Below are 121,896 nucleotides of genomic sequence, written 5' to 3'. Positions count from 1 at the left end.
CCACTCTATTATTACATTGTTGTGGAATGTTACAGTACACCAGCACCTTCACTTTAGTTAAAGGTAAAACTTTCTGTCCAAAGTATCCTTACATTAAAACCTTAATTTATATCCTACCATAAAGTTGAGTAATAATGCTCAAAATCTGAATCTGAATCAGCTTTTTGGGCCAAATGTGTGTTGACACATACTAGAAAGTCATTTGGTTCTGGTTCTCAACACCTCTCAATATACATGCATACACATATTATATAGTGAGAAGATCTTACACCTATATAGCCATATTTAGTCAATGATGCAGCACAGGACAGTAAACAAGCAGTTTTACTTCTACTTATGTAATAAATAAGTAAATAAGATACAACACACACAGATAACACAGCACTGCATGCGTTTGTAAACTTGTTAAAATGTCAGATGACTCTAGTGGAGTAAGAAGTGCAATAATTTATTGTGAAATGTACAGTAGACAGTGCAGTAAACTATGAAGTAGCATTAAAATAGAAGTGAGTTATCTCAAATGTGTACTTAAGTACAGTACTTGAGTAAATGTACTTAGTAACTTCCCATCACTGAACTCTGTAACATAAAGAACTTTCAGATTAAAGCACAGCAGCACTGACTACAATGTGAGTTTGACCGAGCAGCCAGTGGGTGTCAGTGTTTGTCTGCTGTTGTTGATGGATGGTTACCAGTTTGGAGATTATGTAGGTGGAACTGAATCCAGATTGAATAATAATAATAATAATAATAATAATAATACATTAGAATATGGATACAGAGTACAAAACTATAACATACAGTACAATACAATACATTCAAAACATTTTCTTTTCCTTCAGTGACTGTGAAAATTGTGCGAACAGATAAAGCATGAAATACAAAGTACAATATAAAGTAGACCATTTAACGACAATAAGAATGGTTAATTGAGGAGGCATACATTAACTATACAAAAATGAGGTGAAATGATAAAGCACAAAGAATGAGCACCTTGTAGAAATCATTTTTCAATTAAAGTAGGTGTTCCTGACTGCAAACATCCAGAAAAGGTGCTATTAAAAACTTGAGGTTACAAACAAGAACATATTGGATCAAGAGGTCACTGATGAAAGACAGAGTAAGACTATGAATGGATGAGACTTGTTGGAATGGATTTATAAGTTAACAATAACATTTGAAATCAGTTCTATGAGTAAGTGAGGGGCCAATAATATGGAGCTAAAATAGAAGTAATGTATACAACGGAAACGCTTTTGCAGTCTCGTGATTCTTGCAATTTTTGGGTTGTAAATCCACATGATTGAATGCACGTAGAAGTGTCAGCTAAATAAATGTACTGTAATGTAAAAAATTAAATAAAAGAGACCCTGAATGTCTTAGGGGGGCCAGAGCTCAATAGATAACCTATTTATTATGTGAAAGCTGTTATCCCTGTGCCCCTGGTTGTGTGCTAATCAGTGAAATCAACTTCTGTAGTGTTTAGATAGAAGGAAAAACATATTACATATTCCAGCAGGGATGTGATTTGGACAATTCTTGGTCAGAAACAAACAACAAAGTGTCACTGTCCCATCAAATATCTGGATAATAAAAGGATCAGAAGGAAGGTACTGAGTTGACAGTTAACTTTTTACATGTGTTTTATTAAAATGTATATATTTAGCACTGATGAAGCATTTTGTTAGAGTGAGTTGTGAATGTGTTTAAGAAGAAGGTTGATTACGTCAGAAGGAATGGGTCTGCTGTTGTTCTCTGTTGAGTGTAGAAAGTGCCAGAAGTTACGCTGAGGCATCTGGCCAAAGGTCCGATCATTTGAAATCAGTCCCTGATAACACAGCAAACATTTACATTATGTAAACTGGGTATCTAAATAGCAAATGATAAGTGTTGTGTTGAAAGAAAGGGGTGTGTGTGTGTGTGTGTGTGTGTGTGTGTGTGTGTGTGTGTGTGTGACCTACTAATCTTTGTTGTTTTCTCTGTGAATGTATAATTTAAGAGAAAACAGCAATATGGCCTGATGACTCCACCTCAGTCAAATCAGTCTAATCAGTCTAATGAGCTGAAAACAATCTGAGACCACACATGAACAGCAGAGAGACAAAGCCCCGCTCTGACTTCCTCTGTTCCATGCATTTACCATGTTTGTTTTTCCAACAACTTTTCAGAATCTCTGATGCATCTCAAAGGTCCTTTAAATCAAATTGTCTGTGGAGATGTACCCTTGATTGGATGTCTGGTGTTATTTTCCTAATGTTTTGTGTTACAACATTCCCACAACATGTTGGCTTTGGGTGTGTTTGTGTGTGCAGGAGATGCCACCAGCATTGTCTGTAATGAACCTTCCACTGGTGAATTAAGTGCTGTTATCACTGATCCTCGGTTTTTCATGTCCTGACTAAAACGATTAAACTGGGTGAGAGGTGAACAATAGGCCTTTAGGCTTGTCACATTAGGAAAAGGACAGGTGTAAGTTGATTGATGGCTGAATTCCGTTTTGCTGCTTTGCTTTCAGGGTCCTGGTATTGTGCATGCTGGCTCACTGTCACACTTTCATGACTTACTGGAATATTTGAACCCAACAAAGCCATCGTTATTGTTATTAGTGACATATCTGCTTTCCCTTAATTGCCTTCTATGACAAGTTCAAATGTTCACTGTGAAAAAGGCTTATGCAGCGGAGATGTCATGTCTTCAGTTAGGATCACTTCGTGATGCAATTTGATTTGCTGTCAGTGTGCCAGGCAGAAAAACTAAAGAGGAATTAATTTGAAAAAATGATCCTTTGCAGAAATCCTTAGTAAATGTAAGTCAAATGTCAAACACACAACATGACAAAAGTGAATTGCTCTCATGTTGAATTATCTTGTTGCCAGCGATGGGGCAATGGATTTTATTTTTTGCTTTGACTGGTCATATTCATTTCAAACACTAGATGGTGGTATGGAGTTTTCTTTTGACCAATAACTGACATTTTCTTGTAAATAAGGTAGTCCAATAATATCCTGTAATAATCACTTACTCTGAGAGCAAGCTGTATTTTTGAAAGTTTATAAAGATCTATTAAGAACTGTGGCCAAGCTCAATCAACAATCTATACTATACAGTATGTATACGCAGACAAAAGTTTACAAAGGCCCACATTTATTCAGATATATATTTACAACTTGTCACGATCCAGTTATTTACAAGAATAAGGAGTACACAGGAAACAAAAGTTATAATCAGGAGTATATATAATTCACAAATATGGCACTGAGTGGTAAGAAAAAGTGTGATCAGTCAACAACAATCATATGAAGCTTTTAGTGGAAAAAGGGATATGACCCCATTACTGTATTACTATAAGATATATTTATATATAGTACAGGCCAAAAGTTTGGACACACCTTCTCATTCAATGTGTTTCTTTATTTTCATGACTATTTACATTGTAGATTCTCACTGAAGGCATCAAAACTATGAATGAACACATATGGAATTGTGTACTTAACAAAAAAGTGTGAAATAACTGAAAAAATGTCTTATATTTTAGATTCTTCAAAAGTAGCCACCCTTTGCTTTTTTTGATCACTCTGCAAACCCTTGGTGTTCTCTCAATGAGCTTCATGAAGTAGTCACCTGAAATGGTTTTCACTTCACAGGTGTGCTTTGTCAGGGTTAATTAGTGGAATGTTTCCCCTTATTAATAAAAAAGCAAAGGGTGGCTACTTTGAAGAATCTAAAATATAAGACATGTTTTCAGTTATTTCACACTTTTTTGTTAAGTACATAATTCCATTTGTGTTCATTCATAGTGTTGATGCCTTCAGTGAGAATCTACTATGTAAATCAGAAAATAAAAAGGAAACGCATTGAATGAGAAGGTTTGTCCAAACTTTTGGCCTGTACTGTGTGTGTGTGTGTGTGTGTGTGTGTGTGTGTGTGTGTGTGTGTGTATATATATATATATATATATATATATATATATATATATATATATATATATATATATATATATATATATATATATATATATATATATATATATATATATATATATATATATATATATATATTTTCATTAACCAAGGCTGCAGAATATTTGACTGCAAAGGAAAAGCTGTGTAACATACTGCAGGTTCACACCGCCTTTACATAAATTGGCTCCTTTTACTTTCATGCTGTACAGTTCTATGGGTTGATACAAAATGATATGCTTTCAGATACTGTCTAGAAAGAAAAACATAACATAAGTTGTATCTCAGTTCCAAAGTTTGCATTTACAAGAATGCTGGTGAGAGAGCACGTGTGCTCTACTTTCAAGTAATGTATGTATGTAGGCTATAAATCATTTCTACGTTCAGTTGAGGTCAGTTCCACCAAGCAGCACCAGCATGGGTTCATGTTGTGCTTTGGAAATAGCTTGTATCCTAATTTTCCAGTGAAAACTTACAGATCAAAAATAGCTAACACAACAAACAAAAGGTCATTAATTAGGCAGCTTCCATTAATGAAACACATCAACAACAACTAAAAGATAGAGGAAAATCACTGAATGAACACAGAGTAAGGTAATGTGCAAGGAATGGCACAACACGCATAGTGTGCTAAAATAAACATTTTCTGTCAAACTGCTTTTGGAAAAAGGATCTGACATTATGGAGCCCCATAAAGTTACAGATGCACGCTTTTAAGTGCACCATCCAGTGGCTGCTGCTTGACTTAAATAATCCACCATGACACAAATCACTCATATATGAATAATAAAGTGCTTAAGGCTGAGTTTAGATTTGGATACCACATCTTCTGGTCTCTTTCAGTATATTTATACATTTTTGTTTAAATGTCACTGCCAAAACTTTTGGCAAACAAACTGCAACTTTGAAAAGCCTACAGCATCAATCATATCCCGTTGTGCTACTACATGTTACTATATACTCTATAGCCCCACAAAACTCTTGCTTACAAACTGTATGTACTTGTAGAATATGAGCATAATGTCACACATGGAAATTAATCTAAAGTAAAATTCTCCCATCGCTTTATGTAGATTCCATTAAACATTCAACAAAGTGCTAACCAGCCCATTCACGCTAAACTATAGTAAATATTTTACAAATACTTTTAAAATACTTAACATCGTTGAAATACATTTAGGGGAGCCAATGTCCTACCAGTAGACAATAGGCATGCAGTGCATTTCCAGAATCATTTTTATATCTTTGTACACAACCCTTACATGCAGTGTTAACTGCAGCTGTGAGATATATAAAACCAATTATTTTCTGAATGAAGCACTACCTCTGATAAAACATCCAATCTACCATCATTTGTCCTGTTAAAAAGTTATGACTCTATCCCCTCCTCATTTACAGCCTTACAAACTAAAGAAATCTGAACTGGGACTTTGAGCCACTTCACCATCATAGCTGCTTATACTGTGAAGCATTTACATTGCACTAGTTTATTTTGTACTGTATGAGAGCTACAATACATTTTAGAGGTTGTGCTTCATTCAGAAATTGGGCCACAAATAAGTCTAAAAATAACTCTACATTTGCTATTTACATGTGAAGGAGACTCTTTGTTCTGGATGCATTAGCTGATTAATTTATTTCCCTTTGTTGCTGGCGTCCAAACAGCAGAGTCCTGTAGAACAAAAAAAAAAAACATTTCAGTGTAAAGGCAATCTACGAGGAAAAAAAAAAAAAAAAAAAATCAATAGAATCAATCAATATAAATACAAATATTTACATGCCGCAACATTAATTATGAAATCCAGTAGTGCTTACCTGGTACATCCTTCTTGCCTTTGGAGATTCTGTGGAGGTCTTAGGTAAACAAACTGCACAAAACAAGAGGAAGATTTAGGAACAGATGCAATAAAATGAAGACATAAAACTAAAATTACATAACAAGGCAGTTCTGGGAGACGGTGCTTAGGTAGAAAACGTTATCTGGCACAACTTCACCTGCATGCAAGGTGCATGGACCCTGATGAAGGCCACAAGAAATGCATCTGTCTCACAATTAGGAGTTATGAATCCTACAAGTATCGCTGGAGTTTTGACCCTTAAGGCTGTACTTTGGGCTAAATGCTACTTGGGGCTAAATGCTATAGTCTGCATTCTGACATGCTCACATTTTCTTTTTTAATGTTAACTATGTTCAACCTTTTAGGTTTAGCATGTTAGCATGCTCACATTTGCATACTGCTAATTAGCAGTAAACACAAAGTGCAGCTGGGGATGGTGAGAATGTCATTAGATGGCAGGTATTTGGTGACGTATAGGACATTGCACTCAAAACCACAAATGCCGACCTCAATGTGGCGCTGTAAAAAAAAGTCAGTAGGGTTCATCCTCTAAGAACCATGAGTGTATGTAGCAAAGTGTTGTGCTAATCCATCCATTAGATGTTACGATATTTCACAAAATAAATGAAAACTTTGATATCTGTAGATGGACATAAAAAAGTTAGCAAAATTCAGAGGTGTCAAGTAATTAATGTTAAGTAAATACTTTGTTACTTAAGTAGAAATTTTGGGTATCTCTACTTTACTGGAGCAATTATTTTACAACAGACTTCTTACTTCTACTCTCCTTACATTTTCACACAATTATCTGTACTTTCTACTCCTTACATTTTAAAAATAGCCTCGTTACTCCTATTTCAGTTCGGTTTGTTTTCATTCTCGCTTGTCATTGGTAAAAAAAAAAAAAAAAAAAAAATGCACATACGCAATATTACGAATCCCACTATGGCCACGCCAAGATCCGCTCTTCAATAGCATTTATGTTATGTTATGTTATGGCCTTTAGAAAAATGTTTTTTGTGGAGATGGGGTAGTGTACTATTAGGCCCCTGTGGGGCGGGCTAAGCTTTTGTCCTTAATGGCATTTTTTCCCCTTACATTACTTTTACTTTCATACTTCAAATAGTTTTTAAACCAGTACTTTTACACTTTTACTTGAGTAAAAAGCTTGAGTTGGTACTTCAACTTCTACAGAAGTCTTTTTAAACCGTAGTATCTATACTTCTACCTGAGTAATGAATGTGAATACTTTTGACACCATCCTGAGGGGAATATTAATGTTGGTACCACATTAATGTACTATCCAATAGCTGTGGAGATATTTTAAGGCTCCTGCACTTCTGCAGCTAAAGTAAAAGTTATTTTATTTACCAATTTCACTCCATTAATTATTGTTACATCATTGGTCCCAGCCCGGGTGAAATTGTGCTTGAATGAACACAAAGGTGCCACCTACCAGCTCTCTCTCACGGCGTCAATGTCGCTCACAAGATTTTGTGCTAAACAGATGCCAAAAATCTAAAACAAAGAATAAATATTTCACATTAGGTATATTAAAAGTTAATAGAGATGAGATACCAAACCGTTCGCATTGCCCTTCACCTGTAGTAATGCAATCCCTATGAAGATGCCTGCCACCACTGTCAGGTTTTCTTGAAGCCACTTCTCAAACTGAGGAACACATCCTTTGATATAGATGAAGGTCCGCTGCTCAGAGTCCTGACAGAACATGTAAAAAACAGGTTTATAGCCTAACAATCAAGTGCAGATGAAATGTTTTGGCTTTTACTTTGTTTATCCTCTTAAAAGTTTTAAATCTTAGAGTTACTGTCGGCAATGATGTTGGGATTTGCTTTGCAGCACTTGACAACATCGTAAGTTTTAATGGAAGCGCATAGTTCTCCTTTTCAGTCTGTGGTCTCCTCAAAAGCCCTTCACAATAAAATCTCTCTGAACAAATTTTGCCTACACACACACACACACACACACACACACACACACACACACACACACACACACACACACACACACACACACACACACACACACACACACACACACACACACACACACACACACACACACACACACACACACACACACACACACACACACACACACACACACACACACACACACACACACACACACACACACACACACACACACACACACACACACACACACCTTGTTAAAAACAAAAAAACAATTAGCTCACTCTGGCTTTTTCCTCAAATTTAAAGTCAAGAAAACAAACTTTTCCTTACATTATGCTATTATGGAGTAAGGCCACAGCTAATGATGGAGGAGGGGGTTCAATTCCTAGTGCATTTCTGCAGCATGAGTAATACCACATGGTCCAAAGTGGTGATAGGGAGCCAACTGTTGTATTTGGAAGACTGGAGTTACATACTGAAAGAGGAATATTGTGTCCAGGGAGGAGTACCAGATGACCTCATGTAGCCAAATAAACTTGCCTGAGGCAAAATAAGCCAGAGCCATTTCTACTCTTCGTACCATTTTATAGCACTAGCTTACTTTTAGATCAGGGTCTCAAGCTCTGTTATAAATGCAAGTTTCTGTTAAGCCACTCACCGTTTTTGCTCGGATGTCGTAGCCACACTGAGTGTTGATGACATCCTCCTGGGAAGAGAAGATGGTTCATGATCATATATATTTTTTTAATAAAGGTAAAGTCAAGAAATTTAGATCATATACTGGCAAGATGTAAAAACGCCAACGCTGCTTGATTTCAACCACCTCATTTTTGTCACTGTCGAGGTTAACGTAGCGTACCATTTTATCCCAAGGAACACTGCTGTCCAGCGTAATACGGGAGTGTGTTAGGCAACTACATGTGTATTGGACAGCAGGGCTCCCACTGAACTAAACCTGCAAACATCTGCACAGATCAGAGCTATAGACTTGAGACTCAAGACTAAGATTTGAGTTGGATTTAGGTCACAGAATTTAGGAATTTGGACTTGAGTGCTGTGAGACAACACTAATGTTTTGAACCAGTAAAACAGGCAAGCAGAAACTTAACTTGCAGAATGGAAAATTGTGACTTGCCTCAAAGACCTAAAAAGACCTCCGCATAGAACTCCTGTTTTCATTTTGAAATGTGTTAAACTCCCATTTAACACGAGGCAACATTCATCTGTTTAATCTTTTCTGTCAGAAATAAAGCGCTGGATGTCCCAAAACCTTTTCAAGCTAAATAAAAACAAATCAGAAATAATTTTCTTCTGTCGAGCCCTAATTTACAAAAACATCTTGGCTCCCTGTGAACAAACGTTGAAACTAGAGAGAAACCTGGGTAATTCAATCATGTTTATTTCAGCTGAGAAGCATTCAAAAATCTTTGTCCACCTGATCTCGAGAAGGTCCCAAACGCTTTTATTTCATCTCTGTTAGATTATTGCAATGCACTGAATATTCGGAGTTAAGCCAAAAAAAACATATCACGCCTTCAGCTGGAACAAAACAGCTGCTCTGCATTTAACAAACACTGGAAGACAAGATCATATCAGATCATGAAAGAGTTCACTGATTACTTTTAAAGCTGGGTTCAGCTCCCAGTTACATTGCTGAACTGCTGCTCCCCTAGGAACCAGAGCGCAGCCTCAGATACTCAGGCAGGGCTCTGCTGCCTGTTCCTAAGTCCCGTTTAAAAAAACTAAAGGGGACCGGGCCTTTTCAGTCAGGGCCCCTAAGATCAGATGTGTAACTCCCTGCACTGAGGATCTGAGACTTCTTTTAAATAACTTTTTATTAAAAAGGCGAGACATCATTTTATTTCCAACATGTGCTAGTGCTTTCTATTGTTTATATTACCTTTTGGTATTTTATTTCCATTTGAAAGATTATTTGTTTGGGCATTTTAGGCCTTTATTTTTATAGGACAGCTTAGACATTTAAATTTGTAATGTTGCAATTGTCTGATTTCATGATTTTTGTTCCTGTTTTAACCACCTTTGTAATTTTGTTTTGAAAAGTGCTGTATTATTATCATCATCATCATCATCATCGTCATGAAGTGTTGCTCTTAAAGAGGATGACCTGGGTGGAACAGCATGTCCTTGGCTCAGCAAATAAAAGAGACTCTTGTGCAACTTTCATTACAGTGAAGCACGACCAGCAGTTTGAGCATTTTTCTGCCAATAAAAATAAAAAAAGGCCTTGGTCAAGATAACCCCTACCAGTCCTTTTCACTTTGCTGTGCTGGCAGAGTCTGACAGGACTAAACACTGAGGCCTCCAGTTCCTTCTGGAGACCAGCCATGATAGTTGACAGCGGCTGCCAGCCTTTTGGAGGATGCAGATAACATAGCAATGAGTCACAGGGCGGACCCTCACAAATTGCCCTCAAACTAAAAGGTTTTAACATGTTAGAAAGTGACCTACTGAATTTGCTCTCCAACTTCAAGACACAGAAACACCAAATTACACCTATAGGCTTGTTATGAAATGAATTGACTGTGGATTAGAAAGTGTTGAGTTTTTGTGGCAACATACCGCTGGATCTTTGGTGCAGCAGGAAAAGGGCACTCCACATTTCTCACGGCTTGGGTTGGAATCCGTACAGTTGAAGTAGATGTTCAAATTCCAGTCGTCAGCTCCAAACGCTCCACAACACTCCCACTACAAGGTTAAAAGAGACACAAAAGAACTCCCATATATGTCAACAATGTCCCACAGAAATGGTAAAAACAACACTGGAGTGAAATCAGTACTGTGGAGTGCTCACATATTCCTGGGTAAAGTCTATCAGGTTCTGCAGATCAATGTCGTCTCTGTAGGCCCGGATGTTGTTGTTAATGAAAAAATTGAGCTGGTCCTTGATCCAATCTTTGAAGACAAAGGCCAGGACTCCTGCAGTCAGCTCCAGGAAAAAGATGATACCCAGGAACACAGAGAACTGAAATACATTTAGCAAATCATATTATGGGACCAAGAAGAAGATAAAAAAATAAAAATAAACTTTGAAAAAAAGCCTCTCTTATTTCGTCACAATGCGTTTGATAAGGGAACGTACAAATTTGAGCAAGAAAGAGTTTTCTCGCAGCGCTCCGATGCAACCAGCGAATCCGAGGATGAACATCACACCACCAACCACCAAGAAGAGCCAGACTGGGTCAAAGCCCCCCAGGTCTGTGATGGACGAGATGTTGGAGAGAACACCCTGGAATAACATAGTGAAGGGTTAGAGGATTGAAGTCTTTACAAGTGAAATCATTTGAAATTTGTCACCATGAGCCTGTGGTGTAGTCCTACACCCTCCCAAAGTCCCGACTTCAATAATGTGATGAGCTGAAAACAGTTAGTCGATTGACAGAGATCTCATTGCCAACAAGTTTGATAATCACTTAAAGGAATAGTCTGACATTTTAGGAAATGTGCGTTGCAGAGAGTTCAGATGAGAAGATTGAAACCACTCTCACATTGGTACAGTAAATATGAAGCTGGAGCCAACAGACGGTTAGCTTAGCTTGAAGACTGAAATCAGGGGGAAAACAGCTAGCCAGACTCTATCCAAAAGTCACAAAATCCACCTAGCAGCACTTCTAACTCACTAATCAACATGCTATTGTATATTTGTTTGATTCGGACAAATAAAAGTGTCAAAACAACAAGTTGTGGGTTTTATGGGGGTTATGAGCTGGATTATTTCTTGGTGGGAGTAGTGACTTACTTACTTAGTTACCTATAAAACAGCAAATTTTTGTTTTTACACTTTAGTAACATAACGTGTCAATTAGGGAGCTCTATAGGTGCAGGTAGGTGGAATTTGGTACCTTTAGAGAGAGCCTAGTCACGCTTTGACAGACCCTCCTCCACATGCTGCAGAGCTGTGGAGGAGGGTCTGGCTAGTCCACACAGCATTCCGGAATGGGAGAAAAACATGCTCTGGTTTATTGGCATTTCTTTAAAACAATCACAATTAGAGATGCACCGATTACAACTTTCTAGGCCGATTCAGATTTCAGATTTTCTGTGAGTTAGGCCAGCCTATACCGATTTTAGCCAATTCCGATTTAATTTTTTCTAACCACTTTACAGCACAAACAAATATTTATTTTCTATCTTTTCTTTAATAGAAATTTTTTTTAACAGATAATGGATCACTATAAAATAGAACTATATAAATTACTCCTGGTGTAGGAAATTCACACACATCTAAAGTGCAATGTTATGGAAGAACCATTTCCTTCTTTTCACATCCAATATCCAACAAAAAAAAAAAAATGTGATTTTGGTTTTTGGTGTCATCCCTCCACGCCCTACTTTTTCCTTGCAGGTGTTGCATATTGCAAACTTGTTCTCTTCTGCTCACACGCTGAAGAATTTGTAAACAGCTGACATGTTGCAGGTTAATTCCTGAGGTTCCCTACATGTGCGAGAATAGCGCGGACACGCGCTTCACACCGCGAGCGGGTACACGGTCGCGGCGGAAAAGTTGAGCGAAAAAGACAGACTGTGCTGTGTGTGTGTGTGTGTGTGTGTGTGTGTGTGTGTGTGTGTGTGTGTGTGTGTGTGTGTGTGTGTGTGTGTGTGTGTGTGTGTGTGTGTGTGTGTGTGTCCTTGAGAACTGTAACTCTTATAACTTATGTTGTCAGTTAATTGTAGCATTGACCGGCATGAAATCGGCATATGTCAGACTGACCTGCCGGTCATCGGTCATGGCCGAGCACGTGAAAACCGACCAATTCCGGTCACCGCCAGTCTATTGGTGCATCTCTAATCACAATCGTCATAGGCGGCGCTAAGCTCCACCCGGAGCCGCTGCAAAATAGCCTTGGGAAGGAACTTGTTTTGGTGGAACGTGTGTACGTTCAAAAGTTGTTTCAGTCATGCAACAGAAAACTCAGATTGGACAGATTGTCTAGCTATCTGTCTGGATTTACTCTGCAGAGATCTGAGGAGCAGTTAACCATGGTCCTCATAAATCCACCAGAGTTTAAAATTCCAACACAGAGAAAGTGTAAGGAAACAGAAATCTGTGAAAAGACACACATCCGGTGGAATTTCCTGCGGCACCGGAGCAATCCCAGAAGTGGAATGTCGAGGATATGGACTAGACAGAGCCAGGCTATCCGTTTCCCCTTGGTTGCAGTGTTTGTGCTAAGCTAATCTAACCGACTGCTGGTTCCAGTTTTATATTTAACATACAGACATGAGATAGGCATCAATTTTCTCATCCAACTCTAAAACTGAATATATTATCCCATTTCCAAAAATGTTGAACTATTACACCAATTGTTCAAGCCAAATATCCTCCGATTCCAGTTTTGCACGTGGCAATTAGCACATTTCTCGGTTTTATATCACTGTAAATTGAATCCTTGACTAATTTGAAGACGTCACCTTGAGCTTTAGGAAATTGTGATGGACATTTGTAATCAAGACAATAATCCTCTGATTAATAAATACTGAAAACAATTGGTAGTTGTAACCATATGTGAAGAATGAAGCATTAATCTACGAAATTATCTTGATCTTTGATAAAAGTCCTTCAGTGAAAGTCAAGACACATGAACAATCACTAGACTGTCTGTCCCCTTTTACACCCCCAGTGCTGAGACTATACAATGAATGAATCTGTGAAATGCATCAGATCCCTTCTTCTGTCCATTGTTCAGAGGGGCGTCCCATCGGAAATCCTGACATTCCTTTCTGATTCAGTAAAGCCACTGATATTATTTATTGCAGTCAGATGGATGCAAACGACAGGAGACGAATGTAAATGATCAGCTTAGCTCATAGATTATATGCAGGTGTCCACAAGTGAAAAGATTTACACAATAAACTGATTCAGCTTATTGTTACACGGAGAGAAAGCAGTAAAATCACCTTTTCGCTCCATGCCCACAACCCAATGCCGAGGAACGCCACTCCAAGGAACTAACAGACAGAGAAAGAAGAAAGAGACAAGAGAGCATGATCATTCCTGCTGTGACTGCAACATGGAGTAATCACACAGAAGCACACAAGACAAACCACAGAGAGATTTTCCTGGCAGTGATCCATTAACTAAATATTTCTTGTGTTAGTCTGCAGTATCAGCAGGAGACTCCCACATTAGAAAGCATCTTCTATCAGCCTGAACGCATTATGACTACACTGGAAAACTTCAAAACCACATTTCAGGATTTTAAGAGTTAGGAATGAAGGCATCGATGGCATTAGAATTATAATAGCCATGAAATAATTATTTTAAAACACACTCTCCATTAATTATTCGTTTTATATTCTATTACAACGCTAATTTGATGGTTATATTTTCACAAGTGCAAAGACTTGCTTTTGTTTCATATCATTATATAAATATTTTCATCTTTCTGGATGCTGGTCAAACTGAGTCAGCAACTTCAAGACATCACCGTGTTGCTGTGGCAACTTGTAATTACATATTGTGAGACAATTCTGTCAACCGTCAAACATTTGTTTATATTGGGATGGTTCTCCTTTAAATGAGTCAGCAGACCTTTTTCCACCGGTTGGGGAGATATATATACAGTACAGGCCAAAAGGTTTGGACACACGTTCTCATTCAATGCGTTTCCTTTATTTTCATGACTATTTACATTGTAGATTCTCACTGAAAGCATCAAAACTATGAATGAATACATATGGAATTATGTACTTAACAAAAAAGTGTGAAATAACTGAAAACATGTCTTGTATTCTAGTTTCTTCAAAGAAGCCACCCTTTGCTCCAATTACTGCTTTGCACACTCTTGGCATTCTCTTGATGAGCTTCAAGAGGTAGTCACCTGAAATGGTTTTCCAACAGTCTTGAAGGAGTTCCCAGAGATGCTTAGCACTTGTTGGCCCTTTTGCCTTCACTCTGCGGTCCAGCTCACCCCAAACCATCTCGATTGAGTTCAGGTCCGGTGACTGTGGAGGCCAGGTCATCTGGCGCAGCACTCCATCACTCTCCTTCTTGGTCAAATAGCCCTTACACAGCCTGGAGGTGTGTTTGGGGTCATTGTCCTGTTGAAAAATAAATGATGGTCCAACTAAACGCAAACCGGATGGGATGGCATGTCGCTGCAGGATGCTGTGGTAGCCATGCTGGTTGCAGTATGCCTTCAATTTTGAATAAATCCCCAACAGTGTCTCAGCAAAGCACCCCCACACCATCACACCTCCTCCTCCATGCTTCACGGTGGGAACCAGGCATGTAGAATCCATCCGTTCACCTTTTCTGCGTCGCACAAAGACAGCGGTTGGAACCAAAGATCTCAAATTTGGACTCATCAGACCAAAGCACAGATTTCCACTGGTCTAATGTCCATTCTTTGTGTTTCTTGGCCCAAACAAATCTCTTCTGCTTGTTGCCTCTCCTTAGCAGTGGTTTCCTAGCAGCTACTTGACCATGAAGGCCTGATTCGTCTCCTCTTAACAGTTGTTCTAGAGATGTGTCTGCTGCTAGAACTCTGTGTGGCATTCATCTGGTCTCTAATCTGACCTGCTGTTAACTTGCGATTTCTGAGGCCGGTGACTCGGAAGAACTTATCATCAGCAGCAGAGGTGACTCCTGGTCTTCCTTTCCTGGTGCGGTCCTCGAGTGAGCCAGTTTCGTTGTAGCGCTTGATGGTTTTTGCGACTGCACTTGGGTACACATTCAAAGTTTTCGCAATTTTCCGGACTGACTGACCATCATTTGTTAAAGTAATGATGGCCACTCATTTCTCTTTACTTAGCTGATTGGTTCTTGCCATAATATGAATTCTAACAGTTGTCCAATAGGGCTGTCGGCTGTGTATCAACCTGACTTCTGCGCAACACAACTGATGGTCCCAACCCCATTAATTATAGAAAGAAAATCCACTAATTAACCCTGACAAGACAGACCTGTGAAGTAGGGGTGGGAATCACCAGAGGCCTCGCGATTTGATATCATCCCGATACTTATGTCACAATACGATATTATTGCAATTTTAAACATATTGCAATATTCTGTGATATATTGCAATGTATTACCTTTTTTCCAACTTCAGATTTTTCCCAATTTCAAATGATGTACCGAAAGGCCAATTTTGTCAACATCTGTTTTATCTAAAAAGATACATTTCTCGGTTTGTTCATCTCACTTCAATTTTATTGCTGCAAAATGTAATTGTCAAGCAGACAAACTGACCAACACATGTCATAAAAGATCGATACTTGGCGTCTGTGTATCGATACAGTATTAGTAGCCACGAAAAATATCGCGATACTATGCTGTATCGATTTTTTCCCCCACCCCTACTGTGAAGTGATAACCATTTCAGGTGACTGCCTCAAGAAGCTCATTGAGAGAACACCAATGGTTTGCAGCGCTATCAAAAAAGCAAAGGGTGGCTACTTTGAGGAATCTAAAATATGACATGTTTTCAGTTATTTCACACTTTTTTGTCAAGTACATAATTCCATTTGTGTTCATTCATAGTTTTGATGCCTTCAGTGAGAATCTACAATGTAAATAGTCATGAAAATAAAGTAAATGCATTGAATGACAAGGTGTGTCCAAACTTTTGGCCTGTACTGTTTATATAGTGTTGGGTATTTCATTTACTGGATTTGCCAAAAAACTGACAGTTCCATTTGGTTTTTTCATCCATTCACAATTTCAAATTTTTTTTATATCACAATACATATTGATATCATGATTAGAGCTGCAACAATTAGGCTAGCTGATTCAATTAATCAATCTCCACAAAATTAACTAGCAACAATTTCAATAATGTATTAATCATTGCAGTTAGTGAAGCAAAAATGCAAAACATTTTCTGGTTCCAGCTTTTCAGATGTGAGGATACACGGCTTTTCTTTTGTTTATATTGTAAATTGAACACCTTTGGGTTGTTGGTCAGACAAAACAATCAATTAGACGACGTCACCTTGGACTGCTTTCTAATTTATCGAGAACATTTTATTTTTAAATAATTAATCATGTTTTTGCATATCGACTAATTAGTTAACTCGCCTAATCATGTCAGCTCTAATCAATACCGCCCACCACTTCTTTCAGATGTTTCCATTTGTTATCCCCAATAACTCCTTTAAAAAGGCATTCCTTACCCTACTTCTCCACAGTAACAGTGTCAGAAAAAGCACCCAACCAACCAGGTTCTGTCTAAAATTGGTAACTGGCCCACAGTGGGACGTCCAGCAGTCCTTAATGGCGTTACTGTTGGGTTTCAAAGAACAAGAGGTGTTTGCCTGTGATTTCACTCAGTAGAATCTGGAATGAAGATACAGTTTGCTCTGCCCAAACATCACTGACACTACAATAAAATGTCCTCAGATGTGAATAACAGTCAGTCAGGAAAGCCCTTCTTCAGAGCTGCCTCACACTGATGCTGTCTACACAACAACAAAAGCCTAAAAGGTGACAGTGCGAGCAAGTGCACACGGAAGCAGTGAGCCTATCGCAGGGGATGAAATCATTGTCTCCTATTAAAACCAACGGGAAGAAAGAAAACGGCTTCCATGCTCACGAAACCAAAGCTGTATTTGATGGAGGAAAAAAAAAACATGTCATGTCAGTGGGTATTTACTTAGCTAGCTGATGTTACCAGGCCTGAAGTCCAAACACGGCAAACAGGGGACTTACCCAAAATATAATGTTGAATCCGAAGATGAAATACTTGATGCAGCAGCTCACTTCGTGAGCCTTGAAATGCTTTCCTGACATCATTTGGAGAGATTGTTGTCTTAAACGCCGCCCGCAGTGGGAAAAGAATCACATCTATGCTCCTCTCATCTAGTGTTTTGACAGCCTGGTTGGGGAAAAACGTTATTTTAGAAGGCTCGTCAAACGCGCCGTCAATTGTTTCAGCGTCTAATAACAAACATCGTCCTGTATTTCCGCAGACAAAAGGCGCAGGTGAAGCTGCAGAGGAGCGTTCAATCTGTCGGGATCAGTAAATGTATCAGTTTATTCCTGATATGGATCTCCGGAGGTATAACGGTGAAATAAATCCACTAAAATCAACGAGATTAAAACCGCTGATCCAAATAATCCAAATATGGCTGTTAGTTGATTGACATGTGTGGGAGCCAATGAGGGTCTTTAGTGGTCACAGGAGGCGGGACTTCCTCCAGAAGAGGGCGCCACTCTATGGCGCCACTGCTCTGTCCACTTAATACCATCCATGACTAATTGACAGTCTATGGTATGACCGTCAAATCCAGTATGCCATGATATAACATACGACTATACAATTAAACCTTATTAGAACTATAGGGCAATGGGGACCCAACGTGTTCAGTAATAAATACATCAGTAGACATTATGGAAATACAGATACAGACAACACATGAAACCAACAATAACAGCGTTTATTGTAGGTCATTTTATTTTGATTCCAGCTGTTTTTTATTTTTTATTTTATTTTACAAAGTCTGTTTTTATTTCACAGCGCTATTTCTTTTACCAATTTCATTTCATAGTGCCACTTTTCATTACAAAGTCTTCTTTGTGTGTCAATCAAGACTGAAAAAGGGACATTTTGAAATAAAAACGTCCGGAATTAAAAAAATAAATAAATAAAAAAAGATCTGCATTCAAGAATTGTGAAAATAAGCAGGATGAAATTACATGTCATAATATTGTCTGTATTCATTCATATCATTTCATAATGCTGTAGTTCTTTGTTTATTATTGAACCCTTTTGATCTCAATTGAAAAAAAAAGTGGTGCTCAGCAGTGACCTCATTACACTTTTGTTTTTACATTCTTACATGTTGTGTAACACACCGGAAGCTTTTTATTTTTAGGATTTAGATGATATATTTCACAACTACAGTTATGTCATGTTTAAGTTCATATTTATACAACTGCAAAGATCTAGTTTAGATCTAGCTTTATTAAAGGTGGTCTTTTAGTTATTTGGTCCTTATTTGTGGAACAAAGTGCCTGAAATGTATCACCTGTGTCCATGTTTAAAATAAATTTCAATATAATTACTAACAGTGTAGTTTGTATTGGTGGGGTGTACATTTCTTTTGGAGGGTATTTATTTTCTAGTAATTGTCTTTTTTTGTATTTTACTCTATTCATTAGTACATGTTTCTTTTTGCTATATGTATTTCACTATAAAGCACATTGAGTTTACCTGTACTTCGGTGTGCCACACAGTTATACATAAAATGCCTTTGTCCAGCCTTTATGGCGTATACAGGAATCAAGAAGTGTCTTCAAACGGGCATGTACATAGGCCCGCTGTGTATAGTCTAATTTGTCTACTGTATGCCCACAAATCTGCAGTGGTGGAATGTATCTGAACACATTTAGTCAGACTTATATCCCTCCATACTCAGACAGCTTAGTGAAATAAAATTAAGTAGATGTGGAAAAATGTTGCCCACTGCTGGAAAAAAAGTGTCTTTTGCTTCTTCACGAGTCTCAGTCCAAATACAGCTCAGTTAATGGTAAAAAAGAGAGTTCTCTGCGCTTCTGCAGACCACAACAATCCGGTGCAACCAAGGCAGGAGAAAACCGTGTAAAATAACAAAAAATTGCCGGTGCAACACAGATGTCTTCTTACATAATAGTTTTATTTCTTAAGGTGCATAACAGTGACTGACGTTTCGATGTAGGGTTACATCTTCATCAGAGTCCTTGTACATCGAAACGTTAGTCACTGTTGCACCTTAAGAAATAAAACTATTATGTAAGAAGACATCTGTGTTGCACCGGCAATTTTTTGTTATTTTACAGCTCAGTTAATGTAAGTGACCTAAAGCTACAAAATGTAGAATTAATCATGAACAATATTTTTGATGCATGAGTTATTCCAACATGATATTGTATGTGATCTGTTAAGTGAACACCAGCAAACATTTTGAGTATCGACTTGGTTTATTGCATAAAATAAAACACATTACTGTTTGTTTACAAAACAGGATAAATTATGAAAATAAATATTTCTGTGCAGTTTGTCTGTATTGTCAATGCAGGCAAAGAAGAACTGAGATTTATATACACATGCAAGTCCATAAAAAAGACTTAACTCATTGTTATGAGATCATATTGACACCACGTGCCATGACAAATATCACGATCCAGAGGGCAGCATTTAACAGGCTCCCCTGTTCAAACAAACTCCTTTTTCTGAGGGTGATTCATACAAACAATCCACCATTGTAGATCAGATGTGTAGTTCAATATCATTTTGCAGCACAATGAAAGTATTCGTGGGCACTACGACAGCTTTGTTCACATTCTCAATACTGTCTCAATAAAGTTTTTCCTAAAGATAAAATAAAAATAAAATAAAAAAAAACAAAAACAGTATGGTAATACAAAGGTAATCATGCAATATCAAAAATCATTCACCCTTCAATTTTGGCTGCACTGCACTTAGAAAAATATATATCGTTTTGGATTTAACAAAATACTTCAGAATCTCACAAAAATAGTTATTTTTTTCTTTCTACATCATGATCCTTCAAAGTTATTTTAGCAGTTTGAGTTCCCAGAAGCCTCTGCAGGAGGACGGGAGTGAAATAATATTAGTTAGCACAGTTTGAGGCAGTTTTCAAGAACAACATTTAAAACAATGGTTTGTGGTGAAAAAGCTTTGGCGATCCTTGTTTTTTTAGAGTTAGAGTGTTTAGCTTTGCAACACCCCAACATACTTCCCTTGTATATTCTACATACATACAACCTAAAGCTCATTTCCATTTGCTATTTAACACAATCATTACACTGCATTTCCCTTTTTAGAGCAAACAGATTGGCTACATCACACAAGGACACAATGTACCTTCATTTGCTTTTGTAGTCCATTTTCATGTTTGATTAAGGCTTTTTGCACACTTTTCATAGTTTCAATAATTAGCACAACGTTTAAAATACTGAGCATGGCATAAATAACCCTGAAGAGAAGAAGAGTTGAGACTTGTGGTTGAAAAAAGATCAGCTGTGAAAACTTGAGCATTAAAAGCTGTATATTGGCTAAGTTTGAAATACATAACTGTAATTATCACTGCAGTGTGTGCATTTAGCCAAAAGGCTTTGAGAACCATTCTTCATTTTGTGCAAAATACGTAATCATTTCCTTGATTAGTCAATTATATTTCAATACATTTTGATTTCACATTCAGTTTTTTTTTTTTTTTTTACTTTGGCCAATATCAAAGGGTATCTATTCATTCAGTAATATCTGAATGATATGATTTTCCTCGGAAAATAATTGCATATTACATTGTTAGTTTACAAAACATACAGGATAACTTGGAACACATTTCTCGTATACTATCAATCACAATGGCATGTTGGAAGGAAAACATAGTACACACATAATGGAAAAAAAGCCTATTGCGATTCTGGCGCTTTAAATAAAAATGTATGTTCACAAAGAGGGCAGATTTCTGAGCCTGAAACCATTATGTATTTAAAACACATAAGGCGTTGTGTGATGATACTTAAAACACTGCTGTAACAGCTTATGAATCAGCTTGTTGATTCATTGGGCATAGTAAGATTGGCCAAGCAATGAATGCATTATGCATTAATCACAGTTACTGAATCCAGTGATTTATTGTTTCTAAATGCTTTTATAATGGCCAGACTGCACCTATGAGATGCTATACTTGTGTTTATAAAGACAGTAAAATGCTTTATAATGAGGTTTTCTGAGTTAAAATGTACAAAATCTTCTTTTTAAAGAAGGCTGAAATGCATATTCCTAACTTACATGATCTTATATGTATAGCCTGAGAATATGTTTGGAACACTGTAAATGTTTCTTGGCTTTGATGCGGTGTCATTTAAAAAGTCACCCTTTCATTGCCATGTTAGACTAATTTGTGTCAGTTTTTGTTCTTTGACAGAGTTGCATAAACACTACTGTGTAATGAAGCCAGACTGGGATAAAAAAAGGAAAAGGTCAATCTTCACAGTTAGCCACAATGTGCATCACCTCCATCACCCGGTCACAAGAGCACAAGTGGCCACAAAGTTGCCATGTTGTGTGGATGCATCCTGGTGAGACGCATTAAAGCACGGCAGCAGGCTCGGGTCACCTTAAGTCACCTTGATAGCAGACTTCTTGTGGACCCAGAGGAAGGAAACGTAGGGCACGCCGATGAAGGCCCATTTCTCGCTGGGCCAGAACATGATGACAGGTCCTCGCTCCGGGGCCTCAGTCGCGACATCAAAGTAGGCGAAGCAAACGCAACCCAAGTAGGAAGCCAGACAAATGAGGATGTGCCTGTAAGAGCAAGAGGAGTTTGAATGAACCAAACTGCTAGAGAAATGGCTCTCTAAATATATCCAGGTGTTTAGAAGATCGCTTCTAGGAGGATAGAAGCCATGCAGTCACCAGCAGTGAAAAATTAACAATGTATACAGTAGAGCTGTTCCGACACCACTATCGAAAAAGCCTCTGATACGCCTAAAATGCTGGTTTCGGCAAGTACCCCGAGGAAAATCTACTTTAAAGTAGTTTATTTATGTTCTTTTTCCGTTATGACTGACTGTCAAACAGGATAATCAAAGAAAGTTCTATGGCATTCATTGTTTGGGTTTGTTCATGTTTCCCAAAAAAGTTTAACTTAAGCCAGGCCATACAACGAGAGTAATCATCCATACAGGAATAGTTGTACACAGCTGTTAAAACATAATAAAATATATGACACACTGGTATCGGATCGGTACTCGGTAACGGCCAATACGCAACTTTGGGTATCGGAATTGGTACGCAAGAAATTGGTATCAGACCATCTCTAATATACAGTCTGTAAACCCAGTAAAACAAAATCTACTTGTTTTCAATGCAATGTAAATGTTTGGTAGTTTGTAATTTTTATTTTTATTCATTCTAGAGCAGCACTCCCTTTTAAGATCCAACCCCTCATTTCTGGAAAATTCTTAAAATCCTCTTTTTCACTAGTTTTAGAAAGAAAGAAAAAAAGATTTTTAGGACATAATTAAAGACATAAAGGATGAGAAAAGAGTTTTTTTTTGCAGTGTAACAGTATAACCTTTACTAACAATAACTTCATTTTTTGTGTCACGAGAGTACATGACCGACTCTTCTGTGTCGTCTTTGAGCTTACCAAGCACAGTGTAAGTAGGGAAAGTTGACAGATGACCACATCTCACAGAATATCCTGTCACTGATCCAGCAAAGCAGAGCCAATGCCCACCAGATCCCTGAGACCAGACCCAACTTGAACACACGCGGGTTTTCACACCTGCAACGACCAAACAGAGCACTGAGAGATGTGTACAACTGTGTAAACACACAAACACATTCACACAAAACACAAAGTTTTGACAGCTCCTTTATAACCAAAAGCAGACTTACAGTACATATCTTGCCTATAATGTTGCTCATTCTTACACCATTATCATTATCCAAGAGCATAACAGTACATACAGTACACTGATTTTTAGGGCTGTCCTCGACTAAAGAAATTCTTAGTCGACTAACACTTATACGATTTTGTCGACTAATCGATTAGTTGATTTAATTGACAGAGCTGTGCGCTTTGACAGGTGGTTAAGACTAGAGAAGCACAATATAAATGTAGTTAATTAACCATCTGTAAAACTGAGTTTCTCCACAATTAATCCTGCAAAAGCACCACTTTAAATCTTGTGTTTACCATAAATGTGCTCAGAAGTTTCTTGGAAATGAGTAATTAAGCATGAATAAGCATAAAAAATGACTAATCGACTAAAGAAATCTTAGTCGACTGAGACCAAAACGACCGATTAGTCGACTAATCGACTAAGAGGTGGCAGCCCTACTGATTTTCCTATTTGATTTCATTCATATGCTGAAAAATTGCATTTAACGTGAAATGAAAAATACATCTAATTTATCTAATATGTATAAACACATTGCTATTTAAACCTGCTGCAACAGATTTGTTTTGGCCACTTTGATGTATTGATGCATTTGTTTTTTGGGCACTATTTGGCAATGGAATTGCACTGTAAACAACACTGACAATATTATCACCCTATAAAGCTGATATGGTGAACGTATTAGCAAACAGTTGCCTCTTTACAGATTCAGCAGACACTGAGCAACATAAGCCTCCACTTAGAGTCATGTTTGTCTGTACCTGATGGATGTAAATCCATTATTAACTCGGCTTTAACCTCAGTTTTTGGTCTCCAATGACTCCATTAACTAATATCTGCCTCTTTAGCTGCTAAATGCTCCATTATATTCAGCAGCTAGTTGCTAACTTTGTCTGCCATTTGGTGCTGGGCAGGTAGCGTACAGAACACTGAAAGACGGACAAACACTTTGTGAGCTGAGGGGAACTGCAAACATGCAGTGAGGAAAATAAGTATTTGAACACCCTGCTATTTTGCAATTTCTCCCACTTGGAAATCATGGAGGGGTCTGAAATTGTCATCGTAGGTGCATGTCCACTGTGAGTGACATAATCTAAAAAAAAAAAATCCAGAAATCACAATATATGATTTTTTAACTATTTATTTGTATGATACAGCTGCAAATAAGTATTTGAACACCTGTCTATCAGCTAGAATTCTGACCCTCAAAAACCTGTTAGTCTGCCTTTAAAATGTCCACCTCCACTCCATTTATTATCCTAAATTAGATGCACCTGTTTGAGGTCGTTAGCTGCATAAAGACACCTGTCCATCCCATACAATCAGTAAGAATCCAACTACTAACATGGCTAAGACCAAAGAGCTGTCCAAAGACACTAGAGACAAAATTGTACACCTCCACAAGGATGGAAAGGGCTACGGGGAAATTGCCAAGCAGCTTGGTGAAAAAAGGTCCACTGTTGGAGCAATCATTAGAAAATGGAAGAAGGTAAACATGACTGTCAATCTCCCTCGGACTGGGGCTCCATGCAAGATCTCACCTTGTGGGGTCTCAATAATACTAAGAAAGGTGAGAAATCAGCCCAGAACTACACGGGAGGAGCTGGTCAATGACCTGAAAAGAGCTGGGACCACCGTTTCCAAGGTTACTGTTGGTAATACACTAAGACGTCATGGTTTGAAATCATGCATGGCACGGAAGGTTCCCCTGCTTAAACCAGCACATGTCCAGGCCCGTCTTAAGTTTGCCAATGACCATTTGGATGATCCAGAGGAGTCATGGGAGAAAGTCATGTGGTCAGATGAGACCAAAATAGAACTTTTTGGTCATAATTCCACTAACCGTGTTTGGAGGAAGAAGAATGATGAGTACCATCCCAAGAACACCATCCCTACTGTGAAGCATGGGGGTGGTAGCATCATGCTTTGGGGGCGTTTTTCTGCACATGGGACAGGGCGACTGCACTGTATTAAGGAGAGGATGACCAGGGCCATGTATTGCGAGATTTTGGGGAACAACCTCCTTCCCTCAGTTAGAGCATTGAAGATGGGTCGAGGCTGGGTCTTCCAACATGACAATGAGCCGAAGCACACAGCCAGGATAACAAAGGAGTGGCTCTGTAAGAAGCATATCAAGGTTCTGGCGTGGCCTAGCCAGTCTCCAGACCTAAACCCAATAGAGAATCTTTGGAGGGAGCTCAAACTCCGTGTTTCTCAGCGACAGCCCAGAAACCTGACTGATCTAGAGAAGATCTGTGTGGAGGAGTGGGCCAAAATCCCTCCTGCAGTGTGTGCAAACTTGGTGAAAAACTACAGGAAACGTTTGACCTCTGTACTTGCAAACAAAGGTTACTGTACCAAATATTGATTTTCTCAGGTGTTCAAATACTTATTTGCAGCTGTATCATACAAATAAATAGTTATAAAATCATACATTGTGATTTCTGGATTTTTTTTTTAGATTATGTCTCTCACAGTGGACATGCACCTACGATGACAATTTTACACCCCCTTCCATGATTTCTAAGTGGGAGAACTTGGTTGTTCAAATACTTATTTTCCTCACTCTACATAAACATAAACCATGGAATATCCTCCACCAGTAGTGCCACCTTATACAAATGAAAATAAACTACAATTTCAGATTCAAACTTTTAGTTGGAGTGGGAATTAAATACTTTTTGAAAATATTCTTTCTAGCCTGAGGCATCTTAGGAACTGCAGGAATTCATATGTGGAGGGTCTCTTCCAGAGTACACTGGGCTTTGTGTTCAGTTCTGGTGGTGTACAGATTTGTAATCATTTTACTGGCTGTGTTAGTATGTCCAAACTGGGATGTTAAACTGTAGGTTGGCACATTTATCTTCAGATAAGGGGATTTTCTTCTCTTTTTTGGGAGCCGACAGAACAATGATCCAAGTACCAAGCATTAGGCTGTATTAGCCTGGTCTCTGCACAAATATCGCCTAGTGGATACACAATTGACCTACAGAGACGTGCTAATCCAGAAGGCCACTGACAAAACTATTCTTAGTCTTGTCCTCCTTAGACATACCAGTTACAGCCGTGCTGCTGCTGCTGGCTGAGGAAAACACTGCCAAAACAGAGACAGGGGCAAGGAAGCCTGACTAAACTGTGTTGATGATGCAACTGTTTAAACACTGTGACACAGTTTGTCACCTTCCCTTAAGACAGAGGATTTGATGACGTCATGCCATTTTACAAGCCTTAAATTTGAGTTACCATTGTTTCAAGGAGAAAGGAATGTCGAAATGACACAAACAATTTCCAGAAAGCACCAATAAGATTTAAATAAACAACAAGCATCACTCAGCTGCAGAGGCCATAGGAAAATTGTTTAAAGCAGAGATTTTCAACAGGTGGTCCGTGACCCCTAGGGGGTCCTTGGAGTTAGTGCAAGGAGAGGTGGGGGGGACATATTAATAGCAATGACAGACTGGCCTATTTGTGAAAACATTTAATTTAGACATTGAAGATAAGCTATACTATTACTACTAGAAGTAAGGTAGCCATACAGTTAAACTTAAGGAGTCACTGTATGGTTAACTTTAAAACATGATGTATAAATAATATATTAATATCTATTAATAGATATCCATCGACCCAGTTTAATATGCAACTCAAATTAATACAATACTATAATAATACTGCAGTGGGGGATCCCTACTCTGGTTCTCTTTAAGCTAAGGGGTCTTTGGCGTACACAACTTATTATATATATATATATATATATATATATATATATATATATATATATATATATATATATATATATATATATATATATATATATACACACATACATATACACACACACATATATATATAAATACACACACACTGACGATATAAATATAACTATAATATACTCTTTGACAGTATAATTTTAAATGTTAATATGCTATAACATTAGTTAAGCCAGATGGATGTAGCAAGTTGCATGATTGTCCATAGATGTTACAATTAACGTTACACTTTTGTACATTTGATTATCACAACTCTCACCAGGGGAAAATAAAATAAAAAAAATTATATATACATACATACATACATACATACATACATACATACATACATACATACATACATACATATATATATATATATATAAAGTTGTTATTGCGAATGTATTAGCAAAGAGTTGCTTAGCATTCATTTCTGGCCACCTGATGAATGAGTCCTACATTCACTCACCTTTAAGCTCTTTGGTTTTGGTCTCCACCAACCAAACTAACCACCAACCAACCACTACTATTGCTGTAGTGCAATAGTAGTACAAATAGAGAAGACGAGAAGTCAGTGAAGTGTCTCAGAAACACTAGCAACAGTTAGGAAGGTATTTTTGTGTAACTAACATTAACCACCATAACTAAGTTAGGCTGAAGCAGCAAAACCTTGCAGTATATTAAATTGAGGAAGGATGCATTTGAATGTTTATGGATTCAACTTCAAAGAGAAAGAGTGTGTTATTACACTACACTTTCTACTACATGGTCTTGCTTTAAGTCAATTAATGAACCAAACTGGAAACTGCATAATTTCACCAGAGAGAGAGAGAGAGAGAGAGAGAGAGAGAAAAAAAAAATGGTGTCACAAGTACTCATCGGCAACAGGAAGTACAAAAATAGAAGCCAATGAAACTTCCCATAGGGAAATAGGCCATTAAATTGTCATCAATATTCTATTATACTGTTAAGTGTTTCGATCGATGATATTCACATGGGAACAAATAAGCCAGCTATAGGCTCAGTAACTGCCTTTACATACACACAGTACAACTACCATAAGTAAGCAAACAGCCCTTCCTGCTAACAAACAGACAGAACCATCACGGCACAGCTGGATATCTTAAATACTGTGCCTATCAGCTTAAGCAGAAGCTGTGAGATAAGAAACATGACATGAAACCAGGACTTCTCCTTGGAGACGTGAGAGATAGTGTTGGAGGCAAAGATAAGTGAAGGAAAGGCCAGTCCGTCTAATGTATCTGGGGTGGAGCACTGCTGATGGGCTTCTCTCACTCAAGGGAAGGAAGAGGCTCTATAGGATCAGTGAAACAAAGCCTGATATTTCCCAAAGATGCTGGAGGTCTTTCATGCATTGGTTTTAATGATATAAAGGCATAGTTTGCATATTAGATGTCAATACTCCATTAAGCAATATCAAAGTGGATTAATTAATAACAACACATCGCATAGTATTGTTGAAGCATACATAAGTCTGACAAGACAGTAAACAAGCCATCAGACTGGTTGTGAATAAACTAGATTATCCAAACCACTTTATTCTGAGGTAAAACCGAAAGTGAGCAAGCCTGCGTTGTTGGTAATAATCCCTCACTGCACTGGAAACATGTATTTTTGCACATTTGTATGGTAGATGAAGCTGAACCAGGGAGGCTGTCTGTAAACTATGACAGATGTTTTCAACAGACAGTTTGGGTAATGATTATATTTCAATCAGACAGTTTGAATATTAATAATAAGTCATCTTTGTTTTCTTGTCAAGATTATTTTGCCAAGATTTATTTTGGCATTTTGTCTTGGATTGGATAGGTCACAGTAGAGATACAGACAGAGAATGGGGAAAAAGCAAGAGGGTTAGAGGGTAAGAGGGTAAGAGAGAGAGAGAGAGAGAGAGAGAGAGAGAGAGAGAGAGAGAGAGAGAGAGAGAGAGAGAGAGAGAGAGAGAGAGAGAGAGAGAGAGAGAGACAGAGATATGGGATAACATGCAACAAAGGTCCCTGGCCGCCGGTATCGAGCCAGGGACGTTGCAATCACAGTATATTTCTGTTTAGCCAACACTCCTATTTTCACTTTCCAAACAAGTCAAATTATGTTATCTTTACTAAATAAAATGTATATTTGCTGATGTGTACATATGACTATGTGTATAAATGTATATGTATGTATTTGTTTGTACACTGAGGCCATTTCTTTTTAAACCTTTGTTTTTTTAAGACAGCAGAGAGTTAAATAATGAGTGGGACATGAGTCAAGGTAGGACTATATCTCTTGTTTCAGTTGGATTTTTAAATAATAAATAGCTGGTATAGTACAGTTTATGAATGGTATACACCCATTATTTTTGCAATGTGAAAATTAACTTTGCTCTCATGTGCACACACTCACTTTTCAAACATAACGACTTTTGTTTGTTTTGTATCATACCATGTCCTCAATGAATAACTCAGCTATTATAGCACAACTATGACTTGTATTGTTGCTTCAACAGGAATCTAAGATTGTAATGGTTGTCCTATACACCGGACAAGTTGTTCTTGTCCAACAGGAAGTGACTTGAATAGGGGCCAACAGCCGTACTGTAAAGAAAAAAGAGCAAACAACAACAAAGTAGTCTGTCTTTTCTGAGGGCAAAAGTCCATCACCCAGGGCCACAGGAATTCTCTCCCATTTAGCAGAACAAAAACAAGAGGCCTCCATAGATGACTGGCACTTGCACTAATGTAAAAAATAACAGGTTGAACAATGAATGACTTAAGGTTAAAAGACTGACGGTGGTGAGTAAGGGATATGAGAAACGGAAACAACAGAGCAGCTCTACATTGCTGTGACGGAGGAAACATCACAATGTCCTATAGTTAACTTGGAACAGACAACATATCATTAGACAACGTAAGTACAAAAGGCCAAAGGCGACATATTAATGTACTGTAGTGTAGACTGCAAGAGCTACATCTTTACACCGATTCCATTTTGTCCAGTTAACTACTTAAAATTACAGCAGCTGATTTCACTGACTGGGCAACTTTGAACCACTGACATGGGCATGGATATCTGCTGCTGTATTACTAAGTTCAAAATTAGCATAGTATTTTTTTAAAGCAATTTTTTTGGGCTTTAATGCTTTTAATTGATGGGCCAGCTGTAGACAGGAAAGGGGGGACAGAAAGGGGGGACGACATGCAGCAAAGGGCCACGGTTTGGAATTTAACTTGGGCCACTGCGGTAAGGACTGAGTCATGGTACATGGGGCACACGCTCAACCAGGTGAGCCACCAGGGCGCCCCAAAAATGAGCCTAGTTAAAGCATAAGTGGAGATTTACGCACCTCCTAATTAAAATGGGTTGTATTCTTCTATTCACGTACATTTAGTTAAGAAATATTTACACCTACTAACTGTCAGGTGTAACTGCTGTGTAACTAACATTAGCTTGCTATGATAGGACCGGCTTAAAGTACAAGCGGTAATGGAATTAAGTTGACGCATCTGAACAGTGTAATAAGTGTAAATTAGGAAGCTTTGAACTCAATCAAATCAAACATCCCCTTTACCCGATCCAGGACTGTCATACTACAAATCACAGTAGATCAAAACATTAGGTGGGTACTAACATGATCACATGAAAACAAAAACACATAAAACATTAAAATGACTCACTAAGAATAGGCTTTTCATTCAAAGTCAATACAAACAATTCAAAACTAGTGGATTTGTTCAATGCTTTGTACTTTTTTTCCCTACGAACATTGCCTACCATCAGCTGAGTCCATATCTTCAACATTCTTCCCATAACAAATACTCTAGAGCTACTTATTATCTGAAATGCCCAGAGACATAGTATGATGGTCCTGGGTCAGGACTGCACGTTCACCTGCCCACACTCACCTCTGCCCTTTTAAAAAAATAAAAATAAAAAATAGTTCACCAACCTTTTAAGCTCAGTAATGAGCAGCGCGGTGCAGGGGATGCCCAGAGTCATAAGTGACAATGAGTTGACGACAGGTTTAACAAAGGCCAGCCCAGTGGTGATCCCGGATAAGATGCCGATGACCACTTTGAACCTTGACCTAAATCAAAAAGCAAAACAAGTCAGAGCAACAAAAATTGCAGCAATATTTCACTTATGAACACCATTGTGAAACTCAGAAAGACAGTTCTTTCCAGAAAGCACTATAACACACTAACATTCAGACAGTAAACAAGAATCACTCAGCTACAAGAGGGCCATTTCTAGGTGACCGCCTGAAGTGAAAGAGCAGCCAAGAAGGCTCTGTGACAACGGAAAGAGAAGTAAAGACATGTGATGCCGTTTTTACTGGTGTCAGCTACCTTGGATAGGCCTATTATTAAACAGGGAGTCATAGCAGCGGGGACACATCATATGACAAAAAGGCGGCCCACATTGAGCTCCACTAATACTGCAATGACCTGACATACGAGATAAAAGTGACATTTGCCTTGTTGTGAAATTGTTTTAATGTGAAAATGTGGACAACAAAATCAAAGCGTAAACAGCTGTTGTTTTGTTTGTAAAAAAAAAAAAAAAATATATATATATATATATATATATATATATATATATATATATATATATATATATATATATATATATATATATATATATAAAATATAGCTCATAATAGCACATGGTTGGACCAATGCATTTATACACCCCCACACCAGTTTTAGGCTCCTAAAGGTAGTTTATTCTGATGCAGTTGCCAACATACCGATCCCTCCTGAACATCCTGGGTAGGTATCTCTTGGGAAACCACATGGCAATGGCACACATAAGCACCCATAAGATGGCCAACTCGTCCAGCATCTGGCCGAGGAAGCTGAGGGTGGCGTGAAAATATGTCGAGCCAATACCTGAAAGAAAGAGACACGGAAACAGATAAATGTTTGTCAGAAGAGAGAAATCATCTGAAGGTGTTCAGTGTGTTAACGAGGCTGGATTAATGAGAGCTGTCTCCTAAAGATAGAGAGATATATCAGTTAAGACTCCAGAGTTGGTTTCAGGATCTAAAAAGTGTATATTGTATTGTCCACTGTACAGCTGACATGTTCCCATTTTCATTGATCAAATAAGAAAAGTAGCAAAAGTGATGAAAAACTAATAGAAAGTTGCAAATGGCACATCTAAATGAGACCACTTCAAACTGATTACATTTGTAAAAAATAAAACTCCTTAGTGACATTCAATGCTTAAGGCTGACTTCAGGGATGTCAGGGACAGAACTTAACACTAGAATAAACAAGTTAATTACAAATAGTTACTTGGGAACCAGTGTTATACTTCTGTGGAAGGATTGATCAGTCAGTGCCCCTTTGTTATCACGGTCCAACAGACCTTCTATTATCTTCTATTATTAGGGAGTACTACTCTCAGTCAGCGGTTCCTAATCATGACAACATGTCAGTGTACTCGTACATCACTGACAGTCAAAACATAACACAGAGACCGCCTTCCCTTTCTCGTGGAAATGGAGTTGATTAATCGATCGATAGAAAATTAATCACCAGCTATTTCAAGAATCATGGCATGGTTTAAGTAATTTCTTGTTCAAAAATGACAAACTTAATTGGTCTCAACGTTGTAAATATGTAAATATTAGCGGTCTTCTATGACGCTAAACTACCTTAAATATTTGGGGGTTTTGGACAGTAAATTGGAAAAATTGTGACCCGCATTTTTCACCTGACATTTTATAGACCAAATGATTAATCAAGAAAATAATCAGCAGATTAACCAATAATGAAAATAATCCAATACTGTATATGTATTATCCTAAACTATATGTATGACTCAGTCCAAACACAGCTGAGGCCAAAACCAAAGAAAGGCAGCTGAATTCTGTTTCAACTACAGAGACAGAGGTAGAGAGGTAAAACCACGTAACCTGCTTGTCAGCTGGGTACGTTTTAACAGCCTCCAGATTCAAAACAATGGATGCAGTCAGAGCTCCTCCTGGGCCACATATATACAGGAAGCATTTGTGGTACGGAACAAGAAATGTTTGAACGAAACAAGGAGGCTGCTTTTATTTTGACCACAGATTTGGAAGGCAGGTGTGGAACAGGGTTCGGTAGCAGACATTGGGACTGCTATGACATGAAAATAAAAGATTAACACCAAGTCCAAATGAGAATAAATGACTTAAGGGTCAAGTTCAGTTATGCAAATCCTTTTCAACAGCTACTCAGTTATCATCCAGTAAGGTCACTTCTCGGGAACATTGGGAGGTCTGTCAGGTTATCTTTGCTGACAGTGCAAACAGCGTGTTTCCATAACAGCTGTAAGGGAACAAGGCACTGTAATCTCTGTTCTGTTATTTACATACAGTACCACCATTTATGGCTGAAATACTGTGCCAAATCAAATCAAATCTAGGCAATAGGCGTATTCACCACACCAATGAATAAGCCTACAGTTGTTATAATAAAGTGCAAGTCTATGAGGGTAAAATGATTTAGGGGAGGAGGACAGTGACAGAGCCTACAGCTGAGGAAACCTACATCCTAACAGTGTTTAAAAAGAATGCACACTCATTCATATACTGTATGTTGTACAATGTATAACTCGTGTACTTAGTATATGTACTCACAATCAAGGGCGTAACTTTGGGTTCAACATTGGTAGGGGGGGGGGGAAGGGGTTTGAGATCTCCACTTTTGAGCGAAATTGTTGTCAAACTAACTGTCCAAATTTACTCCAGCCCAGTTTACAATCATAGAAGAGAGGGAACCCAGCAAATGTTCCCATTTGAGAATCTGTAACCAGTGACCTTTTGCGTTTAAAAAAAAATGACAAAGACTTGATTGCCAAAATTTTCTGTCTAACTGATTAATGGGCTAACTGTTTCAGCAGCAGTGTATTTTCTCTTATGCGATTATTACAGGCCACACTCGAATTATCTGTGTCCAATGATGCACTACATATGGTAGATCAAAGCATACTTTAGCTTTATACCACATGAACTGGCATATAAAGAACACATGAAGTTTTAGCCTGACACTTTGCAAAATGTATTGTAATGTAAAAAAGTATTAGTTGTGTTAGCTGAGGGAAGATGAAGTGAAGATGATGAAGATGTCCCACAGCGCTGAACAGAAACATGAAAGGTATAAAGGTCATCACACAGTTTAGACACCAATGTCAACCAGCCAACTTACCAACCACAACTAGCAGACTCCATATGAGGTAAATCCCACTGTTGAAATGTGTTGCATATTGGCGGAACAAGCACATTAATATGGGCGGCAGAACAAAAAACAAAATGTTGCTGATCTGAAATGATAAGGAAAGGAAAAGCTATGAGCAAAAATGCATCACAGTTGAACTGATCGTGTAGCTCAATGACAACATGCTTGTCAAAAGTTGATCAGTGCGCGAGCCTTGCTGGCCTAACAAGCTTGTCAGCCAGAGGAAATTATGAAGAAAAGGAACATTTGTACTCTGATGCTAACAGTACACATCATGATGCTGAAGCTGAAAGGCAGCCAAACTGTTGAAAGTCAGTACAACTTGCCGTTAGCTAGCTATAGCTAACTAATATTAAAAAAACTATAAGAAAACAATGCAATGGAAAACAAAGCCAGAAAAAGCTGTTGTCTATACACAAAACTGCGTTATGCAAAAAAATTAAAATAAAAAGCACACATTGTTAGCTAACATTCAAACCGACCGACCGTGTTGTAAAATTCAGCGATGCTGGGGTAAATTAGGTAATTGCCTTCACACCAATCCACATCGGAGCTGCCAGCCAGCAACTGGTCCCAAAAAATCAGATTAACGTTACTCATGTCTGGACTAGTTCTGTCGGATGGACAGGACACAGCAGACAACACTCCGCCGTCAGCTTTGGAGATAAATAAATAAAAGCACTCGAGGAAAGTCACTCTCTGTTGCTCATACGCTAGATGTGAACGTTTTGAGAGCTGACACGGCAATTATATAAACTATAGAAATCGTCGCTGAGCTGCATTTAAAAAGCCTCCGTCGTCCCACAAAGCCTCTTGCTTGTCGTAACGCTCAGCGTTGTGCATTGACAGCTGTTCCGTCTGTAGCCAAAGAGTGTTCAAGCGCTGCGAGAGAACTCCCTTCTGTCTGCTTCCTTCTTCGGTGAAATGTGACCACAGCAGCTCGATTGGTTGGGGGGTTAGGGGATTGGTCAGGAGATAGGACACGCCTGGCCAATAGTAGTGTGTGAATGCTATTGAAGGGCGGGTCTTGGCGTGGCCATAGTGGGGGAAAAAAAAGTATTGCTTCCCCCTATGGCAGGGGTGTCAAACTCAACTTCACTAAGGGCCACACTGGGAAATAAGAATCACACCAAGGGCCAGGCATGTTTAGTTTATTGATAGGCTTTTATTTAATTGAAAAAGTAAAATATATTTGACTGTATTATTGCATGTGTCATACAGTCTTCTCACTTACAGTTTGGTCAACATAAAGTCCTAAAGAAGTCAGGAAAAAGTCCCTCAGCCATCACAGAAAAGAAGTGCCCAAAAACATCAGAAAAAGTGACAAAAATGTTGGCAAAAGTGGCAAAAACGTCAGAAAAAAATTAAAGATTTCAGCAAAAGTGACAAAAACATCAGAAAAAGTGACAAAAATGTTGGCAAAAGTGGCAAAAAAGAAAAGAAAAAATTAAAGATTTCAGCAAAAGTGACAAAAACATCAGAAAAAGTGACAAAAATGTTGGCAAAAGTGGCAAAAACGTCAGAAAAAAACTAACAAGATTTCAGCAAAAGTGACAAAAACATCAGAAAAAGTGACAAAAATGTTGGCAAAAGTGGCAAAAACGTCAGAAAAAAATTAAAAAGATTTCAGCAAAAGTGACAAAAACATCAGAAAAAGTGACACTAACTAGGCGGGCCAAAATGTATTGTGAAACTAAATTGATATGCGGGCCGGATCATAATCTGAGAGGGGCCGGATTTGGCCTGCGGGCCTTGAGTTTGACACATATGCCCTATGGATTCGGGTTCCCCCATATAGGTCACTGGGTTCCACCCGTTAATTTTCTCATATCAACCGTTCTCTTAATACATCCATGATATCAACCCCTAGACAACCAGCTAAGAGAAGGTTTATCTGTGTTTTTTGCCCAGCTGCCTGGAAGGCACTGTTGGGTGGCACTGGTTCTGGTTCTGGTTCTGGTTCTGGTTCTGATTAGGGTTAAGGTTAAGGTTAAGGTTAAGGTTAAGGTTAGGGTTAGGGTTAGGTGCCTTGAAAGCAGCGGTCACAGCGCTGCCTGGAAGGAGCAGTTGGGGGCAAAAAACACCATCAAGCTAAGAGAAGGACGACGAACTTGAAACGACTATTAAAGAATAACGTTAAAAAAAAGACAATTTTACATCACGGATTAAACCATATTGCATTACAAATATTAGTGTAGGCCCACTTTTTTTTATCTCCACATGTTCAACCAACGGTTGCTTTTGTTTTCACTTCAGTAGTGCATTTCTCGTTGTGTGATTTGTTAGCAGTGGTATAAAATGCTCCATACAATACATCAATAATGATATCAGATAGGCTACTGTGATACATAGTCCTAATAATGTAGCACATGGGGCAATCTACATATTTTGTAAAGTACATTTCATTGATAATGCATCTGTACTTTTACTTACTTTACTAACTTACTTACTAGGAACAATGTTTTACAATGTGGTTATGGCCTACTTCTTTAAGTTGGAAGTACTTTTTCATGACTGTTTTTTCACACAGTTGTGTGAGTTATAATGTTGATAATATTCCTTTCACAGCAGACATTTAGACTTGTCATAGCAGGAAAAGCAGAGGTAATTTCTCCATTCTGTTCAAGTTGCTAAGTGACAGTGTGACAGAGAGCCAGCATGAACAATGCCAGGACCTGGAGAAGTTAAATAGAATTCAGGCATCATCATTTTATTATCTTCAGATGTGCTTTTCCTACTTTGACGTTGACATTTGACACATTCTTTGTCTGTTATTGTGTGCACTGGCATGACTTACTCGTGAAACAGAGCCATCATCATGTTTTTGAAGTGCAAAACAAGTTGTGTTGTTTAGTGCTGATAATCAAGGAAAGAAAAGGCTAGATTGCATTAGTTCTAAAGGACATTTGGGATATAAGAACTTCTAGACAGTGATTTAGGCTAAGTGGAACTGCTGCATTTTCTGTGAATAAAACATCAACAGAACAAATCACTTATTTTACAACTGTAATTATAGTAAAAACCTTTTGGGGTTATGTTCATTAGCTACCTGAATTTACAAGGGAAGAAGTCATTTTTGTACAGACAAAGGACATAATCCTCCATGATCCTCCATGATCCTGAAAACTGTTGCCATATTTGGTAAATTATATTTACATGTAAGATAAGATTATCAAAAACTAAACCACCTTTTCTCACCTTTATTTATACATCATCCAAAGTCTAGATAATCTGTATTTGTAAGCCATAGTGTTTACAACTATGTTCATTGGGTTATTAGTTGGTTTAGCTTAGTTTTGTATTTGGTGTATCATTTCAAATATGTATTTATCTATTATATGACAACTGTTGCTCTTACAAAGGAATTTTCTCTGAGCGGGATGGTAATTATCTTTGAATCACAGCTGTATACTCTCTGGCTGACGCATGCTCAGTGACTCAATAATGCCCTCATTATGTTGATGTTACTTAGCCAACATGGTCTTCATAACCAATTCATTATTTAAGTATTTGTTTATCTTGCTTTGAGTTTTAAATATGACCTTGTACACGCATTCAGCTTACCATCTATTGTGTGTGTGTGGGGGGGTACCTTCTTTTATGTAGTATTTAAAAAAACGAAAAAAAGACGACAAATACATAAATAAATAAATATTAATAATAAAGATAAATAAATCACCAAATAGGGACATTGTGTTGTATTAAGTTAATCAGTTTAATGCAGTTGGGTTAGTCAGCATCAGCTTTTTGGTGTGAAATTAGTTCACTTTCAGTTTGAGCCAAAACATTTCAGCGAGCCAGTTATCGCGAGAATATTTCAGGCCTATGTGAGACCACTAAGCGGATATCCTGTCTCTTTTCCGTGGCGGACCTTCTTTGGGTCGGTTTAGCAAAATGAAGGTACAATGTTTCTAAACTCTAAATCTGTGTGGAAAGCTATTTTCTTTGAAATACTCATATATGGTTGATGCCATGATTCTGAACTTTAAAGCGGACTAGTTAGACGGAGCAGTCGCGGCTTTGACACTTAGGATGAGTTTTGATCGTGATGAGAGCCAGCGTTGACGATTCTGTCGGCAAGTGAGCTGTCGAAACATGGCGGCACACTGAGCGTAATGTGCACTGAGTTCAAGTCTCCGCTGACTGCAATAAAGAGCTTTCAAACTCTTGTAGCTCACGTTTCTCGAACCTGTCGAGTTTTCTGCGTTGTCCGTTTACAATGTGAAGCCCTTGTACCGGTTACTAGCAGTGTCCAGAAAGCTAATGTTGGCTAGCTAACCTTAGCCGTCAGAGCAGCTAACAGGCCTTCGAGCCATTGATTACTGTAGCTCAGATACTTTGACGACAATTGTTAGTTATTATGAGGGTATTTTTAAAGTTATGTCCCCACCAGTAACCCCAGTTTTGTTAACATTTCATCTTTCCAAGCTTCACATTCATACACCGCTAACTGTACCTGCTACACCTAACGTAACCTAATGAGGACTTTGGTTACCTTCCATGTGTAACCAATGTACATGTACTCACGATTACATTGCAACTCCTTTTCAGCTGAACATCTCATTCCCCGCTACTGGCTGCCAGAAGTTGATTGAAGTCGATGATGAGCGTAAGCTGAGGACTTTCTATGAGAAGCGTATGGCCACTGAGGTGCCTGCTGACCCTCTGGGAGATGAGTGGAAGGTAAACTACAGTTGTGAAATCTGATCCCTTTGGAACTGATACTTGCTTTGTCAGTACATCGTATTGCAGAGTTCATGTTCCAGTTTGACTTGGTGAAATTGTGTTGTATAGTTATCATACATAATGTGGCACACCAGTAGACCCTTTCTGACTCATCTATAGTCATTAAGGGGGGACAGTGTGTTGCCAGAGTAACTGTGGAGCTGCTTACCAGATGCGACCAGGTCCAGGATCAGTGGATGGTTGAACTGAATTGCTCTCTCATTGTGGTCTTGAGTACAGTAGTAATGGATTGACACTTAAGCTGCTGCTCTTTTTATAACCGTGGCTGATTTTAAATGGCATAATTCTCTCAATACCCTTGTATCATCAAATACATTACTAGCCTTAATGCAGGCAAGAAAGTAATGTAAGATTTTAAGTCAAAAGGCCACATTTGGAATGATAAATGGTGCAATTATAGTCCTACAAGGTGCTGGCCATTGGATCACCTGAGATTCAGTCTTGCTCAAGGACGCTTTAATATGTGGACAGGAAGCGTTTGAAATTAAACAACCCAAGTTTGCAATAAATGGACAGCATGTTCTACGTCTAAGCCTCAGCTGCCCAGACATTGCTTATTTTGGACACTAAAGGGGCAGTCGACCATCAAAATACTTACTTCTTGAAAGCTCAGAAACTTTGCAGCCCGACCTGTGGTCAAAAGTTAGGCAGAATTACAAATGTAAGTGGACAAGTCTCATCTGACGGTATTCTGCGAGCAATCTTTATTCTTTGAGACATTGTGTACCAGTTGCCATAAATTGAAAAGTAACAACTTGTTTTCTCTACTTCTGCAGGGTTATGTGGTGCGCATCAGCGGAGGCAACGACAAACAGGGCTTCCCCATGAAGCAGGGGGTGCTAACCCACGGCCGTGTGCGCCTGCTGCTCAGCAAGGGCCACTCCTGCTACCGTCCCCGCAGGACTGGTGAGCGCAAACGCAAGTCTGTCCGTGGTTGCATCGTTGACGCCAATCTCAGCGTGCTCAACTTGGTCATCATCAAGAAAGGTAATGTGTTCTTTCTGGCTCGTCAACCATTATCTGGTAACAGAAACTTGGATACGGAGGCATACTATTAAGCACTAAACCAACAGATCATTCTCAGGGGCTACACAGCACAGGCTTATTTATAAATGTCTCTTAATATCCCCTGTAAATTATGTTTATGGCACACCAGTAGACCCTTTCTGACTGATCTATAGTCATTAAGGGGGGACAGTGTGTTGCCAGAGTAACTGTGGAGCTGCTTACCAGATGCGACCAGGTCCAGGATCAGTGGATGGTTGAACTGCATTGCTCTCTCATTGGGTCTTCTGTACACTAGTATCAGAATAACTCTTTTTATAATTTGACTTAATGCAGCAGTATTTTTATTTCTTTTCCTCTAGATGGGACAGTGAGCATGACACTCATGAGAATGTGATTTCCACTAGAGCTGTCAGTCTTCCTCTATACCATTCGAGTTTCATTTATATTTTGTTAAGTATTTGAATATTTAGGCTCAAATGCAGCCTGTTATAAATATGTAATGCACTACTCAGGCTTATGCATTGTCAGTGCCACTATAAGCATGTGGTTGTTACACGTTCTGTCCACTAGAGGGACTACCAACATCAGTCTGGCCTTGAAGGGGATCTAGGTCATGGTGCATTGCATTTCTGGCACGCCACTCTGTTTACATTGTTTTCCACCATGCACACAGCGACAAACAAATCAACAGACAACTCTAATGAAACATTATCTAAGAAGTGTGTTGAAGTGGCTCTGTTATAAAGGCTAACTGTGCTCGGTAAGCACAATGACATCATGTTAGAAAGCACAGCTGAAACGATTAGATGAACTAAGTAACAATAGTGTTAGCCACGATGCTAACGGCATTGATAACTAAGCCAAACGGTGCTGCCACTATTTCAGTGATTTTTTTTTTTTTTTTTTAAAGCAACCTGTTTCTTGCAGATTGTCACGTTACTGAGAATACAGCTATTAGAAGTTAATGTATGAAGTTGAAGCTAACTCTGACAGCTGTAGGGCAGATACCATTGATATTAACTGTCTCCATGAAGCTCCCAGCTAAGCGCCGATAACTCGCAACACAGTTAGGAAACCAGAATGAGCTAACTATTGTTAACCTAGGCGTTTTGGCTCGGTGGATGTCGATTTCAAACTCATGTTAAAACTATTTCCCATCCTTCTTCCGATTTCCAGCCGCAGCCTCACTCCCCCTGTACTAACGTTACTCATGATGCCTTGTGTTTCTCACTCCCGTAACTTATTGTTCATCAGACGTGAGACCTGGGAGATGAGCTTAACGTTAGCCAACCTATTTAAAAAAATAAATAAATCACATTCTAATAGTAATTTCAGCATTCGAATAGTATTGATTTTTTTTTTTTTTTTTTTTTTTTTTTTTTTATACTATTCAAATTATTTTGTTTTTCAGAATTCTTTCCAACAGCCCTAATTTCCACAAAGTGTCGATAGTCGCCCTGCTTATTTAGCTGCTTTGGGCTGCAAGCAGCTGGCTCTTCACTGGGAAACTAAGTGCAATGTACTTTTTTGTTTTTAAGTGTTTTTTTTTGGGGGGGGGTTCTTCAAATCATGAAAGTACTTCAGCTATAGTAAGTGCAATTAGTTTTTAATGATGAACGCTTGGCTCATCTCCACATGATCTGGTTTTTCTCAGGTGAGAAGGATATTCCCGGGCTGACCGACAGCACCGTCCCTCGCCGTCTTGGTCCCAAGAGGGCCAGCAAGATCCGCAAGCTCTTCAACCTGGCTAAGGAGGATGACGTGAGACAGTATGTTGTGAGGAGACCCCTGACTAAAGAAGGTAAGACTAGAGGTGTATTCTGTTAGATTTACTTAAGCCTGCAAATGTAAAGATCACTGACTAAAGGTTTTTACTGGGTATGGATGTGTGCCGTACATTGGAGGCTGAGATCGTACGCCACATGATGTCGGAGTTACTTAAAAATGAGATAAAATAGAGCTTGATATATGGTTGTTGCTACTATTTGCAACAATTAAAGCACTGTGGAAATGGTAAACACAACAAATGTGTGTGTGTGTGTGTGTATATGTATGTGTGTGTGTATATGTATGTATGTGTGTATATATATGTATATGTGTGTGTGCGCGTATGTGTGTGTGTGTGTATATATACACATACATATATATGAGAGAGAGAGAGAGACCGTTTTTATTTTTTCTTTTAATCTTTAACATGCCTTATCTCTCAATTATCCACAATGTAGGATACAGTATTTAAAAAATAGTTATATCATGTAATCATGCACAAACTGAATTTGACTTGACATTAAGCACATTATTGGGAACATCTCTGAGGAAAGCTAGGTGAGATTTTGATACAGCAAGAGGGAAGACATTGATGATTTCAACAACTTTTAATTTATTTGGCAAAAAAAGGAGACTGTGTATTGCCATCTACAGGAACTTAATGTGCCTTTTTAGCACATGAAGATTCAAATATTACAGAATATCAATTTGAAATAACTTACATTTATCAAACTGCCAACTTCAGTGTAACTCTTACAAAAATTGTATCCTTTTAAAAGAGAGAGGAACTCTTAAAGCTCAGTCTTTTGAATAAGTCAGAATACGTTAAGCGCACACGCTCCTAACCGAGACAAGCAGACCGAACGGTTCGGATGTTTTTTTTACGAACCGTGCCATCCCTAATATGAAGCCTGAAGTGTTTTGAATTTATTGTAAAACTCAAAATGCTGCAATATTGAGGACCACTGTGGCAATTTTCAGCTTTATTCTTTTTACAGTGTAATATTTATACTCTTCATTATTACACTTCCACTACTCTGTATTCTCTTATCTTGTAATCATCCATGTGGCTGAGGAGCAGCAAGAAAACATTTTCTAGTCCTATGATTTAAGTTTCTTTGCTAGATAAAACTTCATCCAGTTCATTAATCTTTATTGCTGCTCTCTGCCTGTAAGTGTCTTGGTGGGATTACTTATACAAAATTGCATTCTGCTATGGGACAAAAAAAACGTGTATTGTAGATAGGCTGATGCCATGTTTGTTGGCCAGTTTACATCATCAAAGTAAGAGCCTTTTCATATTAGGGCTGGGCAATAAATCTATCATGATGAGGCTAGCTATGGTCTTAGATTATGGATATCTTAATCTGGCATAAGTCTTTCTGGTTTTACGAGCTGCATTATTGAATGGTGTTGAGTCAAAGCCTGACAACAGCTATTCTAGACAGTTGGTACTTCGCATTGGCACCGTCTTTACCACACCTGTCAATTATTTGCCATGTCAATATTAACTGCATCCCCTCTCTTTGGTAGGCAAGAAGCCCAGAACTAAGGCTCCCAGGATCCAGAGACTGGTGACGCCTCGTGTGCTGCAGCACAAGCGCCGCCGCATCTCCCTCAAGAGACAGCGCACCCTGAAGAACAAGGAGGAGGCCTCCGAGTATGCCAAGCTGCTGGCCAAGAGGATGAAGGTAAGGTTTTTTTTTTGTTGTTCCTTATTACAGTCCTTAGGCACTGAAGGAGCTAGTTATTTTCTCTTCAAACAATATTCAACTGAGCTGACCACGAAACATTACTAAATGGTTTCAGATTAATTAATAAATGGCTCAAATGTAAAAGAAAATTTGATCATTTTGAAATTCTCTGTGGTGTATTTTCCCTAATAGGTCTAACGAGCAATTTTGTGGCTCTTTATATCAGTTGACATAACTAAGTCTGTAAATCTTAATTGTGGGGATCTGTTGTACTGAAGGTTAGATATTACTGTACAGGAGTGCTGCCGAACAGTGGTTGTCGTATTCTTGTTTGTGTGCTGTCTTGTCTTAAAATTGTTTGTCTTACTAATATGGTGGGATCATATTCTTCAGATCACCTGCAATTTGGACATTTGTTGCAATGATTAATTTTTTTTAGTATAGGGACATGTTTTTCATTAAAAGTTATGTCATGAAATTATTGAACAATTACCCTTGGCAGTTAACATTTGCTGGCATCAGATTAAGAATAAAACAGAATGGGACGTAATTATGGAATTGTGAAACATGCAATTTTAAGGAATCCTGTGTGGTATGGGGGTACTAACTTGTATGAAAATGTATGCTTTTTGGATGTGTTAACACTACTGACACGCATTTGTTTTCTGCCAACAGGAGGCCAAAGAGAAGCGCCAGGAACAGATTGCTAAGAGGCGCCGTCTTTCTTCTCTGAGAGCATCCACATCCAAGTCAGAGTCCAGCCAAAAGTGAAATCACAAAGTCGAATAAAGTCATGTTTTGCTGAAAAAATAGCGGGTGCACTTTTTTCAGTACTTTGAGACCATAGACTGAATATTTGGGAAATGTGTAATTGCTGGACGAATGGTTAGCTAATGATTGGTCACTGGTAAACAGAATGTAGCTACTGTTAAATGAATGACAAATACACGATTGACTGATTAAAGCACGGATTAGTTATTGGTAATTGGTAACTAATAATTAGCTAACATTTGTTACTCATTCAATTAGCAGTAGCTACTGTTTACCAGTAACTAATTAGTGCTGGAATTAGTCAATCAGTAACTAACCATTTGTTACTCATTCATTACTCAGTAACTACCTACATTTGTGTACTTTATTATAAAGTGTTACCCACCAAATTAATAAAATAGAACTCTATTTTTGCTAGTTGAGCAAAATAAGTGAGTGTTTTGGCTCACAGATAACAGACCAAGTGGCCATATCTAGGGTTTATGCTGTTCAAGCTACTCTAAACTGGTAATATGGCACCGGTGCCTCAATGACAATTATCTACCGGACATAATAGCAAAGTGGATTTCAGTGCCTTATTTAGGTGCCACTTAAATGCCTGTGCTTCTCTCGGATGCTCTGAAAACATTTCTCAGAAATGTCAACTTTCAGTCCTGAGTTTGCAGGTATGAATATTAAGCAAGAACACAGTAACCAGCTGCCATTGCCAACCGGCTGCAGTTTAACTCAATGGGGCAATTGTGCACGTTTGATTTGTCAATGCTTTTTGTTGGCAGTGACAGGCTCAGATTGTTCTAAGTGTCTCAAAACACTGATTTCACAAGGTGACTTCTGGTCTGAAACAGCAGTGTGGAACGTGAGTCAGCTGAAAGGCGTTCCTGAAGTTGTTGAGAAACAAATTATACGTTTTTCATATCTAAAAGATTTTCAGTGCCATGGCTTACATGATTAACTGCCAGTGCTAGAAGTTCTGCATTTCTCCAGTTTTGACTTTGTGATCTTATATAGGTATTACATGGTGCTTTTGTCTGCCTGAACAGCAATGAGGACAAGAGGAAAAAAATTCATCAATGCTCAACTTATTTTAATCAGTGGAAGCTCTCTGGGAGTTGTGGACAAATTCAGCACACAAACGCATCAACATAATTACAGGAGTATAAATCAACGAACACATTTTAACATTACACCCAGTGTCATAGTCAGGCGTCTTGATTGGCCACCTTGTTCTGCGAGTAGGTTTAGCCTGTGGGTGAACCTGGACCGCGCCGTTGTGAGCTGAAGAGGTCTCAGCATCACTGAGCCTTCTATCCTGATAAGACTGGTGGGGTTGGGCTGGTGGGCAGCTTAAGTCATACATCTGGGAGATAAAGAAGAACATGGACACAAGCTGATGCTGCAAGTACTGAGGCAGCACCTGGATGTGATGCGGCAGCCCCTGGAGGCTCCAGGACAAGGTTAACCAGCTGGTCTGAAGCTCTTGAACCAGACTTGTAGACCTGGACAAACTCTCCATGATCTGTTGAGAAGGACAAAAGTTGATTTATAGATCTCTCGAGCTAAAATGACTGGAGAGGGCTGCGATAGGCCTTTTCACACATTATGACACGTCGCGGTAAGAAAAGGACAGTATAAATAATGAAATTCATGAGGACTAGCTTACTGATACGGATTACTAAACACCTGTGCTTCTGCTCTGACATGACAAAATGTCTGCTGTGAAAAAAGCCTGTTATGTTGCCAGCCAATTACAGTTATGTGACTTGAAACAAAAGCTGCCAAACTGATTTTGAAAAAAAAGTCAGGACAATTCTAATACTTACATTTTCTTTGCCCGAGTTACATGATTCATTTACATTAAACTTGTGTAAAAGTTGAATTGCCTTAAGACAAAACATGACATAGCTTATGTCATCTAAATACTTGAGAAACTGTCAAAGCTTCATAAGAACTGCAGTATAAAAACACACTGACTGCTAAGGAAGCATGTTTAGTCAGGCTATCACCTGACCAAGCTCAGTCTTAAGACTGAACATTAGTCTGGGGAGTCTGCTCTGTATTTTCTACTGCACAAAGAGGCGTGATCAACGGCCATAGTTCAAATGACTCTGTACGCAATTGGATAGTCCTTCAACCAATCAGACCAAAGATCCGGGTGACGTAGCAGCGACAGTGGCATCAACGGGTTGCTGCGCTTCGGTGGCCGCTATGTCTAATGTAAACAAGAAGCTGCTTGGTTGCTTCTCGATCGTCATCGTGTTAAACCCCCCCATAGCACGCCAGGTGGATAAGCCAGTTTGTGATTGGTCCCTGAAAAAAAATTGTAACGAAAGCGGGATAGATAAACGTACAGGTTTCCAGCCTGAGCTGCAGGGCGAACTCCGATGGCCGGCAGATCGGGCTGGGTTTACACAGTCTGAAGCGTGCTAATAATTGTGCCAAACGTGGTAAATACTTTATTCTTGTGCGAGTTCCATCTTGCAGTAGTAACAAGCATGCTATTTCCTAGATACAACTCCATTACAATGTCAGTATCATTTGGAATAATTTGATGTTCTGCTTGCTGTAACCACACATGCTCATGTACTACCACCCTTCCACCCCTTGTTAAAAGGAAGACATTGACATTTTGGAAACTATGCTTTCTTGCCGAGTTAGATGAGAAGATTGATACCACTGGAGGCAACCATTGGAAACTCCAGGCAGGGGAAGAAGGAAAACAATAAATCACATTACAAAGCTTGACTTCCTATAAACTCACTCAAATTGGAATTGGAAATTGATTTATTTGAAACAGGGACAATGCACAAATAAACATTAAACTTGTTAAACAAGAGAATATGTCTTGGGCCAGGTTATAGCAACAATTGCTAATTTCCACCTGTAGTCCCTGGGCAAAAGTCTAAGTATTTACTGCACATAACTCCTCGTAAAACCACAACTTGTTTTTACACTTTTGTTTGTATGGATGAAACAAATGAAGTATAACAAGATAATTTGTGAGCTTTGTTAGTTAATATATAATGGACCGGCAAAGCCTCTCATCTAACTCTTGGCCAGACAGTGAGCATTTCCAAAATGTCAAACAATTCCTTTTAAACTGTACTCACAGCACACCTGAACAGATTGCATCTTGGACCCAAACATGTTGTAGGTCCTCCTACACAGCTTGGTAGCCAGTAAAACCAGTCGCACAGGGTATCTTCTGCCGAGAGTGGCCGCCTCAAAACCCTCCACCAAGTGAGCTTCTTCCTCTACAAAGTCAGCAAGAAGATCAAGTCAAGTTAAGTTCTGAATGGGACTTCTAGCAGTTTCACATGAGTTGTCTTGCTTTTGCCAGACCCTCCTCCACAGCGCCGCGGAGGAGGGTCTGGCTAGTCCACACAGCATTCCGGGATGGGGAATCAAAGCATGGGAAAAACATGCTGTGGTTTATTGGCATATCTTTAAATCAATCACAATCGTCATGGGCGGCGCTAAGCACTACACGGAGCCGCTGCAAAATAGCCTCGGGAAGGAACTTGTTTTGGTGGAACGTGTACGTTCAAAAGATGTTTTAGTCGTGCGACAGAAAACTCAGATTGTACAGATAGTCTAGCTAGCTGTCTGGATTTACCCTGCAGAGGTCTGAGGAGCAGTTAACCATAGTCCTCAAAATTCCAACACAAAAAGAAAGCGGAAGGTAACGGACATCCGGCGGAAAAGAGCGAAATCCGGTGGAATTCCTGGCGGCGATGGAGCAATCCCGGAACTGGAACGTTGTGGATATAGACTACACATGAGTAACTCTACATGTACCTTCATCTTCTTCAGTGGAAGGAAGCACTTGGTCCACCAGAGCCTCCGACGTGATCAGAGCAGAGTCCAGACCCACACTGGCAACACCGATGGCTCTCACCATAAGTGACTGGTCAGCAGGGTGGTCAACCTGCTGCATCCCGCCCATCAGCCATGCGACTGTGAGCGCCACACAGTCCACAGTTCCATTAGCCGCGATGCTCACCACGTCCTGGATCTCCTGCATCTTGTTCTTGGCAGTAGCAACGATCTGGGTGAAAAACAAAACCAGGAGAGAACGTTACGCGTCATACTGTGAGCTGAAAAAAAAATCGATGGAAAGATCTGTGCCGTAATGTAATTTCTTTTTGTTAAAATTCCTTTTATATTATTGGTATCAAAATAAGCATCGTTCAGGAACCGGTATCAAAGTCGCGGTATTGGAACCGAAAATATAAACGATACCCAGCCCTACGTTTGTTTTTAAAAATATAGTCATATTTGCTGAAATTGTCACTATATACACACACACACAGTAGCACATTAGACATATGTAAAAAAGAAAAAAAAAAAAAAAGATCCTCTGCCTTCCCTAGTGCTCCTAATGACAACCAATCAGAGTTGAGGAGTCTCTAACGCAGTGTCAATGACTGCTCGTGAACTGCGCAAACCATAAAACTGGGCAGCACTGACCAAATATAAATGTTTTCAGAAACATTTTGGTGTACTGTTTAGCTCTTACATTCTCATTTCACTGCCAACAGTACACTAAAAATTATGTTTCGGAAAACATTTGAGGTGAGAAATAGGCAATGCGGTAACAGAATTTTGATTCATATTTGATCAGCGCTGCCTAGTTTGACAGTGTTCACGAGCAGTGATTGACACTGTGTTAGAGACTCCTCGGCTCTGATTGGTGGTTTTCCTTATGCCATTCGGAGCACCAGTAGGATGCATAGGAATTTGATTTTTTCATAGATCTAATTCATGTGATACTGTACTACTATAGTGACAGTTTGAGCAAATATGACAAAAAGTTTTTAATTAAAGTTACCTAAGGAGAATTGGTGGTGGTCATCAGACTGCAGGCCAAACTGGCCCAAATCTAGCCCAGATCTGATTTTTTCAGATCAGATTCAGGCCACTTCCACATGTGGTCCTGAATCCGACCCAGATCTGATTTTTTTCAATGCGACCGCAGTGTGAACAGCCAAGGCGGATTTGATGTAACTTTTACCTCAAAAACCCTCGCTGCGCCCACTCTCCCCGCGGGGAGGGGCGGGGCCCCCTGCTTCCAGTGCGGATGTTAACCGGGGCGGACTGTCCTCAGTGTTACCCAACCGCGCGTCGCATCGCCAGGGCGGGGATCGGCTCACGTAAAAAGGTGATGTCGGCGGTAAACACGGACCAAGGAGTTTAACGCGCTCGCAGGTCGGGGTCGCCCCGTGGTGCAATGAAAGTGAACGCCGGCGTGCGCCGGCTGAGGTGGGATCCCGGTCCCTCGGGGTCGGGCGCACCACCGGCCCGAGTCGCCGCACCGCCGGGGAGGTGGAGCGTGTGCGAGGGCGAAGCCAGAGTGGTGGAGGCCCGTAGCGGTTCTGACGTGCAAATTGGCCGTCCGGTCACACAGACCTCTTTAGTGAATTTGCAGCCATAACCCCGCAAATTTGTCTCTCTTTCTCTTCAGTCTTCTCCTCCTCAGCACCTGCGCATTGATGTTATGGCTGCCATTACACAAACATTTTAATAAAAGCGAAAATGTTGACTTCCCCCATAACCTCCCTAACTTCAGTGCAACAGCGTGCTGCGTCTGATGTCATCGTTATTGTTCTTTTGCGCATGCAGGTCATTTCAAAACCGCAAACATTTCACACTGGAATCTTATATAGGCCACATTTTAAAAAGGTAATGTGAACAGCCAATAAGATTTGGAAGAGAAAAAAAACAATACCTGCTCTGTGGGTGTGTGAAGCACAGGGAAGGCAGTCTCCAGCCAGTCAAGACTTCTACAGGCAACATCATTTGCAACAGAAACTGGAAATATTCCAGACAGTAAAGTCATTACTGAAAACTTTTGTCATTCCCACAATAAAACCTGCAGCGCGCTTCATTCAGAGGAGATGTTAACCCTATAACTCAAATATGGTCCGCATCATCTGTCTGTCCAAACAGCAACCTATAGAGGCATTAGCATACCTCTTAACACCTGGTTTTAAGTAACCATAAATTATTCTATTGGGTAATGCTGTTAATAAATGAAACGTATGTAGCTGTGTGGCTTCCAGTCAATACGTTATTTATCATTTATAATTATAAAACATTTCTTCAGTATTGTCTTAAGTTATTCTGCTATGGCAGCTCACACATTTTGGAAAGCTTGCCCTGCCATAGAGCCTCAATGAACATTAGAACTAAAACAGTAAATCAATTAACTGACTATAGTCTATTGTCAACCGACAAAAAGAATCTCAATTTAACAATTTTGACGAGTTTACGGCCAAATATTTGCAGGTTCAAACATCTCGAATATGATCATTTGCTACCGTTTTCTCTTTTATAATGCTTGTAAATTAAATCTCTTTGGATTTGGGTGGACAAAACAAGAACTTTAATGACATCACCTTAGTCTCTCTCTGGCAAATAACTTGTGTTCTTTTAGGCTACTAGTTTCTGACATTGTAGGTTTATTTTAATAAAAAAAGAAAAAGAAAATCGTCAGTTACAACCCAATATAAAATCACTGGCAGTTTCAGTTCTCATAGTACTCACTATGGGGCTCCATTCGAACAAGGACAGGTGAAACTACAGCGGTCATGCTGCTCTCCAGCACCTCACACACAGACCTCAGGTTGGGGTGGCTGCATTTGGTGTCAATGTACAACACTGACAGCTTGGAACAAGCTAAGTGAACCACGGGCAGCTTGGAAAGTCTGGCAGTTGCACTTTGCATCTTCTGCAAGAAAACAGGACAGAGACATTTTGGGTATTTTCTAATCTTCCCATGTTTCCGAATCAAATCATCAAAATGGAAACCCTCAGTCCCGATTAGATGAGGCTACCGTATTTAGGGGTCTTGTAAATGATGCCATTGTAAACCTATTATTTAACAATTTACCACAGAAGACACTTTAGGAACTCACTGGGTACAAAAATGAGAAAGACTGCATTTATGTAGCCTATCCGGTGATGCCGTGTAAGTAGGCAGGTAAGGGGTAAATCTACCGCGATTGTCCTCACCTGCTGGTTGTTGTTCGTCGGCATGTTTCGTCCACTTTGATAGAGAGGTAAAAAGAGGTGAGTTAATGTTGCAATTTTTTAAACTTCTTTGTAGATTTTATCGGTTGAAGAAAATGCAAAGCTCACCCTGCTGAGTGAAGCGCTACTCCGTAGGAGAAAACTGTCGCTGACATCGCGTGGTCGCGTCGTCAATTAGCGCTCACCTGTGCTGAGCTCGCTGGCTGTTCTCGCGATATGTCCACGGAGCTGTGACGAGATTATAAACCGAAACATTCCAGTTCAGTGTGCTTATTTTATTAAAACGAGTACAGTGCCCGTTCAAAATGGGCCTGTTTGTATCTTCTGCAAGGCTTGCTGTAAATAGCTGGAGCTGTTCCCTAATGTTCTTGGGCGCAACATCGCAACACACCTCCTGTCCAGTGCGAAATGGGTTGTGAGAACAGCTGGGAATTTGTAACGGTGGGAGGGATCGAGCTGTTTTAAAATGTCAATGCTCCAAGGGCAGACGGGAATCATGCATTTGCTGCACCTTGGATAGTCTCCACCCACCAAGTAATATTTCGAATCAATGTCAATTACCTCCCTGGCTTTAGTGTAAATGCCAGAATGGTGCAATCCTCCTATTGCACTGGGTGCATTTCAGAGGGATGCCCCACATCCGCATTGGAGCCCACAGGAACATCCGCTGGCGGAAATAATGATGTGGATCAGGAGGTGAGATGGATTTGGTGGGACTGGGGGGATGAAACCAGTTCTGAGACAGGTTTTGTTTCAGCTGTCCAATACTGTCATATAAAATGTGGGCGATCCACTCCTGGTCAGCTGGCTGGATGACTCTGGTGAACTGCTTGGGTAGAAAATTCGCCCAGTTTACCTTAGGAGGCTGCAGGAACAGGGGCAGGAACATCGGGTGGGTCACTGGGTTGCTGTGTTGTCTCTTGGGCTACGGGAGTGGTAGGAGCAGCAACATCTGGGAGGTCTGTTGGACAGGTCAAAAGGTGACATTCCTCTGTGCTGAAACAATCCAAAAGCCCCCCAGGCCTTTGCACCACACTGCTCACACTGCTCCTGGGTGTGGTAGTCTGACAGGTGCTGCGTGTAGTCCTCGCACATCATCTCCTGACTACACAGCGAGCATGTGAGAGACTTCCCCTCGCTCATCCTTCACAGAGCTGGAGTTTTCTGAGCTACACCTGTCTGTGGTCCTGGAACTGTAACAGCTTCCCCAGCTGCTGCACTGGCCTGAGAACCTGTAGCTGTTGCACCTGCACTGGCCTGTAAACTCTCAGCTGAATTGAGACACAGCTGACCTGCACTGAATGCTGCTTTCCCTGCTGACTGAGACAGTAGGTTTTTGCTAGCTCCTTTAGATTAACGTGGGAAACGATGTTGAAAGGGTAACGTAACGACTGAGGTAACGTTAACGTTGGCCCCATACGTTAAAATGACCCGCCGGTGTGAACTTTTCTAAATAAACTGCGATTGGGGCCTACATTTACATTTAGTCTCTTTCTTTATGTTACATTTACACATTCGGATTGTACTAGGCCTACGACATTTATTGTGTAAGGTTAATTAGACTAGATGTAAACCTTGTTTAGGTAGGGTAACGTAAGCTAGCCGTTTGTTTGTTTGTTTGTCTGTTTGGTCAGTTAATGTCGTCGTCGCTTAAGAGATTTTTCTGGTGCTCATCTTAAACTATGTTTTGTGTCATTGACCTGCCTGATGTGAAAACCGTTAGCCTGAGGTGTTTTTGTGTGCTTTTTTAATAATCTAGTGACGTCAGCACGATGACCCTATAGTTGAAGAGTAGACCTATGGATTAACTTTCTGAGTAAAATAAATTGTGAAATGAATTACTGTTACCAATCAACACATTTGTCATATGATAGGGTAGGCTATACTGTTCATTTGATAGACATATATTGCTGAAATATTGAGAAATAAAGCCTTGCTTGTGGTGATCAGTAGTTGAGTAGTATTTCCATCTGTTACGGTTAATTGTTGTTGTTTTCCATATCTTGTCCCTAATATCTGCAGAAATGACAAAGACTGGGCAACCAGATGCCTACTGGGCAGGTGTGATGTCCCTGTATGCCCAGGGAAAGTACACATTTACAACTGGCAAGAGGCCGGGGTCCATGGGAGATAGAGGGCGGTAATGCTGCGGATTGCTGATTGTCTTCTGACCCCCCTCAAAGGTCAAACTACTGTCCGCAAACTAGACATGTTTGGGAAAACGATCCCCTGCAAGTGTGGATACCACCAGGTAAACGATGCCATTGAATCATTAAACCTGTGATGTGGTGGAAATATACTGGAAAATGGAATGGAAAATGGTTTCTCCTCAGTTCTACTGTTTGTTTCCAGTGTTAAACAGTGTGAGTATGTAATTATTAGTGGAAATGTAGGCTACTTTAAATGTAAACCCACTTTTATTTTTCCCAGTCAGCAGAGAAGGCAGGGACAGCAGCATCCAGTCAAGGTCAGCTGAGGGCTCCACAGGCCAGTGCTGCAACCCCGTTTGCTTTTAAACATTCACCCTAAAGTCTATTATTATCATAACATACCTGAGCGTCGAGATAGTTTGTAATCTGTCACTAAACGGTGGCCATCCAATCAGCGAAGAGATTTGCATGACAACCTTACGCTGTATGATGCTAAGGCCTATATTAATCTATTTTTATAGGTGTGATTTGGCATCCACGCTGGTTTGACAAGGCCTGCGCAAGATTGTAGCCTATAGGTTTTGTTCTGATGCATGCTGTGCACGATCATCGCCACAGAAGAGCGATGAAGCCTCTGTCATGAATTAACGAGGTTTACCAACAGGTTTATTTCCATGGTGTGGGCCTGTAAGAAGAGGCACGCAGATTAAATAACCACTCATCACTGAAGAGGCAAACATTGTAGCTGATTAACAACTCACAACCCGCCACACCCGCAATGTGTGATTACAGGAAGACGTTGTCACAGTGCATGGCTGGTAATGTATGCAGTGTTTGAGTCAAGGTTGGCACAGACGCACCAAGCTCAGTATTTGCATATTGATGAGCACTGAGGTGATTTTCCCTTAGAGGACGTAGGGAGAATTTGCTTTTGGCTCCTGTACAATTGTTCCTGAAGGCGAGCCCGCTGTGGAGCTACGAGGTTCTGTCCGTGGTGCTGATCTGCTGCTGACTGCCGCCGCCGCAGCATCTCGAAGCGCAGCCGCGTCTCCTGCACACTACGTGCCCCCCAAAAAATGTTTCTTCTGTAGGCTACATCGGCATGCGTCAGGGAGGGTGGGTGTAGCTCCACGACTTTGTGTGGCAGCGGCAGTCTCAAGGTTTCGGGACAAAAAAAATGCGAGACACAGAAGCACGTGTAGTGGGTGGTCCTCAGCACACTGCTTTCACGTGGCTCTAGCGAGCTCCGAGCCCGGCCGTCAGTCCAGCGGCAACAGCAGGAGACAACATCAGCATGGCTGTGGAGATGGAGCCTGCCGAGTAAGTGCGCTTTCCTTTTGGGGGTTTTGGTAAATAACGAGTTTTTTTTAGTGATAGTTTGGTGCTGACAATAGAAAAGTAATAACGATAAGACCACCTGTGTGACTGTACAACAAGAACACATCAGTGTTTCTTAATGTGCGTGGCTCTGTTATGGATACATATAACATAGCATCACTGATATTCATTTGGGGAATTATAATTTTGCTGCGATGTTTACGTCTTTCTAAAAGTTCAATCTTACAATAAAATGTGACATCATATAAGGATGTGAAACGTGGGCCTACATGTTTAATTTAAAGAAATCAACAACATGAAATCATTTAAATGTGGCCTTTATATCTGTCTTTTGTTGTGACGCTGATGTTATTGATTATCTGCGTACGGTTTGTGCACAAGGATTTTTTCAGTCGGTTGTGGAACCTCTCATACAATCATTTCTACTGTACTTGGTCTTCATTAATACTGTTTATTGTGTGGTCACTATGCTGCACATATGTCGCCTGTGAGGCTGCTCATATGGTCGCTTTAAGCCATTTAATCTGATGATCTGATGTTCTTGCTGATTATGGTCAGACAGAGGCGGGTCCGGTCTGTTTTCCAGTCACTATAAAGGCGGCCGTTACATCAACATGTGCCTGTTGATCTAATAAGCTCTCCACCCCTGGCAGGGATGTGGATGCTTTTTTGTTGGCTAGATATTTAGTCTTTCTGTGGGAAAACGTGGGGGAGTACACTGTTAAGTGAAACTCTTGTGGGGAGATGTTAATTGGAAGTCCGTTTTGCATAAAAACTGGCATAGCTATATGATGTGAAAACAGTCACCTACCACTAATCCATGTCTCTGTGGACTATCAAAGTTAAAGTCCTGCAGCTGGTGCTAATGGAGTGACAACAGAGGGGACATGGGATGCAACAGAGTTGTGAAAATGCTTAGCAGGTTGCTCTGATGTGGGAAAAAAGTCCACAAGCAGCAGGATCCCTGTCTTGTTTTGCCTGGAATGGCTCCCTCATGATCATTTCTTTTGACAGTTGTGCCAGACAATCTATGGCCACACGTGTGACAGCATCTGAGAATAAAACAGGGTTTCAGTGTCCAGTTGATCACTCAGGATCATTGGAATGTGACATAAGTGATAAACATTGAGATCCAGACATGGCAACAACAAAAAAAACATTGCATACACAGAATTTCTTTCACAGAATTTTTTTTTTATTGGTGTTCATGGGCGTAGCACAAATCCTGGACCCTGTACATAGGCATTCTCCATGGGCCCCTCCCCGCATCCACGGCTATTCATTCTAGTATCTTTGTGGGCCCTCCTCACGTTATGGCTCTAAATACTCAGTCCCCTTTCCCCCCCACAGTCCAACGCCCCTGTTGGTGTTGCTTGTACACAAACTGCTCTCATAGAAACAATTCCAATCTTTGTATGATGACTTCAGCAACACTTAAAAGTGTACTCTATAGGCCTACATGCTTTGTAGGTATAGGGTCAGCATGCGGTTGTAACATAAACCCTTCTTGTCTAGTGTGATCCTCCTGATAATGCAGTACCTCAAGGAGAACAACCTCTACAGAACACTGACCACCTTACAGGAGGAAACCACCGTCTCGCTCAACACGGTGGAAAGCATCGACAGCTTCATCGCAGATATAAAGAGCGGCCACTGGGACTCCGTCCTACTGGCCATCAAGTCCCTCAAGTTGCCCGACAACACACTCATTGACCTTTACGAGCAGGTGAGCTTTTGCATCGATCAGCTAATACCTTTCTTGACTTGACTTGTTAATCAGCAGCATCTGATGAACACCGATCTCCTAACCAGGTTGTAATGGAGCTCATTGAAATGAGGGAGGTGGGAGCAGCACGCTCACTCCTCAGACAAACTGACCCGATGATCATGTTGAAGCAGACGCAGCCAGAGAGGTACATCCATTTGGAGAACCTGCTAACATGCTCCTACTTTGACCCTCGTGAGGTAAGGATCAATAGAGTTTTCATTTTTCATTTTAAACAACTGCATCACTAAATGCTTTATAAAGTAACGTCCTCTCCGTCTCACCACAGGCGTACCTGAAAGGCAGCAGCAAGGAGAAGCGGCGCAGGGCCATAGCCGAGGCGCTGGTGAGGGAGGTCAGCGTGGTGCCCCCTTCTCGCCTCATGGGGCTCCTGGGACAAGTTGGCGTGAGTATACTGTATCACTCTCAATTCCCACTCTAATAACATATCAAGGGGAGCCACTTTATCAATATCCATAGCACTCATTGATTTGTGTATCAAAGATCCAACTATCTCCCTTATTTCTCCTCTTGTTCACTTCTTTCTTCTAACTTCTTACAATCAGTGATGGTGTCCTACATGAACACACATTGTCCTGCCACAGTTAGAACAACAGTTTGAAGTGAGCAAGGCTCGGTTAGGAAAAAAGTGATGTCACTTACTTCTGGCATGGAAAATGCGTGTCCATGTGTGGAAATGCCAGCAATTTGAAATAAAGTCAAGTTTTTGTGCTCGGCTGAGATGGAAAAATTGGTTTATCAATAAAAGCAAAATGCGAAAAAGTGCAATTGAAACAGATTAGTGCATATTTGAATAATGGCCGTTGATGATCCCGCACTTTCTATTTTCTATTGGGGATTTTCTAGAAATTTAGGTTAAATTTGCACAGAAACCCGACTAACATCAATCAAATCTGATCAAACCACACCTACACAGTCCTGATGAAGCAGATTAAGGAGTGCTGGAGTGTTAAACTTTTTATAAATAATAACTAAGGGTAACTTTGAACTTTGAATTTCAGTCATGAATATTTAATTTTACAGAGAAATACTTTAGAGTTATAGTGACTGTAGCTTCATTGGAAGAAGCAGCACATTTGAAAAAAATGCAATAATAAAACGATTCTCAAACCATCAATTTATCTGTTTTTAATATGCAATTCATTGTTATATAGGTCCTTTGGGTATGAAAATGTTTCTTGTGTAGCAGATGGCCCACCATGCATTTTATTTCCTGAGTATTACAGTAACCTGCACTGAAACAGCTTTAACATAAGCTTGTGACTTGTGAATTCTTGCAGCGATTCCAAGAACGTCTTAAAAAAATACATCCCACTGATTCTTTGCTATTTTTAGTATTTAAACAGAGACAGTGGTAACTTTTTTCCAGTGAAAGGTTCGAACGTTCATTATTCTTCTGGTGCAGACAGGATTGGCCTGTTTGTCAGAACCTATAATGCAGTATATGTATACTAAAAAGCGTAAATTATCTACTATGGTTGATATTGTTTTGGCTGTAGTATACAATACATCATTGTAATAATAACATAATAACTTATGACTTTATCTGTATGTTTTGGGAGCTGTTGCATCCACCTTCGCAATTATTTTAAAAATTTTTTTAAGTTTTCAAGCTTCAAGTAGTTCCTTTACTTCCATCAGACAGAAACACTACATTAAAAAAAAATATTCAATTTGAATATTCAAGTTGAAATGATCACAAATACTTGATGTTTTCTGTTGACTGTTCCACAGTCTATGAGAATACAGCAGTATCCAGGTCACGTCTTCCCTGACACGACCATCGAAACATCTGGCAACAAGGACAAACATGTGGAGAAGGAGAGCTTTCCGACACAGCTGTACCGCCACATCAAGGTAGACCACCAACGGTTCTGATTAATACAGAGTTACAAATTCTTCTTCATTCTTTATACTACATACTACAGTCTAACTGATTGCTTTACTCATCTGAAGGCACATGACTTAGTCTCTGGCTGTGCTCTCATCAATTGCATCCTGATGGAGCTGCCTGAGTTGCGTGGCTGAATTGAATGATCAGCCTACACAACTACAGACTGCAGCATGGTGGAAAACGTAATGTTTCCCTGATGTTGCTTGATATAAGTTTGTGTTTTATATGTTTTGGGTTTCGATCACAGGCAGTAAAAACCAAATGGTGATCATATTTTCGGTGTGGTTTTAACCTACAGTTTGGGCGGCGGTCTCATGTGGAGTGTGCCCGTTTCTCTCCTGATGGCAAGTACTTAATCACTGGATCGGTGGACGGGTTCATCGAGGTCTGGAACTTTAACACTGGAAAAATTAGTAAGGTTGGTTATGTTTCATGTCATTCATTCATGACACTGAATAATACTGAGAATAGTTATATTTCTTAGATTTCTAATGTATTGTTTTTTTGCCTGTTATTGTAACCAGTGTCTTTTTATGTTGTTTGCATTTATTATTTTAACAATCTTTTAATGCTGTTCTCTTACTCAACATAAATTTTAATCCTAACATGTTTTTTATCTGGTTAAATAATAGAAGAAAATATATATTACAGCAAGTATATATAACAAAATATGATGGAAATATCTTATTCCTTTATTTTTGTTAAATAATTGTGTGTGTGTGTGTGCGTGTGCGTGTGTGTGCGTGTGCGTGTGTGCGTGTGCGTGTGCGCGTGCATGTGCGCATGGATGGATATTAGGATTTAAAGTACCAGGCCCAAGAGAGCTTCATGATGATGGATGATGCTGTGTTGTGTATGTGCTTCAGTCAGGACACAGATCTACTGGCAACTGGAGCTCAGAATGGCAAAATAAAGGTTTGGATCTTACAATAATGTCAGTTTATATATTTCTGCATATTTGCCAACATAAGCAACCAATCATTACGACAAGCCTCATTTAATGATATGTCTTGTTATCACTGTATGGAAATGATGACACAACAATGTCAAAATATTGAGAAAATATGTAGTGCTATCAGCTAGATTAATAATGTTATGTTAAGTTTCTCATCACTTCTTCTGTGTGTGTGTGTGTGTGTGTGTGTGCGTGTGCGTGTGCGTTGTTGGCGAAGGTGTGGAATATTCAGAGTGGCTTGTGCCTGTGCAGGTTCGATCATGCCCACAACAAAGGTGTGACTTGTGTAAGCTTCTCCAAGGACAACAACCAGCTCCTCAGTGCCTCCTTTAACAAGACCATCAGGTCAGTTTTAACACAGTTCATATTGGCAAAGCTGAAACACTGAAGCTGACTGATATTAACAGTGATAACATCTCTCATATAAGTTAAACTTGACCTGTAGACTAACTGGAGACACATTGTGCACACATACTGTACAGCCTTTTTAAATGTCTGTAGCCTTGTTGTTGCAAAACTTTGCTCGTCCACTGTTGGAGGAAGTGAGCGCTCTCACTGACCTCAGATATGATTCACAAGATTTCTAAAGGCGTAAGCATGAAGATTGCTTTAGCTAGAAGGCAGTGAGCTCTTTTTATAGCCCATGGTGGATTAGCAAAATGTTGCCACAAAAAGCCATATAAATGATAACAGACCTGGCAAACAGAAAAGTACATTGGTAAAGGAGTTGGCAAAAAAAACAGTATTGTTATAACTATGAAGTTTATATCTCTTTTTAACCCTTGAATAATTTTGGTTCTTTTGTTGCAAAATCAGTTGAACGTAAATTTATTGAGCATCTCTAGCACTCCCAGAGTGCACTGCCATGTTCAGATCCAGACCTTTTCAGGTGATTTCCTTTCAGGAAGTTATCAGCAGAGAGATTGCAGCCCCTTTAAAAAATTCTAATCCTTTGATCAATTGGGATACATTTGGGTGATTTTTTTTTTCTTTTGCTGTGAATTGACATATCAACCATAATCTCATAATAAAAAAAAAAAAAAAAAAAAAAAACGCTTTTTGGTCAGTAGAATACTCATAGAATAGATTTTAGATAGAACACACACACACACACACACACACACACACACACACACACACACTGAATCCCCTTGTTGAGTATCTGTTTCTGACTCCTGGGGTGTGGGGGCTGAGCCTCTCTGCTGTGTTAGAAGCACATGTTCTGTGTGGTGTGCTCAGGCACAAAGCTGCAACGTGTTGTGCCCAATGCAACTCCTAGTGCTGGGAGTCTGAATTGTTTACATACGCAAAATCAGAGTCCCGGGGACGGAGTGAATCAGGGAGCATTAGGCGTCTTGCCATGGTTTAGCTGATCTGCACCCAGTCACTCCAGCTAAAAATATCACACTCAGCAACACATTTTGTCTACACGGGAAATCCACTCTTGAGTTGAATAAACATGGATTTTTAATGAGTCAGAGCTGCTGTTTTATTTGAATTAATGTTTTTTTGTAACAGCTTTTATTACAACATAGTCAATGTCCTTTTCAGAATCCATGAATTGAGGTCAGGCAATTTGCTAAAGGAGTTAAACGGCCATTCATCGTTTGTAAATGATGCATCTTTCACTCACGATGGATTTCACATCATCAGTGCCTCCTCTGATGGCACAGTTAAGGTACAATGGGCAAACTATGTGACTCTAATTCATGTCTGTGCTGCATCTGTATTACTGAGAGAGTGTCACTCAATACATTATTTTTCATATTTATGTGCATATTATTATAGATTTGGAATACAAAATCCTGCGAGTGCATCCACACTTTCAAATCTCTGTCCCGGACACCAGAAGTCCCTGTCAACAACGTGATTCCTCTCCCCCAAAATCCAGAGCACTTTGTGATTTGCAACCACTCCAACACGGTGGTCATCATGAGCATGCACGGTCAGGTGAGAGCTCTCTGACTGTAATCTACACACAATCAATATTCAAATCTTTCATGTCAAGATTGACTGCATTCGCAATGCTAGAAGTCAGCCATATACATGCTATTTATACATATTATTCATGTTTACTGTTTAAAACAAAACAAAATTAAGAGTCTACAACTACGCTAACAGCTCTGTAAGGCTGTACTCTGGCACAGCAATTCAATCAACATGCTCACAGTGAAAATGCTGACATACAGATGTTTATGATGTTTAATTAGCACAAAGTACAGTTGCTGTAGATGGGAACTTTAATAATTTTGGAGGTATTTGGTCATAAACCAAAGTACTTTCATTGTTAATTTGACTATCTTTGTCTTTAGCTTGTAGCATAAATAAAATATGAATACATTTTAGTTCTGCTAATGTTTGGAATTGCCTGTGCACACGCTGAGGAAGGGCGCTGCCCAAAACGTCCGTTGTGTGGCAATAAACTATCAAATTGGGGTGCTGTCCTAGTAGCTTTATTTAGGATTATTCACTTTTAGGATCCAGCACCCAGCCTTCAAAGCTTTCTAAGTATCTACGTGAGTTTGAGCACGTCTAGTCCTATTATTTATTAGTTATTAGTTATGCTAATACCAACACCTGAACATCTTTGTAGAAGCCAAATATCTTGTCCTCTCCCCTCAGACTGTGAAGACCTTCAGCTCAGATAGAAAGGAAAGGGCCGACTTTGTGTGCTGCACCCTGTCGCCCCACGGGGAGTGGATTTACTGTGTGGGAGAGGACTTGGTGCTGTACTGCTTCAACTATACGACAGGAAGGCTGGAGAAAACGCTGACCGTAAGCTCTGCTGATAATATTCACTCATTCTCAAAGTCTGTGAGAGGAGGCAGTTCATCCACGCTGGGCTGCCAGTGCTTTTTTTTTTTATCTTGTTATTTTCTGTCCCACTTGATGCTCTGACTTGTGTCACTGCTGCTGTGTAGCAGCCCTACAGGGCGCTAGCGAGGTAACAGTGAGGCTGATGGGAAACGGAGAATGTGTGGTGATCTGTGTTGCTCTGCACCAACAGGTACACGAGAAAGATGTCATTGGCATTGCTCACCACCCACATGAGAATCTAATTGCCACATACAGCGAGGACGGCCTCCTGAGGTTATGGAAACCTTGAGCTGCCTCCTGCATCGTCAAATGGAGGACCCAGAGAAGCTTACAAGCGGTTAGAAAGCAATTTATTCATTTCTGTGTAATGAAAAAAGATGGAATTAATAAAACAAATGGATACATTAATCCATCAGTAATTAATACTATAAGGTCCATTTAGTATCTGGTCATGGAGCTTTAGGTCATGATCTTTATCAGCAGATGATTTTTCCCAGTTGTCATGGGAAGTTCAGGTTACAGCCAATGAGAGTGTTTGTTACGTCTGATGGTTGGATTAGAAAGATTTTGCAACATAGTGGGGAAGTGGAAAATTCATCAAGTTGGCAAATGAAAAAGTAAACAGGAGACAAATTGGTAAATCAAAATGGAAATTGAGAAAGTGATCTTTTTCAATCTCTCTTTTAAAGATAAAAGGATAAGGAGGTCAATGTTCTGTAATTTCTAATAATAATAATAATATATATGATATTGTTAGTGATTTCCATGAAAAGACCACAACCAACTTTCCAACTTCCACTCAGCCCGAAGTAGGTTTCAGCTGCAGAAGAATGCGCAATTGGTGCTCTAGTGAGTTATTTACAGCAGCAGGATGGTGGATGTGATGTTGACTAAATAAAGTACAGTACATGTCGCCCAGTGCAACACTGTGGCTCATTGATGTGTTTTATATCTGGCTTTGGACCCACAGTACTTGTTAGTGGGATCAATTCAGTGTTGGTTTTGGGTCTTTGCATTTGACAATAAGAAAAAATATAGAATATCAAAAAGTATCCTTTAAGCATATTGTTAAACTCATTTATAAACTCTAAGTGGGTCTTAATGAACACATTTCTTTTAATTTGTAACACATCGTCATATACTTTTTTTTATTGATTAATGAATTTGTAAGGTCTTTGCTTTATAAACGTTTGCAGTACTGTCACACACACACACCCTCATGGATCTAACATCACCAGTGCAGTTTGAATCCCCATCTCTTCTGTCTTTATTAGACATGAAAATGCATGATGGTGAACTGTCGTGGAAATATTTATATTTATATTTAAAAAAGGCGCTTCTTGTTTGGGCATAAACAAACAATATCAGGTATATTATTTGACAGCTTTGGTTTATAATGATACTTTTGTAACTTTGATTCAATGATTCAGGTGTAATGATTTGTTTTGTTTTTCGTGTTCCCCGCATGCTACCTCAGTACACGGTCTAAATGTGGCTCTACAATAATTTTAGTACTCCTTAAAAATAAGCATGACTAATGATAAACCTCAATGGAGCTCCGGTGACACATTCTGTAACCTGTGTGTATATAAGAAATGTATTTAACGTGGTCCCATCATTGTCATTTTGTTAAACCAACTGTAATCTGTGTTCCTGTGCATCAGTGTGCCTGCCAGAAACAGAGCTACTCCCTTGACCAGTATTTATTATTTGTACTATAGTATTTGGTACTTTCTATCATCTGTCTCTGCACTATGATTATCCATATATCATTGTTGCAAATTGTGTAGTCATTACACTATTTTATATTTATTGTATATAATAGTGCAAGCCAAAAATGATTATAAATAAAATTTAAAAACTGTTTACAGTTGCCAGTGTGCCATTTATTTTTATTTTTTTTAACAAACTCCCACTGAAATATCAGATTTGTTTCCTAAATGATCAAATACATTTTTCAGTTGTTGTAGGATGAAAAAAATTATCATTAGAATTATTTTAATCGAAAGATATTTGGTTTGCTGACCCTAAGAAAAGCGGTAAATATTCACATTTAGAAGCTGGAACCAGGGACACATTTGGTAGTTTTGCTTATAAAATGACTGAAATGATAAACAAATCTAAAAATGATTATCAAAATAGTCTGCAGTTCATTTTCTACTCCTAGATTAATAGTTTCAGCCCTAGTTTAGATTGGTTGTCTAATGTCTCGTGGCATGGCTGACCGCTAACTTACTACACAGCGATGTGAAGAGAGGTCTGGCAATGCCAAAATGCCAAAACCACTTTTTGGGCCAATGTTTCAGAATTGTAGCAATAATTCTTTAAGAAAAACAATATTATCTTTGTACAAAATAAAATGCAGTTTAACTATAAAATGCAGACAAATGAGTTTTTGGAGCAACTCTACTCTCAAATGTTTTAAATTATCAGTGGATCTTTCTCCTAGCAACAAAAGTAAAATATCACTCGCACAGTAATGCCACAATTTAGAGAGACCATCAAACTGCATTTAATTAGAAAACATGAGCATAAACAAGTAGATCATTGGTCCTAACACACATATCGTCAGTCACATTACAAAACGTGATACTTGAGTTGAGTTCCCCTGACATTATGAGTCCTCATTTATTTTTGCTTCAACAAAGAATTTAAGGGATCTCATTTCTGGCGAGCAAAGTCGTGCTTTTAAAAACATCCAGGGCAAAGTCAGCACTGAAAAAGAAAAAAAAAACTGAACTATCAAGTAGCTTTACATAAAGTTATGATAAGGCTTTCAAACAGGCAGACCCTACAATGAGGTATCAGGTGTCCCTCTAGAACCTCCCACCGACCCATTCGGCATTTACAATTAGGACTAGGAATATGAAAAAGACTTATAGGCCTACACCAGCAAAGACCCATCAATACGTTTCTTTGTTTAAAAGTTGTAATTTAAAAGTCCAGATTTAGGTTTTAATTAACAGATTTTAAAAATCACAAATTATCTTTTAAACAACTTAGACATTAATCACTTTTTTGTGCAACTTGGCACTCAACACTTTTTTTAAGAGGAGAGCGAATACATTTGCTACCAAGGCATTATGGGCCCTTTATAAGAAGCAGGGTTAACAAGCTATCTGGATAACTTTCTGCCAAAGTAAAACCCCCACACCACATAAAATCTTTTGAAATAAAAAAAAAAAGTACCCTTTCTGAATTAGAGTGGTGTAATCCAGATAACCTGCTTCTTGGAAAACTCCCTGATCTGTTAATTGTTTTCAAATTAAAAAGTGACTTTTACTAAATGTAACATGTTTCTGAACACCATTAGTAGCGGTCATATTTGGCTCATATCAAACTGTGTGGTTTAAAACACGAGATATTCTACTTCCCAAAACAAAAGCAATTGTGCGGCTCCACACAGATAACCGATTGCAGCTCTATAATATTAAACTAAACTTAAGTTTGAATAAATCTAATGGCATTAATCTAAATACTGCTGAGACTGAATCATTATCACCTTCATTCCCAACATCTCCTTGCCACATTGTTATGAAAGGTCTAGAAAATAGCCCTTGAAAGGGTCAAACAGCATGAATGTTTCAACACAAGTCTCAATGCACATCCCCTCTCCATCACAAGATTGGGTCTTTACATACACACAGACACACACACAGACACGCACACACACACACAGACCGGATTGAACAAGTCATCAACAAGTGGCTCACAACAACTGATTTAGTAACACTTTAAAAAAAAAAAAAAAAAAGAAAGGGTATTTTCATATTAATATTGGCATCTGTTTTAGTGTGAATGCATAAAAAGCAGGCAGTCTTTGTTCAGAGAAAAGTTTTTCTGAAGGCTCTGCGATACCCCTCGTCTCTAATCACAGTGTGATTGGGCGGGGTGGGGGGGACACAGTCTAAACAATGATTTAGAGAAATCCCATTCACCCACAGTTTTTATTCCTGGAATTATGGGATACTCATATCCATCAGAAAAGTGTCATGATAATAAATGAAGATGGCATTGGGAATAACCGACTTCTGATTCGGTTGGAAGAAAACGGCCAAAAACTGTTACAACTTTGAGAGAAGTATTTAAATAAAAAGTGCACAAAATTCCAAAAAGGTGCTTTGCTTTAGAAATGAGGGTATGAGCTTCTGGAATGTGAATAGGGCAGTTGTTATTTAAGACGTCTGGCACTGAACCCCACCAGTGCTGGCATAGTCGTCTTCATCCATGTAGTAGTACTGGTGGCTGGGTCTCTTTCTGTTCTCGAGGTCACAGTCCTCCAGGTCGGCGTAGATGTACAGGTCATCGTCCATACGCTCCGGCTGCTCTGCATCCAGCTTTTCAGGGAGGTAACGCTCCAGCACCTTCAGCTTGTCCTCGGAAAGGAAGTTGGCTTGTGGGAACACCACCTAAAAAAGGAAACGGGCAATTTGATTACGACAACCATGTAATTTGTTCAGCCTCGTCAGTTTAATAATGTCCGTGTGTTTTGATATTTTTTATATCGGTGAAGCAAGCCAAAGCATAACAGACAGATGTGATAGAACCGAGACAAGCTTTACAACGCAGAGAATATAAGCATAAGTGCAAGGTGGGGGATGATATGACACCAATGTTAATGTATGGGTGTGGCAAGTGTGTGGTTTGTTACTGTAGGAGAGGAGATGGGCAGATATATGCATTTTCTTTGATGGCAAGGAAAGCATGTGTTAAATAATAATATAACAGATAAGTAAAAGAGAAAACAAAAAAAAAAAGGATAATAGAAAGTGAATATGGAAAAACTGCTTACCGAGAAGTGAATAATAAGGCGTCCCTTCTCAAACGGTCTGCGATACATGGGCATCCCTTCATTCAAGATGCACTTTGTGTCTCCAGGCTTGATCAATTCCCCTGTGATTAAGAAAACATGGGACACATTAGTCATTTAAAAAAAAAAAAAAAAAAAAAAAAAAAAAAAAAACAGAAGAACATTTTACATTCTCTCGTCATTTGAAACAATCGTGCCAAAACCTGCTGGCAAATGCAAATTTTTTAATTATATATACACATTACATGTCATTTAGCTGACGTTTTTATCCAAAGCGAACTGAATTATAAAACAAGTCTCGTCCAGTCTCTGTTGTATGTTTTTTTTCCCCTACATGTTTAACAAATGCTTTTAAATACTGGTATACTACAATTCAACTTAACTTAGTAGCATTCAGTAAGGGGTAGCTGTGCATTTCATTATTTGGTTCACCTGGATGTGAGGTGATGAGAAGAGTCCTGTTGTCCAGTGTCTGAACAGGCTTCTTGAAACCACACAAAGCCTCCACCAGCTGTAACTCCATTGACATCATCAGGTCCTCTCCTTTCCTGTTAACAGCAGCAAGTTGTGAAGAAAAGCAGAGTTGATTTTACTGGGTAAACCGTTTTAAAAAAAAAAAGTAAAGTGTGCTGCTATGTAGCAACAGGGTAGCATGCAAACTCCCAATACGTGTAGATTTAATAAAAAAAGTTTAAGGAATTTAATAATCTACAACTTTCAAACAGGGTGCAAAGTCAAACTAGCCTAGAAATCTAGACGCACCTAGCAGCAGCAAATTTAATTTGCAGCTAGGGGGGTCTAGGCACTCTCCGTTGACTTGCGAGCTGGAAAAACCAAACTCGAGTCAGGCCAATCACATCGTGTATTGAGTCGGTGGGCGGGCTTATGGCTGCTGCTGCTGGGAACAGCGGTCTTCTGGAAGACTTAAACTTTTCTTTGAGAAAAGAACGGCATTGAAATCATTCTTAAAAAAAAAAGGAAGACATGTTCAGAGTTTTACCGACCGGATATGGCAAAAGTTGAATCTATCAACTAGCTTTGCTACCGTCTTCGTTGCTCTGCCTGGTTGTAGCGCTATCCTAATACGTGCAGAGGGAATTTGAAAGACAACCGTTTATCCAGCCCCTCGGATTGAGCCCTGTCAATGGTGAGTTCCAGACTAAAGCCAAACAGGACTTTGAGTAGTAATATCGATTTTTACAGACAACTGGTGATCAGAATTGGTGCTTCTACTTTGGCTCATGTACCACTTTATGCCGCGTTCTATTTACCTCGGAAGTCGGAAGCCGCAACTGGGAATGACATCATACCCGGGTTGAATGCGTTTTATTTAAAAGTTGGATTTTCATTGTTTTCATTAGCTCTAGCCTGGTTAGCTATTGTTAGCAATACCAGTTGAACGCATTATGCCGTTTTTTGTGCATGCAAACAGCGTAACATGTTCACAGATAGAAGTTGGACATGCCTGTGTGAACGACTGATTTAGTGACACAAATGAGACAGAAGTGCTTATAACTTTATGTTACTGCAGCTTTCACAACTGTTGATACAGGGGGCAGCCATGTTGGATTTTGAACTCTGGCTACTGCGAGGTTGTACGAGTTCCGAACTCGTAAATACGAAGTCAGGGGGCGTGCTTCCGACTTTCACCTCGTAAAAAACGAGTTCAGAGGTAAATAGAACGCGGCATTAGTATTCAATAACAGGCTGTAGGATCCACCATACATACTGTATATATTGTTTATACAAGATTCATATAATCACTACATCAGAAAACAAAAGACATCTGATAACGGAAATAGTACCTGGTGAAACATGAATGTTCTCGCTGGTCCAAGACAATGATGATATCACCTGGCTCAATTCCTGGCTCCTGGTCTCCCTCTCCATGGAAAACTATCTTCTGGCCATCTCTCATTCCTGTGGCAGGGAAGTGACCATGTGATGTATGCACAATATTTGGTTTTCTAGTTTGCTCTTCAGACAATCACAGATGCATTTAGAGAACTCTTTCACACTCACCTTTATCAATGTGGACCGCCAAAATCTTCTTCTGGCGCAAGATTTTCCGACCCCCGCATGCTTTGCAACGGTCCTTGTGGCTGATTCTCTGTCCTTGGCCCTGACAGCTGTGGCACACCGTGGACACTTGCTGGACCATACCTGGTACTAGCTGGTGCATGCGGACCTGCATGCCTGTGCCATGGCAAGACATGCACATCTGTGCAGCTCCTTTCCGACTCCCACGACCTGCCAAGAAAAACAAACCGTAAGCACACAGGATAACAAAGATGAAGGCTATTTTTTTTTTTAGGTTTGGCATATTATATAAACTGTGGTGAACTGGTGAGCGAGGACTGGAATACATTTACAAGACTGATGCATTCTGTTATTGGGCAAGAGCCTTTTCCTGGCTTGCGGCTGCTTGGGTCTGCTTGTGCTGAGAAGTCTGCTTGAATTACTATTATAACAGGCACTTAAAAAGAGCATGTAAAAAGTAATCGCATAGCAAAAGAAGTACCTTCACATCTCTCACAAATAGTATTTTTTTGGAGAGCCAGTTTTCTTGTAGCTCCATTATAAAGATCTTCCAGCGTCACTGTAATCTGATGAACAATGTTCTTCCCTGGGGAGAGACATATTACAGATGTTAGCAATACTGTTTCTTGGAATAATGACTTCAACAATCCTTGTATCAGTTTCCTTTCATGATATCCATGTTTATATAAACAAGCCTATTTCTGCTACCAATCCTAAATTATAAGCAGTCTTTTGAATGGGAACAGAGGAAAACTGTGATGGAAGACGACACTGGGCTATAGATGGAGAGCAGCTACGTGTTTACTTCTCTATTTGAGGCTCTGAATAGTTTTCAGCCAAACGACATAGTCACAATGATAAGATCATTTTGTGGTTTAGATTGTTGATCGGACAAAAAAAAAAAAAAAAAAAAAAAAATCACACAAGACTGATTAATCAATAATGAAAATAATCATTAGTTTCAGCCAACAACTAACAAAGTCCGACTGAGAAGATGTATGGTATTGCTTTATAGAAGTTAATCAGACAAACCAGAAATACAGACACTCTACAAACTGATTATTTCTTGAACATTTCCGTACCTTTTCGCTCTCTGTGCATCCGACTACCCCCACCAAAAAACAAGTCAAAGATGTCCATGGGCGATGCAAAGCTCCCACCACCACCACCACCACAACCAGTCCCTCCTTCCTTTATAGCCTTTTCACCTCCACGGTCGTATACCTCTCTCTTCTTGGCATCTGACAAAACCTCATATGCCTGTGAGATCTGCTTGAACTACAAAGCAAAGAAACAAAAGATACATACTTCTTTGAAGAGGGTTCGAGAAGATTTCTGGCAATGTAGAGCTGTTGAAAAAGGTATTCAACTCCTTGACACTGTGTGCAAAGTAATAACTGATGTGTAACATTGACTTCAGTTTGTCAATTTCCATTAAAAAAAATCTAGGAAAAGAAAAGTATATACACACAAATTAAATATGGCTGCAAATACATATGAACTTAATAAAAAGGTACTAACCTTCTCTCCTTCTGTGGGATTTTTGTCAGGGTGATATTTTAAGGCTAGTTTGCGATAGGCCCTTTTCAGTTCGTCAGGAGTAGCATTAGGCTTCACACCCAATGTGTCATAGAAGCCCGTTTCCTTGACCATGTTTGTCTTTGATGGATAACCTTGGGAAAAAAAGATAAAACACAAGCAATAATTAAATATTAATTTCTAGGTTAGCTCTTAATCACCCTAAAAACATGACTACCAATATTGAGTCTCTAAAAGTGAAACAAAATGGTAAGAAAGTAAGAATCTGAACCATGTAACTGTGTAAAGAGAAAAGGGAGTCGCAAAAACAAAGCATATCATCACGTGGCCAAACTGTGAGAGAGACATGGGTCATTGTACTCCGCAGGCAAGATTTGGATTTGCTCTTTCGGTTATTAAACAAATAAGAGTAGACATTTCTAAATAGTCTGTCTCCCTCAATCATGTACATAAATAGTGGTGGACAAAAACATTTGAAACATTTTTGAATGAAATGCAAATTGCATTCAGTTGAATCAACATCTCTCAGACTGATTTTCAAGCTTATACTGTACTGTAAGCTTGTACAAATATATGATTTGTTGCAAGACTATGGTAGTTGATTACACTGTACATGTCATTAATTAACTAGCAACTCAGTGTGTATCAACAATGAAGTATGCTTACGGTATCCTTGTACGAACATTTCTAATGCACTAGCTTAAAAGTCTCACTGTTTAGGGTTTACAGTATGGTATGAAAGCACACCATGAGAATGTTACTTTGCTTGTCAAGATTTTAAAGTGCTACTCATTATTCATCAGCATAAATGTACACCGGCAGATATCAGGCTGTGATGAGGGTCAAGTGTTATGTATACGTGCATGTGTAGATTTACACTCATGTGTCATTTAAGTAAACCCAGCTAAAACTAATGCAGTTTAATCTAACAGCCCTGTGATTTCCAACCCTGAGGTCATTTTTAAGGCTGTTAAGTTTGTCGTGCTGCTGAATTGTGTTGCAATTCTAGTATAACCTAATTGATTTAAAAGGGGCGGACAAAATTTCTCTCAGTATAAAACAAAACAACTCCAAAAACTGCAGTCTCTAAAATGACCATTAAATTGCAATTACAGTATGAGAGTGTAGGCTGTACACCATGTATGAATGCAATGTCTGTTGTAAATTGAGAGATATATATATTCTGTTAATGTGGCCATCTTGGCTGGATCCTGGAGAGCCGGTGCCATTCAACCGGGTGAATATTTCTCTGTGTACCGATCTGACGGCATAATTCTGCTTTATGATGAATCATGCAAGTGGAATGAGTTGATGGGATAATATTTCACTCGAATTGTACCCCATACAATTTCACGTGACGCATACATTGATTGGTGGAAATATAAGGCACTTTCGTCATGCTGGTTTTGGTTAACTTTGTTTATCTTAAAGATTTCCTCAAAATCAGGAGGGGTAGAGGCTAAACACCATGAACTAACGTTACCATTATCTGACCCCCACAGGTTTATTTTTGGTTGACACGAGTATTACTTGATGCTAATTAGTTACTTATAAGGAACTAGCTACCTGTTACCCTCCTTAAGATGAAGATAGTGACACGGTTTCATATCTATCAGGCCTACTTTAGAAAATAGAAAGCGTTAACGTTACTTAACCTAGCTAGCTAGCTAGCTAACGTTAGCCCAACCATGAGCCAAATGATAGCCTAGCTAATGCTAACACGTCAGCTTTATGCTGTTTTTCTAACGATAAGCTACACAATTAAATGTGACACTGGTATAAACATAATCTGTGGTTACAGTTAAGATTTTCCAACCTTGTATAAAGACAGTAGCTTGTTTGAATCCTCACAAGTTCAAAGCACACCTCAGAGACTCTTCCAGAAGCTTTTTCTTCTTCTTTGGGTATTAACGGCAGCTTGCAACCTCCTCTGCTCCCTCCTCCTCCTCCCATCTTCTTCTTCCTCTTCTTTTTCTTGGCAGATTACTACTTTTGTATTATACCGCCACCAACTGTACAGGAGTGTGTAATACCATGAACTTAATAGAGTTTAGGCTTATTAAGCATAGACAGTAGGCTATATAAGAAGGTATTAATTCAAAACAAACAACCATTCCTACTCCCATATGTCAATGCTTCCATCCTCCTCCTCCTTCTTCTTCTGTTTTATTGGCGGGCTACAAACCAACGTTTTACAATCCATAGATGCATGCATCCCTTCACCTACTGTACCGGAGTGTGTCCATCATGACTTTAAACAACCATAAATAATTATAACTTTATAAAGAATGTATCTTCTGATATTAAAACAGTTTTAGATTAGATTCAACTTTATTGTCATTGTGCATAGTATAAGTACAAAGACAACGAAATGCAGTTTGCGTCCAACCAGAATTGTGCGAAAAAAAGCATTCATTTAAAAATTAAAACCCCTTTCCTGAACTTGTTTTCCCTTATCACTTACAGTCCTTTGAGGCCCCACTGCCTGTTCTATTCCTGGTCATGGATCCATGCACCCATTTCTAATATCTGCCAAGCTTGCATATCCTTAATGTTGCACTACTGCCATCTTCTGGAATTAGTTTACTCATGTCCAACGCATGTCAGACCCTACATCTGTCCTCATCAGTCCCAGGAAGTTGATCAAACATCTTCTGCCTTGTCCACTTCCACCACACTCCAGTATGTTTTTTTTGCTCCTGCTCCTGTTAGCCCTTTTCATTTACTCCATCATAGATTTCTCTCTTATGAGAAATCACATCATAGGCCTACATAATTCCTGCAAATACATGTTCTACAGTTTCTGGAGCCTGACTAAGAATACGAAAAAAAAAAAAAGAACGAAAGCTCTCCGAACTATATGCATATAATTTCAGGTGATTACATTCCCTGAGAGGGGATAACTTTTATTTTCTCCTCACCAGCCTGACAAATCTGATTCAGTGACGTCGGTTTCCTGCGACGAGACGAGTCACCAAAACAAAGCGTGTGGTGGGCTGCAAGGCTGCAACAGTGTAACTCTGCTAAAATAGCTGGCTTCATAAGATGATAAAATGCCAATTTGCTGGCTTATCAGCGAGGAGGGCAACCATAAACCCATTCGACTGCCTCACTTACAGACAGTTGTTCTGGGTCGAGGTCCAGAGACGACTATTAAAGACAAAAAATGCTCTCGGCAGCAAGGTAAAATAGTTGACTAGATTTAAGCCTCGCTTCTTTTTTATTAATAACTTTAACACTAGGCTACTTTGAATCCTCAAAAAATGGCTATTATGTCTGTAACAATTCTAATTGGTCTAAATGACTAATTCCCCTCGTAGTTTATTTTATTGTGTGCAGCGGTCTTTAACCCTACTCGAGCTACTTCCCTCCTGCTTGTTTTAGGTCTCTCCCTACACATCTGATTTAAATGATCTGCTCATCATTCGAATCAGGCGTGTTAGAGTAGCTCTTGAGTATCAGGGTTGGAGAATGTCGTTTAAATAATTTGCATGGACCTGTTCCTTTTTTATACTGTTTGTTTTACATATGCTATGCATTATATTTAAGTTAAAAGCTCTTAAAAGTATTAAAAACAAACTTTAACCTGTTCAAATGTTATCCCTTCTCAACCAGTTGAATTAAAAGCAGAATGCAACAAAGGTTATGTCAAAGTTAAACAGGTAAGAAACCTAAGGAACATTGATTTATATCAGACATTACACTTGTTATGTAGAGTTTTGTTAAATAATTGTAATCTACCGCTGTTTATTTACCACTCTGTGTCTCATGTACCATCTTTATTTTAAAGCTGGGCGTGAACCCGACCTCCATAGACTCTGTGGTGGTGGGTAAGGACAGTGAGGTGAAAATGAAGCCCGGACAGCAGCTTCATATTGTCAATCAGCTCTACCCATACACTGTACAGTTCAAGGAGGATCCCACCGGGCACCACAGCGGCACCAAAAGACCCAGAGAGCTGGCTTCAGAGGACAAAGAGAGCTGCAGAGAGGCTTCAAGCATGAAAACAGCCAAACAGACAGACAAGGTCTCTGTGTCAGTCAGCCATGAAGAAGCCACAAAAAACAGTGTAAGAGAAGAAAGAGTGTGTGTTTGTGGTTGGGTTGTGTACACATTTAAAATATTGTTTTCATGATGTCCACATGTTTCTCTTGTGTTACAAAAAAGCACGTTACCTTAAACTTGTTACAGGAAGGTTTTGGACATTGGAGCAAAGGTCTGAAGACCTCAATGCAAGACCCAAAGATGCAGGTATGTCAAAATGTTTTACAGTTATTGTGATGCTAACTGATCTGGATCCCAGCTGGATTTGTGACTGCATGAGAATGTAAAAAAAATAACACTGTCTTCTTTTCTCTAGGTGTACAAGGATGATAAAGTAGTGGTAATCAAAGATAAATACCCCAAAGCTCGCTACCACTGGCTGGTCCTCCCATGGCAGACCATTTCCAGCTTAAAGGCCTTACGTGGGGAGCACTGTGACCTGGTGAAACACATGCAGAAAGTTGCTGACCAGATGGTTCAGCAGTGCCCAGATGCTAGCTTGCTACGTTTCCGCACAGGGTACCATGCCATTCCAAGTATGAGGTAAGTAATCACTGTTTGAATGGTGCTATTACTTTGAAAGCCCAAATGGGGTTTTCAGCATTTAATGAATGTACTGTATATTTTACACTACGGTCGGCTATTTTTTAAAGCACACTAGGTTTTTGAATCAATTAACATATTTTCCTTACTTATAGACACTTAAAAAAATTTAAACGTATTCTCTTTATATTCTCTTTTACAGTCATGTACACCTCCATGTGATCAGCCAAGACTTCGACTCTCCTTGTTTAAAGAACAAAAAGCACTGGAACTCATTCACAACTGACTATTTCATGGAGTCTCACAGTGAGGGCAAATTACCTTTTTGTTTTTGTTATGATGTTGGTGTTTTGAGTTTTTAATTTGAAGTACTACATATGTATATGATATACTGTATATTCCATACTGCATATATGTCCATTCCAGCAAACTTAAAAAAAATAAAAAAATCTTTTGTTATCTGCAGGTGTCATTCAGATGCTTGAAACAAATGGAAGGGTCACCGTCAAAGAAGGAACCAGCGAATTGTTGAAACTACCTCTCTGCTGTCACATGTGTCACAAAGAGCTTTCTACTATACCAGCTCTAAAGGAACACCTGAAGTCTCACTTTCCCAGCTAAGAAAGTGACCTCAAAGTGAATACATGCTTCAGATGTGTATGGGTTCAATATAGGACTGTAGTGTGTTGGGCATTTCCGCCCCTGTTAATTCTGATTTATGGTTTTATAAAAAATGTCATTGTGTGACCGAAACACAATGTTGTAACTATAGTTATTTATCAGTAGGTTTAAGAAGAGGGTCACTGTGAAGATGCATGTGACTTAGGTTGGATTTCATCAGTTTTGTTTGCCATATCTCCAGATTGGGAAATTGTAATATTGCATCTGTTGTTCCCACATTTTCAAACATGTTAAAATAGGTTGTATTAAATGTTTTCTAAGAACTTAATGCTGATTTTTCTCTCTCTCCATTACAGCATGTTATCCCTGATATTAGGCCTACAGCACCTGTGTTTGTTCAACTTTATTTACATAGTCCCAATGTTGGCCTACCTTTAACCAACTCATAATTGTACATTTTAATGTTTAGAGTATGTTTTGGGAAAAACTCTTGGGGGACTCTGTCCTGTAGCTACAACACAGCAAAACAAACATTTTTTTTTTTCTTCTGTTGAACCTTTTAAGACCACCGGTTTAAATGTCTGAAGAGAAGATGATAAAAAAACCTTTTAGGTAGCACACACCAGACTAGTTATCTTGGTTACACAAGCATAGCCTTTAAAAGCAGTAGTGGCAGGAGGCAAATACAAAACTTGTGAAATTAGGTTTTGAACATAAATTGATTGTTAGTTTTGCATGGGACAAGAACAAGAAAACATCCGAGAGGGTTTGCAGGATTCATGCAGCGGGGTTTTGATACCGCAGCATGAACTATTGACTTTGTCGCCCTCTAGTGCAGGGTTTTTAAATAGGAAGTGCTGCATAAACAACGCCCCGGGTTGCGATCATATGTCAATGGTTGCGATATTATTTTCCCCACTATGGCCACGCTAATACCCGCCCTTCAATAGCTACTGTTGGCAAGGCAACCTGATTTGTACAGGTCCTATCCCCTGACCAATCGGCTTAACAACTCGAGGTGAAATGCATAACTCCAACCAATCAAGCTGCTTCGTAGGGCGGGTCTTGGCGTGGCCATAGTGGGATTCGGGTTTGAGCTTTAACATCCTTCTGCGTAAAAAAATTAATGATACGTTGAATAGAAAGGGTGGGTTACACCATGGATGTATTAAGAGAACGGGTTACACGTTACGTTTCATCCGTACGTTTTAGCCGTAATTTCCCCAGGAAAAATGTCCGCATCAAAAAACGTTAGTGGCCCGTACGGGGATCGAACCCGCGACCTTGGCGTTATTAGCACCACGCTCTAACCAACTGAGCTAACCGGCCCATGCCGCAGATGTTCAGATATCGAGTAATAATAACCAACATGATGTTACTTCCATTTTTTTCTTTCGTTGTATAGTGTTTAAGTTATGTTTTTATATAGCAATGTAAATAATAGGCTACACTTAACACGTACGTAAACTGTAAACACAACAGCAAAATAACCTGTTTGTCAATGGAAGGGAAGATTTGGCAATTTTTTCATGGGCGCAACCCACAGGCACATCGCGGGGACTCAGCGCTGCTGCTTCATGTTCCTTACAAATGGGCCACCCGCGGAAAGGGAACTAAACAGGCTTTCCAACAGTAGGTTATACGATTTATTGCCAAAAAGCATTGTTACCACAAAGAAATAATCTACCAAACACAAATTTCCTTACTTTTTGTGTTAAGTTTATTTTGTGCTCCTTCACCCTTTTAATGAGTTGCTCAACATCAATTTTCAGTCTTGCCATAGATTGTGTCTCCTTGATCTTGGACTGGCACAGACAGTGCTCTCTTGTATAGGAAGCCAGGTAGACCTTACAGGACACACAGTCCACATTCACAAGAACCCCCCTTCATTTGTTGACGTGTTATTACGTCAATTCAAACATATTAAAGTATATGCATTAGAGGGTGTTCCTAGTAGGGTGTTCCTAAAGTATCAAAGGTAAAGTTAAAGTGGCCACATTTAGAGCTATAACAGCTATATACATTATATATGCCTACTGCAGACACAAAGCTCATTTGAACTAGGCTACAAATATTGGGCACTGTTTGTCTATGGCAAATCATATTTTAGAGCCTGATTTGTATGTACAATCTTAACCCGCAAAGCAGTGGTGGAAGCAGTAATGGACACAATGTACTACTGTGGTACTTCAAGTTAAAGTACAAAATTGAAAAAAATAGTTATTATGCAGAATTACCCATTTCAGAATCATATTATATTATTGGATTTTGGATTATGTCTTCATCAGTTGTCTGTGGTAAAGGCGGAGCTCTATAAGTATTATAATTGTAGTTGATTATATAAAAACATGCAAGCACCCAATACCATGGTTTAATTATTTGTTTATTATTATTATTAAAACAAGGAAATGCTTAGGCTACATCATCATCACAATAATAATCAAACACACAAAATCAATCAGCTGCAAGTAACATTATAATGCCAAAATCAACATTCAGAAGCGATGGGCAAGAGCAAAATGTATCATCCTGAAGTCTTCAGGCAAATGGTTTAATGGTGCTTTAGTTCATAGTGGGAAAACTTAGAGCTGCACCAAGTACATGTCATCATCTCCTTAGACTTAACTCTCTTTCATCCTCATCTGGCACCATCAGATTGTCCACTGAGTAATGAGCATCGTCTCCTATATCCTGGAAGAGATACTCTTCACTTTCACAACTCTGAGTTCCATTCACACAGTCTTGGGTTTTGAGTTGTTTCAGCTCGGTGCTGTCACTGGCGTTATTGTCCTCTGCACTCATGCTGGCATCACTGCTGTCACTGGCCTCACTGGTCTCGTTGCTTTCACTGCTCTCACTGCTGGTGCTGTCACTGCTGTCACTGGCGGTTACACTTTCACTAGTGTCTGCGCTGTCTGTGGGATTCTCCACCAGTGGCAGGTTTGTGTTGGTCCCGCTGGTGGAGGTATCAGTGGGCTGTTTCTCAGTCAGGTGGTCTGATTTACCCTTGACCTCTGTGCTGCTGTTGTCCTCGGCGCTCAGGACTTTGACGACACTCGCAAACACTCGAACCCAACTCTGATGCAGAGAATAAGCAGAGCATAGCGTTACTCAACTTGAATCTCTGCAGGACATAGTTCAAAACCAAATTGTTTATCCCACCTTTCGAACGTTCTCCTCGCTGCCCATGCTGTCATCTCTGGTTTCAGTCATGGTGTATGTCTGTGGAAATACAGGGAATAATATGAGCTAAGAAGAGACCAGAAGGATGAAGTGACATACATTAACAATTGTCATACAGAACTGGTTTGACAACACTTGATTTAATTAGTGTTACCCCATCATCCTCATCTGATTGACTGTTACTCTCCTCTGAAGTCTGTTGTGGAAAAGAAACAGAGCATTTTAGAAAATAATAGATTTTTTTTCACAATGGAGAGTGCAGTAAAGTATTTCTTTTGTTTTCTTAATGTAAATGCTTACTGGGCTTTTTCGCTCGGTGGACACAATTCTATTTTATTACAATTACAATATCTATTTTTAATATTAGAGTTGGAACTATTACATTCACAGCCTTTAAAATATAATGAATTTAAGGTTATGAACCCAGCGATAATGAATTTTAGTGATACCAATAAAGAAAAAGAAGAGTGAAGATACAACCCACCTTGTCCTCTGATGTGGATTCTAATGATTCTGATTCTGACTGTGAACTCTGACTCTGCAAAGTATTATACGAGGAGAATTTAGACACATTTACAGCACATTGTTTGATTTATTTGAGCAGGAGATTGATGATTCAAAACAACTTACTTGACTTGAGGCACTTTCTTCAGAGCTCTGAAACAGAAATAGGAATGCATACCCATTTAGATGAAAATCAGCAATCAAAAGTGATGCAAAAAGTTGGCTGAAAATAATAATTTCCTTTTACTGAAATAAATGCATTACCTGAAGCTCTGAGGTGTCATTTTCCGATGATTGTGAAACAGACAAACTTTCAGTCTGGGAAAGAAAAACAAAGTAAGCACAAACCACAATATATTTAATTATAGCTTATAACTGCAACACCAATAATCATCACATTCAAGCTATTGCTGCATGTGGTACAGTATAATAAACAATAGTGTCTGAAATGGTAATTGTCTTGAGGTCTGGAGAATCTTTGAATAACTGCACCTATTGTTAGGTTTTCTGCTGACTTTGTCAGAGGAGCACAAACTGCCTGCAAATGATTTATGTGTAAACAGTAGTCGACAATAGCTGAGTTCCTTTGCTGTAACACCAAAGTTAAAATGTGATATAGCTTTAGGAAAGACTGTTTTTAAATAGCACTTACCGAGTTTGAGTCAAGCTCATTTGATTCCGAAACTGCGTTGTATGAAATCTGTCAGAAAGAAATCGCAGGTCATATGGTGGTTTCTTGATGTGCAGAAAGTCAACGTGGATCCATATTAAGTGATTAATTTCCTCTAACATGCTTTTTTAACTTCTGAATCTTCCTGCTTCCTAGCAGATATTCTAAATATGGGAGGCACTGCTCATATTTACACTCATGCTATTATGGTTGCAACTGACAAACTGGCAAATTATATTAATAATTAAATGTATGAAAATGCACAACACAGAACCTGATGCCTTTTTGGTTGGCGACTTTACTTTCTAATTCACGTTAAACAACAAGCATAATATGTAAATGCATCATCAGAATCAAGCAGATATTTGGTAAATGTACTTACTGGGTTGGCAAAAACTGCTCCAATCAGGCACAACATCATTATGGTAAACTTCATTCTGTAACAGACATACAATATGTGATTATTATTGTTACAAATTTGATTCAATTCAATTTAAAATAGTCTTAGTGTATACATTCATCTGGTGAAATTTGGTTTGCAAACATAAAAACACAAAATCACCAAAAAAATTCATATCTAACAATAACAAAATACAAAACATGTTAGTGTGAGCATCTCTCTTTACAAAGTAGTTCTTCTTGCACTTAAACTGCTACATAGGAAAAGAAAACATTAACAGAAAATTGAACTAACAACACAACTTAAAGGCTCTTAACAGCAAAGAAAGTTTGGAATAACGCTAACCAATAGCAAAAAATCAGCAACAGTTACCATGTAGCAAGATCACTTGCAAGAAAAAATACAAGTTATAAAGTCAATATATGATCAATTACCTTCTTGTCCTTCAGAGATTCAGAGCTGGTGTTAGAAATGTCGTCAGTGGTCCTTGTTCAGTGTATGTAGCAGCAAACAGGAGAATCCAGTGCTTATTCTGAGCCACTTATGGAACGCTGGCAGTTGAGGCAGTAAAAGCACGATGTGTGGATATGCTGTAGGAAACTCCAAGGACAACTGCATATAAGTAACCTTAATTAAAACGATTGCATCACTTCCTTCCGGATGTCTCTCCACTGTCGACACGCGAAGGTGTATTTGTTCCGGAGAGTAAGCTCAAAACAAACACACACACTGGCATGATAATGATTGCACATACACACGCACAAACACTCACACACAGTTGTTTCATTCAGTCCCTACACTTCCTCCACCCCCTCTCAAGTCTTCAGTGAAATATAGTGGAGCATACTAAACCATAGGGTTTGTGGCCTGTTAAAAAAACAAACTCTCCCACTCAGAGAGGGATGGAGGGCCAGACGGGGTCATGCTTGCTTCCGGTGAAGTGGATTAATTTTTTTCTTTACTAGTGTACCAATAATTGTATTATGTTTTATATTATATTATATATATATATTATTTTAGTCTAATAATTAATTACAAGGGGCAGAAGAGAGGTAGTGCTTTGCTCAAGGTGGGATTCAAAATACATTAGAATTTACATTCTAATAAGGAAGCTGTAACTTGTGACAACTTCACACACACACACACACACGCACACGCACACGCACACGCACACGCACACGCACACGCACACGCACACGCACACACACACGCACGCACGCACACACATTAAGGCTAAATACACAAACTATATTAATTAACAAAAATATGTTTTGTAACTCTTTGTCCTTAGTGCTACATGATATTATTGGAAATAGGACTTGTTCTTGGAAATAGGGCATGTACAGTAGAAAGCCTAAATAAAGACTTCTATATTTCCTCCCTAAGGCTTATAATTGTTTCCTGGATATCCATATATGGTCAGGCCTAAAATAAGATTACAAAATTCCTTGTTTAACCTCACTTTGGATTTCAACCGTTCAAAAGAAACATGTAATTAGACTGGATGTTCACCAGTCTGGAGCTGTTTGCCAAAAACCACAGCTACCAGTTGTTGTAAGGTCCTGCTTTAGAAAAGGGGAGGAGAGAGGATGATGATTGATGCTTGCAGACCGACAGTCAACAGTGTCTGCCCTAACTTTTATTTGCTTTAGTTAACGAGTTGCTTTGTAGATATACATGATTGATACAAGATAAAATCAACAGATACATACAGATGCATTCTTATAGATTAAGCAACCCAGCAGTATATGAAGTAGTTAAAATTCCCCTCAGCTTTACCAGCTGTAAAGTTAAAGTTATGCTTACACATTAATGTAAGAATAATAAAAAACATATAATGTCATTGATACATGAATAATAGTTAAGCTTCAAAGTTCACAGACCTCAACATTCATTTAGTAACTGTTCTGGAGCTCTTGATCTTCATCAGCACAGTTTGCCCTGTTTGAGTGCTCAAAATAAATGTTGAACATACACATTTCCATTACATTATTTGCATTGATGGGAAACTGCTTTGTCAAATGAAAAGTAGTGTGTAATAATGAGAAAAAGTATCAAATCTTGCAAATCTTGCAATAGTGAACTAATAACTACTACAACTCTTCCTGCTTTCCTGAGCAGTGGATAATAATACTTGAAGTTAATAGTGACAAATATTTGTCATATTGTTAATCATCATGTCACTCATGTACTGTATATCAAAATATTCTCATTTGTCATATCAGTGGCCTCAGGAACAAAGACCTGACACTACAAAGACCTGTGGCAGAGTGACATCTAGTGGCCAAAAGTATATATTATTTCTGTCCTAAAAGTTTCCTCCAAGTTTCACACACAATTCACCCAAAAGATTAACATATATGGGGTGATTCTTTTACCGTTTTTGACCTGGCGTTTTCCTGCATGTTTTTTTTTAGTTTTCTTTTAGGAAAAATAGACATTGCAGATTTTTTAAGGCAGAGCACCCAACTGAAGTTAAGTGCACAATCACTTTCTCTCCCTCTCTCTGTATCTCTGTTGCCCAAAGACCCTCCCAAAAAAGTGTTGGCACCATAGACCCAGAAAAAAAACAGTGTGTGTGTGTGCAGCATGCCAGTTTGTGTGGACAGTGTGAGTGCTGTCTCGAATACAAAAGGACACCTTCACTGGTTCAACACAGGCAAGGATTCTCTTTTCTCTTGCTACTGCCAACCTCAGGTAAATCCTAATTTCTGAGCCTTTTCCATTGTTTTGGAGGGTAATTTGTTAATGATCAAATAGACGTGTGTGTGACATCATGTTGACTAACTAGTTTGCAATTAAAATCTGTTGTGTGTTGCATGCAGCGACTACTGACTTGGTTATATTGTGGCTTCTTTTGTGTTGGCCAAAACTTTACTTTGATGTTGACATTGATGCCTTAATTATTTTTGTACATATCAAGAGATAGTGACTATTAATATACTGTCTATACTGTGATGTAGTAATATACCGTAAAAAATACAGACACATTTGAATGTTGCTTCCTGTGCATGATCTATATACCAACATATATTTTATTGTTGTAAAAAAAACATAGCAATTTAATTTGTATTAAATAGTGTGAGAGATACATTCACGACAATCATGTATTATGGGTGTTATATTAAAGATGAAAAGTTAATATTTGTATTTTTGTAACATTGCCTCAATATTATAAAGATAAAATTGTGTAATATATCGCTTTGGGTGACTATACACACGCACACATGCACACACGCACGCACACACACACACGCACACACACACACACACACACACACACACACACACACACACACACACACACACACACACACACACACACACACACACACACACACACACACCTCCTGTCTACACCTATTTGGGGTTTAGTGGGCCAAACCAGAGAGCTATTGTTCCTCTGCACAGGCCCAGTCGTGTCTGTTTTGTTTCCGTCCAGAGAGACAAAAAGTTTGTGGACTTAGTCAACTTTTTCCAGTCTGGTAGCTTCTGATGTTTACTTTAGCTCTGAATGTGACTTTTGAGAGAGAGGCGCATCTCAGAGGCCTGTAACCTTGACAACGGTGGAGGCCAATCCTGCAGCTCTGCTTGTCATGAAAGTGTTGGCAGCATACAGATGCGTTTTCACTTTGAAAGATTTGCCATGTTCATGTCTATGTTGCGACCAGTTAGAAGTCAGACTGTAATGTATTGACTGTTTATAATGTGTTCTTTTTAATCTTCAGCTCTGATCTGATTCACAATCAAATAAATTAGCACATGTAATTCAACTTTGTTTAGATTTATGTCAAATGTTTAAAGTATTTATTTCAATGTTTCAGGTATGAGGACCTGCTTGGTATTCATTTGCTCACTGGCAGCAACATTTTCCCTGTCTGTGAGTAATGTTTTTCTTAATTTGACACTAAACTTTGTAATGAGACAGACAAACAAGAGATGTGACATTTGTTTAGTGCAGTTTTGGCATTATCTGAATGGATGTTCATTATTAATCATCCCCATTAAATCTAGGTAAACAGTAAACCTCATGGAAAACATCATGGATTGCACAAGACTTCACATACAGCCAAAGAAAAGGTAGAGCAGGACTCTAAACTGATGTTTAAATAATGTATGTGACACATAAGATGATAATAATAAATAATAAATACATTGTAAATAATAAATAAATTGAATTGAATTGAATAAGATGATTTCATGTTGTAAAATGGATATTTGTCTTTTCCCCTGAATAAGGACATTATCACAGTGGAGGCCAACGAGCCACAGCTCTTACCCACTTTAGTCACGTTTGAGGCCAGCAGCCAGGAGCAGGAAGATGAGGAACTGAGTTCCCAAGACAATGCTAATGCCAACAAGGAGGAGGGAGAGTTTGAGGTGACTGAAAGGAGCGACAAAACTACTGCAGTCCTGCTGAGTGAGGAGGAGTTGGTCAACCTCCTGAAGAAAGAAGCTGAAGAAGAGCAGGAAGCAGAAGAAAGAGTGCTAGAGGAAGAAGAAGCTGAGACGGACAAAGGCAGGCTGGAGTCTGGTGAGGCTGTGGAGACCATTGAGGATGAGGAAGACAACTTGCATGACAAACAAGAAATGCGAGAAGACAATAAAGACGTGACAGATGAGGAAGAAGAAGAAGTAAAGGAAGAGAGTGTGGGAGATGCTGAAATGCTGGAGAAAGAAGAGGTGGAGATTGAAAACATGTCACCCAAGGAAAAGGACGAAAAGTCTGAGCAAGGGGAATTGCTGGAGGAAACAGATGGTAGCACAGAGTCAGAGATCCCAGTTGATCTGGACTATGCTGCTGATAGTGGCATCTTACAACCTCTACAGATTGCATCCGCTAAATTAAAACCCCACACTGATGACACCCAGCTTTCTTCAAACACAGATGTTAAAGAGAAGGAAACCGGTGAGAAAGGACTGCCCACCATTGATGATGTCTATATACGAGACGTACAAAACACTGAGGCGTTGGACAGTGAGGAAGTGTCTGATCAGGACAAAGATCTCAGATCAAAAGACGTCGATGAGAAAGAACCTGTAGCAAATGTGGAGCCTGAAGAACCAAAGAGCAATACAGCGTTTGAATTGCGGTCTCAAATGGCTGGAAAGGAGGAAGAGAAAAATAAGAATGACAGCAGAGGTCACACCAAGGGAAAGACAAGGAAGCAGAAGAAGAACAAGAGGGCAAGGAAGCACTCCCCACAGAGAGAGGAAACACAGTCTGGACAGGAAGAAAGCCAACAGGATCCTGAGGCATCTGACAGCAGCATTGACAATACAGCCCAAAAGGCAAAGAGGAGAAGGGCAGGAAAATGGGTAATGCATACATTAACTGTACATTTACTTTCTTTAAAGTGGTAATAATCAATATTTTTAAATTAACAATGGATTACATACAGTAACTACTGTGAAAGAGGTTGCTTATAGTGACCGATTTATTACTCGACTGTGTAGTTCCTCTCACCTCTACATGTAGGTCCTCTATATCGCTCTCATTGTGAATTTGGCAGCAGCAGACAGCTGTTTCCAGTGAAACAGCACTCTAAAAATCCACTGTACACTACCCGCAGCACCTAATGGCAGACCAAGTTCAGCGTCTCGCTGGTGAACATAGTGGAGCATTTAGCTGCTAAAGAGCCAGATTAAATTACTTCAGGAGTTGGTGAAGACTAATAACAGAGCTAAAAGAACAATGAATATTGGACTTACAGTTACCAGGTGGCCATGACCTCGATGTTCTATATCTGCTGGCTATGTTAATAGGCAATTGTTGCTAACAAGTAACATCAACACTAGTTTGGATCAACAGAAGTACATTTCACGCGCTGGATGGCCCTCACATTCCGCTCTCTGTGTGTTGCCGTTCTCAAACTCTGTTCGCTTCGGGAAACAACAACAAACTTCGAGCTAGTTACACATTGAAAAAGGCAAGTTTTGAAGGAAATTTGGACCATGCAACATGACGGGCCTGCTTGGTTCTTTTGGGGAATGATTGATAATGAATGTGTTTACAGCATTTACTATATAACTGGGACGTTTTGGGGCTGATATGAGAGGATTGCTATGAACAAAGTACACACGGCGATACACTGGTAAGAGCAAATTACGTTTAACCATGTACCCAGCTAATTTAAATAGCTCACGTTACCGTATTGTGTGAACAGTTAACTTCATTTAATATTGTATGTGCCGTTTTCTTTTCCGGGGTGCAAATGTTCCACCAAAACAAGTTCCTTCCCGAGACCATTTTGCAGAGCCAGCGTTGCTGCGTTGTCCAGAGCTTAGTGCTGCCCAAGATGATTGTGATTGGTTTAAAAAAATGCAAACAACCCAGAGCGTTTTCTCCTATCCCATAATGTATGTGTGGTGTAGCCAGACCTTACTCTACAGCGCTGTGAAGATAGGTCTGACAATGCGAGACTACATCAACGTCAAAAGTTATAATAGTCACTGTTGTGTCTACAGTGTGTTTCTGCTGCCACCAAGTGGCCAAAACATGTTATTGCAGGTTTTCATTGGGGAAACCTGACATTTACTTTTGCTGTGGTGCTGCAATCTGATCAGTAAATTGTTCAAACTAATTTATTTTATTACCCCAAGAAATATCTCCTGACATTGCATGTTCATGTTTACTTTCCAGGGTCCTTTAGTGGGAATGAATCCAGTGCAGATAAGAGCCACAGTGGATCTCTACCCCAGTTCCAGACCCTCTCTTAGTGGAGGCATGCATCGCCCAGAAGCCCCTGCTGGTTGGTTAATTCAGCATTTACCATACTGACTAATGCACTATCCCAACAGCCTCACATGGGAATCTGCTGACTGGATCATTTAGCTAAAACTTCCGCATGAATAGTGTCACTCTGCTTCACGGTCACTACCAAAACACAGCTCTGGAGAGAATAATAGAGATAAAGTTTAATCGCTGTACAAACTCAAATGGCAGAGGAATGTAGGGGATGGTGTGTAGTGGTTATAGCTCATTGGTTTCCAGTCATCACACTGTAAAATAAAACAAAACCAGTCCTGAAAATGATTCTTGATACCATTTGTTTTAATAATTCGGTCAAAGTATAAGTCAAAGGTCATTGCGGTGCTTGTCTTTTCTTCTAGATCCATGTGACAACTTTCCTTGCAAACGTGGAAAGACGTGTAAACTTGATACGGGCAATAAGCCAGGCTGTGTGTGTCAAGAGCCAACAGAATGTCCTCCTAGTGTGAATGAGTTTGATCATGTAAGTATGGGTGATCTGCTGAAAGTTTAACTGGAGTGGTGTTCAACAGCTGCTGCATTGCATTTGATTGTTGCTTGTTGTTAATTCATTTCTGTAGGTTTGTGGGACAAACAACAAAACATATGATACGTCATGTGAACTCTTTGCTACGAAATGCAACCTGGAGGGAACTAAGAGAGGACACAGACTTCATCTGGACTACACTGGGCCATGCAAATGTGAGAGTTAACCACAGAGTATATGGTTTAAACAACAACAATTTAGTTGATGTATGGTGCAGGACATTTTTTTTTTACCCCGATTTTTCTCTCTGTTTCTCTCTCAGTAATACCTCCATGTGTGGACACTGAGCTGGTCCAGTTCCCTCTACGCATGAGGGATTGGCTGAAAAATGTGCTGCTGCAGCTCTATGATCATGACTCCATGTCTCCTGGCTTCCTCACTCCTAAACAGCGTTTTAGAGTAAGATGTGCTGCTCAAATGAATACATACTGATAAAACTGAGATTCTCAAGTTTCTTGAAGAAAATATCTATTTTTCTCTTAATCTTAAATACTACTATTATTTCTCTGTAATTTGTTGTGTTAGCTAATCAATCAGTCAGTAGTGAGTCAGTCACTTAGTGAGTGAGTGAGTCTGTCAATCAGTCAGAAAGTCACATAGCCTTAGAAAACTTAAACAAAATGTATATTTTTTGCATTCTATGTTTAAGTCAATAAAACGGCGGTGTTCTGTATGCTGTAGGTGAAGAAAATCTTTGAGAGTGAGCGGCGTCTTCATGCTGGTGATCACTCCGTTGAGCTGCTTGCGCAGGACTTTGAGAAGAACTACAACATGTACATCTACCCAGTGCACTGGCAGTTTGCACAACTGGACCAACACCCTTCTGACAGGTACATTTCATTCCTTTGTGCTTACAGTAAACTTGGATTTTTCTCAACCTTTATATTACATTTAAAATGATCATACTCACTATCATGTGTTTGGAAGTAAATACTACATTAAAGTCACTGAAGCCAATATGTTTTGCTTATATAGTGTTCATTTCTCACCATTTTCATGCCAAAAATGTAAAGTATCCAAAGGCAAGATTGGCAAGTATTACATATTTAACAAAACCCCTGCCAGTACTGGGCAGGGTATATCATAAAGCCCATTCACGAGTCTAATTGTATAGCAAACTATACTGTATATGAATGAGATGCTCACATTGATCAAAATTGGATGTTAATCCATCCTGTGCAGAGTTTTGTCCCACTCAGAGCTGGCCCCACTTCGAGTCCCTCTGGTGCCAATGGAGCACTGCACCTCCCGCTTCTTCCAAGAGTGCGACGCTGACAAGGACAAGCAGGTGTCCTTTAAAGAGTGGACTTCCTGTTTTGGTATCAATAATGGTAAGAGCAACACTATGTCACCAACATACCGTGGTACACTTTTCTAATCAGTGATAATGGCTTTAACTTTTGCGTTTTGGTTTCAATTCTGTGACACTACAGACTCTGTATATGTTCACATAAAATATTAATGAATTTGAAGATTTTTCACAAGAAGTAAGATAACTATTGAGGCACATTTTATATTTCTGTGTCTCATTATTTTAACCAAATTATATTAATTGATCATTTATTTGTCTTTTATATTATTTTTTACATTTTATAATTTTTTTTAAATGACTAACAGTAGCAGATCCAATTCCAGTTATAATGTAACATCACATTCTGCATATATATAAAAACGCTGCCAATTTATTCACAATTTCTTTATATTTGTCTGCTATAATTCTCATGCATTTCTATAGCATATGGGAAATATTGTAATTTATGTTTCATCCTATTAATGCCTGCTATCTATTTTCTCCACAGATGATATGGATGTCAACCTGCTATTCTGAGCTTCACTTTGTCATTCTTCTAAGCTTGTGAAGCTGCTCCGATGCAACTTGAGATCGAAGCCTCCATGAACCTCTGTAACATACAGAACTATGACACGTACAGATGAAAGAAACTTATTTTTACCTCCTGCTATAGAGGGCAAGTGTTGGTGGTCATTGCTGTTATTTTGTGTCAGGCTAAGCTTGGGCATTTGGATCTTTGTTCTGTAATTTAGACTAAGCTGCTAGAATCATTTTATTAGAAAATAAGAATGTGTTATTTAGCTGGGTTTGTTTTTATCCAGATCCAGATGTTTTCTAATGCATTCCAAACTGGGGAAAAGTTTACGTCAGCTCATTGGTATAAAAAGGTGTTGTATTGTACCAGACTTCAAAAGAACTGTGGTTTGTATGTTAGAGTGATTTAGTGCATAATTACTCTTTAAATCAAGGTTAAGTATGCTTTTGTTACAGTAGGAAATGTAAAACAATTACTGTGTTTGTCTCTGCATGCTATGTTTCATTGTAGCTCTAATTAAAGCTTTATGGACAGCAGTGGACTACAATATGTTACAATATTTACGTTAATAATGACTTTCTTTTTCAGTCCTAAAATAAAGTTATTGCATCATATTGGTGGAACCCAGAGGAGAAACATCAGTTTATGCTCTAATATCATGTTTTCTTCGTTATTCGCATTGTCTGATGCCACCATGAAAAAAAATAACCTTTTGAGAATGCAAGTCACTGACAACTGGTTAAGGTTTGCCACATAATCCTGAATAATGGCCCTCTGTAAGGTAACAAAGCAGAAAATAGCCTGCAGCATGGTCATGATGATTACAGTGACTTGTTGTTTTGAGATAAAGCACTGGACTCTGATTGGACCTTTCTTGGTTATCATTGAATCTAACACTCTCTATATAAGCATAGAAAGAAGCAGCTCTTCACCTGTCGACTGTCTGCTGTGACTGAGAGTAAACATGTTCTGTGTGCTGTGGGTTATCTTCCAGACTTTGGCTGTTGTGGTGGAGGGTGGTGTGTCTTCAGGGAGTGCTGAGGCAATTGCCAATGGGGGAGTGAATAATAATGGAGCAGCAGCTGGCAACAATGCCAACCCTGGTGCTCAAAACGGGGTCCCAATAAATGGTCAACCCCTTTTGGCACACTTGGTCCCACTTGGTGGTTCATTTTTTATCCAGCCAGTCGGGAACCAAGTAGGTCAGGCTCCCCTGCAGCAACTAATTCCTATCGGAGCTCTCCAACAAGGTGGGGCATTTCTTGTGGGGCAGGCAGGCACAGCCAATGTGAATCCGCAGGGGCAGATGAATCAGGGTGCCAGGGGTGGGCCTGTCACACTTTTTGCTGTGCTGCCACAGGGAAATGTTGGAGGAAACCCACAGGGTGCCCTGTTGACTCCCGACCAAGTGCAGCTGATCTCGGTGGCCGGGCTGAACAACCAGCAACAACCTGGCGCTGCTGGTGGGAGGGGAGCTGGCAGAGTGAGGTTTCTGCGTTCAGTGGCAGCTCGCCTCAGGAGGACTCAGTCTCCAGTGATGAAGGTGATGGCAGCTGAAGATGAGGAAGAGTGCTCTGGGATGTCGATGGAGGAGCAGCAAGAAAAATGAGACCACACAGCTCGCACAGATATCTCATGATTCATTCCCCACACTCTGATCCTGTTTCACTACTTGCTGTTCATGCTTAAATGTTATAAAGCATAACTAATGACCAATAAATTATGAAAGTCAATTGTTGAATCTTTGTTGAGTTTTTATTCCAATGTAGCAATACAAAACATGTTTGATTTCTCATCATCTGGAGTCCAAAATATGTCTGCCAAAGTGTACTTGAGCAAAACACTGTACAACATCAACCAGCTTCCTGGGTGTGGCTCTGATGTTATTTTTGTGTATGAGGTACAAATATGCACACATTTCTATTAACAGTACACTGCTTGCAACTCCTTGCAACATGGTGATTTGGGTTTCTAAATATGAAAGACATCCTAAACACATTACTCACATCACGGTAACAGATTCTTGTTTATAAAGGCTGTGACATAATGAGAAATAAATCCTCTATAAATCTGGGGCGACCTCTAGCTCACCCAGTAAGAGCCTTTGCCCCATGTTGGCTGAGTCCTGCAGCGGCGCAGGGTTTGAATCCGACCTGCTGCCCTTTGCTGCGTGTCATCCCCCCATCTCTCTCCCTCTTTCATATCTATCCACTTTCAAAATAAAGGGAAAAGCCCCAAAAAATAATCTTAAAAAAAACCAAATCCTCTATAAATCCATGAATCATACATAAATACATACATAAAAACATATTTTACACAATCACATTAGGAAATAACATTTGTTGCCACATTAAACTGCAAACAGGAAGAACATGTTACTTAATTTGAACGGCATGACAGTGTGTAATTAGTATAAAGCTCCAGACCAGACTTCTATAGAGGGTGTTTACCTGGTCTGCTGTGGGCTGCCCAGTCAGCAGCAAAAAAAAAAAAACCTTCCTCAGACAGCCTCATATGTGACAACATACCCAGCCAACCACACTGGGAAATGCTTGTAATGGCTCTAAACATCTTGAGAAAATGAGCTGATGAAACATGACAGATAAATATCTGCTCCTGCATATCAGCAACATTATAGGCTTTTACAAATTAAAAGCGGTTTGACATTTTGTGGTGATCACTGTTGAGTTGTTGTGCAATATGCGAAGCTATTTTAGGACTGGTGTGAGTAAAAGTCCGCTTGAGACAAATATAAAACACAAACTACAGTGAGGCCTCCCTCTAGACATGCCTGGGGCATGTATTTTAACTTTGCATTATAACAGAGCAGCAGAAAACATTTGCTGAGATGTCATTCTTACATAACTGTTTTCCTGAAGTCACAACTATCGTCTCATAAACAGTGTGCTGCTTGCTAGGTAGATCTTTAATTACATTTAAGTGTACACTGTTTTTCATGGTTTCTTTATAAAAGCACTTGATGATGATGTCAGTTGTTTGCCTCCTGTGACCACAACCCGCAACACTTAGATGGTGTATGCTGGTTTTTAGTCAGTAGCTTCCAGAAACCTCCAGAAACCCTTCCCAAGACACTTAATCACTCTGTTATTGTTTGTGGTCGCTCAGCTGCTATCGAGAACAATGTTAGATGGTTGAATAGGGTTAAGTGTCTTTAAGTGTCTTTGAAAATAGGCAGCTCACTTTAGATTAGATCTCTTTAAATCTTGTACCATAGAAAAAGAACATGTCATATAACACACAGGTTCCCATGACACACAGGTGACAAATATAGTTTATGAACAAGTGGTCTCCACTCTAATTGGCTCATAATAATCTCTGGGACTGATAAAAGGTGCTCTAAATTCAGAGAGCAACTGTAGTCCACCTTGGCACATAACATTTGAAAGCAAAAATAACTGAGGTATGTATTGTGCAATTGAGATTTTATAATAATGTGATCAGAATTAATGTGTAATTCAGTATGAAAATACAGAAATCATGTTCTAACTAATAACATGCATATATTACCAACAACTATTTTGATTTTATGAGTTAAATGTATTTATTCTGGCCTTTTTGTTTTTACAGGTTTCAGGCTGCAAAATGAAGCTTCTTCTTCTCATAACATTTGTAGCAACCGTCTGCTATGTGAGTACAATCTATCTATCTATCTATCTATCTATCTATCTATCTATCTATCTATCTATCTATCTATCTATCTATCTATCTATCTATCTATCTATCCATTTATATATATCTATCTAACATAAAAAGCAGTGCATGTAACTTCTGGTCTCTTTACTTATTGCAGGTCAATGCAGGCAAGGTAAGAAACATTACATTTCTACTAATCTATGCGATATCAGTACAATAATCCAAAATTAGTAAAAATAAAAACAAACACTCTTTCTCACTCTTCACACAGACACAGAGGATGATAGCAGCTATGAATGCTATGAACGCCATGAACGCTATGAACGCTATGAATGCTATGAATACTATGAATGCTATGAATGCTATGAATGGAGGAATGATGGCAGGTATGAACGGTATGAACGGTATGAACGGAGGAATGATGGCAGGTATGAACGGTATGAACGGAGCATTGATGGCAGGGATGGCAAACGGAGTGAACCCTGGGAGAATGGCTGGAGGCCTGAACCCAGTCATGGCAGCTGGTGGTGTGGCAGGTGTCAACGGGCTGCAGTTTGCTCAGGTGAGTTTAACATTGTCATTGTCATTTTGATTACATCAGTTTAACTGGAACTAAAAATTACAAGATAGAATTCAAGATTAACGATGAAGAGTTGGAGTCTTAGGTTTTATTTAAACATATTACTGTAATATATCTTTGCACTCAACACATTCAGCCTCTTTTTTTCTTATGCAATAGTTACTATGTATGTATGTATGTATTTGTTTTTCTGTATTTATTGTTTGAATATAGAAAAATGTCATGTGGAGAAAAAAAGAATTTATAATCCAAAACAATGTGCAGTACGTGCATGTTATAACAATACATTTGGTTGTTTTCTTTGAATTTTAACCACATCACAAGATGGAGCTCTCCTGTTGTCTCGCTTGTTGGTCCCTGATGTCTTCATCCTTAGCAGACAAAAAATACTTTATCATTAGGCACCAATTTACGCATTATGAGCTGAATTCAGATTTCTGCTAAGCCACATAATGCATGATATGATTTATGACATCATATGTTTGTACAACAATATGTGCAAAATATCAAATCTAATCTTTTATATAACACATTTTACTACTAAACCACAATAACCCTGATATGAACAATCGCATCTCTCTTCCTCTCAGTTTGTTCCCAGAGTTCCTGCTTTTGCTGGACCGGCCCCCATTCCCAATGTGTACGCCGTCCCTGTAGTCAATGGGGTTAGTGTTGCACATACTGTAATTGTGTTAACACGCGTCATTTGACATTGTTTAAGGCTTTAGAGAACCACACATAAAGCATCAATGTATGTATTTTGTGTCTATTGGCAGTTTCCAGTCCCTCAAATGGCACAAATGAATCCACCTCAGCAGCCTCTGGCGGTAATCACTCAATATCAGTTATTCTTAGTCCACAATACACTTTTATTACAGATTGCATGATGATTTGTAGAAATGTAACAAATTGCTTGACTCATTAAATCTAGCTGCCTTTGTTTAGGGGATTAACGACGGTGCCGTGCAACAGCAGCTTCCTCTTCAGCCTGATCCATTGAGGAGATTTAGGGTAGGAACCAAGCAAACTGTATTACTGTATGTGAATACTAATGGACACTACAATGGCTAATTGTTGTTCTTTGACTCTCCAGCGTCAGGTTATGAAACAGGACACCTTAAAGACCACTGTGGATACTCAGGTAAGATTGTGTAAATCCCACGCAAAGAAGCAGATCTATGTGGATAACATCATCACTGTCTGATATGAGTGTGTTTTTTGTCTTGCTGCAAAGTCTTTATTACTGTAATGTCTAATTCATTCACTAACTGTTCCCTCTTTATTCCCTCAGATTCCAGATCCCACTGAAACAACAACAACAACTCTCTGTGACGAAGAAGAACATCATGAAGATGTTTAAGATGACACATAATCAAATACACAAGAATTGTCAAAGTGATAGCAAAACTTAAATTGCATGATTTTGTCTATCACCAATGACCATGGTCACTGTGTGTTATGTGTTACTTTTTTTTTCACTTTAGAATGAATCTTATTAAAAAAGCAATTGAAGTGACATGTTAACTGACCAATAAAATTAATCATACTTTAAATGAGAGTTTGTTTTGTGGAACTCTCTGATTTTGAATTTTAAACCAATGTATTAATCACATAATTCTTACCAATAAACTGTGATCATCATTGCAATTTATAGTGGCTCTCTGCTGCCATCTAAAGGGTTATTATTGTTATTGGTCACAGTTGCCCCAATTCAAACATAAAAAAGTCTATAAACTTTGAAAAAGATAGAAAAAATAAATAAGTATGTATATGTATATATAATCACATTGTAAAATAATAATAATAATAATAATAATAATAATAATAATAATAATAATAATAATAATAATAATAATAATAATAATAATAACAAATAAGTGTGTTATAATGCAAGGATATTATAAATAAAAAAAAAATATTAGTTCTATGAAATGTGGCTACAGTATAAATGCAGTATTATTGCCAGATAATACTGCATTATAGGATTGCAGAGTTCTTGCACCCAATTATTGTACTGTTAAGTCAGTGTTGTAGAAGATATAAAATTATAAATAAATTGCGGTTATAGCTGCTGACAGTTGTGAAATAGGTCCACCAAGAGCCAGTCCAATGACTGAGAGTGTCTGACACTCTGAAGGAGGAGTTGAAAAGTTTGATGGCCACTGGCAGGAATGCCTTTCTGTGGCGCTCTGTGGTGCATCTCTGTGAAATGACCAGCAGGTCATGGAGTGGTTGGGAGACATTGTCCAAGAGTCCAGCTCCACCCCCACAAAATCACTGGCCTTGCAAATCAGATTGTTGAGTCTGTTGGCGTCTGCTTCCCTGATTGTCTTACCCAGCACACAACAGCAAACAGGATAGCACTGACCATCACTTACTCATAAAACATCCTCAGCATTGACAGGCACATTTTAAAGGACTTCAGCCTCCTCAGAAAATAAAGACAGCTCTGGCCCTTCCTGTAGAGGGCTTCAGTGTCCTTAGTCCGGTCCAGTTTATTGTTAATGTACACTGACCCCCTGGATGGTAACATGGGTCACTGGTGCCTTGGCCCTCTATAACAGGGGAAAACCACACATAATATAACAAGATGAAACCACATTCTCTAGATAAGGAATAAGGATAGGAATCCACAAATGAAACCACATCCATGAATCACAAACACTTCTCGGTGGCTTACCATAGGCGGGTGTTCGAACCCGCATCGCGTGGGTGTCAGTAAACGTCATACCCCACAGGACCATCTCCGGGGCTGAGAAAGAAGAAACAGCACCTTCATCAAGCTGTAGAGAAACAAAGTTTGTCTTTTCCTTTTGTTGCCCCTTAAACCTCTTAAACATACAGATAATCCATTAAAAACAATAATCCATGAAAAAACATCTTCACAACATCATGTTAAATCCTTCAAAAAAACGTTAACACTTTCCAAGACATAACTGATAACCAATCAGAACCTTTTAATATAGTGTATTACATTTATCTATCACAGAGGTCAACCAACTCTGTGAAGTTAACCTTAACTCAAATATTAAGAGGAGATTTTAAAGCACTGATAGCTCACTTGGAAGAGTAACTGTTCCACAACCTGAAGGTTGTGATTTCAAATCCCATCTTAATAATGTGTTTTTCTGTTTCACAAAGGATTCTCTTATTGTGAAAAGCCTGTGCCTGATCTCATAAAAATTCATCACAGAAGGAAATCAGTCCCAGCCATTGACTGTAGTTCCCAACATGTTTCTGTCTTCTTTTAGGACGAAGGAAGGCAAGTGACTCAAAACTTAGGTAAAATGTCTTAGAGGAGTTTGAACATGCTGATGGAGGTCACACTGATGTTTTCTACCTAGTCTCATGGGATATACACACCTCTGGCCACGTTTTTGTCAAGTAGCCTATATTCAGAGTTTTGAGAAACAAATATCCACTGGAGGTGCTACAACGAACAACTGTAATGTGCCTGAAATGGGTTGTACTTTATTATTTTATATTATATATTGTAAAATTGACATTATTTTAAAGTTACTTTTCTGCGTGACGCTCAGCACAAATTTCAAGCTAATGTATTTTAATTACAAGTAACCTATATGTCGTGGATGCACCACATATTTTTTCTGTCAGAAAACATACTCAACTTTACTAATGATGGACTACCGCAACTGCAAAAAAATAAATAAAGACAAAGTTTATTTAGGTATTTTCTCAAGAGGGGTAACTCAGCCAATAAGGGCAAACAGGCCCGGGCAACATTATCCTGTATCTGTGCACGTCCCTGTTTTGACATGTCACAGTAGGTAACTTACAGGTGTAAATAATTGTCATAGTGTCATGGCTTTCTGGGATACTTGACTAGAACGGAGCCTTTGTTAATGTTATTGGTAACACTTGTGCTTTTCCTGCTACAACAAGTCAAAATATCTGCTGTGAAAAAAGGCCTGAGGGTCACATTTCAGGTTTAGAAAAAACGTTGAAATTTGAGTTTACATAACCCTGTAACACCAAACTTCACTGTACCTGGAATTAATATAATTGTATAGTCTTTACATACTGTTTTTTTTAACATGTAGATGTCATCACTGTCTGTGTTATGTTTATGTCTGTACATAGTATACAATGTTCATGCTTGTTCAGCTTTGTTGTCCTTGTTTTTAGCTGTTATGTCTATTTATGTGCAAGTACAATGTCAAGTACAGTAACAAAAACTTTACTTAAGAGAACATGTAAGGAATGCATTATGTAAACAGTTCCCCCTAAATTGAAAAGCATTGGCCTGTTAAAGCAAATCAGTCAATTAAAGGCTGCTATGTAATTTATTTGGAAAGCGGATTGTTAACAATTTGACGCATACCATGTCATGGTGTTTAGAGACATGACTTAGAGCTAATGACATACTTACCTGTCCTGTGTTGTAAGTGTCTGAGTCTGATGCCATGAGAAATGTCTGTCACACTGACCACACATTGTCTGGGTGGGTTGGCAGTGGACTATAACAGCTCACATGGACAGACGTTAAAAGGGATATTGACAAGGTGAGGAAACAGGCACACAGAGAGTGAAAGCAGAACCAGTAACGGTAAGATGATTTTGTAATGCACATTGTTTCAGTGAAAGCATGAAACATTTTGCATTTGTGGAGTCTTTTTTTGAAACATGCCTTTTGTTTTACAGACTACAGGACATCATGAATATGCAGACTGCCTTTCTATTGATCTGTTTATTCAAAACAAGCTTTGCACTTCCAGTGAGTTAGATCTCTGTCTTGCTAAAGCATATATTTCTCACATCATCTAAAATAACAGAGATAAAGTGTTTTTTTGTGTTTTACAGTTGCAGATTGGTATTATTGCAAGCAACAGCAATGAGGTAAATATAGCTGTTAATACCTTTATGTTTGTTGGTTGCAAAGTCAAAGTCCCTTGTCACAGGAATAATATTACTAAATTTAATACAACCCTTTTGTGTGTTCAGATCCTAAGACTGAATGGACTAACTCTTGCAACTCTTGGACAAACACAGGTTCTGGAAACTTTTTTTGCTATGCATTTACTACCTTGAGTTACAGCAGTAATATTATGTACATTGTTTTGTCAGATTAAAAAAGGTTTACAAAAAGGAAAAGTAAACTAAACCAAATCCCTCTTCTCCAGGCGTCTTCAATGTTTCCTCAGTATGTACTGCAGCAGCAGCAGCCTGATGTGCTGTTCTCTCCACCGGTGGTGAACTTGAACCCTCAAGTGGCCGGTCCCTTCGGTCCCCAGGGGCCCCAGATGTTTCTCCCCAACCAGGGCAACCATTTTACGCCCATGTTCATCCCCAACGGCCAGCAAGAGCAACTTGGACCACAACTTGGACCACAACAGGACCCCAATGCTCCTGATGTTCCTCAGCAGGCCCAAAACCCCTTTCAGGTACAACTAAGCATGGAGATACAGTGATAATTAGCTGCTGGTCCTTACAGTCATATGTAGAAATAATAACGGTTTTAAATTTCCTTTAGATGTTTCCAAATTTCCAGTACCCATCCTATGCATTTCCTCAGCTTCCTAGACAGCAGGTATGAAGGAAAACATATTGACCTGTGTGCAAACCTCAATATCTTCATTTAGGTGCGGATTTAAATTGAGTCTATCATTTACAGGGCTTTCCTTACTTTGTGCCTGCTTACGGCTATCCCCAGCAGAGGAACACTGCGGTGGTGCGGCCCAACAACGGTCAGCAACAGCTGGAGAGAACCACACAGAGACCACAGCTCCCTCTTCAGGTGAGACATGCAAGATGGCATGAAATAAAGAAAAGATTCTCTGTGTTTATTGCTAAAAAAAACAAACGTAATATGCTATTTCATTCTTTCTTGGTTGAATGAAGATTCGCCAATAGAGATCAGCATAGAAATATTCAGTGCATATTGGCTACATATTGAGATGAAAAAGAAAAAAAAAGGAATAAACAGAGCTACTGCTAAAATGATTTCAAAATATCACGACGATTGTGTCTATCAACTTTCCTGTGCAACCTTGAATTAAGTGTAAGAACAGATGCAGCAGACTATTATGACAAAGACAAGACTTAATGATAATAACATAGCTGTAGATTTTGAGTCATGTGCGGTGACTATGAAGCAAAGTTGACTGTCTGCCATATTGACCACACACTGCTGAAATCATGTCACCTCAGACTCATTTCAGTGTTGAATAAATGTTAAGCAACTGCTATATTGGCACTGTTATATGATACATTTTCAGCTTATAAGTTTGTTAGTTTTGTGCAGATGATGCTTGTAACAGAGATCTATCTTATTTTTTTGTCATCTGTTAATGTCCATGGTTGTGTGTCTGAGGCCGCTTAAAAAAACAAGAAAATGTCAAATTTAGAATTTAAAATAAAATATGTAGGTAAATTCTTAATATAAGTATATACTTAATCTAATATGTAACCTAATTTCCCTGCATATCTTCCCATTTTAGCAGGCTTCTCAACCTAAGGTGCAAACAGAGCGAGTGAGTACACTACTGTACATGATCTCTTTATTTTTTATAATTTCACCAATAAACCAAGGAAAGAGACAAGAGTGCACCAGTCCAGTCTAATTGCTGTGTTTTTGTGTTCTTTCTATCTACTATCTATATCAGACATGGCCACTGGGGACACAGAAAGAGTATCCTACAATTCCTCCTGATCCTCGTGGCGATGCAACTGGCCCAGGGGTTGATGAGGTATGATTTTATACAATGACACTCAACCTTTAAAGCTTTTGCACATTAATGTGTATGCACATACACAAAATCCTCATTGTCATTTATTGTGCAAGGTGTGATTTTTCTTTTTTTTTTTTTTACATTTCTCCAGGGTCAGTCCAACTTCCCCTTCCTGTTTGAGCCTTAGATATTACCTGGGAAATAACAACAAGGCGATCAGTCAAACATGAATTTCTGTGTTCGGCCACATCATTCATTCTTCTGCAAAATGTACTGGAGTGTGCCATTCTTCCAAATGCAATTTATTTGTACTCAAACGTTTTATATTAAACTGAAACGGTCTTGCTTGTTTCAGGAATCTGCTCCTTGCTCTCAGAGCATGTCAAATAAAGAACCTTGCCAAAGTATGCTTAAGAGTTTTATTGTGGTACACTGAAATTATGCTTAGACAGGAAAATGACAAATTATATGAGTGATTTCTCAGAAGAGAAATCCATAATTGTCTCTAAAGTTGGTTGATCAAACTTGTAGTTGTACAGTGTAGTTGTTGGTTTCTTTCTGAGATAAGTGAGAGAGAAGAACATTTGTTAGCAGCAGTTACTGTAGCAAAGTGATGATGAGGGAATTAAACGTAATCAGTGTTACTCCATTAACCTCACCTTTTGAAGTTGCTAGTAATCTTCTTCTGGATTGACTTCCTCTGCAAGAAATACACCAATGTTCCTCTTGAAAACAGAAAAGTTGTTCCAATTAGCCAAACAAGAAAATGTGCTGAAAGCCTTTTTTTTATTAGGCTGATTCCAAATAATGTGCATAATGTTCCCAGTTTAATATAAAAGATAATAGTAGGTTCTACTAGTGTTACTACTAATAGGAGGTTGACTGCTACATTTACTGGTGATTAAATAGTTGCACATAGAACCAAAAGTGTTGCATGAGAGTCCAGAATTTTACATTTTAACGACAAATATTATATAGAAAATCATATATATATATATATGAAATATATATATATGAAATATCATAAATATATCAATATAGTATATAATATGTAATATATATATATATATATATATATATATATATATATATATATATATATATATATATATATATATATATAATATTAACAATCAATATGTTGACTGTACTCACAGGTTTCAAAACCCCAAACTCAATGGAGACTTTGTTCTTCAAATGGTAAAGGAGAAATTATGATTATTATTGAAGAATAAAAATAAAAACATATAATGTACAGTAAACATCAAGTAGATTACCGGCTCTGAGGTGTTGTAAATGAGCTTCACATATTGCTGATATTGAAATAAAGACAAACAAAAATCACAATGACATCAAAATATTTCAAAATCAAAATATTTGACTGAAATGAAAGTTTGACAAACAGCCAGTATACCCCATCCTTCGGAGGGCCGTGTCTTCCTCCCTGTAAAGCAAGTAACAGTCAAAATCAGACTTGCTGAGCTATGATAGTGTAATCATTGCTACAAAGAGTTAAAAAAAACTTTTTATACCTTATCGTGGTGAGGTCCTCCTCCACCGTGCTATAAAAGGATTGTCAGTCATTAGTATTCATTTAAAGTTTATGATCTTTCTTTTGATTCTTTAACTGTGATAAAACGTTATATTGAAATTGATTCTTCAGTCACCTTCGGCATCAAAAATATGTTCTCCCCCTGTAAGATTTTAACACAGAGGGTCAGTGGAATCAAAACATTTCATAATATGTCGAATTTTACAACAAAAATTGATTAGTTTCTTAATTAAAGTTAATCAAGTCACTGAATCATATTGTTTACCTCCTTCAGGGGTACAGCATTAGTGTTCTATGGATGAAATGCCACACAGTTAGTTGACATTTTTTATTATTCAGTAAAGTCTGCCATGTCAAACATACAGTATACTGTATAAAACTTTAAAAAAAAGTCTTTTACTCATGATCTTACCTGAAAGGTCACATTGTCAACCTGAAAAGGAATTATGAACACAAGAAACTCAGAGTTTTTGCCAAATTTTCTAGTAAATTCTAAGTGTGTTAATATCACATTGAGAGATGACAGTAGGCCTACCTTGACAGTAGGCCTACAACAAGAAAGAAGTAGATTGTATATATTACAATAATATATGCAGAACAATAATGATGTTTAAGTTTAGTAGTAATAATAGTCTTTTAAAGCACCTTTTGAAAGCACAAATCAAATACTTGACAATAAAACATCAAAGCAACAGATGTTAAATATATAGACAATTTCTTTTTTAAATAGAAGTACAAATGAACAGAAATAGGAGGGCACTTTTAGCACCCCCAACTCTGCTCACCTTCCAGCGTCGCTGGTCAGGAGTGAACTCAAGACTTTTCAGAGGCCCAATTAAATACACCTTTGTCTTGTTTTCATTTGACGCAGTTATAGGGTGATTGTGAGCTTACCGTAGCACTGGGGTTCCTCCTCTTGCCTCTTGCAGGTTGTCTTTGTCTCCCAAATTGCCTGCGGGACTCATCAGACATGAAACCAGGAGCCTGTGTGAAGCACAGATAACGTGCTGTGTACAGATGACTGTCTAATAAACTGTCAGCTAAAGGTACATCATGGTATGTTGCAGGTTGTCCTGATACCCACTATTATACTGTATAAGGCAAATGATAAGGAAATAGGTTGACTTTTTGGAAGGTTTATTGGTTTTCTTTCTGAGATGAAGTATGGGGAATTACCTATACTGTAGTTTAGTGTAACCGGGTCAGATGTAAGTAACTTCTTGTTCATATAATTTTACAAAATCAGACAAAATATAGGTTAGCTATTACCAGAAAGATTCCAGATTTATGTTCAAAGTATTTTGTTATAAGGCTGATTCCAAATAATGTGCACAATATTCCCAGTTAAATATAAAAAGTATAGGTACTAGGAATGTAGTAATACTACCAACAGAAGGTCGACTGGCACATTTACTGGTGATTACAGTAAAGATCAAGATCAAGATCAAGATTAACTTTATTGTTTTTTTTGTCTTTATTGTTGAAATTTGTCACTTAACCCATGCTGCAGCCATAGTAAAAACAAACACAGACAGCATGTACAAACAACAATACTGTACAATACCATACCACTATAGCTGCAAATACCAACAAAAAATAAAACCTTGGGTAAAGGTTGCAACATAGTAGGGATGGGAAGCAAGAACTTTGCATTTTAATTACAAATATGGTATAGATATTATATATGGTATAGATATTATATATTTATATTATAATATATATATATATATATATATATATATATATATGTGTGTGTGTGTGTGTGTGTGTGTGTGTGTGTGTGTACTTACAGGTTTCAAAATCCCAAACCCCATGGAGACTTTGTTCTTCAAATGGAAAAAGAGAAATTATGATTATTATTGAAGACATATCTAAATAAAACATGTAATGTACAGTAAACATCAAGGAGATTACCGGCTCTGTGGTGTTGTAGATAAGCTTCACATATTGCTGATATTCAGATGAAGAGAAACAAAAATCACAATGATGTTGTCTTAAAAAATCAAACAAGCAAAAACAAACCAGCCAGGGTAAAAAAAATAATGTTTCTTTTTCTTCAAAATATTTGACTGAAATGAAAGTTTGACAAACAGCCAGTATACCCCATCCTTCGGAGGCCCGTTTCTTCCTCCCTGTAAAGCAAGTAACAGTCAAAATCAGTCTAGCTGAGTTTTGGTACTGTAATCATTGCTACAAAGAGTTAAAAAAACATAGTCATTAGTATGCATTGATTGATAATAATGAAAATAATCTCTATGACCTTTCTTTTGATTATTTAACTGTAATAAAAAAGAAAAAAGTGATTAGTTTCTTAATTAAAGTTAATCAAGTCTGGACCCAATTAATTACACTTTTGTTTTGTTTTCATTTGAGTATACAGCTATGGTATCATTGTGAGCTTACCATTGCACCGGGGTTCTTCCTGTTGGGCCTCTTGCCTTTTGAAGGTCCTCTGTGTCCAAGTGGCCAGTCTATTACACCTGACCCTCCGTCTCCATCTTCTTGGGCTGGTGTCAATGACTGCTCATCGTCACCATGATAAACAAATAGGTAATTCAATGAGAATTACTTCCCATGCAGTGTGTAGAAGCACCTCTACACCTGTGTGTCTATGTACTGTATGTCTATACCCTGTTACCTTAGAGTCTGCATCCAGCTTGGGTCTATTCTGCCATGACTTCCAGGAGTCTGGCTTAGCAGCTACTGCTGACAAAAGTAAAGCTGCGATACACAAGAGCTGCATTACTTCTGAATGACCTGCAAGAAAAATATTAGATGAAATTGAATTCTTACAATGAACCACACCACTTTATGCCCTTAAAACAGACCAGACATTTCACATAGCAAGTCACTTACAGTATAGCAGCAGTATATCTATTGTAACACAGTTGTGCTGGGTAAGTATGTTTGTGGCCCCTCATGCATTGATACTTATAGCAGACATCAGACATTGAGACACACCACACATTTGTCAAAACAACACATCTTAGTCACGCTTACATGTGTGCAAAACAGCAGTTACTTCATGCATTGTTCATTGTTGTCATATTGCTAATTGTCTTTGATCCCTGTTCTTCACAACAGTACATGAGGACAACAGTGATTAATAATAATTAAATAAAATCTAAAAAGACAAAACCTCTTTAAATCATTTTAAACAAGTGTACTGTACATACTTATTTGCGCAGAAAAGGGAATAAGTCATTTCCTAAAACAAAAGTAGGCAAGAAGAAATTCATGCTTCATTGGGTGTTTCCTGTTACCTGCTTAAGCCATTAAGTCACTTGATTTGCAATCCCAAGACCAGGTATTACCATGTGTGACATCTGTTTTCTGATTTGCCAATACTGAAGGGTGGAGAATAAAGAGAATGCACCTACATACAGTAAAAGTGTTAATATAAAATGTTCTCTGACTAAAACTGATTAAGGCCTTGTAAGATTTGAATTTTAGACAAATACAATGCACTAATGGATTTTATTTATGATATGAGCTATAAAATGGATGTTAGATTAACTGGTGGGCTGCGCTACATGTTGGTAAAGAGAACTGTGTGAATAGTTTTAAGAAGTGAACACAGTACATAGAGACATCTGGGTGAACAATTGCAAAAAACTGTAAATGAATGCTACATTTCATGCAATCCAGGTGTGGTTTACATCTTTGATCATTAGCCACACCTTGAAATGTGGGGGTAGAGGATTTTCTAATATTTGCTGTTTCCCAACGTTGCTGTATGCTAATGAGATGACATCCTCTCCTCTAACTGTATATAAGAAAAGCTCCACATTCAGAGCAACACTACAAACACTTCCTCGACCATCAGCGAAAGACAATCTGCTGAAGTTGTGAAGACTTGAAGGTAATTATATGAATCTTTTGTGTCTGTATTTTCAGTGTGAGGTTGGTGGTGATTTTGCTGATATTTTGAAAAGCTGTCCATCTGAGCACATCTTTAATATTTCCTTTTCAACAGGTGTGATCACTGTAACCATGCTGAAGGTAGTATTTGTGCTCGGATGCCTCCTGAGCGTCGCTCTGGCTCATCCTGTAAGTGTAACATTCTCCTATTCAATATTGATACCAGTGTTCTTATATGTTGATACCATTACTATTATTGTAATAGTATAATGCAGGCAATATCAAACTTGCAACTTTTGTATTTTCTACAGATGGACATGGAGCACAAACGACTTGCTCGGTCAAGGTCTGATTCTGGCTCATATTCCAATGAGGTGAGACATTTCGGCAGCCAGCAGCCTACTTCTGCCCAGTGGTTACAGTTCTTGTATTACTACCTCCAGCTACGACAAACTACTACTGCAGCTACTACTACTACTGCAACCCCTACTACTACTACTGCAGCCCCTACTACTACTACTGCAGCCCCCACTACTACTACTGCAGCCACTACTACTACTACTGCAGCGCCTACTACTACTACTACAGCTGCCCCTACTACCCCTGCCCCAGCTGCTCAATAAAACTATGACTTTAACCACAAATCAATACGTGTTGTCTTAACCAGGGTGTTTTCACATCCTTTATTCTAGTTAAATTAAACATGTGTATTTTTATTTTTATGTCATATCTGCTGAATAAACCTTATGGAAAACATGGATCAAATATGTTCGTCTTTCTTAAAATCCATATTTATGGGGACCATTAATGAAACTGTTGAATGGTGTGTATCAGAAATGATTAGATAGACAAACTTGAGAGGATTGTGGTCACAATGAGCCACCACATACATGGTTTTATCACATTTCACACCATTATTAAAAACACAAAATCCACGACCACTTTGACAGCTGAGTGGATAACTGATTGATTAAAATGTCTTTGAAAAGTGGATCTGAAAAACAAGAACCATGGCAAAATCAGACCCTACATGGCTTACAATACGAATTAATTTGAAAAGGTAATATTATTTCTTTTAAAAAAATTAAAAGAAAACATGACTACACTACAACAGCGCAACAGTGATATGAACAAGGACAAATGCCAGTGGACAGACAAAGAAGGTGACATCTTTTTAAAACAATGTGTTAAATTAGCAGCTGAACTTTAACCTTTTTAGTCTTTTGCCCTAGGAGTTGGGCGTGGTCTGCAATCAGCTGCAGCGGAGAGAGGTGTGGGGATAGAGCAGGGGAGCACTGCCAAGTGAGTTAGTTGTCTCAGCTGTTCCTGGTTGTACTAACTAAACTCTCCCTTTACATGCAGTAGCGTGCTGGACCTTCACATGGCTGCTACACAGCATAGAGAAAGGACTGGACTGTTTTGTTAAAACGTTGAGCAATGGGCTGTGCGCCTATCAGTAGCTGGGCAGTCGGACGTGCACGGTTGGTAGTTGTAAAGTTGTGTTCATAAGTGTGAGCAGTCAAAAAATAAATACAGTTTGCCTGTAAATTGTCTGCCTGCTGTGTTCTGTGCTGAGGGTAACCCACGATGGCAGGGAATCTTGCTACACCCTATAAACGAAAATGCCTGTCTCACCTATAAACAGCTGGTTTTGATTTGTTGCTTCCCAGTATTGTGTTCCTCTTACCCTGTAAGTATCGCAAACAACAATCTTCAAATCGGTCTATGAGTCACGTGTTCTTTTAACTGCTGTGGTGGTGTTGAGGTATTGTTTTCAATGCCTAATGCAGGTAATTGAGGTCTGTCGAAAGACTTTTTGATGTGAGATAATTTGGATCTTAAGGTCTCTGAGGAGAACAAACGAGTGAAGCACCCATGATCAGTATCGGGACACATGCTGTAACCCACTTTCAAAATAATCATGCATACTACAGAATAATATATCGCTGTATGAAATCCACTTTTCTTCTTAACTGTTTCCAGATGAACCAGAATTATAGGCTATGCAGCTTAGTTCCAACCATTTCCTGTGCGATTCTCATGGCCTTTTGATTCCCTTTTGTCTTCCCACCTTGTCCCTCCACCTGTTGTCATCCCTCCAATTGGCTGACTGGAAAAGAAAACAGACTTTCCCTATATTGTCCCTCAGAAATTCAATAAATAATTAATAAAGCACTGTATGGATAAGTGATTGACTTCTATGTTTTTTTATTTTTACATAGAAGTCTGTACATTTATTTTCATCCATTAAGAGTGTAACTGTGAAGACAGCCTTTACACCAGTCCCAGCTGTATGGGACCAAAATGTTCAAGTCAGCATATAAATGTATGACAAGTTGCTCACAAATAGAATAATAGATGGTTAGGAAATTAAAACACAAATCATTTGTGGAAAGTAAAGCTAACTTTTGCAGTTACTATTCCATATAAGTATGTCTGACGCTGCTCTACCAAGGGTTTCTAAGGCTATTTTAATGTCCTCTGATGCAGGTGATTGTTTTGTGTTGGTACTTCTTGACCTTGGTTCTACGTTGGACGTGGTAGACTATCATACCATGATTAAGAGGTTACATGACTGAGTGGGCATATCAGGCATAGCTTTAGACTAGTTTTAATCATATCTAACTGACAGAAGTTTAACTGTCTCTATTGGAGACTTTGTGTCAGATTCCTCTCCACTGTCCTGTGCTGACCTGCAAGGCTCAGTTCTGGGGCACCTACTATTCTATTTTTTTATTTATTTATGCTGCCCTTGGGTCAGATCATAAACAGATTTAATATTGCACAGCAGTTATATGCCAATGATATCAAACTCCATTTTTCTTTTAAAATTATTGAGGCTTTTAGGTTATCTAGTCTTCTTGACTGTTTAAAGTGCTATTAGGGACTGGCTAGCAAAACTGTCTTACAGCTTAATTGCTGATAAGACAGAGGTTCTGTGTTATTGCTTCGTAAGCAGGTTGCCCCCATGATTATTTTATATATCGGGCCTCTTTTCTAAGCTGTCCGTTCCAACCTGCATGATTTAGGGGTAATATTTGACACTTTGGACACCCATGTTTAGCAGCTGACCAGATCTAGTTTTTTTCCAATCAAGAAACATTACTAAACTCAGCTCTGTAGTTTCAACTGCTGAACTGGAGATGCTTACATGCCTTCATCTCATCTCACATTTACTACTTCACCTCACTTACCTACACCCCTTCACCATACCTCTTCAGACAGGCATTTGACTAACCTGTCTGAATTTGGTCTGCACTTTGTGTATTATTTTGTAATTTTAAATTTGTATTGTATTCTCATTAGGTAGATGAACATTTTGTACCATGGTCATTTTATCGTGTATGATTTTTTTGTCTCGTATTTTGTGTTCTGTCTGTGAAAAGCACTTTAGAAATAACATTTTACTTCACCTACTATTGAAGCATATTTCTGATTAATTTGTGTGACATACACTGTAATATAACACAATGCATTCAATAAAGAAGTGACGTTTACTGTAATAATGGAATCTTGGTTTATGGTAAATTAAAAAAATAAAGATACTTTTACAAAGACAACAGTGATACATATTGCAATATGTGTTGTTTGAGGTCATTGTTTTATGAGTAACACATGTTGACAGTGTTCTGGTGCAAGAGTGGATGCAAGTGTTTTGTTTTCATTAGTGCATTTTAAAGTTATATTTGCTGAGATGCATTTTGGAGATTTGTGTGAATAGTTTTGAACACAGTACATAGATACATTTGGGTGAACAATTGTAAAATAATTGTAAATGAATATTACATTTCATAAAATCCAGGTGTGGTTTCCAACTATGATCATTAGCCACACCTTGAAATATGGAGGTAGAGGATTTCCTAATATTCGCTATTTCCCAATAATGCTGTATGCTAATGAGATGACATCCGTTCCAGTAACTGCATATAAGAAAAGCTCCACATTCAGAGCAACACTACAACAACCTCCTCGACCGTCTGCGAGACAATTTGCTGAAGTTGTGAAGACTTGAAGGTAATTATATGAATCTTTTGATGTATGCTTTTCTGTGTGAGGTTGCTGGTGATTTTGCTGATATTTTGAAAAGCTGTCCATCTGAGCACATCTTTAATATTTCCTTTTCAACAGGTGTGATCACTGTAACCATGCTGAAGGTAGTATTTGTGCTTGGATGCCTCTTGAGCTTCGCTCTGGCTTATCCTGTAAGTGTTACATTATCATAGTCAATATCAATACCAGTGTTCTTATATGTTGATACCATTACTATTATTGTAATAGTATAATGCAGGAAATATCAAACTTGCAACTTGTGGATTGTTGACAGACGGATATGGAGCACAAGCGACTTGCTCGTTCACGCTCTGGCTCATATTCCAATGAGGTGAGTGCTTTCTCAAACCTCTACAACTCAACATTCAACTCATCTGAATCTCAATTTGTATGATGCATATTTGATAACAAATGTTTCTGATTTTCTTTAAGCATATATACCGGCCACCTATGGTGAATATCCCGTATGCGGCGAATATCCCGTATGCGGCGAATATCCCGTATGCGGCGAATATCCCGTTTGCGGCGAATATCCCGTCTGCGGCGACTATCCCACCGTGGGTCCAGGCCATGCTTGCCCTCATCCAACAAACTACAGCACCTAAGTAAAATCTGGAATATAACCAGAGATCAATAAGTGAATGAAAACCTGTATCGGACGACATCGAATTTTGACAACTGTTTCTTTCTCTTTTCAAATTTAAATGATGTTGTCTTATAGTAAGTTCAATTAAGCATATGGCTCAAAATCACTTTATTCGCTGTAGTAGCTGACAATAAACTTCATAAATGAAAAACATGGACCGATAATGTTTGTTTTTCTTACAATCCATATGTATGAGGAATATTGATGAAGCTGTGTAGAAAGGTGTGTCATATAATTTTTTTGATAGATAGATAGATAGATAGATACAGTAGATGGTCTAGAATGATGTGGTCAGAATGAGCCACCACATACATGGTTCACATTACATTATGTTCAGATCACACACGTCAGGTTACGACTTACTGACCATTAAACATAACATTGTTTGTGGGATCAATATGGCACATTTACTAAAACAAACTTACAATTGTCAAAACTTTAAGTACAATCCTCACACCACATGGTACATTCTCATACCACTCTGTGACCTGTAAAAAGTGATTACTCAATCAAAAGAATGAACTCATTTCAAATGTAAATAAATCCATCAATGAAAGTCATTGTCATCAAAACAAAAGGTTCCTTTATCATTACTTAGACCAAGACAGTCAAAATGCTGAGACATCTTGTCAAATAAAGGTACTCTGAAAGTGTGATAGTTACCCACTATGTAATATTGTTCAATTGCTAATATTGTACATTTAGGCAGCTGAATAGTATTGATGTCAGCCATGGCACACACCATACTTTGAACATTTTTTTTTCTCAGTGTATGTACATACCAGCCAACCGCAAATACATAAAGAAAACTTGTACAGAAAAGATGATATACAGCAGAATGATCAGGAACTTCTGTACAATATGTGCAAGAAAAAAGAAAATAGGCTGCAGTCTCCAAGCAGCCTCTGTCATATGTAGGCCATGGTTAATTACATGTTCTATAATTGTTGCCCATATCTCATTTGATATTTCTCTGTGCCTTTGCCTTTTCTCTGGCTCTTCCTTGTTCTCTGTGCCCCCCTCTCTCTCTTCCTCTCCCCCTCACCATATCACCCTGCACTCTTATGCCCCCTCCTTTTGCACGAGCAGGCTCTTGCCTGTCTATCTACTGCATGCTCCATGTTCAACAGCTATAAAATCCAGTCAAACCTTTGCAATATAAATGTGTTTGAGAAATAATTGGTTATGAGTTTGTCTGTCAGCTAAATTGGAAAGCATTTGCGTTTGTTTGCTCTAAATTGTAAATAAATTGAATTGTTCGCCATCTAGCCTGCTTCTATCCATCTGACCACTTTTACAAAAATACCACATAACTATTACGTATCTAATATATGTGTGACAGCTTGCTGCGATTGTTGGTTGCACTATAACTGTAAGCATGTAGGGATTTACACAATGAATATGTGTATAATTGAATTTGAGAATAATATGATTCAATAGCAAACTTTTTTGATCTGCAAGGCTTACTCAGTACATTTTGTGACAAAGCAATTATACATTAACATAGTCACGTGAACAACTGATCCAATGTTCATGTAAATAGTCATATCGTTTGTAAAAGTTTAATAGTCATTTGACGACTGTTCCAAAGTGAGTGAGCAAAACTGTAAAATCTGTAAATCAATATTTATTTATTGATTGCATCTCACTTTAAATAATTCCATCAGTTATATTTTCTGCCTAGCATAAAGAGTAGTGTAGTTTTTGGAGTTGTGTATTCTATTGTATTTTAATTACATTAAATGTTTGTTTAATGCATCAAAAAAAATTTTGAGCAATTTAGGTTCACTAATAAAAGTAATAAAAGTAATCTCTGGAGTGGATATACAGTATCTGAACTCTAAGGGCTACCTTGGTCCTTTGATTTGGTTTATCCAGATATTAATCCTGGTGTAAATTGGATATACCATTTTTACCTAAGTACATTTTAAATGTGATGTCAATTATTAAAGGAAGCATGCACAAACAACATAAAGCTGTACATGAATCATGTCCAGTGAACACCACTTCACTGTTTCCCAACAGGTACAAGATTAGTTAAAAGTCTTGCATGAACATCAAAAATGTTCTATAATACACAACTATTTACACAGCTTCATTAATGTTCCTCATACATATGGATTGCAAGAAAAATAAACATATTTGGGCCAGGTTTTCCATTTATGAAGTTTAAGGTCAGCTACTACAGAGAATAAAGTGATTTTGATCCACATGTTTAATTGCTATAAGACAACATTATTTAAATTTGAAAAGAGAAAGAAACAGTTGTCGTGAAAAACTGACACAAAACAAAGCTGATGTCAAATTTCTATGCCGTCCGATACAGGTTTAGATTCACTTATTGATCTCTGGTTATATTCCAGATTTTAATTTGTAGTAGTAGCAGGTGCTGCAGTAGTAGTAGTAGGTGCTGCAGTAGTAGTAGCAGGTGCTGCAGTAGTAGTAGTAGCAGGTGCTGCAGTAGTAGTAGTAGTAGGTGCTGCAGTAGTAGTAGCAGGTGCTGCAGTAGTAGTAGTAGCAGGTGCTGCAGTAGTAGTAGTAGCAGGTGCTGCAGTAGTAGTTTGTTGGCGGTGGGTAAGTAAGTCCTTGTCCCACTGTGGGATTTTCACCATAGGTGGCCGGTGTATACGCTTAAAGAAAATCAGAAACATTTGTTGTCAAATATAAATCATACAAATTGAGATTCAGATGAGTTGAATGTTGAGTTGTAGAGGTTTGAGAAAGCACTCACCTCATTGGAATGTGAGCCGTGGTGAGAGCCAGAGTGTGGCTGATCATATTTTTTGTGCTCCATGTCCGTCTGTAGAAAATCCACAAGTTACAAGTTTGATATTGCCTGGATAGTACTATTACAATAATAGTAATGGTATCAACACATAAAAACACTGGTATTGATATTGAAAATGGGAATGTAAGACTTACAGGATGAGCCAGAGCGAAGCTCAGGAGGCATCCAAGCACAAATACTACCTTCAGCATGGTTACAGTGATCACACCTGTTGAAAAGGAAATATTAAAGACATGCTCAGATGGACAGCTTTTTCAAAATAACAGCAAAATCACCAGCAACCTCACACAGAAAATACAGAAACTAAAGATTAATATAATTACCTTCAAGTCTTCAGAACTTCAGCAGATTGTCTCGACGGTCGAGGAGGTTGTTGTAGTGTGGCTCTGAATGTGGAGCTTTTCTTATATACAGTTGTATGGAACGGATGTCATCTCATTAGCATACAGCAAATTTTAGGAAATCTTCCATTTCCACATTTCAAGGTGTGGCTAATCCTCCACCAGGTCTCTTTTGCACATGTGACCAAGTGTCTCAATGGGATTACCTGTATAAATAAAGGTTAAATAAAAATAAATAAGTATATTGATGTTTGACATTACTTTAGACAACACCAAACATATTTTTTAAAAGCATTTAGTTTCAGACTGGGAAAAAGTGAAAAATTCGCCAAAACTAGATAGATAGGTGAGATAGATAAATATTTTCCGTAGATACATAGATACAATACACAGATAGATAGACAGACATAGTTTCAACAACTTCACTGTTTCCCAACAGCTATGAGATTAGTTGTAAGTCTAGCTATAACAGTAGAGACGTACGTAAACACGCTTAAGAATTATCCCCCAAATACATCATTTCATCACATTTCACACTTTTGAGACAGATATAAAATCAAAACATCTTTGACTGCTGATTGGATGACTAAAGGCATAATCTTATCTTTAAAAAGTGCACCTACAGTCAGGGGCGTACAGTATATAGCACAACATTCTGGGCCTGTAGAAAGGTCTTCTCTATGGGCCCCTCCCCACATCCACAACTATTCATTCTAGCATCTTTTTGGGCCCTCCTCACATGAGTTTTATATCAAGATGACGATAAAAAAATGATATATTGTGCAGCCCTAATACAGTCTAATAAAAAAGAAAAATCATTCCTGTGTTTTCCAGATGAGTCAATTAATGCTTCAGTTTCCGTCACTTTACTATAGCTGTCAACTTAACCAAAGCTTTTTGTGGTCAGAATGAGCCACCACATACATGGTTTTATCACATTTCACACCATTATTAAAAACACACACATCCACGACCACTTTGACAGCTAAGTGGATAACTGATGGGTTTAAATGTCTTTGAAAAGTGGATCTGAAAAACAAGAACCATGGCAAAATCAGACCCTACATGGCTTACAATACAAATTAATTTGAAAAGGTAATATTATTTCTTTTAAAAAAATTAAAAGAAAACATGACTACACTACAACAGCGCAACAGTGATATGAACAAGGACAAATGCCAATGGACAGACAAAGAAGGTGACATCTTTTTAAAACAATGTGTTAAATTAGCAGCTGAACTTTAACCTTTTTAGTCTTTTGCCCTAGGAGGAGTGGACTGTTTTGTTAAAACATTGAGCAATGGGCTGTGCGCCTATCAGTAGCTGGGCAGTTGGAGGTGCACGGTTGGTAGTTGTAAAGTTGTGTTCATAAGTGTGAGCAGTGGCAGGGAATCTTGCTACACCCTATAAACGAAAATGCCTGTCTCACCTATAAACAGCTGGTTTTGATGTTTTGCTTCCCAGTATTGTGTTCCTCTTACCCTGTAAGTATTACAAATAACAATCTTTAAATCGGTCTATGAGTCACGTGTTCTTTTAACTGCTGTGGTGGTGTTGAGGTATTGTTTTCAATGCCTAATGCAGGTAATTGAGGTCTGTCGAAAGACTTTTTGATGTGAGATAATTTGGATCTTAAGGTCTCTGAGGAGAACAAACAAGTGAAGCACCCATGAATAGTGATCAGGTCAGTATCTGGACATACAGTATGTTGCAACCCACTTTCAAAATAATAATGCATACTACAGAATAATATATCGCCGTATGCAATCCGCTTTTCTTCTTAACTGTTTTCCAGATGAACCAGAACTATATGCAGCTTAGTTCCAACAAGTTACTGTCCCCATTCCTGTGAGATTCTCATGGCCTTTTGATTCCTTTTTGTCTTCCCACCTGTCTTACCGGTCATCCCTCCAATTTCAAACTTAAACGATCACCTGCTGACTGGAAAAAATGGACTTTCACTAAAAACGTTGTCCCTCAGAAACTCAATAAATTAATAAAGCAATGTATGACAAGGTAAATTTGTATCGTGTTCTCATATGAACATTTTGTACTTTTTAAACGTGCCCACTCACATGGTCATTTTATCATGTATTTTTTTGTCTCGTATTTTGTGTTGTGTTTGTGAAAAGCACTTTAGAAATAACATTTTACTTCAACTACTATTGAAGCATATTTCTGATTAATTTGTGTGACATACACTGTAATATAACACAATGCATTCAATAAAGAAGTGATGTTTACTGTAGTAATGGAATCTTGGTTTATGGTAAATTAAAAAATAAAGATACTTTTACAAAGCCAACAGTGATGCATATTGCAATATGTGTTGTTTGAGGTCATTGTGTAATGAGTAACACATGTTGACAGTGTTCTGGTACAAGAGTGGATGTAAGTGTTTTGTTTTCATTAGTGCATTTTAGAGTTATATTTGCTCAGATGCATTTTGGAGATCTGCGTGAATAGTTGTGAACACAGTACGTAGAGAAATTTGGGTAAACAATTGTAAAATGAATATTACATTTCATAAAATCCAGGTGTGGTTTTCAACTATGATCATTAGCCACACCTTGAAATGTGGAGGTAGAGGATTTCCTAATATTCGCTATTTCCAAATAATGCTGTATGCTAATGAGATGACATCCGTTCCAGTAACTGCATATAAGAAAAGCTCCACATTCAGAGCAACACTACAACAACTTCCTCGACCGTCTGCGAGACAATTTGCTGAAGTTGTGAAGACTTGAAGGTAATTATATGAATCTTTTGATGTATGTTTTTCTGTGTGAGGTTGCTGGTGATTTTGCTGATATTTAAAAAAGCTGTTCATCTGAGCACATCTTTAATATTTCCTTTTCAACAGGGGTGATCACTGTAACCATGCTGAAGGTAGTATTTGTGCTCGGATGCCTCCTGAGCGTCGCTCTGGCTCATCCTGTAAGTCTTACATTCTCCTATTTAATATTTATGCCAGCGTTCTTGTGTGTTGATACCATTACTATTATTGTAATAGTATAATGCAGGCAATATCAAACTTGCAACTTGTGGATTTTCAACAGATGGACATGGAGCACAAACGACTTGCTCGGTCAAGGTCTGATTCTGGCTCATATTCCAATGAGGTGAGATATTTCGGCAGCCAGCAGCCTACTTCTGCCCAGTGGTTACAGTTCTTGTATTACTACCTCCAGCTACGACAAACTACTACTGCAGCGCCCACTACAACTACTACTGCAGCTACTACTACTACTGCAGCCCCTACCACTACTACTGCAGCCACTACTACTACTACTGCCGCCACTACTACTACTACTGCAGCGCCTACTACTACTACTACAGCTGCCCCAGCTGCTCAATAAAACTATGACTTTAACCACAGATCAATAAGTGAATGAAAACCACTATTGAATGATGTACATTTTTCACATCAACTGTGTTTTGTTTCTCATGACAACTGTGTCTTTCTATTTTTAAATTTAAATGATGTCTTAACCAGGATGTTTTCACATCCTTTATTCTAGTTAAATTAAACGTGTATTTTTATTTTTGTCATATCTGCTGAATAAACCTTATGGAAAACATGGATCAAATATGTTTGTCTTTCTTAAAATCCATATTTATGGGGAACATTAATGAAACTGTTAAATGGTGTGTATCAGAAATGATTAGATAGACAAACAGTTTTAACGCCTTCACTATTTTCCAACACCTCTGAATCTTGAGAGGATTGTGGTCAGAATGAGCCACCACATACATGGTTTTATCACATTTCACACCATTATTAAAAACACAAAATCCACGACCACTTTGACAGCTGAGTGGATAACTGATGGGTTAAAATGTATTTGAAAAGTGGATCTGAAAAACAAGAACCATGGCAAAATCAGACACCCTACATGGCTTACAATACGAATGATTTGAATCAAGGTAATATTTTTTCTTTTAAAAAAATTAAAAGAAAACAGTGACTACACTACCTGGGCGCCTCCCTAGGGAGGTGTTCCAGGCACGTCCAGCTGGGAGGAGGCCTCGGGGAAGACCCAGGACTAGGTATATCTCCAACCTGGCCTGGGAACGCCTCGGGATCCCCCAGTCGGAGCTGGTTAATGTTGCTCGGGAAAGGGAAGTTTGGGGTCCCCTGCTGGAGCTGCTCCCCCCGCGACCCGACACCGGATAAGCGGACGAAGATGGATGGATGGATGGACAGTGACTACACTACAACCGCGCGACAGTGATATGAACAAGGACAAATGCCAATGGACAGACAAAGAAGGTGACATCTTTTTAAAACAATGTGTTAAATTAGCAGCTGAACTTTAACCTTTTTAGTCTTTTGCCCTATGAGGAGTTGGGCGTGGTCTGCAATCAGCTGCAGCGGAGAGAGGTGTGGGGATAGAGCAGGGGAGCACTGCCAGGTGAGTTAGTTGTCTCAGCTGTTCCTGGTTGTACTAACTAAACTCTCCCTTTACATGCAGTAGCGTGCTGGACCTTCACATGGCTGCTACACAGCATAGAGAAAGGACTGGACTGTTTTGTTAAAACGTTGAGCAATGGGCTGTGCGCCTATCAGTAGCTGGGCAGTCGGACGTGCACGGTTGGTAGTTGTAAAGTTGTGTTCATAAGTGTGAGCAGTCAAAAAATAAATACAGTTTGCCTGTAAATTGTCTGCCTGCTGTGTTCTGTGCTGAGGGTAACCCACGATGGCAGTGAATCTTGCTACACCCTATAAACGAAAATACCTGTCTCACCTATAAACAGCTGATTTTGATTTTTTTGCTTCCCAGTATTGTGTTCCTCTTACCCTGTAAGTATCGCATACAACAATCTTCAAATCGGTCTATGAGTCACGTGTTCTTTTAACTGCTGTGGTTAATGGTGTTTTTTATTTAAACATATTGAGGCTTTTAGGTTATCTAGTCTTCTTGACTGTTTAAAGCACTATTAGGGACTGGCAAGCAAAACTATCTGACAGCTTAATTGCAGGTTGCCCCCATGATCATGCTATATATTGGGCCTCTTTTCTATGCTGTCCGTTCCAACCTGCATGATTTAGGGGTAATATTTGACATTTTTGACACCCATGTTTAGCAGCTGACCAGATCTAGTTTTTTTTCCAGTCAAGAAACATTAGTAATCTCAGCTCTGTAGTTTCAACTGCTGAACTTGAAATGCTTAAATGCCTTCATCTCATCTCACATTAACTACTTCACCTCACTTAGATGGTCTTACATTACCCCTGTACTTAAATGTCTTCACTGGTTTCCTGTTGCATTTAGGATTTAGTTTAAAATCCTCACTCTTACATACAGAGCATTGCACGGTCAGGCTCTTGCATATGTGGCTTAGCTACTTCACCCTTATTCATCAGCTCGCTCTCTCAGGTCTAACATGTTAAATGTACTGTTTGTCCCACGCACCCGGCTTAAGGCTAGATGTGATCAAGGTTGAGTCTGTAGCAACTCAACTTTGGAACACTGTGCCTCCACCCATTCAGTCTGCAGTTTTTGTGACTATTTTATAAAGCAGATAAAGACATACCTGTTCAGGCAGGCATTTGATTAACGTGTCTGTATTTGGTCTGCACTTTGTGTATTATTTTGTCAATTTTTATTGTGTTCTCATTAGGTATATGAACATTTATTTATTTTATTATTTATATTACTGTAATAATGGAATCTTGGTTCATGGTAAATTAAAAAAATAAAGATACTTTTACAAAGCCAACAGTGATACATATTGCAATATGTGTTGTTTGAGGTCATTGTGTAATGAGTAACACATGTTGACAGTGTTCTGGTACAAGAGTGGATGCAAGTGTTTTGTTTTCATTAGTGCAATTTAGAGTTATATTTGCTGAGATGCATTTTGGAGATCTGCGTGAATAGTTTTGAACACAGTACGTAGAGAAATTTGGGTGAAGAATTGTAAAACAATTGTAAATGAATATTACATTTCATTAAATCCAGGTGTGGTTTCCAACTATGATCATTAGCCACACCTTGAAATGTGGAGGTAGAGGATTTCCTAATATTCACGATTTCCCAATAATGCTGTATGCTAATGAGATGACATCCGTTCCAGTAACTGTATATAAGAAAAGCTCCACATTCAGAGCAACACTACAACAACCTCCTCGACCGTCTGCGAGACAATCTGCTGAAGTTGTGAAGACTTGAAGGTAATTATATTAATCGTTTGTTTCTGTATTTTCAGTGTGAGGTTGGTGGTGATTTTGCTGATATTTTGAAAAGCTGTCCATCTGAGCATGTCTTTAATATTTCCTTTTCAACAGGTGTGATCACTGTAACCATGCTGAAGGTAGTATTTGTGCTTGGATGCCTCCTGAGCTTCGCTCTGGCTCATCCTGTAAGTGTTACATTCTCATGTTCAATATCAATACCAGTGTTCTTATATGTTGATACCATTACTATTATTGAAATAGTATAATGCAGGCAATATCAAACTTGCAACTTTTTTCTACAGACGGACATGGAGCACAAACGACTTGCTCGTTCACGCTCTGGCTCTAATGAGGTGAGTGCTTTTTCAAACTTCTACAACTCAACATTCAACTCATCTGAATCTCAATTTGTACAATGTATATTTGATAACAAATGTTTCTGATTTTCTTTAAGCGTATGTACCGGCCACCTATGGTGAATTTCCCGTTTGCGGCGCCGGCGTGGCCACCTATGGTGAATATCCCTTCTGCGGCGACTATCCCACCGTGGGTCCAGTCCTTACTTGCCCTCATCCAACAAACTACAGCACCTAAGTAAAATCTGGAAAATAACCGGAGATCAATAAGTGTTATTCTCTGTAGTAGCTGACAATAAACTTCATAAATGAAAAACATGGACCGAATGTTTGTTTTTCTTACAATCCATATGTATGAGGAATATTGATGAAGATGTGTAGAAAGGTGTGTCATAGAATTTCTTTGATAAGAGTAGATGGTCTAGAATGATGTGGTCAGAATGAGCCACCACATACATGGTTCACATTACATTATGTTCAGAGCACACAGGTCAGGTTATGACTTACTGACCATTAAACGTAATTAAAAATGTTGTGGGATCAATATGGCACATTTACTAAAACAAACTTTATGTACAATCCTCACACCATGTGGTACATTCTCACACCACTCTGTGACTAGAAGGTGATTACTCAATCAAAAGAATGAACTTGTTTCAAATGTAAATAAATCCATCAATGAATAAGTCATTGTCATCAAAACAAAAGGTTCCTTTATAATTGCTTAGACCAAGACAGTCAAAATGCTGAGACAGCTTGTCAAATGAAAGTACTCTGAAAGTGTGATAGTTACCCACTATGTAATATTGTTCAATTGCTAACATTGTACATTTAGGCAGCTGAATAGTATTGATGTCAGCCATGGCACACACCATACTTTGAAAAACATTTTTTTTTCTCAGTGTATATACATACCAGCCAGCCGCAAATACATAAAGAAAGCTTGTACAGAAAAAATGATATACAGCAGAATGATCAGGAACTTCTGTACAATATGTGCAAGAAAAAAGAAAATAGGCTGCAGTCTCCAAGCAGCCTCTGTCATACTTAGGCCATGGTTAATTACATGTTCTATAAATGTTGCCTGTATATCATTTGATATTTATCTGTGCCTTCGTCTTTCTCTGGCTCTTTATTTCCCCCCTCTCCCTCTTTCTCTCCCCCTCACCATATCACCCTGCACTCTTATGCCCCCTCCTTTTGCACGAGTAGGCTCTTGCCTGTCTATCTAGGTGAAGAACAGATTTGCTCCTCTGCTGCAGGACCCTGGACATGACCTGGATTACGTCTCATCGTCACACAGCAGGGTAAGGACTGAGAGCAATTCTAAAAGTAAAAAGCCATAGTTATGCGGATGACACACAAATTTACATAACCTTATCGCCAGGGAACTATAGCCCAATACAACAATTAAATATGTGCATTGAACAGATTAATGATTGGATGTGCCAGAATTTTCTTAAATTAAATGAAGAAAAAACGGAGGTGGTTGTTTTTGGAGCAAAAGAGGAATGATTGAAAGTCAGCGCTCAGCTTCAAACGACAATGTTAAAAACAACAGACAAAGCAAGAAATCTTGGTGTAGACATGGACTCAGACCTAAATTTTAAAAGCCACATTAACATAATTAAAAAATCAGCCTATTATCACCTTAAAAATATATCAAGGGTTAAAGGGCTTATG

At 38.8% G+C, this 121,896-nt stretch overlaps 10 protein-coding genes and 1 non-coding gene across 16 annotated transcripts; 5 read left to right on the top strand and 6 right to left on the bottom strand.

Moving 5' to 3' along the window:
• Positions 1-5,569: 5,569 nt before the first annotated feature.
• LOC114570830 (tetraspanin-5) lies at positions 5,570-17,857 on the bottom strand. Of its 2 annotated transcripts, XM_028601410.1 has the most exons (10): positions 17,402-17,857; positions 13,651-13,701; positions 10,835-10,981; positions 10,547-10,717; positions 10,315-10,440; positions 8,393-8,440; positions 7,400-7,516; positions 7,254-7,315; positions 5,775-5,827; positions 5,570-5,631 (listed from the first exon to the last, which is right to left on the bottom strand). In XM_028601410.1, exons 1-9 carry the CDS (start codon positions 17,483-17,485, stop codon positions 5,815-5,817), a joined length of 819 nt encoding a protein of 272 aa, XP_028457211.1. In that variant the 5' UTR covers positions 17,486-17,857; the 3' UTR covers positions 5,570-5,631; positions 5,775-5,814. The 2 variants fall into 2 exon arrangements, with proteins under 2 accessions (XP_028457211.1, XP_028457220.1); XM_028601419.1 differs by lacking the exon at positions 13,651-13,701.
• Positions 17,858-19,632: 1,775 nt separating this feature from the next.
• On the bottom strand, positions 19,633-34,987 carry acer2 (alkaline ceramidase 2). The gene is made up of 6 exons (XM_028591593.1): positions 34,569-34,987; positions 34,053-34,167; positions 31,607-31,748; positions 30,806-30,943; positions 22,855-22,992; positions 19,633-22,007 (listed from the first exon to the last, which is right to left on the bottom strand). The coding sequence occupies exons 1-6, from the start codon at positions 34,680-34,682 to the stop codon at positions 21,821-21,823; spliced, it is 834 nt and encodes a 277-aa protein (XP_028447394.1). The 5' UTR covers positions 34,683-34,987; the 3' UTR covers positions 19,633-21,820.
• A 2,895-nt stretch (positions 34,988-37,882) lies between these two features.
• Positions 37,883-44,109, top strand: rps6 (ribosomal protein S6). The gene is made up of 6 exons (XM_028591604.1): positions 37,883-37,982; positions 38,634-38,765; positions 39,605-39,815; positions 41,491-41,637; positions 43,137-43,294; positions 43,973-44,109. Exons 1-6 carry the CDS (start codon positions 37,977-37,979, stop codon positions 44,066-44,068), a joined length of 750 nt encoding a protein of 249 aa, XP_028447405.1. The 5' UTR covers positions 37,883-37,976; the 3' UTR covers positions 44,069-44,109.
• Positions 44,110-45,131: 1,022 nt separating this feature from the next.
• Positions 45,132-51,471, bottom strand: LOC114570522 (perilipin-2). 3 transcript variants are annotated; one of them, XM_028600828.1, is made up of 7 exons: positions 51,206-51,471; positions 51,080-51,113; positions 50,612-50,795; positions 49,794-49,876; positions 47,864-48,113; positions 47,183-47,319; positions 45,132-45,584 (listed from the first exon to the last, which is right to left on the bottom strand). In XM_028600828.1, the coding sequence occupies exons 1-7, from the start codon at positions 51,250-51,252 to the stop codon at positions 45,153-45,155; spliced, it is 1,167 nt and encodes a 388-aa protein (XP_028456629.1). In that variant the 5' UTR covers positions 51,253-51,471; the 3' UTR covers positions 45,132-45,152. The 3 variants fall into 3 exon arrangements, with proteins under 3 accessions (XP_028456629.1, XP_028456637.1, XP_028456646.1); XM_028600845.1 differs by having other exon boundaries at positions 45,322-45,584; positions 47,176-47,319; XM_028600836.1 differs by lacking the exons at positions 51,080-51,113; positions 51,206-51,471 and adding an exon at positions 50,902-50,999.
• A 2,929-nt stretch (positions 51,472-54,400) lies between these two features.
• LOC114570892 (WD40 repeat-containing protein SMU1) lies at positions 54,401-62,445 on the top strand. Its single transcript, XM_028601513.1, has 12 exons — positions 54,401-54,567; positions 56,101-56,311; positions 56,398-56,550; positions 56,640-56,756; positions 58,106-58,228; positions 58,564-58,683; positions 59,064-59,180; positions 59,438-59,565; positions 60,772-60,898; positions 61,009-61,170; positions 61,843-61,995; positions 62,228-62,445. Exons 1-12 carry the CDS (start codon positions 54,542-54,544, stop codon positions 62,324-62,326), a joined length of 1,536 nt encoding a protein of 511 aa, XP_028457314.1. The 5' UTR covers positions 54,401-54,541; the 3' UTR covers positions 62,327-62,445.
• A 2,080-nt stretch (positions 62,446-64,525) lies between these two features.
• dnaja1 (DnaJ heat shock protein family (Hsp40) member A1) lies at positions 64,526-72,480 on the bottom strand. 2 transcript variants are annotated; one of them, XM_028599186.1, is made up of 9 exons: positions 72,293-72,480; positions 70,409-70,560; positions 69,970-70,165; positions 69,369-69,473; positions 68,870-69,097; positions 68,653-68,767; positions 67,280-67,395; positions 66,830-66,930; positions 64,526-66,446 (listed from the first exon to the last, which is right to left on the bottom strand). In XM_028599186.1, exons 2-9 carry the CDS (start codon positions 70,538-70,540, stop codon positions 66,213-66,215), a joined length of 1,227 nt encoding a protein of 408 aa, XP_028454987.1. In that variant the 5' UTR covers positions 70,541-70,560; positions 72,293-72,480; the 3' UTR covers positions 64,526-66,212. The 2 variants fall into 2 exon arrangements, with proteins under 2 accessions (XP_028454987.1, XP_028454983.1); XM_028599182.1 differs by having other exon boundaries at positions 72,243-72,477.
• Positions 72,481-73,337: 857 nt separating this feature from the next.
• Positions 73,338-75,962, top strand: aptx (aprataxin). 2 transcript variants are annotated; one of them, XM_028599191.1, is made up of 7 exons: positions 73,338-73,609; positions 74,042-74,088; positions 74,217-74,495; positions 74,618-74,677; positions 74,787-75,013; positions 75,216-75,319; positions 75,480-75,962. In XM_028599191.1, exons 1-7 carry the CDS (start codon positions 73,480-73,482, stop codon positions 75,632-75,634), a joined length of 1,002 nt encoding a protein of 333 aa, XP_028454992.1. In that variant the 5' UTR covers positions 73,338-73,479; the 3' UTR covers positions 75,635-75,962. The 2 variants fall into 2 exon arrangements, with proteins under 2 accessions (XP_028454992.1, XP_028454996.1); XM_028599195.1 differs by lacking the exon at positions 74,042-74,088 and having other exon boundaries at positions 74,334-74,495.
• Positions 75,963-76,889: 927 nt separating this feature from the next.
• trnai-aau (transfer RNA isoleucine (anticodon AAU)) lies at positions 76,890-76,963 on the bottom strand. Its single transcript has one exon. It is a non-coding gene; the product is annotated as a tRNA-Ile (tRNA).
• A 1,138-nt stretch (positions 76,964-78,101) lies between these two features.
• scpp1 (secretory calcium-binding phosphoprotein 1) lies at positions 78,102-80,905 on the bottom strand. The gene is made up of 10 exons (XM_028589311.1): positions 80,826-80,905; positions 80,374-80,428; positions 79,974-80,021; positions 79,586-79,639; positions 79,448-79,474; positions 79,302-79,355; positions 78,972-79,013; positions 78,797-78,856; positions 78,448-78,712; positions 78,102-78,375 (listed from the first exon to the last, which is right to left on the bottom strand). The coding sequence occupies exons 2-10, from the start codon at positions 80,425-80,427 to the stop codon at positions 78,242-78,244; spliced, it is 738 nt and encodes a 245-aa protein (XP_028445112.1). The 5' UTR covers position 80,428; positions 80,826-80,905; the 3' UTR covers positions 78,102-78,241.
• A 3,312-nt stretch (positions 80,906-84,217) lies between these two features.
• sparcl1 (SPARC-like 1) lies at positions 84,218-89,559 on the top strand. The gene is made up of 10 exons (XM_028603524.1): positions 84,218-84,271; positions 84,406-84,471; positions 84,631-85,710; positions 87,035-87,143; positions 87,505-87,626; positions 87,724-87,844; positions 87,952-88,088; positions 88,371-88,519; positions 88,872-89,020; positions 89,489-89,559. Exons 1-10 carry the CDS (start codon positions 84,218-84,220, stop codon positions 89,515-89,517), a joined length of 2,016 nt encoding a protein of 671 aa, XP_028459325.1. The 3' UTR covers positions 89,518-89,559.
• An 8,865-nt stretch (positions 89,560-98,424) lies between these two features.
• On the top strand, positions 98,425-100,625 carry odam (odontogenic, ameloblast associated). The gene is made up of 9 exons (XM_028589298.1): positions 98,425-98,484; positions 98,571-98,606; positions 98,712-98,759; positions 98,891-99,151; positions 99,241-99,297; positions 99,382-99,504; positions 100,208-100,240; positions 100,394-100,456; positions 100,590-100,625. Exons 1-9 carry the CDS (start codon positions 98,425-98,427, stop codon positions 100,623-100,625), a joined length of 717 nt encoding a protein of 238 aa, XP_028445099.1.
• The last annotated feature ends 21,271 nt before the right edge of the window (positions 100,626-121,896 follow it).

The sequence above is a fragment of the Perca flavescens genome, chromosome 2, assembly GCF_004354835.1.
Source record: "Perca flavescens isolate YP-PL-M2 chromosome 2, PFLA_1.0, whole genome shotgun sequence".
In the NCBI taxonomy this organism is placed as follows: Eukaryota; Metazoa; Chordata; class Actinopteri; order Perciformes; family Percidae; genus Perca; species Perca flavescens.
Note: the sequence above shows the minus strand (reverse complement) of the source record. Positions and strands in the feature narration are given on the sequence as shown.

Excerpts from the sequence above, each read along its gene's own strand:
- LOC114570830 (XM_028601410.1), bottom strand. The coding sequence starts at position 17,485 with ATGATGTCAGGAAAGCATTTCAAGGCTCACGAAGTGAGCTGCTGCATC. Across the intron at positions 10,441-10,546 it reads TAGACTTTACCCAGGAATAT|TGGGAGTGTTGTGGAGCGTT; the intron begins GTGAGCACTCCA and ends TTAACCTTGTAG. Across the intron at positions 8,441-10,314 it reads GCTGCACCAAAGATCCAGCG|GAGGATGTCATCAACACTCA; the intron begins GTATGTTGCCAC and ends TTCTCTTCCCAG.
- acer2 (XM_028591593.1), bottom strand. The coding sequence starts at position 34,682 with ATGAGTAACGTTAATCTGATTTTTTGGGACCAGTTGCTGGCTGGCAGC. Across the intron at positions 34,168-34,568 it reads TCGCTGAATTTTACAACACG|ATCAGCAACATTTTGTTTTT; the intron begins GTCGGTCGGTTT and ends TTATCATTTCAG. Across the intron at positions 30,944-31,606 it reads AGGATGTTCAGGAGGGATCG|GTCAAGGTTCAAAGTGGTCA; the intron begins GTATGTTGGCAA and ends TTTTTGATTTAG.
- rps6 (XM_028591604.1), top strand. Across the intron at positions 38,766-39,604 it reads CTCTGGGAGATGAGTGGAAG|GGTTATGTGGTGCGCATCAG; the intron begins GTAAACTACAGT and ends CTACTTCTGCAG. Across the intron at positions 41,638-43,136 it reads GAGACCCCTGACTAAAGAAG|GCAAGAAGCCCAGAACTAAG; the intron begins GTAAGACTAGAG and ends TCTCTTTGGTAG.
- LOC114570522 (XM_028600828.1), bottom strand. The coding sequence starts at position 51,252 with ATGTCAGCGACAGTTTTCTCCTACGGAGTAGCGCTTCACTCAGCAGG. Across the intron at positions 51,114-51,205 it reads GTAGCGCTTCACTCAGCAGG|TGGACGAAACATGCCGACGA; the intron begins GTGAGCTTTGCA and ends TCTCTATCAAAG. Across the intron at positions 45,585-47,182 it reads CCAAGATGCAATCTGTTCAG|ATCATGGAGAGTTTGTCCAG; the intron begins GTGTGCTGTGAG and ends CCTTCTCAACAG.
- LOC114570892 (XM_028601513.1), top strand. The coding sequence starts at position 54,542 with ATGGCTGTGGAGATGGAGCCTGCCGA. Across the intron at positions 56,551-56,639 it reads CCTACTTTGACCCTCGTGAG|GCGTACCTGAAAGGCAGCAG; the intron begins GTAAGGATCAAT and ends GTCTCACCACAG. Across the intron at positions 60,899-61,008 it reads CCTCTGATGGCACAGTTAAG|ATTTGGAATACAAAATCCTG; the intron begins GTACAATGGGCA and ends ATATTATTATAG.
- dnaja1 (XM_028599186.1), bottom strand. The coding sequence starts at position 70,540 with ATGGTCAAGGAAACGGGCTTCTATGACACATTGGGTGTGAAGCCTAAT. Across the intron at positions 67,396-68,652 it reads GAACATTCATGTTTCACCAG|GAAAGGAGAGGACCTGATGA; the intron begins GTACTATTTCCG and ends TGCTGTTAACAG. Across the intron at positions 66,447-66,829 it reads GCCTTATTATTCACTTCTCG|GTGGTGTTCCCACAAGCCAA; the intron begins GTAAGCAGTTTT and ends TTCCTTTTTTAG.
- aptx (XM_028599191.1), top strand. The coding sequence starts at position 73,480 with ATGCCAATTTGCTGGCTTATCAGCGAGGAGGGCAACCATAAACCCATT. Across the intron at positions 75,014-75,215 it reads CATGCCATTCCAAGTATGAG|TCATGTACACCTCCATGTGA; the intron begins GTAAGTAATCAC and ends TCTCTTTTACAG. Across the intron at positions 75,320-75,479 it reads CTATTTCATGGAGTCTCACA|GTGTCATTCAGATGCTTGAA; the intron begins GTGAGGGCAAAT and ends TGTTATCTGCAG.
- scpp1 (XM_028589311.1), bottom strand. The coding sequence starts at position 80,427 with ATGAAGTTTACCATAATGATGTTGTGCCTGATTGGAGCAGTTTTTGCC. Across the intron at positions 79,356-79,447 it reads AAGAAAGTGCCTCAAGTCAA|AGTCAGAGTTCACAGTCAGA; the intron begins GTAAGTTGTTTT and ends AATACTTTGCAG. Across the intron at positions 79,014-79,301 it reads AATCCACATCAGAGGACAAG|ACTTCAGAGGAGAGTAACAG; the intron begins GTGGGTTGTATC and ends TTTCCACAACAG.
- sparcl1 (XM_028603524.1), top strand. The coding sequence starts at position 84,218 with ATGAGGACCTGCTTGGTATTCATTTGCTCACTGGCAGCAACATTTTCC. Across the intron at positions 88,089-88,370 it reads CTCCTAAACAGCGTTTTAGA|GTGAAGAAAATCTTTGAGAG; the intron begins GTAAGATGTGCT and ends TGTATGCTGTAG. Across the intron at positions 88,520-88,871 it reads GACCAACACCCTTCTGACAG|AGTTTTGTCCCACTCAGAGC; the intron begins GTACATTTCATT and ends CATCCTGTGCAG.
- odam (XM_028589298.1), top strand. The coding sequence starts at position 98,425 with ATGAATATGCAGACTGCCTTTCTATTGATCTGTTTATTCAAAACAAGC. Across the intron at positions 98,760-98,890 it reads CAACTCTTGGACAAACACAG|GCGTCTTCAATGTTTCCTCA; the intron begins GTTCTGGAAACT and ends CCTCTTCTCCAG. Across the intron at positions 99,298-99,381 it reads CTCAGCTTCCTAGACAGCAG|GGCTTTCCTTACTTTGTGCC; the intron begins GTATGAAGGAAA and ends TATCATTTACAG.